At 43.0% G+C, this 144,179-nt stretch overlaps 1 non-coding gene across 1 annotated transcript; it reads right to left on the reverse strand.

Moving 5' to 3' along the window:
- Positions 1 to 1,738: 1,738 nt before the first annotated feature.
- Positions 1,739 to 1,810, reverse strand: trnak-uuu (transfer RNA lysine (anticodon UUU)). Its single transcript has one exon. It is a non-coding gene; the product is annotated as a tRNA-Lys (tRNA).
- Positions 1,811 to 144,179: the final 142,369 nt, after the last annotated feature.

Consider the following 144,179-nt stretch of genomic DNA (forward strand, 5'->3'; position numbering starts at 1 on the left):
ATGGTGATGGTTTTTTTTAGCAAGAATGCTAAGATTAACAGGGATATACGTCCCTGAGTGGACTCGAAACACCAACATTTCAAATAACAGCCCAACGCATCAACCGATTGCGCCACAAACACTACGGAAGCAGACCTTGCCCAGGGAATACTCATAGATATCTAGGAAACAAGTTTATGTGGTTTGCTTCTTGTCACCGCCGTCTTCGTGAATGCCATTCAATGCATCGTTCACAAAGTTTTGAAACCAACATTGCACTTTATGTCCTGCTGAGCAATATTGGGAATTGTCTCAGTAAAACAGATTCATTAATTTTGCGGAGACGTTCGGGGTAAATGTTCCAGTATCTCAAAGGAGAAAGAAAAATGAACAATAATAAAAATAAAGAACTGCTGGAAAAACTCAGCAGATCTGAGAGCACCAGTGACACGAGCAGTTCTGAATGAGGAATAGTGAACTCCGAAACTTTAAATTTGGTTTCTCTCTACAGGCACTCCCAGACCTGCAGAGTTTCCTCCAGCAAATTTTGTTTTGATTAGAAAGAAAGGTGCACTTAAGCGTCCATCAAGAGTTACAGAATTGGCGTCTGTTTTTTTCTTATTTTTCATTTCTTTCTACTCCTAACTCGCAATATTTCCTTCGTAACCTCTCGCCTTAAGTTACTGATTCAAAGAGACTGCTGCAAGTTGTTTCTACAGATTTCCAATACAGTGTAATGCTCCTTCAGTCGATTTGCAGTTTGAATTAGTGAAGGCAAAACAATGCGAAACATACTGTTCCAACATACTGAAAGAAATTTATTCAGATTTTTTTTTCCCCAGTGTTGGACATATTTCCGACAGATAGAATCACTACATATCCCTCTCCAGCTGTGCTCTCCATATGTATACCGGCCAGAAGGTGCATATTTGCCAGGTATCGCTCCTACCAGCGTCGTCTGCCTGTGCAAGAGTATGGAGATTTTGGGAAAAAAAGTGTTTGCAGGAACGTGTGGTTAAGTGACCTCCCCTCTCCACCTTGCCCCCACCCCAACAAAACACACTGCATTCACAGAATCAAGTTTAAAATCACAGAAGCACAAATAAACCTGTTGGACTATAACCTGGTGCTGTGTGATTTTTAACTTTGTCCACCCCAGTCCAACATCAGCACCTCCAATTCACAGAATCAGTGTGGTGTTTCCCAGAGGCGGGACGAGGGATCCGAAGGAGGGTAAGATTCCCATGATTCGCGGAAGGAAAATATGAAAGAAAACGACAAGTACCGGAAATATGGGGCAACACTAGTGACCTTTATGGGGAGAGAAGTAATTCTTCTTCAGAAGAGGAACAGATTCGTGAATGTAAAGTTTTAGAAATTGATATTCCTTTTTTCCCCTCGCATAAAGTGAATTGTGAACTGTGAAACCGGCATGAAAGCAAATATGTGCAAAGTACTTGACAATGCAAAAGATTAGGTGTATACACCTGTAGTTGTTAAGTGCAATATCACCGTCCCCCACCCATCTCACCAAAACCTCTCCTGAAATCTCCATCCACTGATCCAACGTTTTCGCAGTCTACAAATTTTTATCCTGGCTGTCAGCCGAAGCCGGGGACAAAAGTGATGAAAATTGAGGTAGCACGAGATGACCAACCCGATCTTTGGTAAACATTTATTTTCATAGGCAGTAATATATAGAAGCTGGAATAGTTATGTGAAAACTATTTACATTGTCGACTGCTCTTCAAAAATTTGTTTCCCTGACCGGGAATCAAACCCGGGCCGCAGCAGTAAAAGCGCCGAATCCTAACCACTAGACCATCAGGGAATCACACCAGTTGGGGTTGTCTCAATGCCATTTACAGTGAGGTCAATGTATCGAAACGCATCGAATTTGTCATGTTTTAATTGTTTTATTTCCATGCGCTGGATATTACATTTTTTTCATGTCTTTGCTTGCTACAAATCTATTTCAGGCCGTCTGTGTTTGAAAGCTGCATTTGGCTTCATTTGAAGTGCTTTTTTGGAAAAAAAAACATAATTGTCATCACGATATTTCACAAATTTTCTTTGGGACAGAAAATTTGCCGTCATTATCTAACGTGAATCATGTGAATTCAGTCAAATAGCACTGTGCTTGATTTTTAAAATGTCCTCTGAAATCGCCTGTCAAGCTACGGGGGTATTTCAAACCACTGTCACTAAGATCATTAAACGATGGACCATCGGTATTGAGCCAAATATAGTTCATGATCCTCATTTAAGCTTAATGACTCTGTCCTCTACTCTGACTTCAGACACTTTTTACAAAAAAAAAACACTGATGAACCTGGGAGTGTCACTAGCTAAGCCACTATTAATTGCCTGTTCTTAGTTTCCCTTCATCAGGCGATTGTGAGCTGACTGAAATTAGATTAGATTCGCTCCAGTGTGGAAACAGGCCCTTCGGCCCAACAAGTCCACACCGACCCTCCGCAGAGTAACCCACCCAGACCCATTTCCCTCTGACTAATGCACCTAACACTACAGGCAATTTAGCATGGTCAATTCATCTGACCTGCACATCTTTGGACTGTGGGAGGAAACCGGAGCACCCGGAGGATACCCACGCAGACACGGGGAGAATGTGCAAAATCCACACAGACAGACTATTGCAGTCCATGTGTTGTAAGGGGACATACGTTGCCACGAGGGAAGCAATTCCAGGATTTTTACCCACCAATACTGAACGGTAATACATTTTTAAGTCAGGGTGCTGATAGGCTTGGAGGAGAACTTGCAAGTGGTGGTATTCCCATGTAGCTGCTGCCCTTGTCCTTCTATAGGGTGTTGGCTTTGGATAAAGAAGAAGCCAATGATCTTTGGTGAACTTCTGAAATACATTTTTGTAGATGGTGGTGGAAAGAATGGATTTTTGTGAATGTAGTGGCAATCAAGTGGGCTGGTGTCAAGCTTCTTGTAAGTGGTTGGAACTGCACTCATCCTGGATCGTGGGGAGTGTTCTATCAGACTTGTCACTTGAAAATGGTGGACAGGCTTTGGGGAATCAAGCAGTGAGTTATGTGCAGCAATTTACAAGCCTCTAGTTTGGCTTTTGTAGCCAACAAATTTATATGGCTAGTCCCATTCAGTTTCTGGTCAATGATAACTTCCCAGGATGCTGGTAATGTGGGATTCAGTGATGGCAACATAATTGTATATTGAGAAGCATAAGTTAGATTGTCTCTAATTGGACACTGTTATTGCCTGGCATTTGCATCATGAATGCTGTTTGCCACTTACCAGCCAAAGTCTGGCTATTATCTAGGTTATGCCGTGTGTGGATGTAAACTATTTCAATGTCTGAGGAGTTGTGATTGATGCTAAACATTGTGCAATCATCAGTGAACATCCTCACTTCTAACCCTGTGATGGAGGGAGTGTCATTGATGAAGGAGTAAAACAGGATTGGTCCTTGGCTACTCTCTTAGAGAATACCTAGAGGGATGCTCTGAAGCTGACGCGACTGACCTCCAAAATGTTCAACCCTCCCATGTGGTCGGTACGACTCCAACGAGTACAAAGTTCACTGCTGGTTCCCATTGACTCCTCTTTTGCTTGGGCTCATTGATGCCACACTTGGTCAACTGTGACCTTGATGTCAAGGCTTTCACTATCAGCTCACTTCTGAAATTATGCTTTCTTGTCCACGTTTGAAGCAAGGCTGGAAATAGGTCAGGAGCTGAGTGGCCCTGGCAGATTTCAAACTGGGTGTCACTGAACCAATTGTTGCTGAGCAGATGCTGCTTGAAAGCACTGTTTATGACAACTTCCATCAATTTACTGATGAGAGAGGGTAGACTGATGGATTTGTCCAATGTTTAGTGTACAGGGCACACGTGAGCAATTTCACACGTGTCATCAGATGCCAGTGTTGTAGCTGTATTGGAACAGTTTAGACAGGGGTGTGGCAAAGACTGTAGCACAATTTTTCAGTACTATGGTGAATAGGTGCCACAGACTTTGCAGTATCCAGTACCCGATGAGCAATAAAATCAACGTTACTGCTCCTCGGATGCTGCCTGAACTGCTGTGCTTTTCCAGCACCACTCTACTCCACAATCGGGTTTCCAGCATCTGCAGTCATTGTTTTTACCTAGTATTCAGAAACCCATTTGTTTCTTGATATCACATTGAATTGCCTCAAAACTGGCATCTGTCAAACTGAAGACTTTGAAGGAGCCCAAGATGGATCATCCACATGAAAATTTCAGAGAAAGATGGTTGCACATGCTTCAGCCTAATCATTTACACCGAAGTGCTGGGTTTCTGCACGACTGAGGGTGGGATTTTTGTGAGCCTCTTCCTCCAGTGAGTTGTTTAATTGTCCACCGCCATTCACAATTAGATGTGGTGGGACGAAAGAGCTCAGATCTAATCCATTGGTTGTGGGATCACTTAGCTCTGTCTACTACTTGCTGCTTATGCTGTTTGGCATACATGTAGCCTTGTGTTGTAGCATCATCAGGTTGACACTTAATTTTTAGAATTTCTATGTTGCCCCACCCAGCATGCCCTCCTCCACTCTTCATTGAACTAGGGTAGATTCCTTGGCTTGATGGTAATGGCTCATTTGATAAATGCCTGCTACAAGGTTGGAGATTACGCTGAAGCATGATTCTGCTGCTGCACCATGGATGCACAATGCACCATAGATGCACAATCTTGAGTTGCTCGATCTGTTCAAAGTCTTTCCCACTTATTATGGGAGTCCTACCGCACAAACACGATTTAAGGTATTATCAGTGTGAAGGCAGGACATCATCTCCACAAGGACTGCATGGTTGTCAATTACATCTGCAGCAGACAAATTGGTAAGACTGAACTCAAATATGTTTTTCCCTCTTGTTGGTTCCTTCACTATTGTCTGACCGAGAGTTGCAGTTGTTTCTGATGCCAGGAGGCTATTTTCATTCCTTGTTTTCCTTTCTAGTGGTAAGTAGAATTGAGAGCAATAACAACAACACATTGGCCAGAGAAGACAAAACTTTTATTTCTCCCCCAAAATCACCAGCAGTCATCATTCAACTGTAAATTACATATTTTTAATCTAATTCAAATTCCACTATCTTCCATAATTGGATGTGAAGCCAGGTCTCTGGAACATTCCCTGGGTCTCCAGATTAATGGTTTGTGATCATACCATTAAGACATCACCTAATCGCTGTACTACTGCACCTTGATATTCCTCTTTCATGTTTGGTTTTTGAATCCCACAAACTCACTGAGTTAATGTAAAGCTCTCCCAACAGTACTGCACCTGCCCTGTGAGAAACCCAGTCCCAACTCAGTTCAGTAGAAACCCATTTTGTCTTGTACAGACGTCATTTTACACAGAACTTGTTCAGGTGTCTCAACCCTCTAAGGTTAATTTATATTTGTTTTCCTATTTTTCACATTACATCTGCAATTTCTGCAATAAAATGTTAAGTAGTCAGGAAGAAAGCCTTTGCCTAAAACACAATACTGTATAAACAAGTTGTTCACATGGGATAAACAATGACAAATCGAATTGAAATCTGAAAATAATGGGGTGATATATTTTGGGAGGACTAACAAGACTAGGAAGTACCTCTTGAATAGTAGGACCCCAGGAAATACAGAGCATTTCAGTGGCTTTGGTATGCATGTTTACAGATGCTTGCAGGCAGCAGGACAGGGAGATATATTGGTTAATGTGGTTAAGAAGGCATGTGGCATACTTGCCTTTATCAGTCAAAGCATTGAATGCAACAGCCAGGAGCTTATTGTTCAGCTGCATATTATGTCATTTAGGCTAAAACTGGAGTGCTGTGTGCAATTCTGGTCACCATGCTTTAGGAAGGATGTGATTACACTGGGAAGAATGAAGAGGCGCTTTGAGGGGATGTTGCCCAGGTTGGAGTGATTCAGCTCTAGAGAGACTAGATCATCGAGGGTAGCTTTACGGAGAGCAGAGGAGGCTGAGGGTGTATCTGATTGAGCTATATATAGTCATGAAGGATTGAGGCACGATAGACTGGGAGAAAACTTTCTCTTCAATAGTGGGGGTCAATATGGAGTGCAATTTTAAGGTAAGGACCAGGAGATTTCATTTTTTGAGGAAATATATTTTCACTCAGTGTTGTGGATATCTGGAACTCACTGAGAAAAATGGCATTAGAGGCAGGAATATACAAAGCCCCCAAGAACTAATCAGATGAACATTTCAATCAACTTTGCGTACAGGGCTAGGGGTTAAGGGTTGGAAAATGGGATTAGATGTATGTTTGATACCTGACATCAAGACAATGGGCTGAAAGCCCTCTCCATTGACAGTAAAATCTATGCCTCTTGACAAAGAGCTAATGGTTGAATTGGACAGATCCAGACAAAGGATTATTTTGTAAATATGGAGGACACGCAATGAGAGGGACAGGGAACAGCAGAAGCATAACCCATCAGACAGAATGTGGGCTGTTGTAGGGATTCTTGTGGCACTGTGATCCTGTCACCATGACTGACTTGTAGACCCAAGTTCATGTCTTGCCTGCCACAGAGATATGTCATTACATGTCCAAGCCAGTTTACTAAAAATAATTTTTAGGGCCCTACTATCACTGGGTTTGAAGTCCGAGATTCCATTCTCACCTGCTCCCAAGGTGTAATATATCTGAACATCATCAATCTGAACAAATTGGCTCTGTTTCCTAATTGGTCCCTCTCGGCCCCATATGAAATTCTGAGGTTTTTGTTGCACCATTGTTATGTCCCTACCAGAGGGTGTGGGTTAAAATCCCATCTGCTCCAGAGATGCATTTTAGCATCTCCGAATGGGTCATATGGGAAAGGGATACATTTTCTCCGTGAGCTGAGAGGTGCTTGTGTTTCCAAGTCATTAGTGAACTAAATACTGCGGCTGATGGACTGAAAAGAAACAAAACCTAAATTTCGTGCCTCTTATTCCCTAGATACTTACTTGTATTTCTGAAACATACATGAACTCTCTAACTGTTTTCCAAAGATCATGCCATCCCCTGCCCTTGCTGCTCCATTTTCCAATATTTTGGGTGTTAGAGACAATGCATACAAGCATTGACAAAGAGTAATCTGTAAATTTGCTATTATTCAATCGTTGTTCTTACTGTTTTGGCCTTTACTTGTCATTTTTGATTTTTAAGTGTCAGATTTTTCTTTTGTTTAGTGATTTATGCTTATATTTCTGAATACTGCAGACTTCGTATTTGAAGTGAGCTTTGCAAAGCCAGTGCAAGGTGATTGCAGTTCGTTTAATTGACAACTTGCTCTCGCCCGGGGAGGGGAGCCACCAAACGCGTGCCTCGCTTTTTGCATCACCACGTTTGTGAACCGTGGAGACGCTGTGACCGCTGCTTTGTTTGGAAGCTAAAAATCACACAACATTAGGTTAAAGTCCCTCCTATTGGATGATATCCTGATGTTGTGTGATTTTTAATTTTGTCCATTCCAGTCCAACACCGGTACCTCCACAACATTGTTATTGAGTGGCAATGCGTGACCAGCAGTCTGGCTCCTGGGCACTAAATGCGATTGTTGGCGGCGTTATCTGGATCGTGGGTGAGTCCTCTCTAAAGACGTGCTGACTGGCAACCCAGGAGCGGACTACACCCAGACATTTGCTCGTTGTCTCCGTTTCCGCTTGGATTTCCAACGGATGCTCCTGTTTCATCCCACAGTCCAAATATGCAAAGTTTAAAGCACACTGGCCGTATTAAGTGTCTCCATAATATTCAGGAAGGTGCAGGCTAGGGGAATTAGCAATGGGAAGCGTGGGTTTAAAGGGTAGGGTTTGGGGAACGGATTTGTCTGTGTAGGATGCTCTTCTGAGGTTCTGTGCAGACTCGTTGGGCTGAATGGTCTCTTTCTGCTCCCTGGGTATTCTATAATTGTGGACCTGGCATGGTGAGGGTGCACCGGTCGTTGTGAGTTAACAATAGCTGAGGCTGAAGCCGTAGATTTCCTATAGTACAAAAATAAGTTATTCATTACTTTCAGTCTGCACTGACCCTGCAGACACCAGACCAAAGGCAATGGAGGTCAGCCTTTCCCACGATTAAATGGCGTCATGGCTGATTATCGATCTGGATTCATCCCCCTCCGTTTGCTTCATAATCCTCAATCGTTTGTATGGCAATTATCTTTCAAGACTATTGAGGAGAGAACACTTGATCTGAAACAGTAACTCTGGTTTCTCTTCATAGATTCTCCTAGAACTGCTGAAATTCTCAGGCAACTTGTTTTTTAAGTTTCTGAATTATAGCATCCGCAGTTCGTTTTATTGAAACATTTTCAATCTCGGAACTGGGTGGGGGGGTGGGGGGAGGGGGGGAGAGGAAACAGGAGCAGTGAAACGGACTGCAAGTTACATTGTACCTCGTGTGTGATTCTTCATGAATTTCCTTTCTCACATCATCTGATTTGCCTTCTCAACACAATCACAGGAATTAGACGCAACAGAAGACAATTTAAGCCTGTCCCTTTGTCACACTCTGTTAGATTCAGGCGGACAAGATGAGAAAACAGGACAAGAAGAAACTATGGGCCAAATACAGAAAATGTTGGAGAAACTCAGCAGATGGGTTGAGCATCCTTTTAAAATTCGGTGAATTTCTACTGCTCAGCTTAGTCATTGTCTCTCTTTTTCTTCCTCCCAGTCAGACAGTCGGTGGATTGGATCTTAAAATTACACAGAATCAGAGGATCATGCAGATGGAGGTAAGCTGTCCCCTCATGTACTTGAACTGGTTTTCTGAATGAGTATTTTAAAAAGGTGTGGAGAGAGCTTGGTCAACAGAGAACTGCAGTGCTGGACAAAAAGGACACATCAGGGTCTTCAAGTACAGAATTAATTGAGCAAGACAAAAAGGGTTAGAAATATTGCAAAGAGGAACAGCATCGGTGTGGTCCTTCAGATCTGTTGTCAGCATCACGAAGGTGTGGACAGGATGAGGAGCCCATGCTAGGCAGTCAGAGACAGAGTTCATCAGATGAGCAGTAGGACTGTAGTAAACATAGCATGGAGGTGAACAGCGTCAGGAAACGTACCAAATAAAAATCTGACTGTGGTGGTCCTCATCCAGACAGTGAGAGCATCGGAGGGAGCAGCCTCATGCAAGAAATGAACATGAACAGCGACAGCAAACCTTCTGAATAAAAGTTATGAGTTTTGAGGTACAGACTGAGCCAATTGGAAGAATTGTCAGCACAATAAGGCTCATCAGAATTCGAACAGGAGGATGCAAATCAAATCAGCCACATATAGTGAGCTGACTGTTCGGTCACTGTGTTTTGTTTCCCGATATTATTGTTGGAATAGAGTAGGTGGGATTTCCTTATGTTTTCTTTTAAATGCTCAACATTTTTCCGTACTTCTTTTACATTTATGGGAAGCTTATATTGTCTGTGATAGGCAAGGTCAAGACTGTTCGTTGCATGATCTGTATAGAATGAGACGTCTTGAATGTGCTTGGAATTCCAGATGAACAAATCTTCGAGATTTCCCCGCTAAAGTGATGGGTGGAGGCAAATCCCTGAATAGCACGTTATTTTCTTTCTCAATTATCACACAGCGAATTATGAAAGTGTGTTCAGAGAAGGGAAGTTCATCATCAGTCAGAATAAGGGGTAGCCTGGAAAGCTCTATGGCGTATGACAATCAATAAAGTTTTGCTGTCATCGAAATGAGCAAGATGAGAATTCCTCTCGGAGTTCGACCAGCGCGAATTTGTACTGGAGGAATTGATAAAGACTAATAGAGGAAGGGCCACAATAGTGAGCAGTACATTCTGTTGTTTTGTTTTGTATCTGTGAACGTGACAAAAATGTGATATGTTATTGTAATGGGGCCATGGTCAAGGATGTCAACGAACAGCTCGAGAGCATCCAGATTGGGCAGCTCAAACAGTCAGATATTTTGTTTCATAAAGATATCAAGACATAGATACAAAGAGGATGATGTACTGTGATAAGAAATTTTAAACTAGATTGAATAACGGGGCCTCATTGTTGTACGCTCCAGATTACGCAATTCGAAACTTAGCAATGGCTATAGGAATAATCAAATGAATTAGATGAATGAATGCCTGAAGAGCTGATGTAAGATAAAAGGTCTTTCGGATTCTGGATCACTGAGTCTGTGATTGGGAAGATGAAATGTGTACTAACCTGGTGCACTGCATCAAAACCGGCAGGACACCAAAGAGATACTGTTCTTGTTCCTGAGATTTGCTGGGGGATGGGTAGAGTTCCTGATACTATTGGTGGGCCAATAGACAATAGACAATAGGTGCAGGAGTAGGCAATTCAGCCCCTCGAGCCTGCAACGCCATTCAACATGATCATGGCTGATCATTCCTAATCAGGATCCTGTTCCTGCCTTATCTCCATAACGCTTGATTCCAGTATCTTTGAGAGCGCTATCCAACTCTTTCTTAAATGAATTCAGAGACTGGGTCCCCACTGCCCTCTGGGGCAGAGCATTCCACACAGCCACCACTCTCTGGGTGAAGACGTTTCTCCTCATCTCTGTCCTAAATGGTCTACCCCGTATTTTTAAGCAATGTCCTCTGGTTCGGCACTCACCCACCAGCAGAAACATGTTTCCTGCTGCCAGAATGTCCAATCCTTTCATAATCTTATACGACTCAATCAGGTCCCCTCTCAGTCTTCTGAACTCAAGGGTATACAAGCCCAGTCGCTTCAGTCTTTCAGTGTAAGGTAATCCCGCCATTCCAGGAATTGACCTCGTGAACCTACGCTGCATTCCATTAATAGCCAGAATGTCTTTCATCAAATTTGGAGACGAGAACTGCACGCAGTACTCAAGGTGTGGTCTCACCAGGGCCATATGCAGCTGCAGAAGCACCTCTTTGCTTCTATACTCAATTCCTCTTGTTATGAAGGCCAGCATGCTATTAGCCTTCTTCACTACCTGGTGTACCTGCATGCTTGCCTTCATTGACTGGTGTACAAGAACACCCAGATCTCTCTGTACTGCCCCTTTACCTACATTGATTCCATTGAGGTAGTAATCTGCCTTCCTGTTCTTGCCACCAAAGTGGATAACCATACATTTATCCACATTAAACTGCATCTTCCATGCATCTGCCCATTCACCTAACTTGTCCAGGTCACCCTGTAATCTCCTAACATCCTCATCACATTTCACCCTGCCACCCAGCTTTGTATCATCAGCAAATTTGCTAATGTTATTGCTGATACCATCTTCTATATCATTAACATATATTATAAAAAGCTGCAGTCCCAGCACGGATCACTGCGGTACCCCACTGGTCACTGCTTGCCATTCCGAAATGGAGCCCTTTATCACTACCCTTTCTTTCCTATCAGCCAACAATTTTCAATCCAATCTAGTACTTTGCCCCCAATACCATGCGCCCTAATTTTACTCACTAACCTCCTGTGTGGGACTTTATCAAAAGCTTTCTGAAAGTCCATGTACACTACATCTACTGGATCTCCCTCGTCCATCTTCAGAGTTACATCCTCAAATAATTCAAGAAGATTAGTCAAGCATGATTTCCCCTTCATAAATCCATGCTGACTCTGTCCTGTCCCGTTACTACTATCCAGATGTGCTGTAATTTCTTCCTTTATAATAGACTCCAGCATCTTTCCCACCACTGAGGTCAGACTAACTGGTCTATAATTTCCTGCTTTTTCTCTCCCACCTCTCTTAAAAAGTGGTATAACATTAGCCATCCTATAATCCTCAGGAAGTGACCCAGAATCTATTGAACTCGGGAAAATAATCACCAACGCATCCACGATTTCCCGAGCCACCTTCTTCAGGCCCCGGAGACTTATCAACCTTCAGACCCAACAGTCTCTCCAAGACCAAATCCTGGCAAACATAAATTTCCTTAAGTTCAGGCCCTTCAGCCACTGTTACGTCAGGGAGATTGCTTGTGTCTTCCCCAGTGAACACAGATCTGAAGTACCCATTTAATTCCTCTGCCATTTCTTTGTTCCCCGTAATATATTCCCCTGTTTCTGTCTTCAAGGGCCCAATTTTAGTCCTAACCATTTTTTTTTTGCCTTGCACATACCTAAAAAAGCTCTTACTATCCTCCTTTATATCATTGGCCAATTTACTTTCGTACCTCATTTTTCCTCTGCGTATTTCCTTCTTAGTAATCCTCTCTTCTTCTTTAAACGCTTCCCAGTCCTCAGTTTTCCCACTTATCTTTGCTATGATATACTTTTTCTCTTTTAACTTTATATGTTTCTTAACTTCCCTCGTCAGCTACGGCCGCCCATGCCCCCTCCTGGGATCTTTCTTCCTTTTAGAAATGAACTGATTCTGCAACTTCTGCATTATACACAGAAATATCCGCCATTTTTCCTCCACGGTCATCCCTGCTAAGGTATTGTACCATTGCAATATTAAAATCATTTGATGGAGTGATGGAATCCGGAAGTGGACGTATAATAGAGGGTGATGGAGTGTCAAGAATAGAAGAGAAACAACTCTTATGGAACAGGTTAATTCCCGATCGAGCATGGTGAAACTGAAGGACATTTCATTTAAATGAATGGAAGATGGATAAATTTCATATGTTGAGTGACATGTCACACTATGATATAGTAGCTAATGGTTGATGGTGGGACAGGACATATATTAAAAATCATCGAAGCTTGTGGACTAACGGGGTCGAGAAAGAAAAATACTGATGGAATAACAGACTATCGAGAAAAAAGACAGTAGGATGAAGATTAAACTTGATCTCGTAGAATGCTGGAGCAAGCTCGATGGGTGAAATGTCCTACTTCAGCTCACACACTTTACACTCTTGAACTCAGTATAGCTGCTGACGTCTGTCGCAAAGCCTCTCACAGCTTCCACTCTCACTGTCTTTCTGCTCCATTTACTTGAACTAATTTTGTTGCTGTTTTGATTGCCAAAGAAAATAAACTTGTATGGAACACGGCTTTTTGACACAACATTATCCTGCACGAAGACAAGGATGTTAAATTTCCTGCACTTGTAGTTCTTACTTTGAAGGTTAAATGCACATCTTTGCAGTTTGTGTTTCCACTTGAGTGTCTCTCGTATCTATTGTCTCGCGAATGTATTTTAACACAACTAAAACATTGATGATACTTTTGAGCACGAATATGGGTACTCCTTTATTGTTGTTTAAATACTTCCATTTGTGAATCTGTGAAAGCCTTTGCTATGCAGCAAGAGCTCGCAGGATCTTGATTAGTTTTCATCACAGAGATCATTTCCTGCGTTGAGTGTGTGCTGGACTCTTATAGATACCAAACATCATTAGAAGTATTAAATACAAAGGAAAAACCAATGTTAAAAGATAGTTGGAAATGATCTCATGGTCATCACTTGTTCGAGAGGCAACACTTTTTTTCTCCGTATAGTTGTGTAAGAGCTAGCATGCATCAAATATTGATGATGTGTTCATGAACTATTTCAGTGTGTTTGGGAACTTGCTGCGTCCATATTAGTGGTGCAGATGGTCGCCTGGGAGTCCTGCTTTTGTGGAAGACGCAATATTTCTTTATCATTGAGTAGTGCATTCAGGTCAGTGTCCAAGACTCCTCCATAAGTCAATCTGTTCAGATTCTGTTGTACAAACAAAACAAGCCCACTGGAGCTCACTGCAGAGTATGGACAATAGGCAGTGCGTCTTTAGGACTCCCGCCAGCACAATTTTTCTGAGCAGTCTAATGGCCTTAGTTGATCCCAAAATAAAGAACGCGGTTAATTTTAACCTACTGTCCGGACGATGTCATTGTACTGTTGCATTGTTAGGGTTGCAGAGGAGATTTACCAGAATGCTGCCAGTTTACTGGATTGTTGGTTGACAGAGCAGTTTAACGCCAAAAGCAAAGGTTCTATTTCAATCACAGGTTTGAAATTACATGAAGGACTGTCCTTCCCAACCTCCTCCGTCACCAGAATTCTAGGGGCCCTCCGGTGGAATTACCACCAGTCCCTTCTCTCTCTATTGTGAGTCAAGACTCTATGATCTGGTAAGACTATGGCGTCACACAACATTCCATTTGGAGCAATTCCAATATATTGAGAGGTTGGATGGCTTTCAATTTTTAGCGACATAGTGTTAGGGACAGAGCACAAAATTGAGGATTTGTATGAATATGAGAGGTGTGGACAGCAAACAGTCATTATCATTTGAAGAGTCACTAATACAGGGCTATGATATAAAAATAAGAGCTCTGAGAACTTGCTCTTTTTTTAAACAATTCGTGAAATTGTAGAATGCGCTCCCCGAATGGCAGTAAAAGTGGGGGCTCGCATAAACTTTAAATGCAAGGTAATTTCCACTTGAACTGTTATAATACCAAACGCCATCGACCACATTCGTGTAGGTCGATTGACACAGAGTCTGTGGTTGAAAGGCATTTCCATGTGTATGATTCTATGAACGCACTATCTTACCTCGGGAGGTTGTGTTTCAGTTATACAGGGCATTGATGAGACCGTAGCTGCAGTACTCTCTGCAGTATCATTCACTTCACTTACAGCAGAATGGAAAACCGTCAGAAGCAATACACACAACATCTGCTAGTGTCTGAGATGAACAGATTGCTTTCTGGGGAAAGGGTAGGCAGGAGAGATCCATACGTTCTGGGATTTAGACGACTCACAGATGAATTAATTGAAACAAATAAAATTCAGAGAGGGATTAGATATTTGTATGATGAAAGCATGTTTCCTCTTGTGGCAAAATCCAGATCATGTGGTAATCATTTTGAAATAAGGTGTCTCCAATTTGAAACAGAGATGAGAGAACATTTTATCTTTCCTGCAGATGTTTGTCATTCTTTACAATTCCATTTATCGATAAACAGTGCGTGAGAATTCCTAAGTATTTTTAAAGGCTGACATAGACTTTATTGATTACTAAGGAGGTGGCAAAATATTGATGACAATGTAGAGTCGAGATTAAAATTAGATCAATCATGGACTTAGTGAATGTTGCAACAGTTTGAAAGTGCCAAGAGCTTTATTCTTGTTCGTTCTTAAAATGGTCACATGAACGGAAAGATTTAAAGCTGTTTCATCGATGACTATACATAATGTCATTCTGCGTAGACAATGCAGTGTCTCTTGAGAACATTTGTTTCATTATAAATAGCATCGTTTAATTGGGTTTTGTGATGTAATTTTATTTGGGGAAGCGTCCCTGGCATAACTCGTGGGCGGCACGGTGGCACGGTGGTTAGCACTGCTTCCTCACCGCATCAAAGACTCGGGTTCAATTCCCCCCTCAGGCCCCGTATCTGCATGGGTTTACTGCGGGTGCTCCGGTTTCCTCCCACAGTCGAAAAATGTGCCGGTCAGGTGCATTGGACATGCAAAATTGCCCGTAGTGTTGGGTGTAGGGGCAAATGTAGGGGAATGTGTCTTGGTGGGAGTGCACCGGCGGGTCTGTGTGGACCTACTTGGCGTAAGGACCTGTTTCCACACTGCATGTAATCGAAAAAAAAATAGGCATCTGCTATTGGAGGGAGAATATGAGCGACAGTCGACAAAAGATGTCTATTCTAGTTGCAAATAAATCTTTTTTTCTTTTCAGAGTGGAGAAATTATATTGAACCCAGCTTGCTGCTGTTGCACTAGCCCATCTTTACATCTTTCAATGATTCCTTTTGTTATGCCATTATATAGATATTCGTTTATGTTAGTCGTTCATGGGATACAGGTTATCTTGTGCTGAGATATAATCGACATTGCATCAGTAGTTCCCCTTGGTGTCGGTATTGGTGAGCTGGCTTCTTAAATCACTTCAGTCCATTTCTTGTTGTTACATGTTTGGTGTAGTGAGAGACAGAGCTCCAGGATATTTTCGCCTCGTGTTACTGATGTTTAAATTACGTTTACCCAACTACAGACTCTGAATGGCTTGGAGGACAACTTGCAGAAGGTAATGTCTCCATGTACTGCTGACCCGTCTTTCTCAGTGGGAGGTGTTGTTTATTGGGAAGTTTCTATCTGCAGAACTTCGGTGAACTTCTGCCATGTATCTTTTAGCTTGCACATGTTGACTGTGCCGAGCCTCGATGTCAGAGTGATTGAATACTTGTGGATTTGTTACCATAAACGTGAGCTGCTTTTAATATGATGCTGGTGATCTTGATCAATGTTACTGCAGCTGTTCGAGCAAGTAAGGAATACTCCATGAACCTCCCAATATTGTGCTTGCAGAAGGTAGACAGACTTCGAGGAGTGATGAGCTCGGTTACTCCCAGCAGTATTCCTAGTACTTGACATCTTCTTGCAGCTGCATTGTTTATTTGCAAAGTGAAATTCATTAACTACCATGAGTAGTATTTATGGTTTCGTATTGGGGATTAAGAAATTGTAGCCCAAATGAATGCTATGGGGTAATGGTATGCTTCTGTCTTATTAGAAATGTTCTTTACATTGCAAGTGTACGCCAAATTTGCATATTTCCTAGATTAAACGACATACCATAATAAGCTACAATATCTGAAGAGTTGCATTTGTTGCTGCAGCTACGAGGGAAAGATCAAAATGGCACAACGATAGTGTCCCTACCTTTGAGACAAGCGCCCTGGGCTCAAGTACCACCTGATCCCAAGGTGTGTCATAACGTCCCTGAAAAGGTGGATTACGAAAGTCAACAATGTGAAACTCGAAGATCTTTGTACACAATGATAGCACCGTTACAGCTAAGGCAGGAGTCTGGATTTAAGTCCCACCTGCTCTGGGCGTGTGTGATATCATCACTGGGCAGAATGATTTGAAAATGTCTATATTGGTAATCTACTTCAAAGGACTCATGGAAATGGACATGACAGAATGTGGACAGACACAGCCAAAGCTGAGGCTTCACTATGGTTTACATTGACCCCAATTTGGGTAGAGCTCCTCGGTCCTACATTCAATTAAGTCCTCCCTTGAAGTCAAAGTCATTCATTCTCATCGCCAACGCTGGAGTTTGAAGCGTTTGCTCATTTTGAACAAAACTGTCCGACTGATAAAATCTGAGTGAGCTCATCGCAAAAAAACACAGTGGGCAAGTGATTAGTAAGCAGGTTGTGTTTGATTTATCGATTAATGACACTTTCTAATCCTTTATTGATGAATAATATCATATTCATGGTGCATCAATTTGCCACATTAATCATGTCCTGTCTTTGTGCACAAAGCATATGCCATCAGGTAAATTGCAGTGTTGTAAGTGTTCAAGAACACACAGCAAGTATTGCAGAAATAAAAGAGTTCTTTACGATTACAGGAATGTCATAAAAGCACATAGCCTTTCCAGTTAACAGTACCTTCGGACATTTCTTGATATCATTTGTCGAATTAAATCAGAGGAAAGTTGTCATCAATGATTTTGGAGTTCTCCAGTGGACATTCTAATAAAGATTGCTGCAACTTGCTCAGATTTATTGCTTGTCTTGAGTGACTGATGTCCTCACTCATTGCGATTTCTGTGTTGTATCTTCACGCATTGTGCTGTTTAATGGTATACAAGTATTCATGACACGATTCGGGGAGTGTAGATATGAGAAGCATAATTTGCAAAGTTGCTAATGAGCAATTTAGGATTACCATGGCCACTGGACATTCACATCCTTGGACTGTGACCGGAAACTAGAGATTTAGCTAGAATCCACACAGATAAGGGTTGAATCAAACCTATCTTCCTTCTGTTGTGAGGCATCAGTGTTAAGTTCTGAGCCACCGTGCTACCCAAATACGAATTGTGGTTACATTAATCTCACGAATTCCAGGGTCAGTGACAAAATGATAATAACATTGGGCAAGCAATCTCGCAAGTCTTGACCAAAAATCTTGTTTAGAAGATAATTAAATTTGTATTCTCCAAAGTACTGGAATCTTGAAAATGCCGCATGATGACTGTATAATAATTTTTTAACAATATTCACCTACTTTGTAATGCCCGTCAGGAATACTTATGATGTTCTGACATTCAGTTTACGTGGTCTAGCCTTAATAACACTGGACAAACGCAACATTGTTGACTCTAAATTGTCCTTAGAGAAGTTGATCCAAAGACACTTGGACAGTATTACCGTGAAAAAATAATAGTTGTCCTGCCATTTACACTTCAAGTTCATTTCGAAAAATGGCATATGTTTCAGAAAACATCATCAATGATCACATGAGTCATTGTAAATATGTTCCATCGAATCCCAAAAGCTTCTTCGCTTTTTCGTAGCTAACGTATCTGCAACATTGTAATGAAATGATGTGTGTTAGACAATGGGAAAATGTACTTAAATCCGCGTCGCTGCCTGTTTAGGATTGTGTTTAGGCTGCAGCAATGGATCATGTTCCCGCAGGAACACCATACCTGACTCCAAGCCAGAAAACCTCACAGCTTGAACTGACCAACTGAACAATGACTGACAGATTTCCTAAAATGATGTCTTGATTTTCAAAACTGCAGAAGAGAATGCTTTTACAGTTCTGGTCTCATTATCTCTGTGTGTCCGTCAGGAAAAAAAAAATCGTTGGCTGTTTTATTTGTGTTCCAAATTTCAGTGTGGTCGGAAATTTCAAAGCAGGCAAGATACCACAGAATGAAGCATGAAAAAGCTGTTATGGTGACTTGCCAGAACTAATCTGCAATTTGTTGACGGTCATAAGTGAAAAGATATTGATCTGAAGCTCCCATAGCTTGGTTCTTTACTTTTTCTTTTTCTGACAACGGAGACTGTACTGTTGTCGATCTTAGTATTTTCACGTGCTTTGAACTTTGAATTATTGAAGCATCAAGCTGTTAAGTAATCAATTTACGTTAGAATTTTTTTCTGCCATGCATTATTTACACTAAAATAATACATACAAGTGAAAGAAAATGTCTATTTCCAGTGCAGAATCCTAATCACACAACGAGATTAGTTCATTTCTAAATGCAGTAATACACTTGCGAAATTCAATGTGACACTTATTGATTTTCTTTTCTCGAAGACTTATGAGTAATTTCCTATTAATAATCTTCGTTGCAGTGAACATACTGACGATTTTCGTGGTGATCAATCGCAGGTGTTGTCTTTCCAAATGCATTACTTGAAATCTGGTCGCCATGGCAGAAGCCAATGTACTCTTTGTAATCATCGATCTGATATTGAGACAGGTTCCAATTGTTTACGAGGAACAGTTTATTTTTTGTGTATTCGATCCCTTTGTGCAATGTCCATGCTATGCCCATCTATAAGGGGAACCCTTAGAGAATGCAACTGGTCAATTATCAGTCAGAACTGAACTTATTGAAAAGAGGGTTGTGTTATGTGTAACCTTGAATATCCAGACAGTTATTTTATGTCAATGAGAGAAGCATACTTCATTTGTTGATCTTCAACATATCGCAGTATTTGAAGATTTCAAAGAAAGTCTTCTGGCAAATTGGATGCAGTGAAGTAGGTGCGTTATATTGAACCAATACAGAATTAAAGGAAATCCCGATTCATTAATATTTTCCTCAAATGTATTTGTCACGTTTCTGAATCTGAACGCCGAACACATACAAGCGAATCCCTTCCATTCCCTACAGACCTGTAAAGGAAGTCATAAGATGTCCAAAAGTACTGACCCGTCCAGTAACTGATGCTCTCACAAGCTTCTTTAAACAAAGTTGTGGTTATTTTCAGATAAGAAATTTCCAATATCTGCAGGGCAAAAAGGGGAGTCTGAACAGGTCAGCAAAGGTAAATGTTTGTCTTCTTTTGAGAAAAATGCTTTTAAATAATTCACATCCACCTTACAAGCTGGTGGTTTTCATTTAATAACTTTATCAATGCAGTGCAACTGGCCTGAAGATTGACTAGAGCATTATCTTTACATTTTTGAAACATATAACTTGCTGTAACATTCGGTGCCGAACATTGTCTTCTGAACTACAATCGTCTTCCACCAAGTGTGTCATTGAATTCCGCAAATATCGTTATCCAATGCATAAATATGGTTACACTTTGATTGATTGAATACTTCTAAATATATAGTTAATTAAGGATTTGGATCAAAATGTTAAAAATAAACAACTTCTTTCCCCAAGAAAAGTTCAAACTTCCACTAGTTTTCGAAATGTTGCTGGCCCGTACTGTTTTAATGACATTACTTTCAATATATGATCTTTCCAGGTGGCCATCAATCGCACGAGGACTTCACGGTTTTCACCGCTTGCGACATACAAGGGGGCCTTTCGCTTTTCCATAAAACCAGTGTGAAACTCCAGTATCTCATAGTCACACCTAGCTAATTGAATTAGCTCCAAATCATTAATGTACAGACAATGGAGGGGGGACACACGTACGTTGGAGAATGAATGCAGAAGAATGATTTTAAATAGGTTACATATTGAAAGTGTTAATTAAATGATGAAAAGTGATGTTACGATTACATTCAAAGAGGGAATTTTTGATAGGTTAGTAATGGTGAAGGGGAGAAAACATCTGGTAAAAGTAGTAGGTTTCAGTTTTGAAACATCAAGAATAGACACACTACGGCTAGACTAGGATAGAATCATAAGTTTTCTTCACTACAATGATATGTGACAAAGTAGTAAACGTTGACTCATCACTACATTTTGTAGACCGTGTTGCAGAGAACAGATGACATAAACCAATGCCTGCACTTATTTAGGATTTTGTCGAGGTTATGAAAGCAACAGCTCATTACTGATTACAACAAAATGATGTTTCCATGTAGAAGTTGCTATCTCACCGCCTGTATCGAGAGAAGTGTCCAGCATCATTACCTTGCAATTAAATAGATTTGGAAAAAGCAATGAATAAAAAATAGCTAATGGTCGAATAGGAAATTGTCTGAGTGTTGACTTTCCTTTCTGAGTGTCCAACGAGTCCGGGCTGTTGCATTAAACGGAGAAAATATGTCGCACTCTGTAAACCAACACGTGTACAACGCCATGAAGAGCATACTTATTCACATTGAAACACAATTAAGCCTTTCAGCTGAACTGGTTATTCCGCCATCTATTGCAATCATGGACTTGGAACACTTCAATGTTATTTCTCAAAACAACTCCATTAACCTGTAGACCTTTAGCACACAACATAGCACAAATAAATATGTAACTAAAGTCAAACATAAAACGTCTGCATCTCTCTGTGATAAACAATGCCAAAGGTCTACAACCCTCTGGTTAAAAGTTATTTCTCCTCAAATCTGACTTAATTTGGATCTTTTTTGATGTTATAACCCCTGTTCAAGTCATCTCAACTGGTGAAATATCTCACCTGAACCTACTCTACTTTTTCCTGTTTTCTGTTTAATGCATTTCGTTGAGATTGTTCTCATTCCTCGAAACCTTGGCGACAATCTGGTGAACATACGTTTCACTCCCTCCAACTCAATATATTTTCTGCGATGGGAACACATCAGCAGCAGTCTAAATAATCTCCTGTCTTCAAATAAGCATTAAATGCAGTCTAGAATTGTGTTAGTCTAACTCATACTTTCCTGCAACTGCATGTCAGCTGTAAATGTTTTATTACAAGATACCCTACGTAAATTTGTATATCCACACTTTCCAATCACTTAATCTTTAAAAAATTCTCTGTATGCTTGTTCATTTATCAAAGTGAATGGCGCTGCAAATCTCCACATTTTACCCCGTGTCATCTACTACGTTATTCATGACGATCGTTCTATATGCACCTGAGCGACTTTCAACAAACGTCCAAACTTTGGATTTGACTCTCACCTGCAAATCGTTGATATAGAGTGAACAGTTCGTGCCCAAACACTGATCCTCTCAGTACAACAGAAGGCATACCACGCCAATGTGAAAATCACTCATTTATTCTTATTCCCTTCTTTTTTTTGAGTTCATGACAATCATTAATCCATATCAATTCGAATTTCACGAATTCAAACCTTTCTAACCGGTTTCATTTGTTCCATTTTATAAATCGCCTCATGAAAATCTATGGATACAACATCAATCAGCTCTCCTTAATTTAGTTTGCTGGTAATTCCGTCAAAATATGTCCACCAGTGTCGTCAAACTGCACTACCATTGAGATAGTTATTATTCCACATCTATTTTTCGCATTGTTTGTTCAAGTTTCTAAATTTTCTCCCTTCCTCTTGCAAGGCCAAAAGGTGAATTGCTCCATCGTTTCTCACCAGCTACATTCCCAAGCAGTTCTGTGAAATTTGTCACCTTCTGTGTATTTGAGGAATCATTCCATAATATATAAAATGTTGACCGATAATGAGCAATGCATTAACTAACAATTTCCTTCAACAATGAGGTATGGACTGTCAGGTTCCAAGGGTTTTATCGGCTTTCCCTCCTTTCAATTTTATTTCACAATGCTTTTACTTTGATCTCATCTTTCTTCCTAAGAACTCTAGTTCTGCAAAATGTATTGGTTGTATGTTATTTTCCCTTCTGTTTTAAAGCGAGCCAATTAAAGTTGGTTGCCTTGATTAATGGTGTGTGCATTTTGGAATTTATTGTCAGGCATTCTCCAGCTTCAGTCAAGAGCAAAATATTACCAAAGCACTAAACAGAATGCGATTTTCTTTAAAAGAATACATCAGTGGAAAATAATGGATTCACAAAGGAAGCTTCGCTTAAAGTGTGGAACGAAAAAAAAATTCAGAACACTTTGATTAAATTTGTCGAAATTATGTTGCTCAAACGATAATATAGAGCACTGATGAACTGCACCAGTTACTCAAATGAGGGTGTGTTCTGACAACATACCTTTCAGAAAACTGTTCCCTCAATCACCATGAAACCTAACCATCCATCCACAATGTGATGGCTTGACTTAGATACAATAGTCGAGTTTGCATTACAACTATTTTAGATGTGTTTTTTTCTATTATTTTCATTACTAGTCATCTGTACAAGTGTTTTTAATTATCAGGATACAGTATGTTTCTCCTCACTCTTTACCTGCTCCCTCTTTACAACCCCTTTCCCTTTTATTGTTGTTGTTGCACTCACCGCCGGGCATTCTTTGTGAATCATTAAATGTTAAAGGAAGCAAAAAAACACACAAACATTCAAGAAGGCGATTATTGGCATATTCCATGAATGAATTTCCTGTTATTAAGAGACATCCACATGAGCTGTACTCATTTTCACGTGCGTATGATACTCCTCGGATGTTTTGCTCATGGGCGGAATCGAATTGACGGGATTCTTCCATCTTATATCTGAAAGGTGATGTCGATGCATTTTGACATAATTGTGTACAGCAACCGGACAGCTCTTCACAAAAGAATCAACAAAGATTTACGTCTATAACGAGAGAAAGAGAGGGCGGGAGAGATGTAGTCATTGATGTAGTCATGCCGAGTGGTTAAGGCGATGGATTAAAAATCCATTGGAGTTATCCAAAGTACGGTCAAATACTGCCGACTACGTCGCGTGCTGCGTTTGTTTCCTTGGTTTACCTTCTAAATTTTTTGGGATGTATCATGCCTGAGGTGGTGTTTGCGTTAAGGCATGCAATACCACGGGTTGCTTTTCTATTTCATTCATCTGAAGAAAATCTGTCTACAGATTCAATGGCCCATTTCTGTGTTGTATAATTCTGGCAGGAAAGCAATCACCCAAATTCAGCCTCGGATCTACGAGGAAACATCGCCCAAGGCAGACTTCAGGACACACAACAACAGTTTGATTAAATTTCATGAACTTGTGTTGGTCAAATGGCCGTTCGCCATGTTTGGGACCCATGAGTACGGTGTCATACAGGATATTGACTTCATGTCACACTGCAGCTGAACCCACCACACAATTAACACACACACACATATACACAAACACACACACATACACACACACACAGAGTCATACGCATGGACACACATATCTCACACAAACACACACACTCGCACAGACACTTTTTCAAACACACAGTGCACTCATGCTCTCTCATAGGAATGTACTGTACACACGCACACACTATCTCAATCACACACACGTACTGAAGAGCGCGCACACACATACACACTGTCTTCCTCTCTCTCGCTCAAACAACCATGCATCCTCGCTAACACTCTTTCTCCCTCTCTTTCACGCACACACATATGCACGCGGTCACAAACGCACATCAATGTTTGGGGTGAACTTGTATTTGCAGACACATTTGATCATATTTGTACAATATCCATGCTATGCTTCTTTATTAAGTCACAGATTGTTCCATCTGGCTCACTGTTGTGTTTACCATGTATCGATTCGTAGCTATTTGTTGCCAAAAACTGACAACTAAGTATTTCTCGCAGAAAACACGGGCTATTAATCGAGGAGCAGTGATTGTGCTGAATTACTTCGAGAATACTGCCTACTATTTCATATTCACCAATCAATATTGGCTTGACAATGCAACCTGGTTATGTAAGGTAACAATGCATGCTCTGCAATCACGGTTTTGGGGAACATTGGAGTTTCTGCTCCACATCCTCATTCGCTTTGTACCCTTTATTTTGATTCTGTCACTGAATGTTCTCACTGTCAAACACATGGCCGAGGCCAGCAAAGCTCGAAGGAGACTTAGATATCAAAGCAATAGAGACAGTACCAAGGTCCCACATATGGAAAACAGAAGAAAATCGAAACTTTTACTCTTTGTCGTCTCGGTAAATTTCATACTATTATGTTATATGTTCATGTTGTATTCGATATAGGGTCGCACGAGGAGAAGGGTTATAGGTGTGTATTTCTCCCGTTTGCTACACAAACATTTGCATGTATGCTGTAACTCAGGTAAAGTTTGGAGAGCAACTGAAAAATGGATGACCAATCCATTTATGTTTATTGGAAAAGTCATTGCATTATGAAATGTGTTTAACCCTATAGAGGAATATTGTTTTTATTTGGATTAAGTATACTTCCTCCCAGATGTTACTGATAAATTTAGCACAGAGACAACCACTCTGGGGGACAAAAAGGTGCATATTGTACAAGACACATCAAGACTCTGAAAATATGGAATTATCCCACCAGACTCAGAAACAGCAGGAAACTTTTGCCAGAATCTTAGCACACCAGGCAGGTTTTTTTTCATTCAATGATAGAGTTAACTGCTGACAAACCACAATTTACATGGCAAGCATTTGAACTTGAAGACAGGGGAATTTGCATTGTTTGTCAGCTGCAGCGTTGTTTCCTCATTTATTACCTGTCGAGAAGTTGAGACTGTGAGTGACATTGAATACTCCCACGTTATTTGGTAGTCCGTGGAGAGATTAATAGAAAATCAATTACAAAAGAGCTCTGACCATAGTAACATTACATTATAAAATCAAGCACAATAGAAATTGTGGACACAGCCTTAGAATTAGAGGGGGTAAATTCAGAACAGAGATGCGGAGACATTTCTTCAGCCAGAGAGTGGTGGGCCTGTGGAATTCATTGCCACAGAGTGCAGTGGAGGCTGGGACGCTAATAGTCTTCAAGGCAGAAATTGATAACTTCTTGATGTCACAAGGAATTAAAGGCTACGGGGAGAATGCGGGTAAGTGGAGTTGAAATGCCCATCAGCCATGATTGAATGGCGGAGTGGACTCGATGGGCCAAATGCCCTTACTTCCGCTCCTATGTCTTATGGTCTTATGGTCTTAAATTGCGAATATGAACTGAGGATTTTAATCAACTTGCTTTCGATTCATTTTTTGATTCTGATCATTGACAAATTCATTGTCAGTCAGTACTGAACATATTGAAAAGCGATTTGCATCAGGTGTAACCTTGAATATCCAGACAGTGAGAGAAGCACACTTCATTTGTTGGTCTTCAACATATCACAGCAATAGTCGAGTTGGCATTAAACCTATTTTTCAGACCTTTTCGATGACATTCGTTACTAGTCGTCTATACACGTGTTTTTACTTATCAGGATCCTCAATCTTACTATCTGGTGGCTTTATACACTTAGATCTCACTGATTTTAAATATCCCCTTTCGAAACCCTCCTTTAAATTGTGCCTTTGTGCAGTAGCACCACCGGTAGGATTGGAGACCGGCATCACCATCCCCAGGTATCTCCTACCTCATCAGCACGTCAGACCAATAAAGGTTGAGGTATACTGGTTATGAAGGAAAGTTACCAGAAGTTTTAGTTTGTCCACTTTCAAACCTTACAAAACCTCCAATACCTCATTTTTATTTTAAAAAATTCGATCTTTTAAAGAACTTCACATTCATCATCTCCAATTTTGTATTTGTATCCTCCTTCGCTCCGGTAATGATGTGTGTGAAGTAATCAAGTATCACTTCTGCCAAAAATCTTTGATTCACCACACAGGCTGCAACGTGCATCCCAATAAGACATATTATTTCCCTGAAACTTGTCGTCCACTTGATATAATTCTCCCAAATACATCACCACATGCCTTGATACTGTGTTATCCTGCCTGTTCCAGGCATTCCACATATACATTCAGGACACCACCAACGCCCTCCGCCTCCTCCAAGACTTTGGTTAACATAGATCATAGAACATAGAACATAGAACATAGAACATAGAACATAGAACATAGAACATAGAAGAATACAGCGCAGTACAGGCCCTTTGGCCCTCGATGTTTCGCCGATCCAAGCCCACCTAACCTATACTAACCCACTATCCTCCACATACCTATCCAATGCCCGCTTAAATGCCCATAAAGAGGGAGAGTCCACCACTGCTACTGGCAGGGCATTCCATGAACTTACGACTCGCTGAGTGAAGAACCTACCCCTAACTTCAGTCCTATATCTACCCCCCCTTAATTTAAAGCTATGCCCCCTTGTAATACCCGACTCCATACGCGGGAAAAGGCTCACACTGTCAACCCTATCTAACCCCCTAATCATCTTGTACACCTCAATCAAGTCACCCCTAAACCTTCTTTTCTCTAATGAAAACAGCCCCAAGTGTCTCAGTCTTTCCTCATACGATCTTCCTTCCATACCAGGCAACATCCTGGTAAACCTCCTCTGCACCCGTTCCAGTGCCTCCACATCCTTCCTATAGTATGGCGACCAAAACTGCACACAATATTCCAGATGCGGCCGCACCAGAGTCTTATACAACTGCATCATGACCTCAGGACTCCGGAACTCAATTCCACTACCAATAAAAGCCAGTACGCCATATGCCTTCCTCACCGCACTATTTACCTGGGTGGCAACTTTCAGAGATCTGTGTACATGGACACCAAGATCCCTCTGCTCATCCACACTACCAAGTATCCGACCATTAGCCCAGTACCCCATCTTTTTGTTATTCTTCCCAAAGTGAATCACCTCACACTTAGCTACATTGAATTCCATTTGCCACCTTTCTGCCCAGCTCTGCAGCTTCTCTATATCCTGCTGTAACCTGCCACATCCTTCCTCACTGTCAACAACTCCTCCGACTTTCGTATCATCCGCAAACTTGCTCACCCAACCTTCTAACCCCTCTTCCAGGTCATTTATAAAAATGACAAACAGCAATGGTCCCAAAACAGATTCTTGCGGAACACCGCTAGTGACGGCACTCCATGAAGAAACTTTGCCATCAACTACTACCCTCTGTCTTCTTCCATCCAGCCAATTCCTAATCCAAACCTCCAACTCACCCTCAATGCCATATCTCCGTATTTTCTGCAGTAGCCTACCATGGGGAACCTGATCAAACGCCTTACTAAAATCCATATATACCACATCTACCGCTTTCCCCTCATCAACCTCCTTCGTCACCTTTTCAAAGAATTCAAAAAGGTTTGTGAGGCACGACCTGCCCTTCACAAAACCATGCTGACTATCCTTGATCACATTATTCCTATCCAGATGTGCATAAATCCTATCCCTTACAATTCTCTCTAAGACGTTGCCCACAACAGAAGTGAGACTCACCGGCCTATAGTTACTAGGGTTATCCCTACTCCCCTTTTTGAACAAGGGAACCACATTTGCTATCCTCCAGTCTTCTGGCACTATTCCTGTCGACAAAGAGGACATAAAAATCAAGGCCAATGGCTCTGCAATCTCCTCCCTTGCTTCCCAGAGAATCCTAGGATAAATGCCATCAGGCCCAGGGGACTTATCTATTTTCACCTTTTCCAGGATTTCCAACACCTCTTCTCTACATACCTCAAAGCCATCCATTCTACTTATTTGTGTCTCAGTATTCACATCGACGACAATGCCCTGTTCCTGAGTAAATACTGAAGAAAAGTATTCATTCAGTGTCTCCCCAATCTCTTCCGCCTCCACACGCAACTTCCCACTACTATCCTTGACTGGACCTATTCCTACCCTAGTCATTCTTTTATTCCTAACATACCTATAGAAAGCCTTAGGGTTTTCCCTAATCCTACCGACTAAGGACCTTTCATGTCCCCTCCTTGCTGCTCTTAGCTCTCTCTTCAGGTCCTTCCTGGCTACCCTATAACTCTCATTCGCCCCAATTGAACCTTCACGTCTCATCTTGAGATAGGCCGCCCTCTTCCATTTAACAAGGGATTCCAATTCCTTATTAAACCACGGCTCCCTCGCACGACCCTTTCCTCCCTGCCTGACAGGTACATAATTATCAAGGACACTCAATGATTGCTCCTTGAACAAGCTCCACATATCATTTACACTCTTGCCTTGGAGTCTACTTTTCCAAGCCACACATCCTAAGTCATGCCTCACCGCATCATAATTTCCCTGACCCCAGCTATAACTCTTGCCCTGCAGTACACACTTATCCCTCTCCATCACGAGAGTAAAAATCACCGAATTATGGTCACTATCCCCAAAGTGCTCACCTACCTCTATTTCTAACATCTTGCCTGGTTCGTTACCCAGAACCAAATCCAGTATGGCCTCACCTCTTGTTGGCCTGTCTACATATTGTGTCAGGAAACTCTCCTGCACACATTGAACAAACACTGACCCATCTAACGAACTTGAGCTATAGCTTTCCCAATCAATATCAGGAAAGTTCAAGTCCCCCATAACAACCACCCTATTACTGTCACTCATCTCCTGAATCACCTTCCCTATCCTTTCTTCAATGATTCTAGGACTATTAGGAGGCCTGTAAAAGACTCCTAACAGGGTGACCTCACCTTTCCTATTCCGAACCTCAGCCCAAACTACCTCAGATGGCAAGTCCTCATCCATCGTCCTTTCCACCACTGTAATACTATCTTTGACAAGCAATGCCACACCTCCCCCTCTTTTACCCCCACCTCTGACCCTACTAAAACATTTAAATCCAGGAACCTGCAACAGCCAATCCTGTCCCTGTTCTAGCCATGTCTCCGTAATAGCCACAACATCGAATTCCCAGGTACCAACCCACGCTGCAAGTTCACCTATCTTATTTCGTATACTTCTTGCATTGAAGTATACACACTTCAAGCCACTTTCCTGTTTACAGACACCCTCCTTGGAAATTGATGCCATGTTCCTAACCTCCCTACACTCCAGGCCCTGCACCCTGAAGCTACAATCTGGGTGCCCATGCCCCTGCAGAGTTAGTTTAAACCCCCCCCCCCCAAGAGCACTAGCAAAACTCCCCCCAAGGATACTGGTGCCCCTCAGGTTCAGGTGTAGACCATCCTGTTTATAAAGGTCCCACCGTCCCCAGAAAGAACCCCAGTTATCCAAAAACCGGAATCCCTCCCTCCTGCACCATCCCTGTAGCCACGCATTTAAGTGTTCTCTTTCCCTATTCCTCGACTCTCGATCACGTGGCACGGGTAACAAACCAGAGACAACAACTCTGTTCGTTCTAACTATGAGCTTCCAACCTAGCTCCCTGAAAGCCTGTCTAACATCCTCGGCACTCCTCCTACCTATGTCGTTGGTGCCAATATGGACCACGACTTCGGGCTGCTCCCCCTCCCCCTCCAGGACCCGGAAAACACGATCAGAGACATCACGTACCCTTGCACCTGGGAGGCAACATACCAAACGTGAGTCTCTCTCGTTCCCACAAAACCGCCTATCTGTGCCCCGAACTATCGAGTCCCCAATTACTACTGCTCTGCTCTTCTTCACCCTTCCCTTCTGAGTAACGGGGACAGGCTCCGTGCCAGAGACCTGAGCCCCGTTACTTACCCCTGGTAAGTCATCCCCCCCACAAGTATCCAAAACGGTATACTTGTTCTTGAGGGGAACGGCCGCAGGGGGTCCCTGCACTGGCTGCTTCCTCCCAGTCCCCCTCACTGTCACCCATCTATCTGCCATCTTTGGAGTTACTACTTCCCTATAACTCTGATCTATGACCCCCTCTGCCTCCCGAATGATCCGAAGTTCATCCAACTCCAGCTCCAGTTCCCTAACACGGTCTTGGAGGAGCTGGAGATGGGTGCACTTCCTGCAAGTGTAATCGGCAGGGACGTCGATGGCATCCCTCACCCCATACATGTTGCAGGAGGAACATTGCACTGCCTTCACTGCCATCCCTCTCAAGCTAACTTTTATTTTTGAAAAAACTGGGTCTAAAGAATACAACAAGCAAAATTCAGCACTTACCTACTTACCACAACAGGTGTTATTATTAGGTTAGAGGAGGAGGGCGGGTGGGAGGCACTACCCGTGTAGTGCCTCGGGTTCCTCTCCTTCGCGCTTTTAAAGGGGGAAAAAACCGACCCAGGTAAGCTTACACTACTGCTTCCGGGTCTCGGCTGCCCCTCTGGTCGTCGTCACTTCCCCCTGGTGCTCCCGCTCTTTCTGTGAAGAGAGAGTGAAAGAAAAAAAAAACACCGCTGCCCGCTACCGGTAAGCACTTTTAAAACCAAACGGTCTTACCTTCGCTGCTGCTCGCACTGGAAATGCGAGCCCCGAGTGTCTCATCTTCACCATGAATTTTCAGCCACGATACATTTCTGTCTGCCATGAAAAAGGCCTCAAAGCCCTCCATTGCTTCCTCTCACGGCTTCCCTACCAGTAACTCTCCTCTGATACTCTCATTCATTTGGCTGAACTGGCCCTCACCTTCAATACTTGCCATTGAGGTTCTGTTCGCTGAGCTGTGAATTTGTGTTGCTGACGTTTCGTCTCCTGTCTTGGTGACATCCTCAGTGCTTGGGAGCTCATGTGAAGCGCTTCTGTGATGTTTCGTCCGGCATTTATAGTGGTTTGTCTCTGCCGGTTCCGCTTGTCAGTTCCAGCTGTCCGCTGCAGTGGCCGTTATGTTGCGTCCAGGTCGATGTGTTTGTTGATAGAATCTGTGGATGAGTGTCATGCCGCTAAGAATTCCTTGGCTGTTCTCTGTTTGGCTTGTCACGCAGATGACAAGCAACATGAGTTCGACTGAGACAACACGACTATTATCGGACATTCCTGCCAAAGTTTCGATTCTCCTGCTCCTTGGATGCTGCCTGATCTGCTGTGCTTTTCCCGCACCAGACTCGCAACTCTGATGTGGAGCATCTCAGTCCTCACTTTCTCATAATTCGCCTTATCCTGACAGCCAGCATTTTATCATGGCTTGTTCGAGCTCACCAAATTGTTGTCTCGTGCTCCCGCACACTTCCAATATTATTGTCGGTCTTCCATTGTTTTGCTTCCATCGAACCTACTGTACACATCTCCTTACTTTTTTTTTTCAGTGAATCACGATTATTGCACGGATATCTAGGCTTGCTGCTCTTGTATTTCACCTCAAGGGAACAAATATGAGCCTTTATTCTCGTAGTTCATTTTGAACGCTTCACATTCGTCCGATTTACTTGTCAGTAGCTTCACATTTTCACGAGATCTACCATATTTTTACGAGAATCTTCTCGTCCCAATGGAGAAACACTTTTTCCTAATCACTTTTTCTCTTTTACGATGTCAAATTGAAACCATATAGTGGTCACTGTCATTTAAATGATGCTCCATTTTCACCTCAAACATATGTCGATTTTCTCTTCCCAAAATTCGTTCCAGAATGCACAAGCCTTGTTGGACAACTTATATCATCACATAAAAAAAAATCCGTATACATCACAAGGAATATAATTATTCATGATTATCCCAACCAAATACTGATATAATTAATTCATTAATATTTATTTACACGAGTTAGTGAATTCATTGCTTATCTGCCCTACAATTGCTCTATGGCTGGGGGCTCTATTACAGTCCAAACTAAATGACTGATGCCCTTTTATTCCTATGATCAATCCGCAAAACATCCATCGACTTGAACAACATCCGAGGACTTTCACTGAAATTGGGAGACCTGTCTCACAGTCTGGTAAAATAACAGTCTAATGTTATCCCATTGAATAATCATCGTGAACAACATTCAAGGAAGTTCCAAGTGTGTCAAGGGCTGGGAATCTACTCAGAGTAGGGCAGTTCGATGTTAACCATTAATTATGGCCCAACAAAAGTTACAATCAAGGTGCTCGGTCCCAAATTGCACACTTGCTGAAGTAAGACTGTGGAAGGTGATGAGAGAACCAAAAACAAGAAAAATAAAGCATGCTTGACCTGACCCTCACCAAGCTGCTTGCTGCAGATATATTTGTAAATTAGAGTATCGGCAAAAGTGACCACAACTCAATAACTGTGGAGACAATGTGTTTTCTTTACATTTAGAACACGATCCATTATGTTGCGTAGCACTGTTACAATGCTAAATGAGACAGCCTTTGAACACATCTGGCAACTGAAGACTGGGTATCCTTGCTATTCTGTGAATATCAGAATCACTGGAATCATACTCCAGCACACACATGGACCGAAACATCCTCCAGTTAACCATTACAATCAAGTCAGGAAATCAAAAATGGTTCACTGGATAATGGACGAAGGAACGCCAGCATCAGTAGCAGCCATTTCTAAGCATAAGATGTCAACATAAAAACAAGTGATAGACTGAGATAAACGATGCTGCAAACTACAGATCAGATGCAAATTCTGCACTTTGCCACAACCAGTCGTGATTGCTGGTTAACAAATCACTGGAGGAGAATGATTTACAAGCACCCCAATCTTCAATGATAGAAGAGCTCAGTACATCTTTCCAAAATATAAGCCTAAAGCATTCACAATAATCTTCAGCCATAAGTGTCAAGTAGCAGATACAATTCGATCTGCAACACATGCCAAACTTGAAGCAAATCGATTAATTCCAAAATTTGGATCCTATGCTTGTCTGCAAGTGGACGTACGGTTTTTTTGTGAAATTTTGTGTAAACTTCAGCCTCTACCACCCTGACAGGCAAAGAGTTCCAGATTCCCATCACTCTATGAGGGTAAATTATGTTCCTTTCAATTCCTATAAACCTCTGCCCCGGATTTTAAGGCTGTGCTCCTTGGGGCTCGAGACCTCCATACAGGTGAAACGTCTGTTCTTGTCTGCCCTATCTACCCCCTTAGTATTTTATGCATCTTCAGCATGTACCGTTTCAATTTCTTCTGCTCTACAGAAGATAACTCTCGTTTATCCAATCTCTCTTTGTAACTGAAACTCTCTCGCCCAGTCCATGACCTGATGAATCACCCCTGCAATACTTCCATTACTGTCATATCCCTCATGCAATGTGCATTCCAGAAATGCACGCAATATTCTAACTTCGTCCTCCACAATGTTTCATACAGATCCAGCATAACATCCTGCTCGTAAACTCTGCCCTCGAAGTTTACTCCGGACTCAACCAACTCCTTCCAACTTTCTTATTTAACTCTCCTCCACCAAACTGGACCTTTAATGCACCAATACAAATTCTGTCTCAGTTCTGCTCAACCTTTCTTTAATCTTTCCTGTATTAACTCTTTCGTTAATTGTCCGAAATAACTCTCGAGTGAATAGACTAATCCCACTTGCATTCATTCGTTCCCCACCTCCGCCTCAGCTAACTAATTCCCAACTTGTGGCAAAATGTCCTTCCGGTAAGTATTACGCGGCCAGCTGATGTTCCATGCCCGGTAATGGCAAACTTAATCAATGACATGTCGTCTTTCATCGTCAATTTTGAACGCAACTTAACTCATTAATGGTTGTTGTGCGATAGTGTCAGCAGACCTTCAGATGAAGTAATTAATATTCACAATTCTTGACCAACAATAAATGAGTATGAATTTCCCGAAGCAGTAAAATTCTTGGGGATCTTACTTTGAGTCAATCAGTTTTCTGTCCGTCCTATCCGCCATCTTGGCTTTGTATCTAAGCACGGATCCTTGGATCAGTCGGTGCCTTGTTCCCTTTCTGACTTTCCTTTGATTATCTCTTTTTTTAGACTCTCATTAGGGCATCTGGAGCTTCAAGTTTACTTCTCCCGCATACAGGACATTTTGCGACGTACCTGCTGCTAAAGTGAATGTAGACCACCTTTACAATTGGTCCCTGGCCCTGTCCATTTATTTTAAATCTTTCCATCATTCGCCGTCGATATTTTTATTCTGATTCCATGAAAATATTGCTTTTAGAATCAATCAAACAACAGAACATTTTGTGTTTTGACTTGTTTTATACGATATTAATGAAGGGAGTTTGCGTCATTACCTCGTTAGTATCGAGGCTGATATTTTCGCCTTTTATGTGGGAAGCCGGTTTCAATCTACGACTCGGATTTACATTCCGATGCAGATTTTCAATAATATGACATTAATAAATTATATTGTTAAAAGTAAGTGCAACATCCAAGCTTATCGGAGATATATCACGAACAGACAGCAATTAACATGCGCCTTAGTTATACCCGATCAAATCGTTGCTCACTGGCGGCCTCAGGCTAGGAAAAATGTTGACAACAATTGTCTTTCATACTAATCTCACTCTGTCCCGGTACGAAGCAGGCAGTCGGAAAACCACCATGCTTTCACTTCCGTCATGTTTATCGCACACAGATTTATATCACCAGTTGTTCAGTCCTGTGACATTTAAAGTCTGCAATATACCATCGGAAAACCTTGTTTTCCCTCACCTCTGTTCCATGGCGTGGTTGCAAGCCAATTCTTTCACCTCCAACTTCATTTTCATTCAATTCCCTCCCTCCTTTTGCTCTTGATGTTGCACTCACCGACGGGCATTCTTTGTAAATCATTAAATGTTAAAGGAAGCAACAAGATACGAACATTCAAGAAAGCTAACATTGGCACCTTCGATGAATGAATGTTCTCTGATTCAATGGCATCCACTTGAGCAGTACTCATTTTCACTTTCATGTGGTACCCCTCGGACGGTTTGCTCATAGGCTGAATCAAATTGACGTGATACTTCCATCTTATGTCTGGAAGGTGATGCCAATGCAGTTTGACGTAAGTGTGCTCAACTGGAGAGCATTTCACCTTCTTTCATCAGGCAAAACGCATCGAATTTCTGTAAAATTTGTTTGCATTGAAAAAACAGCTTTTACCCTGCCATTACCAAACTTTTGAATTGACCTCTTTAGTGTTAGTGTTGATCTCTGTCTGCACCATCTCAGCAGGTGGAACATCGTAATCTGCATTCTGTTGTTATCCTCATGCATTTGTATAGAATGGTCTGGCTGTAAAGCATGTAAGCCAACACTTTTAACTGGACTTCAATACATGTGACAATGTTAAATCAAATCAAATCAAATCTGTCTCTACTCGGTGTCAACATCCAAACCCATCACAGCATCCAAAACTTATTTCTCTTTTGGTTGACTTTCCCTTTTTCCCTTATGGACCATGACTGGCTGTATTCATTTCTCCACTTGCTGGCTCCCCTGAATATTCTGAATGTGTCTGTGTCAAGTTCTATGCATAACACTTTATCTTCCATATGAGACTCTGTGCCCAATCTATCTGTGTGATCATCGGAAATGTGTGTTAATAGGCTATTCCGCTTTCATCAGCTGACGCCTCACACTTACAATATTCCTGCTTGAAATTAGATATGTTAAGTGAATAAAACGAAATCACTATCCAGTGTAACATTGAGTCAGACAGACAGGAGAAACGTATCCTGCCTTCTCAAACGTAATTAGGGATGGCCAACATGTAAAGGCCTTGACAGAAATACCCACAACCCATTAACTAAAAACAAACCCTGGCTTGCAAGTACTCAATACATTCTGATCACAAAAACCACGCCTCCAAGGAAAAACAGAGGAAGCCATTCAGAAGGTTGCACCATTCAACTTTTATTCTGGCCAATCAATGCACATGTCCTCACTTCCTGGGAGTATTTGCACGGTGCCTGAATGAGATCGAATAGTCCGAGGTGATTCCTAAGAGCACTGAATCAGAAACTAAGACCGACTTACCTTTCAAACTGGAATAATTTCAACGAGAGTATTTTGAGAATGAATCAAATTCCGATTTCACAGACACAGAAGACAGGGAATGGCCGTTTCCGCTGTTTTGTTTTAATGTTGCAGGACAATGGTGCCCTTTGCGATTCCAGACGTTGCAAAATATAAATAGCAGGAGGCCAGCAAAGCACAGGAGCAAAAAGCCCTGCCTTCTCTGGGGAAGCAAGTCCCATACACGGCATGCACATTGGGCCTTCCGGAAGTTGACTCGGGTCGATTTTTGGGGGAGGGGATAGCAGTGAGAGGTGGGTAAGAGGTACTGACTGCGGGTCTCGGGGCCCTAATCACAGTTGCTCCGCCTGGCCATTTGGCGTCTGTGATTCAAAGGGAGCAAGGTTACCGTTCACTTGGCGCTATCACACTTTCACCACATACTCGCCGCCAGTCCCCGATCCATTTTCTCCTGTCCACCGCATCTGGCTCGAGACAAAGGAGCATCCAGAATGCCCCGCTGCCCGTCCTGGTGAGCATGCGCCCTTTCGGCACCATCGAATTCAAAGGTTTGGACAAAGTACTTTCTCCATCGCAGAGCATTGTGGGTAAAAAAAACTTGTGAGTACTGATTGGCTCTCAAAAGCGTCGATTTTTTTTGTGATCAACCACAAAAAGTGTTTTTCCACCCGTAGAAGTTGTTGTGCATTTTCGATTTCGTAATTTTATGGCTACTTTTTTCTGTAATTTAGCAAGTTCCCTCAGGCATCGTTGTTGCCCAGCGCAAGATTCAGGAAGGTACTTCAAATGATTCACCACTGGAGTCCTGAGTACAACTTATCCATCACTTATTCAAACCACGCTCAGAACATTTTCTCAGTCTTTAAACTAATAGCCCAGTGAGTATAACACTCGGCCTCTCCCGAAATTGGACAAATGGGAAGTAATCATAATAGCAAACGGCATCTCATGGAGTGGGTGGAGCCACATATTTTATGATGATATATAACAATAACTTGTCTGAGGCAAATGAATGAGCCATAGCTAATTTGTGTGTAAGAAACAATAGGTAGGAAGTAATATGGTGAGGATGCAAAAGATGTGGAGAGGCATTTATACAGGCTGTGAGGGAGCAAACACTTGGCAGATGGAATGTAATGTGTGGAAATGCAAGGTAATGCTGTTTGGCAGTAAGAAGAGAGGAACTGAATGTTACTTAAGTGGAGAAAAACAGCAGCAAGTTTCAAAACAGATGAATCTGGGAGTCCTCATGCATGAATTACATTGTGTTGAAACTGCAATATCAATCTTCATTTTTTTCATTGTTAAAATACACCTCTATCTTTTTGTGCTCTACTGTTTGACTTCTCCATCGTTGGATTTCTTTCACAACTCATGATCACTTTAAGGGGCAAGTTTGATCCCAGTTCAGTGTTTCATCTTACCCACATTTTCCTGCCATTTATCTTTGTACTTCATGTCCCAACTCTAAGGGTCCAACCTCCTTGCAATCTTCCTGTGTACAGTATCCATCCTGTGGACTTCCCTCTTCTACTTCTAATGATCAAATTTCTCAATTTACGAGCCACACCTGGTAAATATTGGCCATTTAATAACCTTTTTGGTCATCTTCCTTTAGAACAAATAGCCTCATATTGACTACGAAAAATCATCAATTATTAAACAAACTGTCTGTTTTAACAGTTGAGTCCTGACAAATGTTAAGTATTTGTTTACGAAGTGCCTGAATCCTTGTAAATTTCTTTAATTTCTTCAAAAACTCTAAATTTATAGTTGATAACAAAGAACCTTTAGCGACCTGAACTGTCTAGTTCCATGATGTGCAATTATGGTTTTATTGTATTTACCAGTAAGCTTCCCATGGTGCATCATTTTTTAAGCCTTTCTCTCATTTAATAAACTCTATTTTCCGTTATTTAAGCTGATTTCTGATAGCGTTAACACGACCTGATATTTTTTCTGAGAGTTTCTTTCTAAGTAAACCCTTTCTGCCTGCACACTTCTCTTGCACTTTTTCGACAATGTCTCGGGAATATGTTCAGACCCTGTGATACTCGCAAATTGTTTATTAAAAGACGTCAAAAATATTTTGATAGCTTGTCACAGCAAAGGGTTAGACACAAACTTTTCGGCTCGTTGTGTTAGAAGGGGGCAAGAATTAGTTACCAGACAGAAGCTGAAATTAGAGATAAATGGGCATTTCTGATTTGGCAGGCTGTGATTAATGGATTCCTGCAAGGAGGAACTTTGGTGCCGTTGCTATTTGGATCTATATTCATTACATATGTAAAAGAAAAGAGGTAATTGTTTTAATTTTGTCTATGATACAATTTAATTAAGTGAGCCATGATGTAGAGGTGGTGATGTTGGACTGTGGTGGACAAAGTTAAAAATCATGCAACGCCATGTTATGGTCGTACAGGTTTATTTGAAAGTGCATGGTTTTGGAGCGCTGTTCCTTCTTCAAGTAGCTGTGTGATTATTAATTAAGTGAGCAACAGTGTTATAAGTGAAATATGATATTATTCACTGCTGACAACAATAGGGAAGCTGAAGTTTTTTTTAAAGCTGACAATTTTCCAAATGTTCTGCATACGAAGCATTAAAATCCACTCACGAAGGTACACCAAGCAATGAGAAAAATAAATGTTAATCGTCATTTTTATAAGGAAATTCTGCAGCTGTGCAGGGCTTGCATGACATTACAATTGGAAAGTGATGTACTGTTTTGCTGTTCACATTTAAGGAAGGATGTATTCTAATTGGAGGCAGTGAAGTGAAGGTTCAACAGATTGGACAATGGAACGAGACAGTTCTTTTTGTGAGGAAAGGCTCTATAAATTGGGCATCTGGAGTTCAGAAAAATAAGAGGTCATCAGACTGAAATATACATGATTCTGAAGCTGCTTTGCAGAGTAATACTGAGAGGATGTTCAATATGATTTTGTGCCTTGGTTCAAGAACTGACAGTTTCAGCATCAAAAGCAATTATTTCGGAACCAGATGAGAAAATTGCTTCATTCAATGAATGATAAAGTTTTGGCATTTTCTATCTTTAAGTCGTCTGGATGGGAGGTTATTAACAATATTGAAGGCTGAGATGGACATTGTTTTGAATGCTTGGGACATGAAGGGATATGAAGAGGGGGCATAAAGTAGAATGCAGTTTGGAGATTGATGATTAGACATGACAATGTTGAGAGTTATGGTGTTCTCCTGAGTTTTTTTTTATGTATTATTCCAGATTTCCAAATTCTTCAACATGTTGTTTTTGTTTTTATTCAGACCTTGCACACAGAACTCTGTCAAACCTTACAAGACGTCCAAACAAGGATCAGTTTCTGGCAGTTTGGATGATGATTTGCAGATGAGGTTCCTTCGAAGGTAAATAAATTTCTTTTTGTCTCCTCCTGGTGTTTATCCAATTTCCATCTTAACTTAATTACAGCAGTTTCTGCTGCAGTGCAGATGGAGAAGTAGCTGCCATTTCATTAAAACACTTCTTCAAATTTTCGCACTTATCTCCACTGTATGCCATCTGACTTAATATTTCTTCATTTGTCTTCAGGCTTTGTTTATTGCTTTGAAAACACTATGGCATAAATGGCTCCTGTTGATGATATGGAGGAGGACAAACCCAGTAATTTATAATCCGGTTATAAAGCTGAGCAAATTCTATGGTTCATTAGAACTTTATGGCCTTTTAATAAATTTTGCATGTTCAGGGCTTGTTTAAATTTCAGTTTTGCTTTGTGAAAGCAAACCCAGTATAAAGTAGTTAATGCCCAGTTCTCCTTTGGGCAAATGATGAAAGGGATTGTTCTTAACCTTTGTAGTCTGTGTGGTGAAGGCGCTCTTCCTTTGCTATTATTTCAGGAAAAACTGGATGGTCATTCCACAACAATAAAGTATGGCGATATATGTTTGATCCAAGCACAAGAATTTCTTTATGTGATGCCTTTGCTTTAAATGCTTTAAGGTTTTTAAGAGGGGCTCTGCAGCCTTGAGTTTGACTTAAGTCACTGAGAGCAACGTTACAGCAGAATCTTGAACAAAGAGCGTAATACCTCGAGGCTTAAGGGAGGAAAATGGAATAAAGAGGTGGTGTGGTTTAGGGAGGGAAGTAACTGAGGCAATTATATATAGGGTAGGTGTAACTTACTTTCATCTGTTCAGAATAGATCTACTGAAAAAAAACAAAAATCCCATGTGCTTTATCGAATGCTCAATTTTGCCTGAAATGACTAAAAGAAACAAAAAAAAATGTCCTTTATTCACGACCTTAAAAACTGTACCTTTCAACTTGTATTGTGTCTCCTCATTGTTTGATTACCACTGGGCATTTTCACATTAGGAAGGTGGTGGTTTTGGAGGTCTTGAGAAACATTTAGGGTAGATAAGTTCACCTATACCAGGAAACCGAGGGAGGCAATGGGGGAAACAGCTGGCGTGTTGACCGAGATCTTTGTGTTGACTTTAGCCAAGGTGAGTTCCCAGAAGATTAAAGAATACACAATGTTGTTCCTTTGTTTAAGAAAGGCAACAGGAATAGTCGAGTGACCCTTACGTCAGTGGTCAGTAAATTATAGGAGAAAATTCTTGCAGTCATACAGTTGTACAGCAAGGAAACAGACCATTTAGATCAATATGTGCAGGCTGACCTAAATTATCCAGTATCATTTGCCAGCATTTGTTCCATATCATTGTAAACCCTTCCGATCCATGAACTCATCCAGATGCCCTTTAAATGTTATAATTGTACCAGTATCCACCAAAGCTTCTGGAAGCTCATTCCATCTTCGCATCACCGTCTGCATGAAAACAATGCAAGATAGATCTTTTTAAATATTTTCCCTTTCAACTTAAACACATCCCCAGTAGTTTTGGATTCCCTAACCCTGGGACAAAATAAAACTTTGCCTATTCATCATTTCCATGTCCCTCATGATTTTATAAAACTTTATAAGATCACACCTCAACTTCCAATAGAAAATAGCCCCAGCCTATGCAGCTTCTCCCTATAGCTCAACTCCTCCAAATATAGCAACATCCTTGTATATCTTTTCTGAACCCTTTCAAGTTTCACAACATATTTCCAATAAGAAGGAGACAAAAGCTTACAATAGTATACTAAAAGTGGCCTAACCAATGTACTGTACAGCTGCGGCATGATATCCAAAATCCTGAACTCAATTCAATGACTAATGAAGGCAAGTGTACCAAACGCTGCCTTCATGACCCTGTCTACCTGTGACTTCATCTTCAAGGAACTATGAATGTGCACCACAAAGTTTACCACTCTGCAGTACCATGCCATTAAGTGTATAAGATCTGCCCTGCCTCATTTATCTCAGGTAAAGTCCACTTGCCACTCCTCAGCCAATCAGCCCACGGGAATAATGTCTAGTTGTACTCTGCGATAGCCTGCTTCACTGACCACTGCACCATCAATTTTGGTATCATCTGCAAACTTGCTAACTATTACTCCTTTCTTCACATGCAAATCATTTACACACAGCAGTGGATCCATTGTTCTGGCACATTACTGGTCAGAGGTCACTAGTCTGAGCAACAACCCTACACCATCACCCATTGTGCCCTTTGTGTCTAATTGGCAATCTTTCCCTCGATTCTATGTCATCTCATCTTGCTAACCAGTCTCCTATGTATAAACTTGTCGAATGTCTTCCTGAAATCCACTTGGTTAACATCCACCACACTGGTTTCATCAATCTTCTTTGTCACCTCTTCCAAAAACTCAATCAAGGAGACATGATTTTCCAAGAACAAAGCCATGCGGACCATCCCGAACGAGTCCTTGCTATATCAAATGCACGTAAACCGCGTACCTCAGAATCCCCGCCAACAAATTACCCAGTATTGACAGCAGACTCCCTGATCTATGGTTCCCTGGCTTTTCCTTACCACTTCTTCAAATTATAGCGAAACATTAGCCACCTTATCGTCTTCCAGGACGTCACCCATGGCTATCGATGATACACATATCTCAGCAAGGATCTCATCAATGACATCCCTAGCCTCCCACTGAGGTCTGGATACACCTGATAAAGTTCCAGTGATTTATCCATCTTTATACATTCTAATAAGACCAGCACCATCTCTTCTGTAATATTTCAAGATATCACTGTTTATTTCTCCAAGTTCTCTAGCTTCCAAATTCTTCTCCACAATAAATGTTGACATGAAACACGCATTTGATATCTCACCCAGCTCAAGAAATTCTACACTCAGGTGGCCTTGTTGATCTTTAATGGATCATATTCTCGACCTAGTTGCCGTTTTGTCCTGAATGTATTTGCCGAATCCTTTTTTATTCTCTTTAACTCTATCTGCCAAAGCTATCTCATGTCCCCTTTTTGCCCTCCTAAATTCCCTTTAAGTATATTGCTACTGCCTTTATATATTTTGGGAAATAACTTGATTTCTGTTGTCTATACCTGACATATGTTTCCATCTTTTTCTTGACTAAAGCATCAATTTCCCCAAATAACCAGGAATCCCTGCACCTACCAGCCTTGCCTTCACTCTAACAGGAAAATACTGTTTCTGGACTCTTGTTAACTCAATTTTGAAGGTTTCCCATTCTCCAGCCATCCCTTTATCTGTGAACAGCCACCGCATCAGCATTTGAATATTCTTATCGAATACCGACAAAAGGCACCTTCCTCCAGTTTAGAACTTCAGCTGTTTGATATGATCTATCCGTTATCATCATTATTTTCAAGCTAATACAATTATGGTCGCGAGACCCAAAGAGCTCCCCCACTGATACCTCAGTCACCTGCCCTACCTTATTTCGAAGAAGAGATCGAGTTTTGTGCCTTCTGTAGTAGGTACATCGATATGCTGAATCATAAAAGTTTCTTGTTTGGAAAGTGAAAATCACCTCCCATAATCCTGTGATTCATAGAAACAACTGAAACTTCCTTCCAGGTCTGTCACTGAATTTCCGTCTGACTATGGGGGATCTATAGTACAATTGATCATCCCTTTTCCCATTTATAAAATAATTTCCCTGGACATATTCCCAGGAATATCTTCCTAAGTATAGACATAGCGATGCCCCTAGTCAAAAGCACCACTCCCCGCTCCTTTCTTGTCCCCCTTTCTATCCTTCCTATACAATCTATACCCTGGAACATGCAACTGCAATCTGGTACATCCTTGAGACACATCTCTGTAACTGCCATGATATTCCAAATCCCATGTTCCAAATCATGCCCTCAGTGCTTCTGTTTTGTTAGGCCTCCTGCATTGAAATAAATAATGTTTAATTTATCAGTTTTACCTCATTTCTATTTTGATCTTGATTGCCCTATCAATCCAGCACATCAATCCAGCAACTAGCGCTGTCTTACTGCTCTAAAAACACTACTCCAACTTTAATGCCTAAGTTTTTATATTCTTAAAGATTTAGCAAAATATTCAAAACGTAAACATATACTCGCTATTGTGGATTTACCAATGAAATACAGTGTGGGTACACTTTTTAAAAAGCCACTTAGCTGCTCCCCTTTTGTGAGCTCCCACAGACAAGTTTCTCCAAGGACAGATGTGAATTTTGCTGTCTTACAATCCTCTTGTTCTGAGAGATAACTGATAACCCCTCACAAATTTGTTTGCTGAGCAATTAGAATCCCTACTGTAAGGAAACAGGCTCTTTGGCCCAACAATTCAGCACCGACCCTCCGCACAATATCCCACCCAGACCTATTCCGCTACATTTACTCCTTCCCCGTGCACCTAACCTACACATCCTTGAACACTATGGGCAATTTAACATGGCCAATTTACCTAACCTGCACATCTTTCGATTTTGTGAGGTAACGAGAACACCCAGAGGAAACTCACGCAGATATGGAGAGAATATGCAAACACCACACACAGACTGAAATTGGGGATGAAATCGAGCTCGGGTCCCTGCTACTGTTAAGCAGCAGTGCTAACCACTGAGCCACTTAGCCGCTTCTCAATTTCCTGCTGACTATTGTGGGGCCTATATTTAATTTCAATGTGGTGATAATCCCTTTCTTCTTTTCATTTCCACCCAAGTAACTTCATTGAACGTAATCAAAGGAATATCCCCCCCGAGTACAGCTGAAAAAATGCCACACCCCCTTCACTCTTGCCTCTTTTCTCTACTTTCTCTCGCATCAGTACCCAGAAACATTAAGCTGCCAGTCCAGTCCTTCCCTGAGCTAAGTTTATGAAATACTTATGATATCACTGTGCTCTGTTTCCACCCATGCCCGGGTTCATCAGCTTTACCTGTCAGTCCTCTTATATTGAAATAAATGCAATTTAATTGATCAGTCTTATTTTTATCTCTGTGTTGCTCTTGCCTGCATTGACTCTTTGACTTGATCCTCTTCTCAATTGTACCAGCCTCAGTCATTTCTCTTTTCTCGCTATTTTATTGCCCCATCTCTCCAGCCTTTACTGGTTTAAAACTCCTGAGTAGCATGAGCCATCTACCCACCAGGATACCGGTCCCCTTCTAATTCACCTGCAAACCATTCTTTTCATAAGGCCGATTCTGTCTCAGACAAGATTCGAATGATCCAAAAATGTGAATCGCTGCCCACTGCAGCAGCTCTTCACTTACACGTTCGTCTGCTCTAATCTCTTCTTCCTACTCTCATTCGCACCCAGGACAGGGTGTAATCTATATATTACTCCCCTCGAGGACCTATTTTTTCAATCTCCTGGCCAACTTTCTATATTCTCTCTTCAAAACTGATCTTAAGGATCAGTTCCTGAGGATTGGAGGGTGGCTAATGTACCACATTTTACGAAAGGTGGGAGAGAAAAAGCAGGAAATTATAGACCAGTTAGTCTGACCTCAGTGGTGGGAAAGATACTGGAGTCTTTTATAAAGGATGAAATTACGACACATGTGGATTGTAGTAACAGGATTGGTCAGAGTAGCATGGATTTATGAAGGGGAAATCATGCTTGACTAATCTTCTGGAATTTTTTGAGGATGCAACTCTGAAGAGGGAGATCCAGTAGATGTAGTGTACTTGGACTTTCAGAAAGCTAATGATAAAGTCCCACATAGGAGGTTAGTGAGCAAAATTAGGGCGCATGGTATTGGGAGCAAAGTACGAACTTGGACTGAAAGTTGGTTGGCTGATAGGAAACAAAGAGTAGTGATAAATGGCTCCATGTAGGAATGGCAGGCAGTGACCAGTGGGGTACCACAGGGATCAGTACTGGGACCGCAGCTTTTTACAATATATGTTAATGATATAGAAGATGATATTCGTAATAACATTAGCAAAGTTGCTGATGATACTAAGCTGGGTGGCAGGGTGAAATGTGATGAGGATGTTAGGAGATTACAGGGTGACCTGGACAAGTTAAGTGAGTGGTCAGATGCATGGCAGATGCAGTTTAATGTGGATAAATGTATGGTTATCCACTTTGGTGGCAAGAACAGGAAGGCAAATTACTACCTCAATGGAATCAATTTAGGTAAAGGGGCAGTACAGAGGGATCTGGGTGTTCTTGCACACCAATCAATGAAGGTAAACATCCAGTTACAGCAGTTAGTGAAGAAGGCTAATATCATGCTGGCCTTCATAACAAGAGGGATTGAGTATAGAAGCAAAGAAGTTCTTCTGCAGCTGTACAGGGCCCAGGGGAGACCACACCTGGAGTGTGCAGTTCTGGTCTCCAAATTCGAGGAAAGACATGCTGACTATTGAGGGAGTGCAACGTCGGTTCACGAGGTCAATTCCTGGAATGGCGGGATTACCTTACACTGAAAGACTGGTGTGACTAGGCTTGTATACCCGTGAGTTTAGAAGACTGAGAGGGGATCTGATTGAAACATATAAGATTATTAAAGGATTGGACACTCTGGAGGCAGGAAACATGTTTCCGCTGATGGGTGAGTGCCAAACCAGAGGACACAGCTTAAAAATACGGGGTAGACCATTTAGGACAGAGATGAGGAGAAACGTCTTCACCCAGAGAGTGGTGGCTGTGTGGAATGCTCTGCCCCAGAGGGCAGTGGAGGCCCAGTCTCTGGATTCATTTAAGAAAGAGTTGGATAGAGCTCTCGAGGATAGTGGAATCAAGGGTTATGGAGATAAGGCAGGAACAGGATACTGATTAAGGATGATCAGCCATGATCATATTGAATGGTGGTGCAGGCTCGAAGGGCAGAATGGCCTACTCCTGCACCTATTGTCTATTGTCTATTGTATATTGTCTGAAACCTACTCCCTTTTCTTCCGACATCATTGGTACCAAAGTGTACAATTAATTCCTACTGGTCACTCTCACCTTTGAGAATGTAGTGCACCCTCTGCATGACATCCTTGACAAGGGCAGTTACGGACCATTTTGATGCCTCGCTGTCGGTCACATAAATGTCTGCCTGTGCTCCCGGAAAGAGAGAGAGTCTCTATCACAATTAATTGCTTGGAACTGGACATATCTCTCATCACGATATGGCCAGTTTTAGTACCAGAAACTTGGCTGGCAGAGCTACATTCACCTGATAGTACATCTCACCCTACATTTTCCAAAAAAAGCATACTTGTTTAAGATGTGGATAGCCACAGGAGACTCCTGCACTTCCTGTCTGCCTCTCCTATATGTCCTACAGGTAACCCATCTACTTAACTATTACTGCAGTATTCTACCTTCCTGAACTTCAATCTATCACATCCTCATTGCCTCTAACCGCTGCACCAACTTATCCATCTGACCCAATAGGATTCACAAACAAACACACCTCTTGCATCCACAATCATCAGAAATATTGAAATTCTCGATAACCTCACACATCAAACAGGAAGAACATATCACTCTACTAAACGACATCTGTGTAGCTTAATTTACAGATCCAAACAGTAGCACCATCTTATTGCTCTAAAACACTGCGTTCGGATAACTTAATACCTATGTTGTAAAGTTAAAGAAATCAAAAGACGGATCTCGGTAAAACATCAGAGTCTATTACAAATTTGCCAAAGGAATTTTAGATTTATACGTTTTATAAATCTTCAGAACAAATACTCACTGACAAATGAAATCATGACTCCCCAGCTGTGAGCTGTTCTGAAATTGAGGTCCCTGCAAGTCCAACTGTTTGCCTGGTTTTCTTGGACAGAGCTCCGATTTCCAGAGATGCTTGTAATTTCACAGTCAGTGAGCTGTGAAAGTTCATTGTATTGTGCTGAACTCCAGATCCATTCTTGGACCTCCCACATGGTCTCTCCCGAAATTCCTGAACTCTCCATTTTTTACAATTTGAGGTATGTTGTTTCTGATTTTTGCTTTGAATTCAAAAAGAGAACAATAACTAATAAATACAGTAATTACTGCTCCAAGAAATCGAGTCAAAAAAGGATCTGCTGTATGACGATGATTCTTTCTCATCCACCATTTTGCAAATGTTTCAGGCACAAGTTTTACTCATCACTGGAACAGAATCATCTTACTAGGGATAGTCATTGTGGCTGTTTTTGCAGATATGCCTTGTCTCACAAACCTTATTTCAGAAGCGGTAATGATGAATGATGAGGGAAGGCTGTGAATGTTACCTCCATAGACACTACTAAACCATTTGACAACGACCCTCATGGTAGGCTGGGCCAGAAATTAAGTCACGTGGCATCCACGTTGCGTTGGTAAGTTGGATACAAAATTGGCTTCGTCCAATAAGACAGACAATAATTTGTGACAGTGTATTTTTCTGATGGGATGACTGTGACTAGTCGTGTTGTGTAAGAGTCAGTTCTGGGATCTCTGTTGTTTATATACAAATTTATTTGGATGAAAATGTAAGTGGTAGTAAGCTTTCAGTTGTGATTAAAACGTTGGCAGACGAGTTGAAAATTGGTGGAGATGTTTATGGAGTAACTCCATGAAACCCGGTATCCTGTCATCTAGTCACATTTTATTTACACTTGCATAAGAAATGACATTCAACCAACTAGCACACAGCCAATTGCTAAAATGAGCAGACACCCTAACACTCATGTTTATCTTTTTATTTAGCACCCATGTTGTGTGTGTGCCGGTGTAAGACACAAGGTGCACGAATCTTTATGCAGTTTCCACCACCAGGTCGAAAGGAAACACCCAAGTGGCCAGTGACAAACAGTGCCTTTGAAACTCCTGTATAGATCTATCAGACAGGAATCGCTGATTTGATCAGGTTAACATCCCCAGTCAGGGAAATCATTTTTAGAACATAGAACATAGAAGAATACAGCGCAGTACAGGCCCTTCGGCCCTCGATGTTGCGCCAATCCAAGCCCACCTAACCTACACTAGCCCACTATCCTCCATATGCCTATCCAATGCCCGCTTAAATGCCCATAATGAGGGAGAGTCCACCACTGCTACTGGCAGGGCATTCCATGAACTCACGACTCGCTGAGTAAAGAACCTACCCCTAACATCTGTCCTATACCTACCCCCCTTAATTTAAAGCTATGCCCCCTTGTAATAGCTGACTCCATACGAGGAAAAAGATTCTCACTGTCGACCCTATCTAAACCCCTAATCATCTTATACACCTCTATCAAGTCACCCCTAAACCTTCTTTTCTCCAATGAAAACAACCCCAAGTGCCTCAGCCTTTCCTCATACGATCTTTCTACCATACCAGGCAACATCCTGGTAAACCTCCTCTGCCCCCGTTCCAGTGCCTCCACATCCTTCCTATAGTATGAGTTGACATGATTCAAAGCAAAACATTCATCCCCCTTTAAATCCTGGAGTAAGGCAAGTCCTCCATCCAGTAGTTTCTCCTCGGGCATTTTCACACGAGGTCTGATTCCTCTGCCTCTACCTAATTTGGAGTGATAATAGCCTGCCACTTGTGCCTGGAGAGTCTTGACCAAAACTCCTCTTCTTCAGGTGGTAGCTGTTTCGAGGCTGTGACATATGCTGTGTGCATTTTATCATGAGATCCTCTGCAATGCGCTGAATCCACGGGTTATAACAGCTTTGGATGTTCTGAGGGTCAAGATAGGTTTTGCTTCCGCCTTGTTTGCAATGTTGTAGCTTTCATGTGTTCCACGTACCTGTTCAGGACCACATTTCCTAACCAAACTTCGTTCATCATGGGACCTGACCCCTCATCCACCATGCCTTTTACACATGCAGGAGCATTCCTTGGTCTCAAAACTAAACTTCGTCCTATGAAGTAAATAGCCTTTCTGATTCAGAGGGTCCTGAATCCAGCATTGGCATTCCTGAAGTTGTTTCACCACCACCACCACCGCATCCCCACCCCTCCTGGTTTGGGAAGATCCGATTTAACCTGGTGCAAGGCCTTGTCCCCATTGGATATTCTACTAGATTTGTCCCTGTAGGTGTATGGGGTGGACCTGGACTCAATAGGAACAGTGGCAGTATGTTGTCGAGTGAAGCTGTAGGCTGTTTCTTCAAGCCTGCCCTGAAAGTTTGGACTGTGCTTTTTTTCCACATGACCACTTGGCGATGGATGGTATGGAGCTGTCCTTCCATACCAAATGTCATGCAACCTTAGGAAATACACAGAATATTTGTTGGTAAATAATGGCCTGTTGTCTGTGACCAACACCTCATGGAGTCTGTGTATTGCAAAAGATGCTTGCAGCTTGTCAGTCATCATCCTGTCATTGACAAATGAACTGTGTGCCCGTCCAAACACTATTAGAGGGTGTCCACTATGAGTAAAAACATAAAGCCCATGAAAGGATGGTACAGTCGACCTGCAACCATGTCCAGGGTTTAGCCAGCCATTCCCGTGAATGTGGAGGAGCTGTTGCTGGTGACGTTTATGTATTGTTGGCACTCGAGGCTCTGCCCAATCAACGTGGCTATGTCAGTATTCAATCCTGGTCACCAGACATAAATTCTCGCCAATATCTTCATTCCTGATGTAATTCAGCCAGTCTCAGGTAATGACCTTTGCTTGGGACAACTGCTCTTGCTCCCCATAATACTATGCCATCCTCTCTGGCAATCAGGTCTCCCTGGGTCCAGAAAAGTTTCAGTTTTCGTTGTGATGGCTTGCCTTATGACCAACCTAAACTATGAAAGTAACCACCCCAACACACACAAACGAAGCTGCATCAGGACACTATTCAAAAGGGCCACAACACACTGCAGTACACCAGAACTGAAAAAAGAAGAAGAGGAACACCTATATAAGGTATTCGCCAAAAACGATACCCGCGCAACTTCATCAACAGATGCCGAAGAGAAAGACCACGGAACGAGGACATCCCACAACCAAAAGGACTAGCCACACTACCATACATCAGGACCATCTCAGAACCAGCTATCCTTAGTAGCCACACACGCAGACAACAAGCAACACGAATTCGACTGGGACAACACTACTATCATAGGGCAAGCCAGACAGAGAACAGCCAGGGAATTCCTAGAGGCATGGCATTCATCCACAAACTCCATCAACAAACACGTCGACCTGGACCCAATATACCAACCACTACAGTGGACAGCTGAAACTGACAACCGGAAGCGGCAGGGACAGACCACTATAAACGCCGGAGGAAACATCAAAGAAGCGCTTCGCAGGAGGCTCCCAAGCACTGATGATGTCGCCTAGCCAGGGGACGAAACGTTTGCAACAAAAACTTCCAGCTCGGCGAACAGAACCACAACAACGAGCACCCGAGCTACAAATCTTCGCACAAACTTTTCTTTTCTATCTGGACTTATCTCTGTTCAGCATCAGCCAAAGCAAAGAAAGTATATGATATTGGATCTTTTTCTCTGCTGGGCCACCTATGAGACAACACTACCCTGATACTATACTGGGAGGCATCAGATATCAGCCAGACATCTCACTTGAGATTGTGTTATGCCAACACCTTAGATAATGATAGCTAATTCTTCATTTCCCTAAAGGCGACACCATAGCTACAAGACCATTTTGCATGCTTGTACTTTTTCACTCGCAAATGTAAAAGTGCCAGCACAGGGGCCAGGTTACCTATGACTTTTCCATAATAATTCACCAACCCAAGGAAAGACCAGTACATACATGGGAGCCAGGGCACCCTTGATTGCCCTTGCTTAATGTTCCAATGGATGCAATCTGATTTGTCGACTCTGTCAGCCAAGGAGGTCACTTGGGGTGCCTGGAACACACATTTTTCTCTGTTGAGAACACAATTTCCAAGTTTTGCAAGGCTCTTTGCTGATCTTCTCTGTTGTTCGCCCATCATCCAGATAAATGTTGACCTGGGTAGACTTTGTAAAATATGTTCTATTATCCACTGGAAAATGACACAGCTGATTAGACCCCATAAAAGCACTCTCAAGTATTGGTACAAACCCAATGGGCATTATCTAATTTCCTATTATTATATAAACACAATCCACGAGAAAAAAAAAATTTTTTTGGTTGAGGCTTGACTTTGTTTTGGGGTTTTGCTGTGGGCTGATCTAGCGTCCCTCTGTTCAGGACATGACCTGAATGAGATTGTGCAATTGCCTGCATTCAAATGGTGCTCCAGAATCTCAGCTGGCCTGGAGAGCGCGTCTATTTACATTGGTATAACTTGAAATTCATAAACTCCACTTGCCGCATTTTCTAATGATAAAGACAATTATCGTGCCTGTTTGAAGTTCAAGTGGGCTTCAGCTAGCGGGTGCTTTTGAATGGTCACATCATTAATGCCACTCATTGCCATAGAAATAATTCCACAAAGGTTGGTGTCCAGTCATCAAGTCATCCTTGATTTACACGTGAATAGAATGTAGCGCTGGTCCAGCTAGCCCAGAGCGAACTGCTAAAGTGAACAGAACCCTTGATTCTCCTGTTTATTTTTATTAATAATCCCTGCAATACTGACATATGACAGTAGTGCTTATTTTCCCCAGCACCGCTGTTGTGTGAATGTAGGTGAAGGACAAAGTGACAAACACCAGTTGTGTAAATACCAGTTTAATATTCCAAGACCAGGGAAAAATTCACAAACATGCGTCCCTGATTGGACCAGGTTCACAGCCCCAATAAAGGAACTAATACTTTGAAGTCCACTTGACTGACGTTGTTCCAATCACTACAGTGGATGGTGAGGAAGGTTGCACAGCAGAACAGAGGTAAGTTGGACGTTTGAGTGGAGAAATGGCAGACAGATTTTAATCTGAATATGTATGCGGGGTTGTATCTTGGGAGATCCAATGCAAGAGTTAAATATACAGCAAATGGCAGCACACTTAGGAGCATTGATATAAGAGCCATATTGTTCTGCATGTCCATAGTTTCCTATAAGTGGCAATACCAGTGGAAAAGGTGCAAATCAGATATATGATATACTTACCTTCATTGGGTAGGACATTAACAATTTGCAAGTCACGTATCGACTGTATAAACTTGAATTAGGTTACATTTGGAGTATTGTGGGGTTTTGTGTACACTACACTTACAGGAAGGCTGGGGAAGTATTGTAGGATACTGCCGAGATAGCAGTATATTAGCTATAAGGAGAGATTGGAAAAACTGATTTTTTTCATTTGAGCGTCAGTGGCTGAGGGGGGACCTGATAGAAATATAAAAAATTATGAGACCTATGTATAACGTCTATAGTCACTGTCTTTTTCCCAGCCGAGAAATGCCAATTACGAGGGAACTTAGTTTTAAGATGATGGAGGTAAGTTTAAAGACGTGCAGATTTTTTTAAAACAAAGGGCGGTAGGTGACTGGAATGCACTATCCAGGGAGGTAGTAGAAGGAGATATAACAGCAATGTTGAAAAGACTTTTAGACAGACACATGAAGACGTGGTGAATAGTGGGGTATGGACCACGTGCAAGCAGTTTGGAATGGCACCATGGTCAGCACATATATGGCAGGCTGGAGTCTGTTCCTGCGCTGTGCTGTTCTATCCTCAATGTCGATTCCTTAATTAATGAAACATAATGCTTTTTTGATGGTTTTTCCAAGTTGTATTACCACCTTCGAGCATTTACCATCCTGGTAAGTATAGTACTTTTGATCCTCCTCGCTCTTTCGAACTGTGCATTTAATTCAAAAATGTTTTTCTTTGTCCTTCCTTTAAAAAGGCATCAGCTTATGTTTTTCTATATTACGTTTTATTTACCAATTGTCTATATGCTTAACTGGCCAATTCCACTGTGTTCTTCTTTGCTACGATATCCACTTGTGTTGCCACTTTCAGGAAGCTATGGACTTGCAACCCAAGATCCCTCTGTATATCAATGCTCCTGTGAGGCTTGTCATTTACTATATACTTTCTTTCTTTGTGCATTTAGCCTCTCAAAATGCATGACTTCACGTTTGTTCACATTAAACTCCATCTGCTGTTTCGCTGCCCAAGTTTCCAACTAGTCTATTTCTTGCTGTATCCTTTAACAACCTTGCTTACTCTTCACAACTCCAACAAATTTTGTTTTGTTTGCAAAGATATTGTTCAAGCCATCAATGTTTTCTTCAAATTATTTATATGTATTTCAGACAACAGAGTTGCCAGCATTGATCCTTGTGGAAACCCACTAATCACAGACTGCCAGTCAGAAATTTGAGTACAAAAGTGGTGAATGTTTTGTGAACCCTCAGAAAGCTCCGGTTACGCCAGATCAAGGGCAGTTTATTCAATTTTGTCAGCATGGCTTAGGAGTCTAAAAGAGGTGTATAGGTGATTTTGTTAGAATGTTTCCAGAGATGTAGGAAATTGGAAGGTTAGAATAAAGATGCTGACATTGGAACAAAGGAGATTAGGGATTGATATGATAGTTTCTGGATTAGTGGTGCTGGAAGAGCACGCAATTCAGACAGCATCCAAGGAGCTTCGAAATCGACGTTTTGGGCAAAAGCCCTTCATCAGGCTTGTCGTGGGGTCGAGCGGTCTAAGGCGCTGGATTCAATCTCCAGCCTCGACAGAGGCGTGGGTTCGAATCCCACCACTACTATTTCAGCTGGTGAAGTCCAACGACGCAGCTTGTTAAAATGCTGTTTTGATCCCTGCTGTATTGTTGATATGATAGTGTTGTACAAGGTTTTGAGAATTTTAGATTAGATCAATATTAAAAAGCTGTTCGTAAATCTTAATTGTGCCAGGTGTAGAGGAGAGAACGGCAGGATATTTGGTAAGGAATAAGGAGGACAATGTGAAGAGGAAAAAACTGAAATTCACCTGGAGTTGATGAAGGAAGTCCGAAACCCACATTTGCCCATTGAGACAGGTTGGAGTCAGCAGGGACTCTTGTTACCAGGGGAGTATCATAAAAATGGCAGCCAACTTGTATGATGGGAGAAGGACCAATCTGGGTTGCAAGACACTAGTAATCATTGACTCGTTGCCTTTTTTGTCACTTTGTAACTGGAGTTGGAGAATTGAACTCAGCCAGAAGGGGGCAAAGACAGAGAGGAGAGAAATTTTGGAGAAGTGTGACAGATTGAACTCTCTACAAAGGGACAAAATAAAATGTATGGGTTGAGTACTTGCACGTTTCAGCTGACCCGCACATCTTTGGACTGTGGGAGAAAACCGGAGCGCAAGGAGAATGTGCAAACTCCACACAGTCACCCGAGGCTTGGATTGAATCTGGTACTGTGAGGCAGCAGTGCTAACCACAGAGCCACAGTCCCGGCGTATTTGACATGGGATATCGTTGAGAGCTGTTGTTTTGCTGTCACTTTTTTTTCCATCGGTCTTTCTCAATCAAAATTCTCGTCTTCGCCGGAGCCACCAATATATTCGTTTTTTGTTTCTCTCTCCAACTCCATTGATTTTTTAAAAAAACTGTTAACGCACTATCATCAAACATTGTCTAAGTACCAAGTGCCCCTAGTTATTAAATTGGAGACATCAGTGCATTCCTATGCCACCTGATTTTTCTGAAACTCATCCTACATCACCGATAATGGATTTCAATCCTCTTCACAGCACATGTTACCTTCAGCTTCTGCCCATTCGTAAATGGTTGTCAAATCGAGAGGAGCACGCAATTAATGTCTGTTTGTCCCATTAACATCTAATAAGTCTTCTGTACCTTACAGGGAAAAGAGCATAATCGTTCTCACAAAAAAACCTCAATAGCTCGCTGTCTTTCACTTCCTCCCGCTCCACAGATCTGTCCTTCGTCTGAATGGTTTGACCCTTTACCTCACACAAAAGAACAACTTTCATCAATCTCATACTTATCACTTTCTTACAGATTGTCTTCTTTTCCCTGTATTATGCCTGACAGAAAATTTCTGGCACTTCAGAAACAAATATTACACATGCATTTAAACACACACACACACACACACACACACACACACACACACACACACACACACACACACACACACACACACACACACACACACACACACACACACACACACACACACACACACACACACACACACACACACACACACACACACACACACACACACACACAAAAATAATTACACCCGGAACAAAATAACATCATCAGGCATAACAATGGGTAGATAATAATATGCTAGCATTGCTCCATTAAACAATTCAGAAGCATGCACAAGAAGTAATCATACTCGATGCGTGCATCATAAAACCAAAACAATTTGCAAGGCAAACACATGCTTACATCGTGAGAACCTGCACAAATGGGTACAACACATATCGGTGCGGCCAACGTTATTTATACAAAGTCCTAATGAAACATATTACGGACAAGTCAAAATGTCTTATAGATTGTAGTTTACTCTACAATGTTGCATCATATACTGTTTAAGAAAATTCAATCATTAGCAGCGCTGAAACGATTTCTATGATGGTGTTCAAAAAGCTGTTCAAGTGCATGAACCGCAACATTTCTATGAGGCATAAAAGTCTGATTATGTTGTTAGACCAGTTTAACCAGAGGAAAGTTCGTTCTTGATATTTATCATAGCTTCTGAAATACTGAAAATTAGCTTGGAGCTTAGATGGAGGGAAAACAAAAACAAATACGAAAACAAGTTGACAAATACCTCTAAACTGCTCTATCAAGTATCTCGAGTTAGTCAAAGCACTTGTATCAAACTCAAATCAATTGCGTTGACATCAGGGTCCATGTCATCTGAAACCTGATTATGCAGATAATTTCCTCACATTATTAATTCAGAAATGCGAACTTTGCATTATAAAACCTATTAGATATTTGAAGCTGAACGTTTTGCCACCGGCTGTATTTCTTCACACCCGCTCTAAAGTATGTTCTCCAGTAATTTGACTATGGGATCTGTATTTTCTTTTAATCTTAGTTCGACAGAGGGAAGATATGTTCTGAGAGTATAGTGATAAAAGCTCAGGAATTTTGGACAAAACTTATTGCTAGTATCATTGACTAGAATGAAATTCGACCTATTGATTTAATTCAACACGGTGATTGAATTTGAAATAATAAAGCCATACAGGTATGACTAATAGGAATAGATTATATTTGCTTCAATCTCTTGAAATGAAGAACGCGATAGATAAATCGGGATATGAGGGGGGAAATAAGAAGCAACGTAAGAGTGTGCATGCCCTAAGGCAAACTTAGAACAAAAAATTACAAGGAGGCTGAATAAAGTGTAACAGGATGAGAAAATTGAATAATTAAAACAAAGATATATATGTGAAGAAGAAGTAGCTTCTAACAAAAATCAGGGATCCAGAAATCATTTAGAGTAACTCACATATTGAAAAAGTAGAAACATGCCTTACTGGAAAATTGTCAAGAATTACAATCAAAGTCTGAGAAGCATAAATTGATTCCTGCCAAGTGAATGAAACTATCAATTAACTATTTGCATTGGAAGAAAATGGAAGTCTAGTTCACCACGATCATGGAATAGCGTTTATGCTACGAATTAAAATAAAAATCGTTATATCCTTCCTGGTCAGGCCTTAACGAGGACTACAGAAATGTGGTCTGTGGAGCCACATCGGTCTAAAAACGTTCAGCCTGGTTTTCTTTGCACGGATGGAGTCAATCAGCTTATCCCAAGCACTTCTTCTTCATAGTTCAGATTTCTAGCTTTAAGTTTAACCATCCCTCACCTAACACATCAAGTTAATTCAGCTTATCCACTCTGGAAAAAAAATGAACAGAATTGAAAAATCTTCAAAACGCGACTGTCTGGCTGCATCTTATTACATAAAAGTTACGTTATGTGCCTGGACCATGATTAACTGGCTCATGATCAAAATGATTGAAATTTCCATTGGTTTATTGGATCTTTCGAACTAGGACGCTAACATTCAACTCTTCTGTAAAATCTTTTATGTAAATGCCAGTTATTATTGTTATATAATTATCATAATACCATATGTCTGTATTTGTTTTATAGTTGCAATTCAGATCATTGAACTCAAATATATAGAGCAAAGATTTTATTCATTAATAAACTTTCCTTTTCAAACACAGGTTAAGTTGCTTGGAGCTCTAATCGAAAATTCAAACTTTCAGTATTCTCTTTCCAGTTGAGATGAAGGTATATTTTTCAAATGGTACAACTGTGATGAAATCGTAGTCGAACAGTGTGGCTCTGGAAAAGCTCAGCAGATCAGGCAGCATCCAAGGAGCAGGAGAGTCGATTTTTCTGGCATAAGCCCTTCATCAGGAATGAAGCCCACTCTCCTGCTCCTCTGATGCTCCCTGACTAGCTGCGCTTTCCCACTGCCACGCTTTTCAACTCTGATAATCAGCATCTGCAGTCCTCATTTTTTCTTCATAAAATTGTAATCAGTGTCATTTGCAAATGCATTTATGGGACCCGCAATTGTATTCTGGATAGTTTTTGGAGCCATCAATGGTGTTGTTGACTTCACTGGATACGATATTAGAGGGATTCAATGGGAGACACAAAGTGATGTAGCTACCCATAGTCATGCAACGTTTTCGTTGAAGATCTGCTCTTGCTTTGGAAGGATGAAAATCTAAGGTTGTGGAGAAACAGAGTTGGATTGGTGTACTGGACGTAAATTCAACAAGTTAACTTTGTGAATATCTGAGTGCAGTGAGTTTCAACGTGTAGCATTTATGCAAATAATTGGTTGAAGCGAGATGTTTCACTTTATGTAGTGATTGAAGTTTTTGGGGACACCAAGTGTAGGTATACAAAGCTAAGTGTATTACAGTACGACAGGTATTTGGATAACGATATTCAGCGTGGGACAAGAAGGTGCAGTGTATTTAAGATTTTAAAAAGTAGTAAATAGGTCCAAAGGTGGAAATTGGTAAAAACAAAGGAATAAAGTAATGTATTTTTAGCTTAATAACCATACTATTCTCAACGAAATAAATGAATTCATAGTACAAAAATGAGTAAGTGAATGCGATCTTACATCCATGACAGTGCAATAGATGCAAGTTGACCCAAGAGGGGTCCGTGATATTTTGGAAAAAGCCAATAGTAAGGGAAATGTAGCGAAGTAGCGTTGTCAGTACGGGATGGAGTAAATACCTCATAACTTGAGTCAGAAAAAACAGCATCCACATGCAAAGAAAAGCACGATAGATATATATATATATATATATATATAAGAGACTGGCGGAGTCCAAAGGTTCACGAGCAGCAGCTATTCGGTAAATCTGAGAATATACTTAGACAAAACAAGTACTTGTAAAACAAGAAGTATTCGTAATTCAAGGCACTCTTAGCTGTGCTGTATAATAATGAAGGAAAAGAAAAACGGGAAATAAATACAATAACTCCGCTGAGGTTAAAAGTGCTAAATAATCTATGGAACTAAAATCTGATAAGTTCCCACAACCTAATGGGGCAAGTAACCACAAAGTAACTACAAAGGTAATGGATGTACTAAAAGTAGGAGAAACTTTATAAACTGCCTCCCCCAGCATACAAAAGTAAACCTTACCCTCGCAAATAAGTTTTTCTAAAGAGACGTGTCACATCCTTCACAATCAACTCCTGCCAGTTTGCATATTCTGGTGCAGCTTTTTAGCTTCAACTGTGCGTCCCTTTACCGTTTCAACAAAATTCACTGGCTTATCTTGTTTTACCACTTCCGTCTTCCCAGTGTTTTTTGAAAGTACCCACATTGCGACTTCATGTCGCCTACTTTATCGTCGTGAATGCAACTGAGCTTTTTTGAACTTCTACTTTCCCTTCATAGGTCCAAGTTTTGCCCTGTTGTAAACTATCTTCATTGGGCTCTCGTTTTCCACTGGTAATTTCTCTTTTCCCCAGCTTCTGTCACCGTCGAACTGAAATTGATTGTCGAAGTCAAGCTTTGCTTTGTGAATCAATTTGAAAATCATCGGCCATTTCCGCCAGTAACCTTGTAGTTTCAAATCTACGCTCTTCCACTGGAATTTTGATTACTTCAGGAAGTGAATTTTTGAACTCTTCCAAAATAATCGTCCCTCTAAAAGCGTTATATCATTGACCTATTTACAGTGCGCTTATCCACCTACCAAAATGATTGTGTTTGACCCTTTAAAACTCAATGTACGTTTGATCAGGTCTCTCCTTTGATTCGAGAAACGTTGTCGATAGGGTTCTGCTACGAGCTGATATGCACTTAACATAGCATTTTTTTGCCTCATTATACTCCGCAGACACCACAGCTGATAATGATACAAATATCTCAATAGCTCTCCACCAACTTTGTTTGGATCAACAAATCCAACATGGTCAGCTGCCTTTCCACTTGTTTAGCCACTTTTGCAAATGAAATTTTTAAAAAGTCTTCAACATCCCTCTTATCAAACTTCTGCAATGCATGCATGTATTTAAACAGATCTCCAATGTTGTTTTGACAACAATTAGTTTCTTGTGACTACTATCCTTCTCATGAAACCTATTTTCTACGTTCACCTCTGTCGTTTTCCATCAACCCTTGTTCTCTAACTATCAACATTTGAAAATCAAGCTCTTTTTTTTATTGCTTTTCCGTCTCTGTCATTCTGTTGTTTTTTTCTTCTGCTGCAGCTATTCATCGAATCCTTACGTTGTGGAAACAGCCACTTAAGCCCAATAAGTCCTCATGAATTCTCGAAAGAGCATCCCACCGTATGTTTCATTTGCCATCGTTAATCCACCGACCCTATGCATTCCTGATCACGACAGGCAATTTAGCGTGGCCAAACCACCCAACCTGCACACCATTGGAATGTGGGAGGAAACAGGAGCATCTGGAGGAAAACCGCATATACACTGGCAGAACTGATAACTCAGCATAGACAGTCACCGGAGGATGGAATTGAACCCAAGTCCTTGGCACTGTGAGGCAACACGTCTTGCAAACCAGCTGCTAACCAACTGTGCTAACTGACCTAATTTTCTTTTATTCATTCTTCTGCTATAGCTGTTGTCTCCTTTTTGTTTGACTCTAATTCAAACTGCCTCATTTCCTATTAAAATGTACGCATTTCCAAAGAATCCAATGGCACGTTCACAATCATTAATAACGAGCTATTGCTGCAATTCCGTCCCCATTTCACGAAGAGAAAACCTTTGCCTTGCCCACATTGTGTAAAATGCTGGAAGTGACTGTTTCCACCCCCAGGTAACTCCTCATGACAGAAAGAGCTATTAATACACAAGGCATGTTGACAACCCCAAAGACTTTTATTCGTATATAAGGAGCAAGCAGGCAACTAGGGAAAGGGTTGGCCCACACAAGGACAAAGAAAGAAAGTTACGCGTGGAGTCAGAGAAAATGTGTTGCTATTGAGTTTTTTGCATTGGTACTCACTGAGGAGAGGGACATGACAGATGTTGAGGTTAGGGATTGATCTTTGATTACTTTCGGTCAAGTCGGCATAAGGAGGGAGGAAGTGTTGTTTATTCTAAAAGGCATTAAGGTGGACAAGTCCTCACGTCTGGATGGGATCTCTCCCAGTTTACAGAGGGAAGCAAAAGAGGAAATAGCTGGCGTTTAAACAGATATCTTTGCAGCATTCTTGAACACGGGGGAGGTCCCAGAGGAGTGGAGAATTGTGCATGTTGCCCCCTGGTTTAAGAAGGGTAGCAGGGATAATTCAGTCAATTACAGACCTGTGACCCTGACGTCAGTTGCAGGGAGGCTACAGGAGAAGATACTATGGGATAGGATACACACCCACTTGAACGAAAATGTGCTTATCAACGATAGGCAATGTAGTTTTGTGCAGGCAAGGTCATGTCTTACAAAAGTAACAGAATACTTTCAAGAAGTGGCAAAGTTGCTTGATGAGGGAAGGTTCCACATGGTAGGATGATGAAGAAGATGAAGTCGCATGGGGTCCAGGATGTTCTAGCTAGATGGAGAGAGAACTGGTTAGGAAAAAGGAGACAGAAAGTAGTAGTGGAAGGGATCTTCTCAAAATGGAGACCTGTGACCCACAGGGATCCGTGATGGACCAATGCTGTTGGTGATGCACATAAATGATTTGGAGGAAAGTGTCCGTTGCTGCATTAGCAAGTTTGTAGATGACACTAATATTGGTGGAGTAGCAGATATTGAAGGAGACTGTCAGAGATATAGCAGAATATCGATAGATTGGAGAAATGCGCAGAGAAATGGCAGATGGAGTTCAATCTGAGCAAATGTGAAGGGGTGCATTTTTGAAGGACAAATTAAAAAGCAAACTATACAGTAAATGGAAAGGTCCGGGGGAAAATTGATGTACAGAGAGGTCTGGGTGTTCAGGTCCATTGTTCCATAAAGGTAGCAAAGCAGGTCAATAGTGTGGTCAATAAGGCATATGGCATACATCCCTTCATCGGACGGGGTATTGAGTACAAGAGTTGGCAGGCCATGTAAAAGTCGCATAAGACTTTGGTTTGGCCACATTTGAAATACTGCACACAGTTCTGGTCGCCACGTTACCAAATGGATGTGGGTGCTTCGGACAGGGTGCAGAGGAGGCTCACCAGGACGTTTCCTGTTATGGATTGTGCGAGCTATGAGGCGAGGTTAAGTAGATTAGGATTAGTTTCATTGAAAAGATCGAGGTTGGGGGCACCTGATTGAGGCCTACAAAATCATGAGAGGTGTAGATGAAGATCTACGTCCCCTCAAGAGGGGCCTCTTGGTTCGAGATCGGACAAAGGAATCGACAAATGCGGTTTATTCAAAAAGCAAGGTTCATTAGTTTATTGAAGTCTATCCACCAAGACAGAGATTGAAGCTTCTTTGTTCTGTGTTGAAGTTGCGCAATTACATTTGAAAATTACACATTCTTTATATGTTTTTAAAGAAATAGTACAGCCTTAATTACAAGAAAGACCAATCACAGAAAATGAGTTGACAAGATTTACAGCAAGTTAATCCAATGATATTTTCTTTAAGAAGGATATCTAATCTCTGTAAATTGTCATGCCATGTATTAGTTCAAACGGTCAATTAATGTATAAGTATTCATCTTATGAATATATATATATATATATATAAATACATATATATATATATATCCATCCCTATCCCCAAATCATATGCAAACCTTCTTCAACTGGCCAGTAGTATAGCTTTCCATTCTTTAATTAAGAATGAATTAATGCAGTCATGTTTTATATTAGCCATGAATCAATGTGACAGGTCACTGAGAATGTGTGAATGAATCCTGCCAATAAATATTGATACAGGATAATACAATTGATTTATTATAAATATTATTATTATTAGTTATCTTTAATTCAAGGTGGAAACCCAACAAGTGACTAAATCATTTTAAAAACTATACTCTGCTGCTTTATCTTTCTTACTGCATCATTCTCTTCACGTCTGTACTTGAACTCCTTGCATTTATTTTCATTTTAACCTATCTTAACCAATTTATTAATTTATGCTTGTGTACCCTTAAAGCCTGTTCCTAACTATATATCTTGGAATCTTACTTGTCATATTCTGAAAGCTAATTTTAGGATTTAAATTTTCAGCTAATCAAAAATTGCAAGAGGAGAATAACGAAATAGGTGATTTGTCTCATTCCCTTGTCCTAGTCATTGTATCACATAGCTGTGACATTATGGAGCATGCCAACTCCATGAAATGGGGCAGTGATGCTACAAAATACATAATGATTGATATACCACCCTGTTCCTCGATATGTTTGGCTGTCCCTATTTTCCAAAGGTTGGAATGTTGGGTGACAGCAGTGCCTGCTTAAGCCAGGCAGTAGTCCTTTTTCATCGTTAGGGACACCTAATGATATGGATAGATTTCAGCTTGAATTTTGGAGAGAGCACTGAGTGGAATGGTAACAAGTGTACTTTACGCATTACTGAGTGTGGATTGAGTTTGCATTACTGAAGAAGATTATGGGGAATAAGATAGTTTTCAATTATTTTTGTGGACATTGGAGCATCAACAGAGCTTTGTTCTCAATGTCTTGTTTTTGAGAGTGGATCTCATCTGTGGTAATATATCAATGGTCTTTTGTATAATATATCTGAGTAACATTAAAAAAAAGATATAATTTATAAATATATATTTATATATTATATATAAATTGGAAATTATTTTATTCAGTATTTAATCATTAAAATGCAAAATGCATACAGTTCCAAACTTTGAAATCCACTATAATTGCCCGGTTTTAGTCCCTTAATTTAAATCCAAAATTAGTTTTCTTAAGTAGTCCTGACCATTCATTGCTCATTTACAATGCAACAGGTCGTGAAATAACCGGAGCTGCCTTAAAATAATTTGTCTATTCAAGTTAAAAGAAAAACTACTAATGCATGAATAATGGCCGAATCCAAGGACACAAATATTAAACATAAGTTTTTTTGATGATTTATTACAATATAATGTTGAACTGAAATTTCAACTGTCATTGAGGGAGGGGACTTTCTGAATAAAGCTATGGCTGGCACATCATAATCACCAAAGAAACACATCTGTCATAAAATTAAGTGGAAACAAACGAGCCTGAAACACAATTAAAAAAAAGATAATGTTGTTTTCCTCCGTATTAAGCAGATTTGAAATGGAATAAGGTTGGGTTTTCTGTAAGGATAAAAGAGATTATTTAGAAACTGATAGTAAGGAAGTCATGACCTGTAAAAAGAACAGGAATTAACATTTTATTTCATAATCACTGTAAAATCCTTAACCTTAAAAGACATCATGTTAAATTTCCATATTGGAAATCTGCTTCAAAACATCCCCGGATCTGAAGCTCCAGGGAACAAAGCACAAACATTCAATCACCAACAAACAAGTTTGCATTCAAACCGAGTCACAAGGGGTTAAATTTTCTATTAGCTGTACAACACTTTCTCTCTGTGTGTGTCTTTCTCTCTCTGTCTCTCTCCTCTCTCTCTCTCTCTCTCACACACACACACACACACACACACACACACACACACACACACACACACACACACACACACACACACACACACACACACACACACACACACACACACACACACACACACACACACACACACACACACACACACACACACACACAAAATCACACACACGCCATATTTCAGTTTTTAGCTTGGGAGTTTAGTCTGATAGATCCTGGCTGTGGCATCATTGCTTAACCAAGTGTGGAAGAATTGCTACCACTGGCCAGCCTTATCTTTTAACACATCAACAAAGAACAACGGCCAGCCTCCATATTCCATAAACAAAGAACAATCACCAAAACGAACAAAAAAGCAACAAAGCAAGACAAGACAAGCTGAACAGATACAACAGGTACAACAATAACAGTACAGCAGATAAATAGGCGAGATTATTATCGTGTCAATGTTATTCCTGGACTACAGCAGTAAAGGTATTGAGAACTAAGTGAAACAACTGTAAGGAAGAGTCTGAAATGGGAGCTGTTAAAAAAACTATATAATACAACAAAAAAGAACACTACTCATCTAAATCCGAATTATCATTGCCTTCCTCATTAAAACTAAGGTCAATCGAATTGCACAGTTCTATTTGTTTACCAGTCACTTGTGACTTCTTCTTTTGTTTCTGTATTTAATTTGCTCGAGCACTTCACTTTTAAGAACCTCAACAGACTTCATAGCACCATTTGCAATTAATTCAATCCGCAATTTGGTGGCAGTATCCTGTCACGAGTGCTAACCTGATTCTTTGTGGCTCTCACCACAAAACTGTCACGATAGTCCAATTAAACCTTTAGTTTCCGTTCCCATGCTATGTTGCTAAATCAATTGCTGAGCCTATTTAGGGAGAAAGTGAGGTCTGCAGATGCTGGAGATCAGAGATGGAAATGTGTTGCTGGAAAAGCGCAGCAGGTCAGGCAGCATCTAGGGAACAGGAGAATCGACGTTTCGGGCATTAGCCCTTCCTGAAGAAGGGCTAATGCCCGAAACGTCGATTCTCCTGTTCCCTAGATGCTGCCTGACCTGCTGCGCTTTTCCAACAACACATTTCCATCGCTGAGCCTATTTAACCAATTGAACAGATTTAGGGACCCTAATGATATTCTTCATCACCCAATGTTTTGTTTAGACTCCATATAGTTTTCTAAAGGCCGCAGACCTTTCGGGAATTGTTTCACATAATTTTCATAACGTTGATGATGTAATGTGTATGTAATTACCCATTTTCAAGATACTTCAGTTTTACGGCAACTAATTTTAAAAACATATTACTCACTGATCAAACTTCCACAGACGCTAATAAATTTCACAAAACTTTTCATTAAAAAAAACTTTCATTATAAAATATCGTGATATTTCTTTCTTTTCTTTAAAATAAAGAAACTTATGATATCAATAACCTGTAATAAAATACCAGGAACCTCTTGCTCCGTATAACTTCAAATATTAGGACCCTCATGCCCCCAGTAACTTCAAATGCCAGGGGCCTTTTGCCTCTGTAACTTCAAATACCAGGGGCCTCTTGCCCTAGATAACCCCAAATTCCAGTGGCTTTTTGCCCCCTGTAACCTCAAATACCGGGTCCTCTTGCTCCCGTAACTTCAAATATCAAGGGCCTCTTGCCCCTTGTTACCTCAAATACCAGGGGCCTCTTGCCCCCTGTAACTTCAAATATCAAATGTTAATAATTTCCTATTTTGAAACTGTTGAGGGCAACAGTCTTCGAAAACTGCTGAAAATACAAGCATCCGGTCTTTTTAGAACCTGGGAGTTAAAAAAATTCAAACGATCTCAAAGTTTTGTTAAAACTTGAAAAGAAAGGAAGACTGTGAGAAGCACAGCTCACAATATAATAAATTTCATTCCAAGTCAAATTCTGAAGCAGCAAATTTCATTGAAACTTTCTTGCAAGACGTGTGTCCAAAAACTAGGCACCCTGATCCAAACATTACTCCACAAGTTATACAGTTTAATTGAGTCTCTCTTGGTACTTCCCAGTTTTCCTCATTGGCCTAACATATTACGTGTCAAACGTATCACTATTCCTTATTGTATTCTGCCCCTGCCTAGCTGTGCTCCACACTTGTTTACTTCTCCCACTATTCCAAGCCGGGCGACCCTTACTCTTATTTACCCTATCCCTTATTTGCATCTAATTTGACTCGTTTTAATGCCTACATGGGGGCAATATGCCGAGTTGGCACAACTCAATGTTCTTTTTCTCCTTGTGTATTTTTCTGTAACATCTTCCATTGTTTGCAGGCATGTTCCATTCTTGTGTGCACATTTTAGCTAACTCAGAAGCAATTATGTATTTCCTTCACATAGTGCCATTCTTATATGCACATTTTAGCTAACTAAGCTCTTTGCTGAAACAATTATACACTGGTTTAGGTTAGTTTATGCACTTTGCATACTCAGTTCTTGTTGCAGAAGTAACACTGCTTTACCTATATCCCACATTAAAGTTTTTCTTAAAAAAAACGAAAAAAATGAAGTTCAAACCGTCGGAGTTTTTTTAAAAACGAAAAAATGCGAAGTTCAAACGATCGGAGTGTTTTTATAAAAAAAACAAGTTTAAATGATCGTTTGTTTTTAAACGAAAAAAGACGAAGTTCAAACGATCGAAGTTTTTTTTAAAAATCGAAAAAAACTAAGTTCAAATGATCGAACTTTTTGTTAAAAAAAAGGAAAAAGTGCGAAGTTCAAACGATCGGAGATTTCTTTAATAAAAAACGAAAAACCGAAGTTTAAATGATCGGAGTTTTTTTTTAAAAAGAACGAAAAAATGCGGAGTTCAAACGGTCGGAGTTTTTTTTAAAAAACGACATTCAAATAATCGGAGTTTCTTTTTAAAAAGCCGACAATAAACCAAGATAAAGTGACACGAACCCAAAAAAGACGAAGTTCAAATGATCAGAGTCACAAACCCAAACAAAATGAAGTTAAAGTAATTTGAGTTTAAAAAACGGAAAATAAACCAAATTAAAATGATACAAATCCAAAAAACAAAGTTAAATCAATCGGAGTTTTTTTAAAAACCGAAAATAAACGAAGTTAAAATCACATGAACCCAAAAACCCGAAAAGTTAGGTGTAAATGTCACGTACCCGAAAATAAACGAAGGCAATCGGAGACATTTTTTAAAAAAAAACGAAAACAAATGAATTTATAATGACACAAACCCAAAAAAACAAAGTTAAACCAATCGGAGTTTCCGAAAAAAATCGAAGTTCAAACGATCGGAGTCAGAAACCCAAAAACGAAGTTAAAGCAATCGGATAAAAGCAAATAAATGTGGATGCTGGAATCTGAAACCAAAAGAGAAAATGCTTTGACAAAGTGTCAGTTAGACACGAAACGTCAGCCTCTTTTACAGAGGCTTCTGAGATTTTCCAGCATTTTCTCTTTTGGTTAAGGCGGTTGGAGTTTTTTTTTAAACCCGACAAAAAACGAAGTTAAAATGACACGAACCCGAAAATGAATGAAGTTAAAGCGATCGAAGTTTTTTTTTGAAAAAAGAAAACACCGGAAAATAACAAATCTCGGGAGATCGATTTTTTTTTCTTCTGAAATCAATGAAGCTCGGGAGATTTTTTCTAAAAAAAAACAAAAATTAACAAAGCTTGGGAATTTAGATTTCAACCCTCCCCTCAGAGTTCATCAATTTTCGAAGACCACTGCCCATAAGTACCAAAGCACCCTCAACTTCAATTAATCTCTCCCCCCTTTTTAAACATTTAACAAATCCCCCAGACTCAACCATTCTTAAGACTGATCCTTTTCGGCTGGACTGGAAAATAAACAGCGAGGAGTCACGTCAGAAACCACCTGAATGAGAGGCAAACCTTAAAATACTTACGTCTGGTCGAATGCCTAAGTACTCAATAGTGAAGGACATTTAACTCTTACACAGTTGTTCACAACCTGTCCGAGCCGAACGTGTCATGGCACCAAAATGAAGATCTGCATCCCCTCAAGAGGGGCCTCTTGGTTCGAGATCGGTCAAAGAAATCGACAAATGCGGTCTATTCAACATGCAAGGTTCATTGGTTTCTTGAATTCAGGTACATTGACACAATTCTATCCATCAACAGAGAGATTGAAACTTCTGTGTTCCGTGATGAAGTTGCGTAATTACATTTGAAAATTACACGTTATTCATATTTTTTTATGAAGTCGTACAGCCTTGATTACAAGAAAGGCCAATCACATATAATTAGGTGACATGATTTACAGTAAGTTAATCCAATGATATTTTCTTCAAGAAGGATATCTAATTTACATAAATTGTCATGCCATGTGTTCGTTCAAGTTGGGTTTAAATGGATAATTAATGTGTCAGTATTCATCGTATGAAAACTCTATTGTCCTCTTATCTTTGAACTGTAAATTAATTCTGCAAATCAGCAGTATGTTCAGCAGTATGGTTTACAGGCAATTTTGTAGTACTCTGTTAAATCAAGAAACCATTTTGTTGGAATAAAAATCTACATATCTTGTTGCCTCGATTCCAATTTTAGATCCTCATAGACAGGGTGGATAGCAATAAACCTTTTTTTCCAGGAGTGCAGAACTCATTTACTAGGGGTCACGAGTTCAAAGTGAGAAGGGAAAAGTTTAGGGGAGACTTACATGGACATTTCTTCATGCACAGGCTGGTGGGTGCCTGGAATGCATTCCCAGCGGAGGTGGTATGGGTGGGAACCTTAGCGTCATTTAAGATGTATCTAGACAGAAACATGAATGGGCAGGGAGTAAAAGGATACAGATCCTTAGAAAATAGGCAGCAGGTTTAGATCGAGGATTTGGATTGGTGCAGGCTTGTGGGGCCAAAGGGCCTGTTCTTGTGCTATAATTTTCTTTGTTCTTTGTTGTTTGTTTATACCAACCGAATTCAACACGCAAGACAAAGTCACAAATATTTGCCATTGGTAGCGTTTGAGGGTAATAATCCTAAATCCAATACAGATTTAGAGATTTTGATCAGAACAAGAATTTCTAATTTACTTGGTTCAGGCCAACCCCTCTCAACATATTTTAAGAAGGTGATCTAAAGCCTTTCTTTTTTTCTTATTTTCAAGGAAAAGGTATAGAGTTGTGTTGTAGATACAATTCAACTAGTCGAACGACTCCACTTTAAGCAAAACACGATTTATTAAAAAATAATAGATAAAATGCAACAAAACATAGAAGATATTATACTAACTTAACTATCGAAATGCCAGAATAATAGATTCAATAACTATTACAAAATAACTGTTCCAATACGGGAACATTCAATAAGCACACTCCTTGGCAAAAAGCCAAAGTCAGAAACAGATTGATTCGCATGCAGTCCAGCAGCAGAGAGCGAAAAAATGCCAGCAACAGTAGCAGTCGGAGACATTTACTGCAGTTGCTAACCCCTGTTGAGATTCGAACAGCAACTGCTTAAATCTAAACCTAAAAAGCTAAAAAAATTCAAAGTTTGAGTCTCTCAGAGCTCGCCGTACCCATCCAGGCTGCTTCTATTGTTCCAACATTAAAGAAATTCTCAAGGTTTCACAAAATATTTACATTTACCCAGAGTTCGATCCATCTCTTCCTAAAAACAAACCAGGACAAAATACATTTCTTCAAGAAACAACATCATCGCGTATTCGACTTTGCTTCCTATCCTATTATTCGGGCAAGAACCTCCACAATCGACGGGCATTATTGTCACTCAGCTGTGACACACCATTATCTAGTATTGTCTCGTAGCTTTCCTAAAGGCTTTGCGATGGTTGTACCTCGATAAATTGTTTAGGTCAGGGTCAATCCACTTGAATACCTCAGACCTGGACTTCAATCGGAAGTGGATCTCTTATTTCATCTATGGTTTCCTGTTGGGGAATACTCTGATTAACTTCTTTGCCAGGCAGTACCTTACACACTTATTGATGAAGTCTATGGCGGTCATGGGACATGCATTTCAGTTGGCCGCTGAGTTCTTGAATATGGACCAGTCCACCGACTGCAAAGAGTCACCTAGGAGCTCATCAAATACCTCAGAGCAGCACTGTGAGTTTTTCTGTACCGAATTCTCATGCTTCAGTTTCTGCTTGTTAACTGGAAGCAGGAACACAGCCTGATTTTACAAAATGCAGGTGAGGATGGAATGGTAGGTTTCTTTGATGGTATTGCAGCAATGGTGAAGTATGTTTGGATCGCTAATAGATCAGGAGATGTGTTGATGATATTTTGTTAGCTCACTAAAATGCTGGCACTTGCAGTTTCCATTCAAACGTTACGCCTCTCACATTCCTCAGTAAATTTGTGCGTATCCCACGAGCAACAAGCCACGTTTCTCAATAAGTTTTTAAGTCATGCATTTAATTTACTTGTCGTCTTTACCAATGTCACTTTCTTTTTAGTGGTTCTTGTGACAATCAAGTCTGTTCTCTAATCCTCAGTTTTGCATGTAATCATGCCACATGTCTACTAAATCAATGTGCGCAATGCATTAATTTTTCAAACAATAGTTTGTGTTCAAGCTGCAAAATCTGGAAATTCACAAAGGCAAATGAAGATGTTAGTTCATTGTATATCGTCGAAGCCATTGACGTGTCCTGCAGTTCCTACCTCGAATACAATATGTATCTCATGTATGCAACAAGCCCTGTAATTCGTCTGAGATTGCTTTTTATTCTCTCACTGGACGGAAACTTCATTGGCTGGGCCGTCATTTATTCCCAACACCTAGCTACTGCTAAGAAAGCAATCATGATCTGCCATCTTGAATCAGTGCTGTCCATGTGCTTTCAGTGGACCGGCAATACCATTGGGGTGGGGTGGGTGGAATTCCAGGTCTTTCACTGGGCCAGTAAAGGAATGACGATATATTCCAAGTCAGAAAAAAGACTGGCTTGGATACAAACTTGCAGATGGCTGTGGTAAATTTACCTGCTGCCTTTGTCCTTCTCTCTGGAAGTGGTCATTGGATTGGAGCATCTAACGTCAGGGTCTTGCGAATTTCTGCTGCACATCTTGTAGATAATACGAACTACTGTTAGTGAATCTTAGTCGGGGAGAAAGTCAATACTTATGGATGTGGTGCTAATCAAGTGGGTTTCTTTGTCCCGGATGATGTCAATTTTCTTGAGTTTTGCTGGAGTTGAACTCACCCAGACACATAATGTGAAATTGCTGACACTCCTGACTTGTGTCTTGGAGATTGAGCAGACTTTAGGGATACAGAGAGTGACATATTACTGTAGAATGTCTCATTTATCACCTGCTCTTGTAGCCACTGTGTTTATATGCTGATTGCAGTTTAGTTTCTCGTAAATTGTATCTCCCTTGATATTGTACCGACGGGATAGTCAGCAATGGTAACACCATGGAACATGGAGGAGCTGTGGTTAGATTATCTCTTATTAGCAGTGATCTTTGCCTGGCATTGTGTGGTGTAAATGTTACTTCTTAGATTATAGCTAAGGAGGGAAATAATAGCCAGCTGCTGACTTCTTTTCTTACTAAAATTGACCTGAAATCTGTTACTTCTTCCTAAGTATTCTCTTGTTACCACAAAGCATATAATGGAAGATCAGTGATGGGGACAAAGAGTAATTTATGAAATTCGTTAATGACTTGAATAAATGAGTAGATTGTTTTGTTTCTAAATCTCTTAATGATGTTGTATAGTGTCTGTCGAGCAGCAAAGATGAATAGTTGTTCCTGCACTGAAATTATTGCATTCAAAGCTGCTGAATTTGTCTGCTGGCACTTTCAACAGATCTTTGTCAGATGCGTATAACACAGCTTCACCGAAAGAATTCGATTAAATAAACAGATTACTTCGAGGGATATATATCACGCCTCCCAATTTCATGTTTAAATTTCACGTCATGAACTAAAACGAATGCAAGAGGAAACTTTTGAGCAGAAACTATGCATACAAACATCTCAGTACAGGACCACTTTTCTAATCTTTGCTGCTTCTCAGAGGAAACATAACCGTGTTTTGGACATTTCTACGATTTTTCGACAAAAGAAATTTCGTTTGGCTTCCCTATTAAGGAAATTTTATTCTGAATCCATTCCATTGATATCCTCTTACCTTCTGTTAGGGCAACCTCTCAGCAATGTTTTCATTTCATGGGAAGAAGACCATCTTTTAATCCTTTTCCGTTCCAGTGCTTATAAATCAGTTCTATCACATGGCCACTGCAACTGCATCGACCATTCTAAGTTTCTGCAAACGCAGAATGCAGACAGTTTTGTTGTAACTAGAGTTAATTTCTGTAATTCATTTCTTTCCACCTGGAAATATACGTCATGAACACAAACTTAAGCCTTTCATTCTCAACCGACAAACATCATGCTTAACTTCGTAAATTATATCATAGTCAATTTAAAACAAGTAATTGGTACACAACATGAAAGCACAGGAGAAGGTCTCCTACGCAATGACTGCATTCCTGCCTCATGGTCTTTTGCCTGTTTGATATTTGATAGTCAAATCACATATGTTAATGGAATAACAAATATTTCCATTCCGTAATCAAGATCGGAATGTCTCTGATTAGTAATGTTCTGCCTTGCAGTCTAAGATTAATGTCGAATGTTAATGGAAGGAAGGGTATTGACCTGCATGATCAACTGTCAGATCCAATCCAAAAGCTAAACGTATGTGACATAAATGGATCGAATCAGACCTGTATTAAACGAAACGATTAAAAAGAGGCAAAAAAATCAATAAGAACATATGTCGTAAGAAGTAACTCATTTTGATCAAATATAGCCCCGGTATGGTTAACACTGCTGCCTCACAGCGCCAGGGACCCAGTTTCAATTTCACCTTCGGGCAACTGTCTGTGTGGAGATTGAACATCCCTCCTGTTTCCTCCAGTGCTCCAGTTTCCTCCCAATGTCCAAACATGTACAGATTCGCTAGATTGGCCATGATAAATTGACCATAATGTCCAACGATATGTCGGTAAGGTAGATTAGCCATGGGCAATACAGAGCTAGTTTAGGAGGGAATATGAATATGATGTTATTTAGCGGGTTGGTGTGGACTCGATGGGCCCAAAGGCATGTTTGCACACTGTAAAAATTCTATTCTCCATGATAATAAGGCAATTTGAGAAGAGAAGAACAAACAAAAGAGATGTCAGAGAAACAGAAAAAGAGAGTGAAAAAAGCAAGATAAACACTTGAAAAAGAATGAAAAACTGCAGATGATAGAGGTCAGAAACAAAAACAGAAATTGATTAAACTCTCAGCAGGTCTGGCAACATCGGTGGAGAAAAAGCAGAATTTACCATTCGATACCAGTGACCTTTCTTCAGAATAGAGGAGTAATAATTAGTCATGAACTGATGTTTCATTTGTAATGCTCGCCTTTGAAATCATTACACATATATAGAAGCTTTAAATTGAAGGCAGCAAACTTTGAAGAAATTCCGAACTCAGGTCTGTTTTATGAAAGACCACAAACTTTCCACTGCACTTTGTGAAATTATCATTCAAAACAAAAGTAAGAAAATTCCTTATGTAGAGCTTATATCAAATAACAAGACACAGATACAGAGTCAGAATTAACCATTAATTCATTTGCTTCCGCACGTCTATACCCTCCAAAAGTTGCATTAGTTGCAGTCTGTTACATAAGCAAAATATGAGTGAACCAAAGACAAGAATGGTTCAAATATATTTACATCTTTGAGGCAGGGAGGGAGATAGAAGTGAGAGAGTTTAAGAAATAACGAAAAATGTACCTAATGCATATTGGCTGAAGGAAAAGACAAGTATAGAGTGAGAGATAGAAAAAGGATGAAAATACCAAACGATATGATGAAGAAGAAAAAGAGAGCACTTGGGTGATGACAGAATGCAAAATGGAGACATAAATGGAGAGAGACAGATTGGCAGATTCGGCGAAAAATCAAGAAAGATAGAGAGAGAATACTCGTTTCAAAACACACACGAAAAGTTCTGTGGATGCTGGAACTGGTCATCGAACCAAAAACAGTAACTGCACATTCTCTCCAGAGAACACCTGGTAGTTGGTTGCATTTGTGGTGAGTGGAGGTTGGGATTGAAATCTTTGGTGGGAGAGAGGCAGCGAGGTAATATACTCACGGACTGTAAGGGCAGAGACACAAACAGGACACATTGCACAAACATTCCCAAACTATTTTCATTTGATGTCGATGTGTTATGTTACCGACTTTTAACTGACAAATTGCACATGTTGTGGGTGATAAACATGTGATAGCAGATGCATTGTAGTGGATGTAAAAGAAATGGTATCAAGAAGATTGGACCATATCGTTTCCAATGTTATAAATGCATGATGAATCAGTTTGAGAGATATCACTGAGATTAATGGCATGTACATTTCAAAGTAATAGTTTTAAGAATTTGAAAAAATGCCATCTTTTCATTTTAAAGGTACATTTTTCTTAAGGGGATTGCTATGAAGGCGAAAGCATGCATGTTCAATTTAAATAAAGTGTGTTTTCTGAACGTTGGAGGCTCAATTATCTGAATTGAATGGCTACAAGCAGGCTGTTCCAAAATAGATAAATGGAAAGAAATTACTGTTAAATGGATACCTGAATATTGGTTGCTGTTTTGATAACAATTCGAATTAAACCAATTAGTTTAAATTAAGTCCAAGATACTAAAACCAAATTGAGTTTGAATGTATTGTTTTGATAACATTGGACCAGTGACAGCGAAGAATGTTGGGGGAATAAAAAGTGTGGGCATTTTGAAAATTGGTCAGAGCAACGCCACCGAACAACAGAGCAACTGCTATCAAGCCAGATCGAAATGCCGTCTAATATCAGGCTCTCAAAGAAATTAGAAGGCACTCTCCATTAAGAGTACCTTTTTTCTGTAAAACATACTTGCAGTAAAAAGAAAAACGAAGTTGTAGGGAGATTATTAGATGAAAAGTTAAAGATAACAGAGAAGACCGATTATGTGTGTGCTTGTGATTTAATTAATATAATGTTTAAAAAGTGTGTTGTTGAAACAGCATGTTAAAAGGATTGTGTTCAGTTAGGTGAAAGAGTATTCCGTTTGTTAATAGTTATATTTAGTCTTCTGTTAGGAAAATACATTGATATTTTTCTTTAAATCTTAAAATTTAGGCGTTCTTTTTCACTCCCTCCCAGTTTTAACAGATTATGAAGTGAGGCGAGCTTTTCTGGGCATTTAGTTTTCGTTAACAGAGTGCTTCAACTTGCAAGTGATAACATAATTAACAATAATTTGAAAACATACAATTTTTAGAAAAGATGATATTTCCTACGCAACGTGATCAGTGAAAAAACAATGTTTATTCGAACGAAATGTCAGACCCTTTCAAAGATTTTTGTTTTAACCAAAAACAAACAATAGTTGTTTTGGCCAATATAGTCTGCTGAGTAATCATTAGATTTAATAATGAAGCTGATATTGCAACGCTTGTATTTTAAATAGTTTTGCTGCTCCAAATATGATCAAATATTTACCAGAATTTCCACGGGGAATGAACGGAATCTGGCTTTTATCAGCATCTGCACATAATAGAGTTCAGTACTTCGACCACTTTGGCCACATTGTATGTATCGGATCCTGAAATGTCTGCCCAGTTTATCTCATTTGTCAGGCCTATCTCCACTGCCACTAAATTTCATAACTTCCCAGTTCGCTTTTGACTGCACATCCACAACTCTGTATAAAGAAGTTTATTTCTGTCTCACTCCGAGCTCTTTTGCTGGAATTTTGAAATTGGAGCTCTTAGTTAATGCAATGCCAATTAATGGACACAAGAATATCTTTTTGTTCGCCCTGCATTGTTTTCTACACGTTTGAGCAACTTAGTAAGTTCACGATATGGTAAAGCTGGCGTTTAACTGGATTGTAAGACACAGAATTTTAGAGCAAAAAGTTAATGTCGTACAAATGAAATTATATATTGCACAAACCTTCTCGAAATAACTTAAGCTTTTATAACAAATGTTGACATCTCAGCTCAGACAATGCATAAAAGGTATGAGGTCAGACTCTGTCTGCATCCAAATCTTGAGTCAGTCTTGGTCCATTTCCAACGTGGAATTTGTGAAACATTGCATGTATTGACTGCCTGCATATTGTGCATTTTTGAGCGAAATAGAATGTATCTGCAAATATAATTCGACCTTTTGTTAAAAAAAATTAAGTTATCCAGAGAAGGTGACTTAAAAGAAGTTCTGGGATTTACATATTCATGTAGACTATTGTACAAAATGTGGAGGAATGGGATTGTGGGAAATATAGCAGTTGGATCAGTAATTGTCTAGCTGAATGAAGACAGAGGGTGGTGGTTGTTAGGAAATGTTCATCCTGGAGTCCAGTTACTACTGGTGAACCGCAAGTGTCGGTGTTGGGTCCACTGCTGTTCGTCATTTTTATAAATGACCTGAATGAGGGATTAGAAGGGTGGGTTAGTCGATTTGCAGATGACACTAAGGTCGGTGGAGTTGTGGTAGTGACGAAGAATGATGTAGGTTACAGAGAGACATAGATAAGCAGCAGAGCTGGGCTGAGAGGTGGCAAATGGAGTTTAATGCAGACAAGTGTGTGATGATTCACTTTGGTCAGAGTAACCAGAATGCAAAGTACTGGGCTAATGGTAAGATTCCTGGTAGTGCATATGAGCAGAGAGATCTCGGTGTCAATGTGCACAGATCCTTGACATTTGCCACCCAGGTTGACAGGGTTGTTAAGAAGGCATACCGTGCTTTAGATTTTATTAATAGAGGGTTGGAGTTCCAGAACCATGAGTTTATGCTACAGCTATACAAAACACTGGTGCGGCCACACTTGGATTATTGTGTACAGTTCTAGTCGCCGCATTATAAGAAGGATATGGAAGCTTCGAAAAGGCTGCAGAGGAGATTCACTAGGATGTTGCCTGGTATGGAGGGAAGGTCTTACGAGGAAAGGCTGAGGGACTTGAGGCTGTTTTCGTTGGAGATAATAAGGTTAAGAGGTGACTTAATAGAGACATATAAGATAATCAGAGGGTTAGATAGGGTGGACAGGGAGAGCCTTTTTCCAAGTATGGTGACGGCGAGCACAAGGAGGCATGGCTTTTAAATTGAGGGGTGATAGATATAGGAGAGATGTCAGAGGTAGTTTCTTTACTCAGAGAGTAGTAAGGGTATGGAATGCTTTGCCTGCAACGCTAGTAGATTCGCCAACTTTAAGTGCATCTAAGTCTTCATTGGACAAGCATATGGACGTACATGGAATAGTGTAGGTTGGATGGGCTTCAGATTGGTATGACAGGTCTGCGCAACATCGAGGGCTGAAGGGCCTGTACTGCGCTGTAATGTTCTATGTTCTATGAACGAAAACCTACAACCCATTCTAAAAGATAAAAGACTTAACAATCCAGGTTTGTTCAGTATATCATTTCATTTGCATGACACTGTAATCTTTTGCTAAAAAAATTGTGTCATCTGATCATACACTCTGAAACCACCTGATGAAGGAGCAGTGCTCCGACAGCTAGTATTTCCAAATAAACCTATTGTGTTATAACGTGGTGTTGTGTGATTTTTAACTTCGTAACTTCACATAACAGTCTTTTCAAGAAAAATAGGCCCAATTTCTCTCATCCTTCTGTTATCTAAATCCTTCATTGCAGTTATCATTCCAATTACTTATAATGTTATTTGTATTTTTAAACAAAGTAATTCATTGCGTGTGTGTGTGTGCGCACACGTGTGCGTATATGTGCGCATGCGTGTCTGTATGTGTGTGTCTGTGTGTGTGAGTATATGTAGTAATGATTGTGTGTATTTGTATCTGTGTTTTTGTCTTTGGATATGTACCTGTATGTGTGTGTGTTGTGAACAATCCTCTGTAATTGTACTGAAATGAAAGAATATGATGTAATTACATTTTTATATGATTGAGAAAATGTGCAATATTTCCAAACTGTCGAATATCAAAAAACTGATGTAAAGTCCCTATAATTCGTGTATTCTTAAAGTGAACAAATGATGTTCATGGATCGAACAAAAATAGTATAATGGGCATGTACTGCGATCATTGACTGACAAATATTTGGTTTTATCCTGAGAATATAAATTCAGCTTCTTTTAAGTCTGAGTTGCATCAGTTTTGATCAATATGCGATGATCATCAGTGACAAAACAATAAATTGCTTGAAATGTTCAAACGTTCTGGCAGTATCTGTGCTGAGAAAACAGAATCAAAATAGGGTGGGGAATGCGTCTGGGTGGTCACTCCGCTCATAGTGTTCAGCGCTATGTGGGTGAGGTGCAGTGGTGAATGGAGCAGTAGAGTTGTGGAATGGGTATGGGTAGATTCCTTTTCGGAGGGTCAGTGTGGACGTTTTGGGCCTAATGGCCTGTTTCCACACTGCAGGGATTATCTGATTCCAAGATTCCTTCTCAAAAAGGGTCATTGGTGTCACGATCACGGATTTCTCCGAGCATGCTCAAGGCATACTAAATGGAAACGGTGAACAGGCAGCAGTTGTGGGATACGTTGCTACCAACAATATGGATAGCAAGAGTGACAAGGTCCTCCAAAGAAATTTCAGGGACCTCAAGCTGAGCTGAAAAGCAGGATCTCCAGGGTTGTAATCTTGGGATTACTCCCCACGTCAGGTGGAAGTGAGACAAGTAAGAGGAAGATAGTACAGTTAATGTGTGGCTAAATAAATGGTTCGGGAAGCTGGTTTCATATTTTTGGATCATTGGGATTTTCCAGGGCAGGTGGAAAGTGTACAAAAAGGAAAGGATGCATCTTAACCGGAGGGGCGCCAACATCCTGCAGGGGGTTTGAGCGTGGAACTCGGGTGGATTTAAACTAACAGGTCAGGAGGCTGAGAACCAAAGCAGCTGGTCAGAAAGTAACCCGGAAGTGGAAGATAATTACATGAACAGGCAGGGACAGTTTAATGACCATGCTAAGGGAAGGAATCAGAACAATTTAAAAATGTGAGTCGAAAGTTGGAGTAAATGATAAGCTCATTATTATCGAGGATCATTAAATAGAGTGTGGAAAGTGCAGTGCACAAAATGCATTAAACAGAAAGACAAATCAATGGAACTTATTTAAATACCATGTACCAAAATGCATGTAGTACTTGGAATAAAGTGAATGAACTGATACTCAAACAGAGATATATAGTTACGGCCTAGTGGGGTTAACTGACACCTGGTAACAGGAATGTCAGGACTGGGCAGTTAAATGGGCAAGGGTACTCAGTATTCTGACAAGAAGGAACAACAGGTGGAGATGCTGTATTGGTTAAGGATCATATCAAGACTGTGTTAAGATATGATTTTAGCACGAGGGACTGTGTCGAAATAAAGCACATGGAAAGAAATCCATTGGTAGGATTAATTTCCAGCCCACAAACCCCAACGTCCAAAAGTACTTTCAAAGTAGAGAATATCACCAACCAGGGAATAACAATGTCTTGTGAGAAGGGTAATTATGGGTAATTTGAATATGCACTTTGACTGGATTACTCAATATGGCAAGGGTAGCCTCAAATAATGATTCATTTAATGTATGAGGGATTGTTTCTTAGAGCAACGTGTCATAAAATCAAACAGAGAACTTTTCTTTAGATTTGTTATTATGTAAGAGGAAAGAGTGATAAGTCATTTTGTATTACAGGATCCTCTTGGAAAGAGTGATCACAGCATGCTGGAGTAAAATTTTCACATTGAAAGAGTGAAGAAAGAGTTATATACAAGTGGTTTTGTGCTCGGCAATGATAATTTTACTGGCCTGAGAAAGGAGTTGGTCCGAGTGGACTTGCCAATAACGTTCAAAGGCAGAACATTTAAAAACAATAGCAAATACTGAGGGAGATAGTCAAAACCCCTCATTAAATATATAATCTGGTGCGGATGAGGCAATCGACAATAGACAATAGGTGCAGGAATAGACCAATCTGCCCTTCGAGCCTTCACCACCATTCAATATGATCATGGCTGATCATCCTAAACCAGTATCCTGTTCCTGCCTTATCTCCATAACCCTTGATTCCACTATCCTTGAGAGCTCTATCCAACTCTTTCTTAAATGAATCCAGAGACTTGGCCTTCACTGCCCTCTGTGGCAGAGCATTCCACACAGCCACCACTCTCTGGGTGAAGACGTTTCTCCTCATCTCTGTTCTAACTGGTCTACCACATATTTTTAAGCTGTGTCCTCTGGTTCGGCACTCACCCATCATCTGAAACATGTTTTCTGCCTCCAGAGTGTCCAATCCTTTAATAATCTTATATGTATCAAGCAGATCCCCTCTCAGTCTTCTAAACTCAAGGGTATGCAAGCCCAGTCGCTCCAGTCTTTTGGCGTAAGGTAGTCCCGCCATTCCAGGAATTGACTTCGTGAAACTACGCTGCACTTCATTAATAGCCAGAATATCTTTCCTCAAATTTGGAGACCAGAACTTCACACAATACTCCAGGTGTGGTCTCACCAGGGCCCTGTACAGCTGCAGAAGAACCTCTTTGCTTCTATACTCAATCCCTCTTGTTATGAAGGCCAGCATGCTATTAGCCTTCTTCACTACCTGCTGCACCTGCATGCTTACCTGCATTGACTGGTGTACAAGAACACCCAGATCTCTTTGTACTGCCCCTTTACCTAAATTGATTCCATTGAGGTAGTAATCTGCCTTCCTGTTCTTGCCACCAAAGTGGATAACCATACATTTATCCACATTAAACTGCATCTGCCATGCATCTGGCCACTCACTTAACCTGTCCAGGTCACCCTGTAATCTCCTAACATCCTCCTCACATTTCACTCTGCCACCCAGCTTAGTATCATCAGCAAATTTGCTAAAGTTGTTACTAATACCATCTTCTATATTATTAATATATATTTTAAAAAGCTGTGGTCCCCGCAGTGGTACCCCACTGGTCACTGACTGCCATTCCGATATGGAGCCGTTTATCACTCCTCTTTGTTTCCTGTCAGCAACCAACTTCAATCCTAGTTAGTACTTTGCCCCCAATACCATGCGCCCTAATTTTGCTCACTGACCTCCTATGTGGGACTTTAGCAAAAGCTTTCTGAAAGTCCAGGTACACGGAATCTACTGGATCTCCCTCGTCCATCTTCAGAGTTACATCCTCAAAAAATTCCAGAAGATTAGTCAAGCATGATTTCCCCTTCATAAATCCATGCTGACTTTGACCTATACTGTTACTACTATCCGGACTGGTCGTAATGTCATCATTTATAATAGACTCCAGCATCTTTCCCACGACTGAGGTCAGACTAACTGGTCTATAATTTCCTGCTTTCTCTCTCCCACCTTTCTTAAAAATTGGTACAACATTAGCCATCATCCAATCCGCAGAAACAGACCCCGAATCTATCGAACTCTGGAAAATAATCACCAACGCATACACGATTTCTCAAGCCACCTCCTTCAGTACCCTGGGACGTGGACCATCAGGCCCCGGGGACTTATCAACCTTCAGATCTAACAGTCTCACCAACACCAACTCCTGGCAAATTCCTGGAAGAGGAATTGTAAAAAAGTGAAAAGTCAACCATAACTTTACAAAGAATTCAATAATAACATGAAGGTGATGGCCTACTGGTATTATCGCCGACTGTTAATCCAGAGTTCCAAATAATTTTCTTGGGATTGAAATGCTGCCATGGCAGATGGTGAAATTTAAATTCAATATAATACTGGAATTAAGAGTCTAATGATGATATGATTCCACTGCTCAATGTTGGAATAAAAAACTCATACGGTTCAATAATTTCCTTCAGGGAATGAAACTGTCATCGAGACCTGGTCTTGCCGACATGTGACTCCAGACCCACAGCAATTAAGCATGGACAATAAGTCCTGTTCAACCCAGAGAAGCCCTCATCTTGTGACTGAAAATAAAAACTCCTTTAATATTTGCAAACGGTTCCTTAAAAGAAAATCAAAACAGTGTTAAATGAGTACAAAGCATAAACATTGATTGCAAACACTTCTCTGAGTATATGAAAAGGCAAATAACGGGTAAAGTCAATGTTGGCCTTTTAGAGGACAAAAGCTCCGAGATAAAAATGGAAAACCCAGAAATGGCAGAGGCGTAGCCAATATTTCCAGTTTTCACAGTGGAAGATAGTCTCTTCGCAAAATTTACAGCAACTGCAAAGGCTCTTGATGGAAGTAAGATGACAAGGAAGAAGGTATGAAGTAAATTGTTGGGATTAAATGCAGATAAGGCCTTCAGGTCTGATGGCCTGCAACCTATGGTATTAAAGGAGGTGACAGCAGAGATATTAGAAATATTCGGATATCCAAAAAAAACCGGAAATTCTGGAATGGTGCCGAAGTATTGGAACATTTGTAATGTGGTACTCCTATTCAAATCCAGAAGTCACTAAAAAGTGGCTAATTATAGACCCGTGAGTTTGAACTGTGTAGTACAGACGTTGCTTCAGTCAATTGTAATGTACGAAATAACTGAACACGTGAAAAAAAAAATCAATTCAGCAATGTCAGCACAGTTTCATGTTGGGCAGATTGTGCTTAACAATTCTGCTGGAGGCCTTTGAGAATGTAATCAGCAAGGTAGATAATGGGGATCCAGTGGTATATCTAGATGTGGTATGTCTAAACATCCAGAAGGCATTTGTTCAGATGCCGCTTAAAGGGTTGATCAAGAAAGACAGATCCCGGGGGTTTAGGGGAGATTGTTGAATTGGGTAGAGAATTGGCTGTCTGACGGAAAGCGGAGCATCAGGATAAATTGTCCTTTTTTGGCAAACTGAAACAATGATGTGCTGCAAGGTTCCGCTCTCAGACTTCAACTGCATACACTCTACACAAATGACTTCGAAGGAGAGACAGAGTGCAGCAATAAAATTTATATATGATCCTAAAATAGATGGTAAAATAGGTTGTGATGAAGAGATAAAGAGTTTACAGAAGAATATTGATAGGCGAGGAGAATGGGACAGCACCTGCCAGATAAAGTTTAATGTGAATAAGTATGACGTTGTCTGTTGTGGCGGGAAAATTTAAAGGGTAAATGATTAATTAAGTAGGAAGCAGATTCAAAGTGGGTCAATGGTGAAGGCTTTAGGTATCTTTGAGCTTGACTTACAGAAAGGAGACACCTCCATCCGCCATGACCAGGGCCTCCAAGCCCTCCGTTTTTTCCTCTCCAGACGTCCCCAACAGTACCCTCCCACCGACACTCTCATTCGTTTGGCCGAACTGGTCCTCACCCTTAACAATTTCTCCTTTGAACCCTCCCACTTCCTCCAGACCAAAGGGGTAGCCATGGGCACACGTATGGGCCCCAGCTATGCCTGTCTCTTTTTGGCTACGTAGAACAGTTGATCTTCCGTAATTACACCGGCACCACTCCCCACCTCTTCCTCCGCTACATTGATGACTGCATTGGCGCCACCTCGTGCTCCAGCGAGGAGGTTGAGCAATTCATCAACTTCACCAACACATTCCACCCTGACCTTAACTTTACCTGGACCATCTCTGACACCTCCCTCCCCTTCCTGGACCTCTCCATCTCCATTAGTGAAGACCGACTTGACACTGACATTTTTTACAAAACCACCGACTCCCACAGCTACCTGAATTACACCTCTTCCCACCCTATCTCTTGCAAAAATGCCAACCCGTATTCCTAATTCCTCCGCCTCCGCCGTATCTGCTCCCAGGAGGACCAGTTCCACCACAGAACACACCAGATGGCCTCTTTCTTTAGAGACCGCAATTTCCCTTCCCACGTGGTTAAAGGTGCCCTCCAACGCATCTCGTCCACATCCCGCACCTCCGCCCTCAGACCCCACCCCTCCAACCGTAACAAGGACAAAACGCCCCTGGTGCTCACCTTCCACCCTACAAACCTCCGCATAAACCAAATCATCCACCGACATTTCCGCCACCTCCAAAAAGACCCCACCACCAGGGATATATTTTCCTCCCCATCCCTTTCCACCTTCCGCAAAGACCGTTCCCTCCGTGACTACCTGGTCAGGTCCACGCCCCCCTACGACCCATCCTCACATCCTGGCACTTTCCCCTGCCACCGCAGGAACTGTAAAACCTGTGCCCAGACCTCCTCCCTCACCTCTATCCAAGGCCCTAAAGGAGCCTTCCATATCCATCAAAATTTTACCTGCACATCCACTAATATCATTTATTTTATCCGTTGCTCCCGATGCGGTCTCCTCTACATTGGGGAGACTGGGCGCCTTCTAGCAGAGCACTTTAGGGAACATCTCCTAGACACCCGCACCAATCAACCAAACCGCCCCGTGGCCCAACATTTCAACTCCCCCTCCCACTCTGCCGAGGACATAGAGGTCCCGGGCCTCCTTCACCGCCGCTCCATCACCACCAGACGCCTGCAGGAAGAACGCCTCATCTTCCGCCTCGGAACACTTCAACCCCAGGGCATCAATGTGGACTTCAACAGCTTCCTCATTTCCCCTTCCCCCACCTCATCCTAGTTTCAAACTTCCAGTCCCCTTGACTTGTCCGGACTTGTCCGACCTGCCTAGCTCCTTTTCCACCTATCCACTCCACCCTCTCCTCCCTGACCTATCACCTTCATCTCCTCCCCCACTCACCCATTGTACTCTATGCTACTCTCTCCCCACCCCCACCCTCCTCTAGCTTATCTCTCCACGCTTCAGGCTCTCTGCCTTTATTCCTGATGAAGGGCTTTTGCCCGATACGTCGATTTTGCTGAAGCTCCTCGATGCTGCCTGAATTGCTGTGCTCTTCCAGCACCATTGATCCAGATTACAGAAAGGAGATAGGCAGTTGCAAGACATGTTAAGATAGGCAAATAAAAGCCTGGCATTTATTGGCAAAAAATGGTGTTGCTATAATTATATAAGACATTGGTTGAACATCTCAAGTATGTTGTCCAATGTTGCTCGCCACACTTGAGGAAAGATTTGGTGGCATTGGAGGCATCTCTGAGGAGGTTTTCCAGGAATGAAATGGCGATTGTACGAGGTGCAGTTGAATAGCTTCTGCTTGTAATCGTTGGAGTTCAGAAGACTGAGGGAGAATCTGACTGACTTAAAGAAACTCTAAAGGACATCGGAAAGGTATCCCCTTGTGACACAATCTTGAAGAATTAGTCATAGATATAGAGTGAGAGGAGGTAGGCTTAAAATGGAGATGAGAAGAATCTGTGGAACTCACTGGCCCAGAGTGTAGTGGAGGGACAATCAAACAACAGATTCAAAAGAAAAGGTATGTTTCTGTTGAAAATCGAGATTGAGGCATGGGGACTATGCAAGAAAGTGGAGATTAGACCAGAATAAGATTAGCTATCATCATGCTAAATGGCTCAGTGAATCGAAGGACGGAATTTCATACTTCCATTCTTAATTCCTCTGCTCTTGTGTTGTTCCATCTGCATTTTATTCTTTGCTTTTTATTCACAGTTGGTGACTAGGGTGACAAGAGTCAAGGCGTTTGGTTGAGGGAGATGCAGGTTGCTCTGAGTGTAGGTAACAAGACGATAATGTGGAGAAAATACCGCAGTCAGGTCTTTTTGATTGTCAGGGAAGGCCTGGCAATCTTAATTCCTAATGTTTGGTTGTCTGGAATGAACCAAATCAAAATGTCACAGTCAGATAGATCGTCCATAATAAACATGTCCGTTTCATGATGAAGGAGAAGATGACCAATTAGATTGGAAGACAAAGAGTTGGCTAAACTTTTGAGATTTAATGACAATTTGCTGCAACTGTGGGCTGGGAACAGGACTGCAACTCGAAAGTTTCAACATCGAATAAAAATATTACATTATCAATTCCACTGGAATGTGGCCACAATCTATATCTTTTTCAAAGTATTTTGAATGTATTATTGAAGAATACAAACATTAAAAAAGATTAGACATAAGTCTATAAGGAAGTGGGTGGGACAATGGAATGGACGAATATTGGTCTTTGGATCATACTTGTGAACATGCATTTGTGTTTGAGTTCGTTGTCGAGTTGAATGGAAAAGCAGCGTATTATTTCAATTGACAGATTGCACGAGGAACGGGGCATCAGCATCACAAAACAAAACCTCTTCATTCCCATCAACGTTTTCAGGAGGCAATATAAATGTTGCAATATTTTGAAACTGAATACATTTAACAATAGGGAAGTTTTTTTTCGAAGTTTTACTGAATAATGGTGAGAGCACTTTCACTTCAAAAGTTTGTCTCCTTATTATTGAGCCGTCGAGTAAGGGGAAAAGCTGCTCTCTGTTCACCCTGTCAATACTCATCATGCGCTTATACACCTCGATCAGGAGCCCCTCTCAACCTTCTCTGTTTCAACGTAAAACCAAGTAGATCTTCATAAATTGAGGTCTCTCTTGTCTTGTTACTTCTCCCAAAGTGCACCATCTCACATAATTCAGTGTTAAAGTTTATCAGCCATTGATCTGCGCATCTCAACAATCCGGGATAATCTCCTGTAGCCTAACTCTTACCTCCTCACTGTGAATTATCCAGCTAATCTTTATGTATTCTATAACATTATTCATTATTTCCTGCAACTCCATCTCTCACATTCTCATCATCATCATATATGAAGTTCACAAATAAGCCTTGATTTTTCTTCTGTTCATCATATGTTCTTCAGAGGTGAAGAATCAAGAATTCCGGTCTCTTGTTTTTTTTTCAACAGTTCTGGAAACTTTGGAGCAGAGAAACACGAAATTAAAATTTTGAGTCCAATATGACTTTTTCAGAACAGCGTCATATCAGATTCGATATGTTCACTGTGTCTTTGTCTCCAGATCCCGCCTCATCACTATTTTGCATTTCTACATCATTTTGTGCTTGCATTCCATTATCGCTAATATTTTGCTTTTTTTGATGGTTCTGGACTTCGAATATGATTATATTTGGACAATATGCTCCATTCCTTTTCGCAATACTTGTGTCAATGAAACCTGTATTACACTGGATTTGTTTCTTCTATGAATTGCCAAAAAAAATAACATTTTGCCAATATCCTCTTAAATGTGCACACCTCAGCAAATACATTTTGATTAAAAAGGCAATTTTTAAAAAGGCTACACTTCATTAAACAACAGGAATATATTATTGATGCGGACATCCTCTTTGTCCTTCAAAATAAGTTTGCGTCCTCCGACTATGAAAGCTTCTAATACATTTCACAGAATATTTACATTAAAAATGGTGATAAGGCAACCCATCATCTCTGCAGCAGCTCGGAATGAGCTATATACCGACTGTTACTCGTGGCAATTTCCCAGTTACACCAGGTATTTTGATATCTATGTCTGTTTTGAATTCCGAATATCCTGTCCAGATAGGAACAATCTTATTACCCTTTATAACCTGTGATTAAACATTCTACATATAAAATAAAATTCCCTACATAATGTTTAAAACTGTCCTGTTCTATTTACATTGTCGTTCAGTATTCTATGTCCCAAATGTCATCTGTTCCCTAACTCTGCATTGAATTCCATTCCAATGTACCATACTGAAAAGAATTAATTGGAACTGTTTATTTAGTGACTGTGATTAGCATCGTCTCCCTGGAGCCTAACTGTATCTCTGGAGCATTTCCATCAACTATTAGTAAGGGGCTATTTCGATGTGTTATACCTTTGTAGCAGCAGATCCATCACCTCCATCACGAACAGGGATCAGCAGCTGCAGAGACAGGGAGAGGAGAGACCAGAATCTGAGAACACCAGTCTGTAATATTCCAGCAATGGATCAGAAGCTGAGAACAATAGACTGGAAGGTTCCAACAATGGATCAGAATCTGAGAACAGCAGACTGGAATCTTGCATCAACTGTCAGGAGTTTATTCTGGAGTCTTTCCTACCTTTCCATGCGTTGGTCAACATTACCATTGCGAATACATAGTGTTTTGATAATCATTCACGCAGGTTATTACCCCATCCTCAGCATTGTTGGTGTTCCTGATAAGTCTTTCTATCGCTATTCATTTGTTAATCCCATAAACCATGTTGAACTTCATTTATTGCTATTTCTATTAACGTTATTAATCAAAGACGGAAACTATTGTCTTCAATTTCAATTGCAAACTCTATTCATTACCCAGAAATTTCAGACGACACCCCACCCCCGACAATCATCTGAGAATAAGAATGTTCACAATCTCGAGGTCTATTTTTGCCCCGAATTGATTTATGTCACAGTATTATCTCCATCAAAAAACCTATCCACTACCGGCACCTCAATATCTCCAATACCATCCTAGAGTCAGTGCTGTTGAGAAGTAAACAGTTATCTACGTCTTGGTAAATTTGATAGTTTTCGGTTCCAGATCTCTTCTTAGTACTCTTTCAGGTGCAATTATTTTGAACACAAATTTGTTCTTGTTTCGAAAGTAAATTCATGATACGGGCACAGTGTCAGAGTAGTACTGTCGCTGAACATGTAATTCAGTGGCCCAGGTTATTTCACGAAAGACACTGCTTCAGATCCTACCACAGATGATCTTCGAACTTAAATTCAAAGGACAGGAATTCGAAATAAAAGTGAATTTCACTAATGGCCGTCATAACACCGCCAGCACTTTGTCTGTAAGTTTATCTGTTTGACTGATGTTCTTTGGAAAGGAATTTAACGTTATGACCTGATCTGGATTACGGGACCCACAATAATGTGCTAGGCTCTGTACTACCTGACCGAATGACCTCACAGTAAAGGGCACTTTGTGAAGTCAACAGATGCAGCCCTTGCCAGCGATGCAGATATCCGTGTGAAAACAAAATTAAAGCTTAAATAAAACAAAGAATAATGCTCGAGATCCAAAACAAAAAGAACGAGAAGATGCCAGAGAAACTGAACAGACTTGGCACCCTCGGGCCGAGATAAAAATAGAGTTGGCATTTCGAGTTCACAGACACTCTGTCAGAACTAAACGTAGCTGTGAAATAATGTGTTTGATGTTGGTGACAGGGAAATCGAGTGAGTTGAATAGATAAAGAGAAAGTTAGAAAAAACTAAACAAACAAAGTGATTGTTGATTATCAGCTGGAATGGAAATAAAACACGAGATTAATCTTATTTATTTTTCTCCTGTTCCCATATTACTGAATATTATGACAATGAAGGGCATACATCAATGTCCCTGTTTAAAGTGAGTTATGTCCCTTTGTCTCTCTTCCCGAAGTATGAAGATCTCATCTTCATTAATGGGATGCTGGGCCACCATTTAAGTCATTTTTCCTCATTGTCCTTGAGACAGTGTTGGTGAGCTGCCTTTCTGACCCACTGCAGTTCGTCGCTGTAAGTAGCCAGTACTTAGTTCCATGTGGTTTCATTTCTTTGATAAAAATCACAAAACACCAGGTTATAGTCTAACAGGTTTAATTGGAAGCACACTAGCTTTCGGAGCGACACTCCTTCATCTTCTTGGAGATGGAAGATACCTCCTTGAAAAATGGCACTAACCACCCACTTTCCCTCCTTAGTCATCAAACTATGGTAACCTAGCACGTGGGTTTCATGAGCAATGGAGACAGAAGGAACTACAAGGAAGTGTCTGTCTGTGCAGTTTCTGCTGCAATGGTTTGTCGTGTTGGAGCATCATTGACATCCTCCTGTTTCTTTGTTACAGGTTGTATGGGCTGAATGGCCGCTTCAGTTCGTCTGTTAGTGTCTCGAGGGGCTGAATATCTTCCTCCTGGTCCCAGAAAAGAGGTTCAAGAACATTATTGGGTAACTCGTAGTTCCTGCTTACGAGCGTGATGTCCTGACAAAACTCCTTATCTTAGTGTGTCATTGGAAACAAACAGAATGCTGGACGAACACAGCAAGTCAGGCAGTATCAGGAGGTGGAGAACTCAACGTTTCAGGTACAAACATTCTGCAGAACTGGGGGTTGGGGGTAGGGGGACCTGCAGAGGAAGAGATAAGTCGCGTGGTTTGGGTGGGAGAGCAACGTAATGGTGAGGTCGGGATAGGTGAAAACAAGTGGTTGGTGCTACCTGGTTGGTTGACGGGAGGGATGAATCCGGTTGGTAGATGGAACGTATGGCTGTTAAGTGAATTGTAAGGGGGTGGGAGGGAATGGAAAGGGAGTGGGGCATATCTGGGATGGTTAATTAAAATTGGAGAACTCAGGGTTGAGTCCTCTGGGCTGTAGACTGGCCAGGCAGAAGTTAACTTGTTGTCTATCCAATCTGCGGTCTCACTTAATGTGACAACAGAAGAGGCAGGAGATGGTCATCTTGGAAAGAGGGTGGGAAGGGGAATTGAAATGGTGGTGACTGGGATGTCAACTTGGCCCTTGCGAACCCGGCTGTGATGCTTGGCTAATGTGCACTTACTTTATGTTTGGTCTCCGCGATGTAGAGAAGACCACATTGGGAGCATATGATGCAGTAAACTAGGTTGGAAGAGAGGCAGGTGAACCTCTGTCTCGCCTGGAAGGACTGTTCAGGGGTTTGGATGGAGATGAGGGAAGTGGTGTGCCAGCAGGCAATGCATCTTTTCCAGGAAAAGGTACCTGGGGGGAATTTGTCGGATTGGTGGGGTGTGTGGAAGGAACGAAAGATTAACCAAAGGAAAGGCCCTTGTGGAAAATGTGCCAGATAATGGGATCCAACGGAGTTTATTGCATGTGGTGATTCTGACGTGGTCTTCTCATCACCAGCGAGGCCAAAGATAAATTAAGGCATCTGAACATCTCAGCCGGGTCTGTAAGAACTGGTCTGAATTTCCAGTCACCATCTATTTCAATTCTCCCTCCCAATTCCTATCCGACATGACCATCCTTGGCCTCCTCCTTTGCCGTATCGAACGAAACTATAATTGGAGAAGCAACACCTCGTCTTCCACCTAAGCAGCCTTCAGCCCGGAGGACTCAACATTGAATTCCCAAATTCAAATAACGTCCTTTCACATCACCCAACTCCCTTTCCCATATCCTCCCAGTCCCTTCCATTCCTCTGATCCAGCTACCAACCGGATTCATTCTTCCCATCAACTAACCCGGCGGTACCCTCTACCTGTGCTCACCTATCCTCACCTCAGCATCCTGCCTCTTCCTACCCCATCCCACTTTTTCAACTGTAGCTCCCCTTACTCCCACCCCAGTCCTAAAGAAGGGTTATCCCCAAGGTGTTGACTTCTGCACATCCTGATACTGCCTGGCTTGTTATGTTCTTCCAACCTCCTGCATTCCAATATTTGCAGGTTTTGAAATCTCTGCTTGTGTAATAGGCAGGGCAGAATCAATGGGTTTTGCGTCTTGTTATGCAATAGTTTCAATGGGGTGAATCACTTTCTTATACTCCTGTGAAGTGAGCTTCAGGTGTTGAATGAGATACTCTTTTCTATTACCATGGAAATGAGCAGTGTCTAGCAGTACTCTAACATACTCTAACTCTGATATCCAGAATCTGGGAGATTTTCCTGGGACAGTATATTTAGTCTATAAGAATTTCAGTTACACCAGAAAAGAATGAGGTTGCTCAGACTAGGAGCCTGATACACAGTTAGCTGGACAGGCCCTACTGATGTTCACGTTAAGATGTTTTATCAGCTGAAGGGGTGGCAAATTGTTCTGAATATTGTGTGACCTTCACTGAACACCCTCGTTTCTGATCGTATGAAGAAGGGAAAGACATTGATGAAGTAGCTGATAATGTTTGTGCTGAGGAAGGTACCCTGAGTATCATCCACAGAGACATCCAGGGACTGAGATGATTGATGTCCACCAGCCTCATTGTGTTCTGAATGATCCAAACTAGTGAGGCGTTTTCTCCTGATTGCCGTTAAGTTCAATTCTGTTCAGGGTCCTTGACACCTTGCTCAGTCAAATGCTGTCATGATATCAGGGCCAGTCACTCTGACGCAGTGTTCATATCTTTTGTTGATGTCAATAGAGCAAGCTCTCTGTGCAGGGAGTGTTTCCTTCTTTCAGACAGTGACTGTTGGGACCTCTCTATCGCAGACAGTTAGGGGAGCTACATGACTGAAATGTTAGGCGGTTGGTTGAGTGTCAACGCATTTTGACACATCAGAGAGTTTAGGGCGATAAGGATTGGGGCATGCAAGTCAAATTGAAGCCAACAGCAGATCAGTCCTGACCTTACTGAAGGGAAAGACCGGTCTTGAGGGTCTAAAGGGTTTCCTGTTATTCCAGTATACCTCATACTCCAGTCGCTTTGTGGACTCTTCCAGTTCTTGTGTTACAGACTTGAGGAGGGGGAATGGACTGATCCTGTTGTTGTGTAATAGGATACTAGTGCTGCATGGCCTACTCTGGGTACAGTGTGATAACCTCGAGGGGCTGATTGGCCTCCTGCTAACTGTTGTCAGTCTCCCGGGCTGAGCAACCTCATTCTGTTCTTGTGTAACTGAAATTCTAATAGACTAAATATACTGCTCCAGGAAAAAGTGAGAACTGCAGATGCTGGAGATCAGAGTCGAAAGATGTGGTGCTGGAAAAGCACAGCAGGTCAGGCAACATCCAATGAGCAGGAGAATCGTGAATCTTTCCTGATGAAGTGTTTATGCCAGAATCCTCGATTCTCCTACACATCTGATGCTCTCTGACCTGCTGTTCTTTTCCACAGCACACGTTTCGATGCCTCCTGACCTGCCCTTCCTGGTTACGTCATCAAAGAACTTTAAAAGATTTGGCAGGCATGATCTCCCATGGACAAAGCCATTGTGTCTTTCCAAATGCATGCGCATCCTATCCCCAGAATCTTCTTAAGTAATTTACTTATCATAGATGTTAAGCTTACTAGTAAAGAGTTCCCAGGCTTTCTGTTTTTAAGCAGTCTTTCTTGAATAACAGAACAAGTTTTGCTTACCTTCAGTATTCCGGGACCTCACCTGACATTGATGATGATTCAAAAATATCAGCCAGGGCCGCTGCAAATTCTTCTCCAACCCGAAAGGAGCCTTCCACATCTATCAAAGTTTTACCTGCCCATCCACACATGTCATTTACTGTATCTGTTGCTACTGATGTGGTCTCCTCTTCATTGTGGAGACGGGAAGTCTACTCGCACAGTGCTTCAGAGAACATTTTCGGGACGCCTGCCACAGTCCCGTGGCCAAACCACTTCAACTCTCTCGCCCACTCCACCAAGGACATGCATAGGACATAGAACATAGAAAATTACAGCACAGAACAGGCCCTTCAGCCGTCGATGTTGTGCCGACCTGTGAACTAATCTCAGCTCGTCCCCCTACACTATCCCAAAATCATCCATGTTCTTAGCTAAGGATTGTTTAAATCTCCCTAATGCGGCTGAGTTGACTACCTTAGCAGGTAGGGCATTCCACGCCCTTACCACTCTCTGCGTAAAGTACTTGCCTCTGACATCTGTCTTAAATCTATCACCCTCTCAATTTGTAACTATGCACTCTCGTACAAGCTGACGTCACAATCCGAGGAAAAAGTCTTTCCCCGTCTACCCTATCTGATCCTGTGATCCTCTTGTATGTCTCTATCAAATATCCCCTTAGCCTTCTTCTTTCCAATGAGAACAGAACCAAGTCTCTCAGCCTTTCCTCATAAGACCGTCCCTCCAGGCCAGGCAACATCCTGTTAAATCTCTTCTACACCTTTTCCAATGCTTCCACATCCTTTCTGTACTGGGGGACCAGAAGTGTACACAATATTCCAAGTGTGGCCACATTAGCGGTTTGTATAGTTGTAGGTCCTGGGACTTATCCATCACCATTCCCTAACCACCAGACACCTCATTTTTCCTCACCCGATATTATCCCAGTTCCAAACTTCCAACTTAGCACTGCCCTCACGACTTATTTCACCTGTCCATCCTTCTTCTCAACTATTTGCTCGACCTTCCTCTCCGACCCTTCAGTAAAGTGTTCGACAAGGTTCCCCATGTGAGACTAGTTAGCAAGGTTCGGTCTCTTGGAATACAGGGAGAACTCGTAATTTGGTTACAGAACTGGCTTTTCTTTTGGTTAATGGACAGGGATAGGTCGGAGTCACTAACAAAGTATAAAGCACCTAAACTGCAGACGAGATATGTTTTAATGGGATTAATTTACCTACTCAGTACCCCCCCCCCCCCCACGTCGTCGCTTTCGCTGATCCTGATGCTGCTGCTGCAAAAATGGATGCAGCTGAACATACTAGCTAAATTTTTTATCGAATTAATTTACCTTCCCATTTGCTCTCTTGCTCCTCGCTCTCGCTGCTCCCACTGCTGCTGAAAAAATGGAGTTACATTTGAATAGAATAGTGTAGGTTATGTTGGCTTCAGATTGGATTCACAGATGAGTGCAACACTGAGAACCGAAGGGCCTGTGCTGCTCTGTAATGTTCTATGTTCTATGTCCTGTAATCTCTTTCCATTGCAATAAGATACTACCTTCCATTCTTCCTGAAAATGAAATGTCAGGTTGTACATCATGCTATAATCCACCTGCCAAACTATTGCCTGTTTACATCTATTTGCAGATTCTTAATTTTCTCTTGATATTTTAATTTCCTCCTTATCTGAGTGTCATCGTCATAGTACATGTGTTCCACTCCTGATCATGACATTGGTTGTAAAAAGTTAAAAATCACACAACACCAGGTTATAGTCCAACAGGTTTAATTGGAAGCACACTAGCGTTCGGAGCGATGCTCCTTCATCAGGTGATTGTCATCAGTATGAAGGAGCGTCGTTCCGAAAGCTAGTGTGCTTCCAATTAAACCTGTTGGACTATAACCAGGTGTTGTGTGATTTTTAACTTTGTACACCCCAGTCCAACACCGGCATCTCCAAATCATAGGTTGCAAAAGGTGAGGATCCAGCACTGGTGACTGTGTGTCTCCACTGGTTATGGTCTGTCAAACCGATGAAGAATGATTTATCCTGAGTGTCTGCTTTCTGTTTGATACCCAATCCTTCCCCATTCCTGTGTAGCACATTCGAAGCGCTGAATAAGAGCAAGGAACATCAGTCGGCAAATCATCCCCTCAACCCTGCTCCGCCATTTAATGCGATCATGGCTGATGTCATCTCGACCTCAATTCCACTTTCCTGCCCGCTCTTCACCTCCCTTGTTATCCGAAAATTCTAACCTTCTGTTGTAGATTAGGCCACGTGAAGAAATATCCACTCCACGTCTATATCGTCAATCACCTTTATCATCTTTAGAACTCAATGAGATCTCCTCTAATTCTTCTATACTCTACAGAGTATAGACCTGAACTGGTCAATCTCTCTTCATGAGATAAACTCCTCATCAATCGAGTGAAAATCTTCGGACTGCCTCCAATGGAATTACATCCCGTCTGCAATCAGGTCACTGAAACTGTCCATAGTACTCCAGTTGAATCTTACTGATTTCTCGGAACGTTTAGTAATTTTCCCCTCCTTTCATGCTCTATTCTTTTACGAGTAAATGCTGAAATTGCACTTGCCTTTCCCCTTTACCTGCTGTACTTGCATGTGCGTTTTCTGTAATATGCACAAGGACACCCAGATCCCTCTGCTCATAAGCACTCTGAAATTTATCTCAATTTACACAACATGTTGCCTTTCGCTTCCTCTGATCAATATGGATAATATCATACTGATCCACGTTAAATTTTATTTGCCAGTTGTTGGCTCATTCATCTAAACTAGTCATGTCCATTTGTAAATTGATTTACATTTTTTCATTGCACCAAATTACTTTTCCAAACGTTTTATTACCAGCTGAAAATGAGGCTGTAGTGTTTTCTATCCCCTCGTCCAAGTAATGCAATAGATGGCAGATACTCAGGGACTGTAATCTGAGGTCTATGGCACCCCAAAAGATGTCAGCCATTAAACGACCCATATATTCCATCTCTCTGCGTTTGTTGGTTCACCAATCCTCTATCCAAGTGAATAACGTCCTCCTAAACACATGTCTGCCTATTCTGCAGCATATTCTTTTTTTGCAGCAGTTTGATCAATGCCTTCAAGAAGTTCAGGGAGTTTACATCTCCACGATCCCCATTGTCTTCTTTGCTTGTCATATTTTTAGGAGAAGGTGACTCAGTGGATAGTACTGTAGCCTCACAGCGCCAGGGACTCAGGTTCGATTCCAGCCTCGGGCGACTGCCTGTCTGGTGTTTGCACACTCTCCCCGTCTCTGGGTGCTCCGGTTTCCTTCCACAGGTCATAGATGTGCAGGTAAGGTAAATTGATCATGCTAAATTGCCCATAGAGTTAGGTGTATTTGGCAGGGGTAGATAGGGGAATGAGTCTGAGTGAGTTACTCTTCGGAGTGTCAGTGTGAACTAGTTGGGCCAAACGGCCTGTTTCCACACTATAGGGAATCTAATCTAATCTAAGTACAGTCTTCACAAAACCATGCCTCTTCTGATGGATTGTGGTTTGTAATTGCAAAACTGTTGATCTTAATTCACTAGTAATGGATTCTCACAATTCCCCTGACACAGTTTCGCAACAGGTTGCTCGCTACTATTTTATTCACGAGTGAAAACGATTATGCTGAGGCCTACTCTTCCTATACCCTCGAGGTTCCCTTTCCCGCATTCCTGTGAAACAGGCAAAAGGCTTGAAAAGATCTGCTCCGATCGATGTGTAAGATGCATGAGTGACTGAATTAATTCATTCTGTTCCTAGTTTACACATTCGATGGGCTGAATGTCCTACATTATTGTCCCGATGGCCGCAACATCCTGATTAGCAAACGCAAGGACTACTTCTCCTCCTCCTGATGATGTCTCAGAGGCTTTTGGGTTTATGGCATCTTCCTGTTGTTGTGTAACAGTTTGACTGGCTGAAGAGTCTCTTCATACTCCTTCGTAACAGGCTCGAGATATTGAACAATCACCTTCTGCATCCCTGAAAATGGATTCAGGGAGTCATTGGTCTGCTCCTGTTCTCATGCAACAGATAAATGGCTGAATTACCTTCTCCTTTCCCATTAAAATTTCAAATAGTTTTGTCTCCTGATCTAATTCTCATGTTTCAGGCTCAATGGGCTGAACGTCCTCCTCTTATTCTAGTGTCACAAATTCTTCCAGTTCCTATTTTCCTACTTAAGGAGGCTGAACGGACTGATCCTATTGCTGTTTATCAGGATACTGGTGCTGCATGGCCTTCTCTGGGTTTTGCAATATAGGTTCGAGGGACTGATTGGCCTCCTCTTGTAATTATATCAGTCTTGAGGGGCTGAATAGCCTGGTCCTGTTCTGCTGTATCAGGATCGAAGACCTAAATATCCTTTTGCTGCTCCTGTGTAATGGCTGAAAAAGTGGCATGGATTCCTCCATTTGCTGTGTAATTGGCTTCTGTTGCTGACTCCTTCTGGTTTTTCATGGAAAGATAAGATCATCTTTCATTCTTGTAAACGCCAATGTGTGGTGGATCAACCTGATCATCCTACCCTGGTAAACTAAAAATATCATTACAGGAATCAGTTGAGGGAACCATTTCTAATGTGCTTCCAAAATAACAATATCCTTTCTTCAGTAAGGGGATTAAATCTGTGCACACGACTGCAGATATGATCTCACTAACATTCTACACAGCAGCAGCAACACTTTACCAGACTGCTGTAAGATTCCCAACCCAGATTAGTGCGGACTCAGCTGTCAGGAGGAATGCACAACATTGTTAAAAGATCATTCTCTCCTTCTCTACTCCATCAGTGTAGTGTGAGATCTGGTGAAAATATCATAATGATCCGTGCAAAGAACGAATAACATGACGAGATGATCTCAATGTCCAGATGGGCCTCTCCAACCATCTCACCTTCATCCCGAGAGGCCACGTCTTTCAATTTACACAGAATTCGCTAAAGTGGAGCTTAGAAACAGCAAGGAGAAGCAGTCATTAGTGGGAGTTATATATCAAAGTCAAAACTGCAATGTAAATTTTGAGCATGTTTCAAAACAGGAAATTAGACTACAGTAATAATGGCCACCTTCAAGTTATACCGGAACCATGTTAATCCAATTGAATGCTTATGCTGGAAAAAATGGATTTTGCGAGCTTATATGAGATTGATTGCATTAATACTGTGTTGAGCACCGAGCTAGAGATGACGCTGTTATTGAATTGATCTTATGTGATCAGAAGAGCATATGAAAATCTTGCAGTAAAGGAGCTTTGGGCATAGTGATCATAATGTTTTGAATTTTATGTGACGTCTGAATATAAAACTGTTTAATTTTGAAATTGCAGTTATACACCTGAGTCATGCAAGTCACGAAGGTATGAGGGGCAAGTTGGCTTCAGTGAATTGGAAAAGTACTTGAGAAAGATTTAGTGGAAGACAAGCAATGGCTGTTGTGCAAATAGTCACTGTAACATGTCCAATATATATCTACCCACGACAGTGCAAACAGCACAAGGGTAGGGTGACTCAACGATGGTTCACAAAAGAAGTTACCTATTGCATTTGCTCAAAGGGCATCAAGTAAATGCCAGATATTGTGGTAAGCCATGGATTCAGAGACATTTGGAACCTGACAAAAGAGGACCAATGAACTGATGAGGAAATCAAAAAGAACAAGGATGCAAACTAACAGGAAACATGGGGAATACTAAATGTTTCTCTCTATACTTGAAACAGAAGTGAAGGCAGGGTCACATGCGGAATGGTGAACATCCGGACAAGATAATTTCTTGCAGACAACTGGAAAAGTGCAGAGAAACTAAACAGTTACATTCATCTCTGTCTTCATAGAAGCAAGATTATCTGATGGGGAAACTCACTCTGTGTTCTCTAGTGATTCAAAAATGAGAGGTGATCACAGTGAAACTTAGAAATTTCACGAAGAGGGACTGACTAACACAGCGGCATGGTCAAGTGTTACCATGCAAGTACAGGAAGGATCCCAAGATATTCTATACGTACATCAAGCAGAACAGAATAACCTGGGATCAATTAGGGCCCATTGAACAGCAAGGGCGCAATCTGTATATAAAGCTGGCAAATATTGATAGATTGTTACATGAGAGCTTCACATCTGTTTTACTTGGGAAAATTAGGATGCAGGTACAGAATTCGAGAAGATGAATTGGAAAGCAGAAATTGGAGGTTTTGGCTGGTGTAAAATTGACCAAGTCCCCACGTTTTGGTGAATTGTATCACAGGGTGCTATTGGAGACAGGGTAGGAAAGGCCCAGACCCAAATGTCCACAGAGAGTTAATACACAACTGGAGAATGAGCTAATGCGGTTCCACGTTACAGGAAGGATAGTGAACATAGACCAGGAAAGTATCGACAAATAAGTAGCAGGTCAGTGTTAGGGAAACTATTGTATAAAAGAGGAAAGGAGAAAATTGATCGCCATTTAGAGAGGATATGTTTGAACGAGGGAGTCAGAGTATCTTTATCAGAGGGACGTCATGGTGAACGAACTTGATTTTTTTCAAGGTGGTCGTTTACATGGTTTTTCGGCAAAGCCTTTGACAAAGCCCCATCTTGGAAATTGATAAAGAAAGTGAAATCTCATGGTATCAAGTATAACTTTAAAAGTTATAAGGAAAATTGGCTTTGTGGCAGGAGACAGAGGGTGGTTTTAGAAGGCTGTATGTGTGGCTGGCGACCAGTTTGGGTGGTGTCACACAGGGGTTATTCAGTATTCATTGTGACATCATTGTGGTATTCATAAATGATATTGATTTGAATGCGGAGGGGGTGGAGAATGAGCATGATAAGTCATATTGTGCTTGACACAAAGATTGGCTGGGTATTGACAGTGTGGAGAAAGGTCGTATGTCACAGGAAGATATAGATTGAATGGTCAAATGGACCAATGTTGGAATGTAATTCTGATATATATGATGTGATGCACTTTGGAAGAAGGAACCAGACAGGGGAGTAAACAATGAATGGCAGCAGACGAAGAAGCTCAGAGGATGCTTCTCGAAAGATCCCTGAATGTGACTGGAAAGGAAAATTAGCAAATTCAGACGGCATATGGGAGCTGGGGTATAGCCTTTAACCATTGGGACATAGATTATAAGAGCTATCCAGGACTTTGGCTAAGCCATACATGGAATACTGTGTGCAGTTTTGGAAGCCAAATTACAAGAAGAATGTGACTGCACTGGAGGGTGTAGAGGATATTCACAAGGATGTTCCCTGGGATGCAGCACATCGGCTGTGCAGAGAGGCTGCATAAGCTTGGGTCGTTTACTGTGGAGGAGAAGGCTGAGTGTGAATTGAGACAGAAGGATAAGATTACAAGGGGCACAATAAGGATGGATAGCCAGCAGCTGTTCCTTTTAGTCAAAGGGTCAAAAACAAGGGAGCATTCTTTTAAATTGAAGGGATTGACGGTTAGAAATGATTTGAGGATTGTTTTTCACCCAGAGGCTGTTGGGGACTGGAATGCACTTCCTGAGAGTGTAGCTGTCACGGGTAACCTCACAATTGTCATAAAGTACTTGGATGACCATTTGAAGTGTCATAACATTTCTGGCAACAGGTCTTATGTCACAAAGTGGGACTAATGTAGACAATTCTGACGTCTGAGTCTATGTACAGAATTTATGTTTCTGTAATTTTATAGCAGTGAAAGGTCAATCATTGAGCAGTTTAAGACGGGGAATTGATGGGTTTCTGACAAGTATATGAACATGGTTTTAAGAGCGAACACTAATATCTTCTAAAGGCATGTCATTGGGAAAGGTAAGAGAAAACAAATGCATTTTGTTTACAGTCTGAAACCAGGAAATGGAGAATGGAGAACAGAGAAATGGCAGAATTATGTAACAACTACTTCTTTTGAAAGTTCCTGCCTAATATCATCAAAATGGGCCTTGTCACAATTTATAACGTTAACTTGTGGATCAGGCCTATTCTTTTCCAGAACTATTTTCAAACTAAGTAAATTACAGTCACTGGTCCCAAAGTGCTCTCACTTTAACAGTGCAGTCACTTGCCAAGCCTTATTTCCCACGAGAAAATAAAGATGATGCCAGGATCAGATCAGCCATGATCTTATTGAATGCCAAAGGAGGCATGAGGGGCCGAATTTCTGCATATATCTGTGTGTTTATGGTTTTGTGTATGTGTACGTTTGCCTGTGTCTTTGTGTGTGCGCTTTAGTGTATTAGTCTGTGCAACTCTGCATCTGCATCTCTGAGCATTTGCGTTTCTGTTGATTTGGGAGTGAATCCATTGAAACTGGCATCAAAATGTCCCTCCTCACTTCCTCTCCGTCTGTCTCTCCCTCTTATGTTGAAAGTGATGGCATACCCCCCTCTGCTGGCCACCCATGCCAATGCACAAATAGCAGCTTTGTTTGGAAAAGGCGTCAAAGACATTGACGATCTCACATTGAATTGAATTACTTTATTGTCACGTGCACTCTAACGAATGCAGTGAAAAGTTTGCAATGTATTTGGTTATGGTACCATCTTAGGTTTAAGAAATCTAGCTACAGATTCTTAAGTATTTGGTACAAAATTGAAAGAATAATAAATCAAAGTCCAGCAGAAGAATGAAAAGGAAGAAAAAAAGCAATGGGCTCCATTTGCAGTCTCTTCACGACAGTCTGTGCCAGCAAAAACACCCCAGACTGCACCGGGCCCAGTCTCCAGCCGACGCCTGGCTGAGCCTCCAGACCGTGCCGGGCCCAGTCTCTAGACCACGCCACGCCCAGTCTCCAGAATACACTGCACCCAAACTCTAGACCATGCTTAGTCCAGTTCCTAGACCATGCCTGGCTCCGTCTCCAGACCACACTGGGCCCGACCCAGTCGACAGACCATCCCAGGCCCAGTCATCAGACAACACCAGGCTCAGTCTCCAGACTGCACCGCGCCCAATCTCCAGACTGCACCGGGCCGAGTCTCCAGGCCACACCGCTCCCAGACTCCAGGCCATACCAGACTGAGCCTGCCAGCTGCACTGTGATTTAAATTTCGAGGGTTTGACTAGCTGCGCCAACCTCCAGTCTAGTATTCAGCTCCTTCATTCCCAATGGAATAACTAAAAAAAGTTAAACGTTTGGGAAGAAAATGTCCTCCAGAAAACAGAATAAAAAAGAGAGACTCAAAGTGCGGGCAGAGCAGATGAGCTCCGGCTGGAACATTCTGACCCTGTCACCATCTTTTGGACATTTTCTGACAGTTTCCTTCTTCAAAGAATGACTTTGGAGACTCAGAGCAGTGTTGCCCGATTCCTTGCAACGCTCTTCCTGAAATATTAACAGAAGGAAGTGAACATGCCCATTGCTGGCCCATATGCTGCCATTGGATTTGTTTCTGGACTTTAGAATCCATTCTCATTATAATTTGGATGAGCAAAAAAGTTAGTGCAAGTGCCAGAAAATTCATCCCAACCTCTTCCAAAGTGCTTTACTCAGAGTGGCCTGGATCCAATTGTCCTGCTGTAGTCTGCATAGTTCCCGGTACTGGGCAGGTATCTAGTCCGGGTTTATACATCAATGCACTGCCCTCGTCTGCACAACTCCGGGTGCTGGACAGATATCCCGTCCAAGTTTATAGATCAATGCACTGGAACGTGTGCACAGTTTTTCTGCACTCAGCAGATTGTTGGGTTGAACCTAGCAGAGTGTGATTTACACAGTTTTCTGTGCTGAACAGGTATCTCCTCTGGGTTAATGATTCTCTGTGGTGAATTCAGAATGTGATATAACTGACCATTTCAGCTGATCTGACAATGCCTTTAGTTCTCATTCTTGTGATTGGACTGTCCGTCTCTCACTCCATTAATGTTGTAGTGCACCCATGTACAGTGCATCATATTGGTGAATACAAACTGTCCTGGCAATAGCCACAGCCTCTTCATTAGGAAGCAAGCAGCCATTCCCATCGTCTTCTGGTCTCCACATAGAAAGAAAGGGTGGCCTGTCAGATAAAGGCTGTCCCCACGATACATGGCTCAAAGCACCATCCCTCTTACCACTCTCCATCGCCAATCAACTACATCAAAATATCCTGTGTGTACTGAGAGCAATGGATGCACTGGGAACATCACACAGCAGACCATCAGGAAGATGGAGCAACACATCCCATGCCTGAGTAGCTCAGAGTGTACCCTCCAGTACTCATTGTATCACGACCTCTTGTAATCTCTCTCCATTTATGTGATATACAGCCTGTTATCCTTCCTGAAAAATTCACAGGTTCACAGTTACCCACATGATGTTCCAGCTGCCAAATTGTTGTTCATTGTTTATCCAATTAGAGATTCTGTGACTCCTCTTGATAATTTCAGTTCTTACCTATCTTAGTTAGAATACATTTGCTCCATTTATCAGAAAGGTTGATATTGGTTGCAAATCGTTGAGATCATTATGTCACTGAAGTCGTTAATTTGTGTTAAACTGATAAAGACTGATTTACCTTAATTTATCCCTGCTCCTAGCTCAGTAACCAATCCTCCCATAGTAGCTTTAAGAGGCTAATTATTCCGTTCCATTTCCAGTGTAACAGTCATGAACGATTAAAGTGTCTGTTCCAGTTGCAGTGTAACAGCCTCAATTGGTTGGGTGGCCTCATTCTGTTCCGGTTTAAAAGTCCTGAATAACCTGCTTCAGTACAGGTGTAGTTGTGAATGGTGCTGTACATTTTGGAACCATCAGTGTACGGCCCAGTTCTGCGTTTATGATGGCGGAAAGGCCTTTGATGCTGCAGTTGCTGATTCCCCAGAGTGCATCATGGATGCCCAGTTTCCATTTGCTTGGTCCTTTAGAAGTATGTCCTACTTCTCAGGCGGTAGTGCCACATAATACAGTGGGTGGTATCTTCAATATGAGACAGAGACTTGATCTCCACCAGGATTTTCAGTTAGCTGCTCCTACAGATACTGTCAGGGACAGATCCATCTGTGACAAGCAGTTTGGTGAGAATGTTTCCCTCTTGTTCGTTCCCCAATCACTTCCCACAGTTTGGCTGCTGTGTATTTGAGACCTCACCCTGCTCATTCAATAGTGGGAATGTGGAGGCACCCTTGGTGATGGACATTGAAGTCCCGCACCCAGAGTACGTTTTGTGTCCTTGTCACTCTCAATGGTTCCTGTGATTTGTTTGCAATGTCGAGGGGAATTGAATTATCACCTAGGGATGGTGTGTTGTGTGTGGCAGTAAATATCCATCAGCAGGACATTTCCTTGACCTTCTTTGACCTGTCACCATGAGATTTCCCAGGCTCTGGAATCAATGCTTCTTTCCTGACTATCCCACTGTGTCCCCACGACTGGTGGATCTTTCCTGACAGTGAGACAAGGTATACCCAGGCATGGTTATGGAGCTTAATGAAACATTGTCAAATCAGGCCTGATTCTGTGAGTATGACGGTGTCAGACCTTTTCCTTAAACGGTCAATATGAGGAAAACAAAACTAACAATGGAGCAAGGAATAATGGGTTAAAAAGCTGAATGACAGACACACTATCGGAATTTGTGTTGTCCTCTCTAAATAGACAGGAATTCCATGCATACTCTCTGAGGGAAATGGATATGATCTAATGGCGTACCCGGGCTCATACAATAACTGATATGGCTATAGAGTGACTGATACTGGGAAATGAATATCCAGAGCATTTTATATTTGGGAGTGTTATACAAAAATGAAAAGGCAGTGGGGAAGGTCTCAGAATAAGGATTTGAATCAGTATGATCGTAAAAGAGGACCTTGCATCAAATGATTGAGATCTTGTCTTAACCGTATGGTTTTTGTGCAAAGTGCCAGTTGAGTTGAGTTTGGAGAAAGATTCCCACTATGAGGCTGAGTGGGTCACCAAACCAAATGGACAGAAGGATCTTTGTGATGTGTGTCTTTATGACTCTATCACAGCCTACACCCGACATTCTTCATAACATTCTATAACTGACGTTCCCTGGAATATTCTATAACAGACATTCCTCAGAAAATTCTATACCTGACATAGCCAGTAACATTCCATAACTGACATTCTCCGGAACTTTCCTTACCACAAATTCCTCAAAACATTCTCTCCCTGACATTATTTGCGAACGGCCGAACGTCAGTGAATTGAACAAAAGTTAAGAACCCAAGGGAAGAGATCTCTTTCCAGGGATAAGGAGATCATGTTCCCATGTCCTGTTAGGCAGTTAAAGGGTTGAAAACATTTTTCCTGAGTTTACGGCAGAGGATCGACCACAATTTGCATTAAAAGACAGAAATTTCCAACCTCTGCTTGTCTTCAAGGAACTGAGAGAGAATCCTTAAAGACTGCAACGGTTTCACCCTCTGTATTAGGAATAAGAAAGAAGTGACCTTTGACTGCTCTGGAGTGATTGAGTGTGTGGAAATCATCTGGAAACCATCTGTTCTCATGGGTGTATCTTTGTGTGTTTGTGCATGGAGAGTTTCTTATGTTTTGTGACACATTTTTGTCAGTAATTCAGAACTTCACATTTGTTATTTGAGCTCCAACTATTTGAACAAATCACTGAATACAGTGACACAGTGAAAACTCTCATTGGATCCTCAATCAAAGTGATCATTCTGCCTCCAGGCTGATGTATAATGTGATTGTGTTCCTTCCTCATAGTGAACGTGATGACAATCTATGTCCTGCTTTATAAAGATTGTGTGTTGTCTCCATGCGTCCAACGTTACTTGGGGGCCATGGCAGCGGCGGATCTACTGGTCATTATTCTCGACCTGATACTGAAACACATTCCCATTGTTTATCGGGAACAGTTTTATTTCCTGTACTTCATCCCTGTGTGTAATACACATGTGGCCCTGCTTTATGCAGACACTAACTGTTCTGTCTGGTTCACCGTCATATTCACCTTTGGTCGGTTTGTGGACATTTGTTGCCAGTAGCTGCAAAGTTATACTGCACTTAGAAAACGGCGGCTGTGGTTCTGGGAGCAGTGACTGTCCTGAGCTGTTTAAAGAATATTTTCTGGTATTTTATGCTCACAGCTCAGTATTGGCAGTTGAACACAACCTGTTTTTGTGATGCAACAATCGCTGTTCAATTCTCTCGTGTCTGGGCTGCAATCGAGTTCCTTCACGACATTCTAACACCGGATCTCCCATTTCTCCTGATTCTGCTGCTCAATGATTTAACCATCAGATACATTTTAGTGACCAGCAGAGCCCGCAGGAGGCTCCGGGCTCATACCAATGGGGACACGCTGTCTGACACAGAAATGAGAAACCAAAAAAAAATCTATCCTTTAACTGTTTGTGATCTTGGACAATTTCATCCTGTTATGGTCACCATTAATTGTGTATTCTATATGTCCCCGTAAGTATTGGATTTTGTATCGGTCTGTGTTTATAGATTACTTTGTGCAGGAATTGGGCTTCAGCTGCAACTCCTCAGTTGCTGCACAAACACCGCGATTTAGCCGTGACTCAGACTAAGTTCAGACTGCAGCTGAAGAAGGTGCTGAAATATCCCTTTATCCAAACAAATCAACCAAATCAAATTCACTCATTAATAAATCCATCTGGATTTTCTAATTTCCGTTCAATGTTTCAGCGATGAAGCAACCTGTCACTCTGTTAACAGACCGAGGGTATCGCTGGTTTGTCCAATCTTATCCCACAGTGGGTTACAGGGACACATTTCAATGTTATACACAACTCAGGGGCTATTGCGTAAAGGCATTTTCCTACTAATTGTTTCTATCACTTCACTTTGGAAACAATAATAATATTCATTAAAAAGAGCCGAGCAGCAGAGTTAACAAGAATGTTGTTTGTATTTGTGTTGAAGAAGCTGACCTGGAGAGAGACAGACTCAGCCCCAGGTCCTGGTCCTCAGAGAAGGGAAGGGGACCGAAGCCCCTGCGCTCAGGAGTTGCGTTTGAGTCTCTCTGTACTTCCTGTCCCCTCTCGGTCCTCCACTCTGACTAGCGCTGAGCAAAACTCATCTCTCTACTCTGTTCCCTCATCTCCACTCAACCCCATCCATTTCTCTCTCTGTGTCCATCCCTCACTTTCCCTCCTCTCCATCAACCCCTCTTGAACTCTCTTCCATTTTCTCTCACCGCTCCTTCCCCTCATTTTACTCCCTCTCTCCCTGCGCATTTCGCTCTTTCTCTCACTGTCTTCCTTTCACTCTGTGTCATCACCCGCCACTCTCTCTCTCTCCCCATCTCTCTCTCTCTCTCCGCGTAAACCCCCGATTGCTCCATCCACCTCCACTCTTCTTTCTCATCCACCCTTCATCTCTAACTCTGCTGTGGTCTCTGTCTCTTTCCCACCTCTCTACCTCTCCCACATTTTCTCCCTTTCTCCCGTCCCACTCTCTCCATATCTGTCTATTCTCGCTTCTCTCTCCACCCTCTCCACCCACCATCCGTCTCTGGGTCAGAGGGAGACGGAAAGAAGACCGAGACAGAGTGTATCAGATAGAGTGAGGGAGGGGGATACATTCAGTTAGAGGGAAAGCGAGGAGAGAGAGAGAGTGGGAGGGGGAAAATAAAGAGTGGGCTGCACAGATAGAATAGGCTGGGTAGAGAGAGAGAGTGGGAGGAGGGTAGAGAGTGTGGGTGGGGGATTGAGAGCGAGAGTGTCTGGGGAATAGACACAGAGAGTGCAAAGAGAGTAGATTGCGAGAGAGTGGGAGGGGGTAGAGAGCGAGTGGAAGGAGATAAAGCGACACAGTTGTGCATACAGAGAAAGAGATGGAGAGAGGGTGTGATGGGCATAGCTAGAGAGTAGGATGGAGTCGGAGAGACAACGACAGAATGTGGATGGTAAAGATAGATTGTGGGACGAGTATGTACAGAGACAAAGAGTGGGAGCGGGCAGAGAGAGAGAGAAAGGAGGAGTTTGTGGAGGGATGTAGAGAGACAGTGGGGAGGAAGAGCGAGAGAGTGAGAGAAAGAGTGGGAGGACGGTAGAGAGAGAGAGTGGGAGGGGTCTTAGAGAGGAAGAGAGTGGGAGTGGTGCAGAGAGAGGGATAGGGGTCAGAGAGAGAGGGAGAGATAGTTGGAGGGATTACAGAGCAAGGTTGGTAGGGGGAGAGGGCACTGAGTGAGAAAAGGTGGGGTGATAGGAAGATAGAGAGATAGGGAGGGTAGAGGGAGAGAGAGTGGAAGGGATTAGAGAGAGAGAGATGGAGCGGGGGAGGCAGAAACAGAGAGAAAGAGAGGGTGTGGGATAGAGACAGAAAGAGAGAGTGGGAGAAGGGTAGAGAGTGAGTAGGAGTTATAGAGAGAGAATAGGAGGGAGATAGAAAGTGGGAGAGGTTAGAGAGAAAGGGGAATATTGAGAAAGTGTGGGAGCGGGATAGAGAGAGACAGGGGGGAGTAGGGTAGAAAGAAAGAGATAGAAAGAGGGTGTGGTGCAGAGAGAAAGAGTTGAAATGAGGTAGACAGGGAGTGGGAGGGGGATATAGAGATTGTGGAAGGGGTGTAGAGAGAAAGGGAGTGGTGTATAAGAGGTGGAGAGACAGAGTGGAGAGGAAAGAGGGAGTGAGAGGAGGTTACGGAGAGAGAGTGGGAGGCGGTTGGAGAGGGAGAGATGGAGAGTTGGAGGAGGAAGAGAGAGTGGGAGGAGGGTAGAGAGAGAGAATGGGAGTGGGTAGAGAGAGTGGAAGGGGATAGAGAGAGAGCGGGCAATAGACAGAGGGAGAGAGAGTGGGGATGTGGAGAGAGAGTGCGAGACTGTTTAAGAGAGAGAGAGTGTGGGAAGGAGAAGAGTAAGAGAGTGGGAAGTGGGTATATATAAAGAGAAAGGGATGTTAGAGAGAAAGCGGAAGTGGGTAGACAGAGATAGACTGAGGGGGAAGAGAGATTGGTAGGGAGGTAGAGAGAGAGAGAAAGAGTGGGAGGGGTAGAGAGATAGTGGGGGGGATAAAAAGAGAGAGTGGGAATGGGGTAGAGAGACAGTGTGGGAGGTGGTAGAGAGAGAGGGAGGAGTTGAGGAGAGCGCGAGTGGGAGGGAATAGAGACAGAGTGTGGGATGGTATAGAGACAGAGAGATGGAGGGGGTAGACAGATTGAGAGTGGGAGAGGGGTAGTGAGAATGGGAGGATGTTAAATGGAGATAGGTCGGGGGGAGAGAGAGGGAGGGGATTGAGGAGAGAGAGGTCTTGGGAGGGGTGAGAGAGAGTGGAAGGGGATACAGAGCGAGTGTGAGTGGAGTAGAGAAGAGGTGAGTGGGTTCGATGGAGAGAGTGGGAGGGCATAGAGAGAGATTGCGAGGGGGATAGAGTGTGAGAGTGGGATAGAGATAGAGAAGGAGGAGGGTAGAGACGGAGAGTGGGAGGGGTGTAGATAGGGAGGGCAATGCAGAGAGAGAGAGTAAGATGGGGGTAGACAGAGAGTGTGGGATGGTTTAGAGACAGAGTGTGGGGTTAGAGAAATTAAGAGACAGACAGTGGGTAAGAGGTAGAGAGAAAGAGAGTATGATGGTACAGAGAGAGTGGGAGCAGTAGACAGATTGAGAGTGGAAGAAAGGTCGAGAGAATAGGAGGGTGTTAGAGGGAGATAGGTGGAGGGGAGGGGCAAGAGGGAAAGAGCCTGGGAGGGGAGAGAAACAGTAGGAGAGCATAAGAGGCGGAGAGAATGGGATGGTGGTCCAGAGGGAGAATAAGAGGAGGGTAGAGAACGAAGCGGTGGTCAGGGGTAGAGAGACGGGGTGTAGAGAAAGATTCGGAAGGAGGTAAAGAAAGAGAGTGGGAGGTCTTTAGAGAGAGACTGGGAGGTGGGAGACCGCGTGGGAGGTGTCTCGAGCATGAGAGAGAGTGGGAAGGGCGTAGAGAGAGAGACAGGATGGGGTAGAGAGAGAGTGGGATGGCTTAGAGACAGAGAGAGAGATAGTCCAGGGGGTAGAGAGAGCACGCATGAGAGGAGTGTGGAGAGAGAGAAAGAAAGCATGGCAGTGGGGTAGTGGGAGAGAGGGAGGGGTAAACAGAGAAAGTGGGAGAGGTATAGAGAGTGAGGTATGGTAGAGAGAGTGTGAGAGGGTAGAGAGACAGAGGGGGTCTAGAGAGAGAGTGGGGTCTAGAGAGAGAGTGAGAGACAGAGAGACAGACGGGGTTAGAGAGAGTGCGAGGTCGGTAGAGAGAGAAAAGGGGAGGGTGAGAGAACGAGAGTGGGAGATGTGTAGAGAGCGACTGGGAGCTGATAGAGTGAGTTGGGGGGGGCTGAATAGACCTTGAGAGTGAAAGTGGGAACAGCATAGAGAGAGAGAGATATAGAATGGGGTAGAGAGAGGGATAATCGAAGGGGGGGGGGGGGAGAGAGAGAGAGAGAGAGAGCAATGAGAGTCTTGTGGAGAGAGAGAGAGAAAAAGCGTGGAAGTAAGGGGGAGGGAGAGAGAGGGATGGTAGACAGCGAGAGAGTGGGAAATGTGTGGGGACTGGGGTGTTCTAGAAAGAGAGAGTATGAGGGAGTAGGGAGAGTGTGGAGGTCTGGAGAGAGAGAGCTCGACACACAGGGGCTTAGAGAGAGAGTGAGAGGGGATTACAGAGAAAGAGAGAGGATAAGAGAGGAAGTGAGTAGGAGGGGATACAGAGAGAAAGAGAGGGTGTAGAGAGGGAGTATGATAATTTAGAGAAAGATGGAGATGTGGAGAAAGATTGAGAGATAGAGTGGGAGGGGCAGAGAGAAAGAGAATGGGAGGGTGTAGAGAAAGAGAGTGGTAGGGATGTAGAGAGAGAAAGAGAGGGGGTAGAGTGGGGTGGTTTAGAGAGAGAGGCGACCTGGTGTGTAGAATTATTGAGAGACAGAGTGGGAGAGGGGTAGATAGAAAGAGAGTGGGGGTTAGAGAGAGAGTGAGAGGAATGCCGAGAGAGAGAGAAAGGAAAGGAGAGTGCTAGCGTGGTAGAGGGAGATGGGTGGTGTGGGAGGGGAAGTAGAGAGAGTGGGAGAGGGAGAGAAATAGTAAAAGGGGATAGAGGCAGAGAGAGAGTAGGAGGAAGATCGAGAGAGTGTAAGAGGAGGGTATAGAGAGAGAGTTGGTAGAGTGTGCGTGGGAAGGGGATCGAGAGAAAGTGAGAGGGTTTATGAAGAGAGAGAGGGGTTGATAGAGAAAGTGGAAGAGTAGTGAAGAGAGAGAATGGGAGGTGGTAGAGGGAGTGGGAGGTGTCTAGACCTTGAGAGGGATTATGTGAAGGGCGTAGAGAGAAAGATGGAGCGGGGTAGACAGAGAGAGAGTGGGATGGGTTACAGAGAGAGAGATAAGCAAATGGGATAGAGAGCGAGAGAGAGAATGAGAGGAGCATGGAGAGAGACAGAAAGAAAGCGTGGAAGTGGGGCAGAGGAGGAGAGATATAGGTAGACAGAGAGAGAATGGGAACGATGTAGAGTTCGGGGTATGGAAGAGGGAGATAGTGTGAGGGGCAGCGACAGAGAGTGGGAGGGGTGTAGAGAGGGAGAGATGGAGGGTTGTAGAGAGAGAAAGAGAGAGGGGTTAGAGAGAGTGTGTGAGATGGTTTAGAGAAAGAGAGAAAGGGGGTATACAAAGATTGAGAGAAATTGGGATGGTTTAGAGAGAAAGTGTGGGAATGATGGAGAGAGAGAAGGAAGGGTAGAGAGAGAGAGTGCGAGGAGATTAGAGAGAGAGATAAGGAAGCGGGTAGAGAGCACGAGAAGAGGGAGGGATGCAGACAAAGAAAGAAACAGAGAAGGTTGGAGAGTGAATGTGTAAGATGGTTAAGAGAGAGAGGGAGGGATGTACAAAGATTGAGAGAGAGAGTAGGAGAGAGGTAGAGTGAAAGAGAATGGGAGCGGTAGGGACAGAAAGTGGGGGGGTAGTGAGAGAGTGGGATTGTTTAGAGAGACAGAGTGGGAGTCATGCAGACTGAGAGAGAAGGGGAAGGGATGTAGAGAGACAAAGAGAAAGACAGGACAGAGAGCGAGAATGTGGGATGGTTTAGAGAGAGAGAGTGAGGGGTGCAGAATGATTGAGAGAAATAGAGCTGGAGAAGGGTAGAGAGAAAGAGAGTGAGTGTAGAGAGAGAGAGTAGGGAGATAAAGAGAGAGTGGGATGGTTTAGAGAGAGTAGGTTATGCAGAGTGTGTGAGAGGGGGAGGGGCATAGACAGAGAGAGAAAAGGAGGGGGATACTGAGAGAGAGAGTGAGAGGGATGTAAAGAGGCACAGGTGGAGGAATGTAGACAGAGAAAAAGAGAGACGGGACAAAGAGCAAGAGTGTGGGATGGTTTAGAGGGAGAGAGTGAGGGGAGTCGAAAGATTGAGAGAGATAGAGTGGGAGAGCAGTAGAGAGAAAGAGAATTGGGGGTACAGAGAGAGAGAGAGAGAGAGAGAGTGCCGGGGTGGGGTAGAGAGTGGAATATTTTCAAAGAGAGAGGGTGGGGTCTAGACAGATTGAGAGAGGGTGGAAGAGAGGTAGAGAGAAAGGGAGTGGGTGGGTGTTAGACAGAGTAAAAGAGATAGAGTGGGGGGGTGCAGAGACAGTGAGAGAGAGACAGACAGAGACAGAGTTGGATAGAAAGAGAGTGGGATGGGTTAGAGACAGAGAGAGATAGTCAAAGGGGCTTGAGAGAGAGAAAGAGAGCGTGAGATGAGTGTGAAGAGAAAGAAAGAAAGTAGAAATGCGGCAGAGGGAGTGAGAGTGAGAGGGTAGAGGGGATGAGAGTGAGCAGAGAGAGAGAGATAGGGAGAGAGAGTGGGAGGGTGTCGTATGCAAAGAGAGGGATTGGGAAGCAGGTAGCGAGAGAGGGGGAACAGAGAGAGAGAGTCGGAGCTGAGAGAGAGTGGGAGGGTGTATGGACAGAGGGAATGGGTGGGGATAGAGAGAGAGAAAGAGTGGGAAAGCGTTCAAGAGAGTGAGGTTGGGAGAGGCTGCAGAGAGAGAGAAGAGAGGGTAGTGAAGAGACAGAGAGTCTGTGAGAGGGAGACAGCGAGACAGTGAGAATGGGGTGGAAAGAGAGTGATAGTGGGAGGGGGAGAGACAGAGTAGGAGAAGTGTAGAGGGAGAGGGAGAGAGTGAAAGTGAGAGGCAGTGTAGAGAGAGTGGGAGTGGATAGAGACAGAGTGTGGGATGGCGAAGTGAGAGAGATGAAGGGGGTTAGAGAGAGTGAGAGAGAGTGGGAGGGAGTGGGAGGGTGTGTGGCGGGGTGTATAGAGAAAGAGATAGATAGAGAGAGAGTGAATTGAAATGTAGAGTTTATTCAAGGATCAGCAACTGCGGGTCCTTGATAAGTATGTACCTCTCAGGCAGGGAGGAAGTGATCGAATGAGCGATCGAACGTGGCTTACTGAACAAGTTGATTTTCTTGTCAAGACGAAGAAGAAGGCTTATGTTAGGAGGAGACGTGAAGGTTCAGTTAGGGCGCTTGAAATTTACAAGTTAGCCAGGAAATACCTAAACAGAGCGGTAAGAAGAGCTAGGAAAGGTTATTAGAAGGATTAAGGAAAACTCTAAAGCTTTCTCAAGATGCATCAGCAATAAAAGATGACGAGATTAAGAATAGGTGCAATTAAGGAAAGTAGTTGGAACTTGTGCCTGGAGTCCGAGGAGAGATGGGAAGCACTAAATGAATATTTTTCGTCAGTATTCACACTGGGAAAAGACGAAGAGAGTACCGAGATACAGGCTATAGATTAGACGGGATGCAGGTTCGCAAGGAGGAGGTGTTAGAAATTCTGGGAAGTGTGAAAATGGATCAGTCCCCTGTGTCAGGCGAGATTTATCTTGGGATTCTCTGGGAAGTCAGGGAGGCGATTGCAGAGCATTTGGATTTGATCTTTATGTCGTCATTGGAGACACGAATAATATCAGAATACTGAAGGACAGCAAATGTTGTCCCCTTGTTCAAGAGGGGAGTAGAGACAGTCCTGTAATTATAGACCAGTGAGCCATACCACGGTTGTGAGAAAAGTGTTGGAAAAGGTTATAAGAGATAGGATTTATAATCATGTAGAAAGGAATAAGTTGACAAGGAATAAGTCAACAAGGTTTTGGGAAGGGTAGGTCGTGACTCACAAATCTTATTGAGTTCTTTGAGATGGTGACCAAGCAAGTGGATGAGGGTAAAGTAGTTGATGGGTTGTATCTGAATTTCAGTAAGGCATTTGATAGTGTTCTCCACGGCATGCTATTGTACAAAATACGGAGGCATGGGATTGAGGGTGATTTAGGGGTTTGGATCAGACGTTGGTTAGCTGAAAGAAGACAGATTGTGGTGATTGATGGGAAATGTTCATCCAGGAGTTAATTGTGGTGTACCGCAAAGATCTGTTTTGGGACCACTGTTGTTTGTTGTTTTTATAAATGAACTGGATGAGGGCGTAGAAGGATAGGTTAGTAAATTTGCGGATGACATTGAGGTCAGTGAAGTTGTGGATAGTGTTGAAGGATTTTATAGGTTGCAGAGGGAAGTAAAGCTGAAGAGCTGGGCTGAGAGGTGGCAAAGGAATTTAATGCGGAAACGTAGGAGGTGATTCACTTTGGAAGTAGTAACAGGAGTAAAGAGTACTGGACTAATGTTAAGATTCTTGGTAGTGTAGATGAGTAGAGTGATCTCAGTGTCCATGTACATAGATCCCTGAAAGCTGTCACCCAGATTGATAAGGTTGTTAAGAAGGAATACGGTATGTTTAGTTTTTGGCAGAGGGATTGGGTTTTGGAGCCATTAGGTCATTTTACAGCTGTACAAAACTCTGGTTCAGCTGCACTTGGAGTATTGCATCCAGTTCTGTTCGCCACTTTATAGGAAGAATGTGGAAGCTTTGGAAAGGGTGTTGCCTTGTCTGCAAGGAAGATCTTATGTGGAAACACAGAGAGACTTGAGTCTATTTTCGTTTGAGAGAAGATGATTGAGAGGTGATCAGAGGGCTAGTTAGGGTGGACAGTGAGAGCCTTTTTCCTCAGATGGTGATGGCTAGCACGAGAGGACACTGCTATAAACTGAGGGTTGCTAGATATCGGACAGATGTCAGAGGTAGGCTCTTTACTCAGAGAGTAGCAGTGGTATGAAACACTCTATCTGCGAATAATAATTTGGTCCAACGACCATTTATGAGCATATATATGGTCATTGGATAAACATTTGGATGATAAGATAATAGTGGAGGATAGATAGGTTCCAAATTGGTTTCACAGGTCGACACAACATCGAGGACAGAAGGACCTGTACTGCTCTGTCATATTCTATGTTCTATGAATATCGCATCTCTGGGAAGTGCTGTCGAAGTTCTATAGAACTGATGTCCCACCGACATGTCCACATGATGAGAGACTTTTCAGGTGCTTTCATTCTGGGACTGGGTTCTTGTGATCCTCTCACTCTCAATACAACAGTGCGTTCACACTGGGGAGAACGCATTTATCTGCCCAATCTGAGAAATACAGTTATCTCACTCATTGACCCTGCTGAGAGAGCAGAGATATCACACTGGGGGTAGACCATTCACATGTTCCATGTGGGGGCATGAATTTACTCACTCACTGGTGCAGAGATGTACTGCTGAGGCTACAAAAGGCTCAGACCACATTTGGAATATTGTCATAGTTTTGGGCCATGTGTCTAAGGAAAGATGTGGTGGTGTTGGAGTGGTCCAGAAAAGGTTTACAATGGGTGGCACAGTGCCTCAGTGGTTAGCAGTGCTGCCTCGCATCCTCAGTAGCATGGGTTCAATTCCAGTCTTGGGTGACTGCTTGTGTGGAGTTTGCACGTTCTCCCCCAGACTGCATGGGTTTCCTCCCAAAGGCCAAAGATGTGCAGGTTTGGTGGGTTGGCGATGGGAAGTGCAGAGTTACAGAGATAAGGGTGAGTTTGGCGTGGGTGCTGTTCAATGGGTCAATGGGCTTGTTGGGCCGAATCACCTGTCTCCATATTGTCATGATTCTAAGAGAACAATATTGATCGCAGGGATGAAGAACTTATCATTTAAGAATAAGAAAGGAATCACACATCAGATATAAGCAAGTAGGTTCAAATGATTCACTTCAACAGTATAAGGAGTGTAGGGGTATTCTTAAGAAAGGGATCAGGAAGGCACAGAGGGGCTCTGAGATAACCTTATTTGTCAAGGCTAAGGATACGCCAAGTATATTAAGAGCTAGATATCTTTATGTTGAAGCTCACGGGATGGGAGAGATATTAAATGACCAGTTCACGTCCGTTTTTACAATGGAGAGTGAAATAAAGGCTAGATAACTCATGGAACTAAATATTTATGTTTTGAAAATATTTACATTACAAAACAGGAAATGCTGGAGGTCTTAGAAAAAGGTGGATATTTTTCTGGGAACTATTTGAGGAGGTGTAGGGGGTGTGGTGTAAAATTCCAAGCAGTGGAATGTGGTGAAACGGTTAAAAATTATGTCCCAATACATGTGTGAATCTAACCGGAATGGAGGTGTTGCTTAGTCCCGTGTGAATCTTCTTATCTGTATGTAACCAGAATGGAATGTGTTTTTTAGCCTTGCTCTGCTGTTATTATCTGTATGTAACCAGAATGGAATGTGTTTTTCTGCTGTTCACATGAATGTTTATATCTGGAAAAGAGTATATCAGCCGGAAAAGTCTCCAGTTCGGTGAGTCTGCTCCGGGGTTACGTTTAACCGCCGAGCGTGGGTTGTTGGCAACCGCTCTACGAGAACTGACGGCTCCCAGTTTTTGTAACATGTAGAGTGAGTATAAGCCAGACCCGTTGTGCGACGCTGCGGGGAATAAAATGCCCATATTCTAGCAGTCTCGCCTCTTGGTCGTTTGTTCTGTGTCAGACTACTCTCCTACGAACCTGACCTTGAGAATTTTTTAAAACATTTGGCGTAGTCGAGCAGGGTCAATCGCAATTGAGGAGAGATTTTGATACAGAACAATGTTTTGGAAAACGACTAAGAAACCAGAAGAACAAACTGTGGAGGTCCCGACCGTCCCGGGATGGCATGGATGTGGGCATGTACGTGGCAGTTTGTTTGAGAAAGGATCCCAGTCCTGCCGAAGAACCCCTTGCCTGGGGTACAGTGGAGGATGTGGGCATGTCCAAAAGGCTGAAGCGGAGTTAACAGAATTGAATGGGATTGAACTGAACTGAACTGAGTGGAACTGAAGTGAATCAAATTGAACGGAACAAAATGGAACTGAGCTAAATTGAATTGAAATGGACGGAACTGAATTGAACACAATTGAATTGAACTGAACAGACCTGAACTGAGCTGAATTGAATTACACTGAATTGACTGAACTGAAATTAACTGAAACGAATTGAACTGAATTAAGCATAATGTAACACATGTATTGGGCCAAGCAGTGGAATGTGGTGTAAAATTATGTCCCAATACATGTGTGAATCATAATGTAACACATGTATTGGGCCAAGCAGTGGAATGTGGTGTAAAATTCCAAGCAGTGGAATGTGGTGAAACGGTTAAAAATTATGTCCCAATACATGTGTGAATCTAACCGGAATGGAGGTGTTGCTTAGTCCCGTGTGAATCTTCTTATCTGTATGTAACCAGAATGGAATGTGTTTTTTAGCCTTGCTCTGCTGTTATTATCTGTATGTAACCAGAATGGAATGTGTTTTTCTGCTGTTCACATGAATGTTTATATCTGGAAAAGAGTATATCAGCCGGAAAAGTCTCCAGTTCGGTGAGTCTGCTCCGGGGTTACGTTTAACCGCCGAGCGTGGGTTGTTGGCAACCGCTCTACGAGAACTGACGGCTCCCAGTTTTTGTAACATGTAGAGTGAGTATAAGCCAGACCCGTTGTGCGACGCTGCGGGGAATAAAATGCCCATATTCTAGCAGTCTCGCCTCTTGGTCGTTTGTTCTGTGTCAGACTACTCTCCTCCGAACCTGACCTTGAGAATTTTTTAAAACAGGGGGCAGTGGAGAAGGTTACTCTAGAGCAAAACGGGATCTTGATCAGATGGACCAATAGGCTGAGGAGTGGCAGATGGACGTTAATTTAAATAAAGGTGAGGTGCTGTATTTTGGAAACGTAAATCAGAGCGGAGTTGGAGGATTTGAGCTATAGGGAGTGGCTGAATAGCCTGGGGCTGTTTTCCCTGGAGCATCGGAGGCTCGGGGTGACATCATAGGAATTTATAAAATCATGAGTGGTCTCGATAGAGTGAATATACAAGGTCATTTCCATGAGCTGGGGCAGTCCAAAACTAGATGATGGAGGTTTAGGGTGATAGGGGAAAAAAATTAAAAGGGACCCAAGGAGCAAGTTATTTGAGCAGAGTGTGGTGCATTTATGGAATTATCTGCCAGAGGAAGTGGTGGAAGCTGGGACAGTTACAATATTTAAAAGGCATCTGGATGGATACATGAATAAGAAGGGTTCAGAGGGATATGGGCTAAGTGATGGCAAATGAGACTAGATTAATTTAAGTAATGCAGTCGGCGTGGATGAATTGGACTGAAGGGTCTGTTTCCTTGCTATACATCTCTATGACTCTGGTGTATTCCACAATTTTGTTGGAAGTTTGGGACGCAACTGTGGGAACCCTTGCAGAAATATTTGAATCAAGTATAAATATGGTTGAGGTGTCAAACGACTGTGGAGTGGCTAATGTGCCTTTGGCTAAGAAGGAATGGAAGGAGAAACCTAGCAACTCTCGACCTGTGAGTTTAGATTTGGTGTTGGGTAAGTTGTTGGAAGCAATTCTGAAAGATAAGAATTATATGCATTTTGAGAGACAAAGAATGATTCAGGATAATCAGCATTGTTTTGTGTGAGGGAAACTGTGTCTCACAAATATGATTGAGTCTCTTGAGGAAGTAAGCAAGAAGATTGATGAGTGCGGTGTGAGACATTATTGACTTGGACTTTAGTAAAGCCTTTGACTAAAGGTTCTGCACGTTAGACTAATCCTTAGAGTTAGATCACATGGGGTTTGGGGAGCTTTCCAATTGAAGTTAAAATTGGTTTAATGGCAGGAGACAGAGAATGCTGGTGGAGGATTCTTTCTCAAACGGAAGAACTGTTTCCAGCGGATCATTGCTGGATCCACTTTGGTTTATCATTTTATAAATGATTTAGACGAAATTACAGAAGGCCTGATAAGTAATTTTACAGATGACACCAAAATTGGTGGCATAGTGGACAGCGAAGAAAGTTAACCAAGATTAAAAAGCCACATCTTGATCATTTAGGACAATAGGCTAAGTAATGGCAGATGGCATGTAATTCGGATAAATGTGAAGATAAATACTGGCACAATTAAAAGTAGTTACACTGTTGGATCTTGCTGTTGTATCTGGTTCGAAATGATGATCTGGAAATGCTTCCCTTTAAAAGTGCTGTAAACAGAGTGGCCAAAAAACAGTCCTCCACTTAGTCCAGGGCACAGTCATCCATGCGAGTTGGTGGTGGAGTAATCTCCTCACCAGAACTCATTCGCTCCAATCACTTTTCTGTCTTGTCTTGACACTTTAACCTGACTTTATTTTGGCGCTTTGGTCTTTGAAGCTAGGTCGTAGAGGCGGCAACAGCGGTAGCTGGGGCACTTTGGCAATCAGACACAAGGCAGCCGGTCACAATCAGCAACAACAAGACTTCAGCAATATCCACAGCTGGATTCTGCCGTGAGACAGCTGACATGGCAATGAAGCATGGCAGCAGAACGGGCCCAGAGTGGGACCAAACATTGGTAGAGACAGTGAACGATTTTTACAGTAGCGAGGCCTGTCGTGCCCGATGGGGGTCAGCAGCAGTTAGTGCCGAGGCCTGGTGATCACGATGTAGGTCCGCAGCAACAATCAGCGTTGACGACTGGTGTACCTGATGTAGGTGAGCAGCAGCAATCAATGGTGAGGCCTGGTGTGCCTGATGTAGGTCAGTAGCAGCAGCAGCAGCAGTCAGAGGTGAGGCCTGGTGTGAGCGATATCGGTCATCAGCAGTCAGTGGCGAGGCCGGGTGTGCACGATGATAGGTCTGCAACAGTCAGCGGTGAGGGCTGGTGTGCCCGATGTAGGTGAGCAGCAGCAGCAGTCAGTGGTGAGGCCTGTTGTGACTGATGTAAGTCAGCACCATCACTAGCAGTGAGGCTTGCTGTGCCCAATGTAGGTTTGTACCAGCAGTCAACAGTGAGGCTTGGTGTGCGCGATGTGGGTCAGCAGCAGTTAGCGGTGAGGTCTGGTGCACCCAATGTAGGTCAGCAGCAGCTCTCAGTGGTGGGTCCTGGGGTGCCTGATGTAGGTCTGCAGTATTCAGCAGTGAGGCCGGGTGTGCGCGAAGTACTTCAGCAGCAGCATTCAGTCATGAGGCCAAGTGTGCCCGATGTAGGACAGCAATAGCAGGCAGCGATGAGGCCTGGTGTGCCTGATGTAGGTCAGTAGCAGCAGTCAGCAGGGAGACCTGATGTGCACAATGTGGTCAGCAGCAGTCAGTTTTGAGGACTGTTGTGCCCGATGTCGGTCAACAGCAACAGACAGTGTCGAGGTGTGGTGTGCTGGAAGGAGATCAACAGCAGCCCTGAGTGGTGAGGCCTTATGTGTCCAAGATAGGTCAGCAGCAGTCAGCAGGGAGACCTGATGTGCACAATGTTGGTCAGCAGCAGTCAGTTTTGAGGACTGTTGTGCCTGATGTCGGTCAACAGCAACAGACAGTGTCGAGGTGTGGTGTGCTGGAAGGAGATCAACAGCAGCCCTGAGTGGTGAGGCCTGGTGTGTCCAAGATAGGTCAGCAGCAGTCAGCATGGAGGCCTGGTGAGTCCAAAGTTGCTCAGCTGCAGTCAACAGGGAGGCCGGGTGTGACCGATGTAGGTCAGCAGTACTCAGCGGTGTGGACTGTTGTGCCCGAAGTAGGTCAGCAGCAGCGGTCAGCAGTGAGACCTGGTGCCCGATTGTGGCCAGCAGCAGCACTCAGTGGTAAATCCTAGTGTGTCTGAAGTTGGTCAGCAGCAGCAGAAAGCAGTGAGTCCAGGATTGCCCGATGTAGATCAGCAGCAGCAGTCAGCGTTGAGGCCTGGTATGCCCAAAGTAGGTCAGCAGCAGACAGTGTGAGGCCTGTTGTGACAGATGTAGGTTAGCAGCAGCAGTCATCAGTGAGGCTAGGTGTGACCGATGTAGGTCATCAGCAGCTATCAGTGGTGAGGTCTGGCGTGCCTGATGGAGGTGAGCAGCATTCAGCAGTGAGGCCGTGTGTGCCCGAACTACTTCAGCAGCAGCATTCAGTCATGAGGCCTGGTGTGTCCGATATAGGACAGCAACAGCAGGTAGCGATGAGGTCTGGTGTGCCTGATGTAGGTCAGTAGCAGCAGTCAGCAGGGAGACCTGATGTGCACAATGTTGGTCAGCAGCAGTCAGTTTTGAGGACTGTTCTGCCCGATGTCGGTCAACAGCAACAGACAGTGTCGAGGTGTGGTGTGCTGGAAGGAGATCAACAGCAGCCCTGAGTGGTGAGGCCTTATGTGTCCAAGATAGGTCAGCAGCAGTCAGCAGGGAGACCTGATGTGCCCAATATTGGTCAGCAGCAGTCAGCGGTGAGGACTGTTGTGCCTGATGTAGTTCAGCAGCAACAGACAGTGGTGAGGGCTGGTGTGCTGGAAGGAGATCAGCAGCAGCACTGAATGGTGAGGCTTGAAGTGTCCAAGGTAGGTCAGCAGCAGTCAGCAGGGAGGCTTGGTGTGACCGATGTAGGTCAGCAGCATTCAGCAGTGTGGACTTCTGTGCCCAAACTAGGTCAGCAGCAGGCAAAGGTGAGGCCTGGTGTGCCCAATGTAATTTAGCTGCAGCACTCATCAGTGAGGCCTGGTGTGCCCGATGCAGTTCAGCAGTCAGCAGTCAGAAGTGAGGTGTGGTATGCCCAAAATAGGACAGCAGCAGCACTCAGTGGTGAGGCCTGTTATGACGAATATAGGTCAACAGCATCAGTCAACAGGAAGACCTGACATGAACAATGTAGGTCAGCAGGATCCAGCGGTGAGGCTTAGTTTACCCAATATTGGTCAGCAGCGGAAGTCAGCGATGAGAACTGGTATGCTCAAGGTAGATCAGCAGCGGACAGTGGTGAGACCTGTTGTGACAGATGTAGGTTAGCAGCAGTCATCGGTGGGGCCAGGTTTGCCCGATGTATGTCAGCAGTAGCAGTCAGTGGTGAGGCGTAGTGTGCCTGATATAGCTCAGTACATGCAGTCAGCAGTGAGACCTGGTGTGGCCAATGCAGGTCAGCAGCAATCAGCAGTGATGCCTTATGTGTCCGATGTAGTTCAGCAGCAGCAGTCATTGGTGAGGCATAGTGTGCCTGATGTAGGTCAGCAGCAGCAGTCAGCAGTGAGGCCTGGTGGCCCATTGTCGGTCAGCAGCGGTCAGTGGTGAGATCTGGTGCGCCCGATGTAGGTCAGCAGCAGCAGTCAATAGTGAGGCCTGGTGTGCCTGATGTAGATCAGCCGCAGCAGTCAGCGGTGAGGCCTGTTGTGTTTGATGTAGATCAGCAGCAGTCAGTGATGAGGCATGGTGTGCCCGATGTTGGTCAGCAAAAGCAGCTTGCTCTTACCTTTCCAAATACATTTTAATCCTTCCCTCATAATCCATCAATGATGTCTGGCTCACTGATCTACACTCTTCTGACTTTCCCTTGCCACGTTTCTTAAGTAGTGGCACCATGTTAGCCAAACGTCAGTCTTCCACCACCTCACCTGTAACGCCTGACTAATGCATCTAATCCACACAACTCCTGAGCACTATGGGCAATTTCCCACGAGCAATTCACCTCAGCTGTACATCTTTGGATTGTGGGAGGAAACGGGAGCACCCGGAGGAGATCCAGGTAGACATGGGGAGAATGGGAAAACCCCGCACAGACAGTTGCCCTAGGCTAGAATCAAACCCGGGCCCCTGGCGCTGTGAGGCAGCAGTACTAACCACTGAGCCACCATGCCAGACTTTAAGACATCCAGCATCACCTTCTTTGTAATATGGACATTTTTCATCTATTTCTCAACATTCTGTATCTTCCATGTCCTTCTCTACAGTAAACACTGATGCAAAATACTACTTTAGTATCTCCCCCATCTCATGCGGCTCCATACATCAGCTGCCTTGCTGATCTTTGAGGTGCTCTATTCTCTGACAAGTTACCCTTTTGTCATTAACTTTTTATAAAATACGTTTGGATTCTCATTAGCACTATTTGCTAAAGCTGTCTCATGTCCCCTTTTTGTCCTCCTGAAATCCATCTTAATTTTAATCCTGCTACCTTTATAGTGTAAGGATTCACTCGATCTCTCCTGTCCATACCTGACATATGCTTCTTTCTTTGTCTTGACCAAAGCCTCAATTTCTCTAGTCATCCAGCATCCCTACATATACCAACCTTGCCTTTCACCCTAACAGGAACACGTTGTCTCAGGACTCTCGTTATCTCATTTTTGAAGACTTCCCATTCTCCAAACATACCTTTACCTGCATGCATCCTCTCCTGATCAACTTTTGAAAGTTCATGCTTAATACCGTCAAAAATAAGCTTTCTCCAGTCTCAAACTTTGACTTTTAGATCTGGTCTATCCTTTACCATCGCTATTTTAAAACTAATGGAATTATGGTCGCTGGCCCCAAAGTGCTCCCACGCTGACACCTAACTTAACTGCCCTGCCCTGCTCTTTAATCCCAAGAGTAGGTCAGGTTTTGCACATTCTCTAGTACGTATATCCACATATTGCATCAGAACATTTTCTTTAGACACTTAACAAATTCCTCTCCAGCTAAACCATGAACACTACGGCAGTCCCACTCTATGTTTGGAAGTTAAATTTCCCTACTTTAACCACCCTATTATTCTTACAGATAACTGGGATCACCTTACAAATGTGTTTCTCAATATCCTGCTGATGACTGGGGAGCCTATTGTACGATCCCAATAAGGTGACCATCCCTTTCTTATTTCTCAATTCCACTCCAATAACCTCCCTGTACCTATTCCCAGGAATATGCTCGCTAAGTACAGCGTTGATGTTATGCCTTATCAAAAATGCCACTCTGTCAAATCTCTTGCTCCTCTTTCTATCCTTCCTACAGCATCTATACCCTGCAACATTAAGCTGCTAGTCCTGTCCATACCCCAGTCATGTTTCTGTAATTGCTATGACATCCCAGTCCCATGTACATACCCATTCCTTGAGTTCATCTTCCTTCCCTGCTCGGCCTCTTGTATTAAAATATATACAGTTTATTTTGTAAATCTACCTTGTTCTCTGCTTTCTTCCTGTCTGCTCTGACTGTTTGTCTTGCTTCATTTCCTTATTGCACCATCTCAGACTCATTTCTTTCCTTCCTCTTCTCCTAGTGTCCCACCACCCCACTCCGCCCACCACCCCTCCCAAACCTCACGTGTTTAAATACCCTATCTATCAAATCTAGAGTCCCCTGTCACAAACGATCTCTTAAAACCTGATATATCCCTCATTCCATTGAAGCCATTCTCGGTACCAGAAACTTGGCTGTTCGTGCGTTATTCCCCTGAGAGTCCATCACATTCTCCATTTTCCAAAACAGCATACTTGCTTGAGTTGAGGATAGCGACAGGAGATTCCTGCATTGCCGATCTCCATCTCCAACCTTTCCTGGCATTAACCCAGGACTGTTTCTGCGATTTTTCTCCATTCCTAAAATACCATCCATCACAAACTCTCGCTCCTGTAAATTTCTCCTTACTCTTAACTGCTGTTCTAACTGATCCATGTGATGTGGTAGGATTCAAAACCAAACACACACACTGCGCACATAATGATCAGTAACACGGGAATCTTGCTAATACCATTATCTGACAGGAAGAGAACATCAATGTCCTAAAACGCCATCTTTGCCCCTTAACAGACCCAGAACAGGATTGGTAGAAAACAGTGAGCAAGAAACAGTGACATGCATCCACAAGAGAACAGTAAATGTCTGGGAGTGGAGTTTATAGGTTCTGGTTCCCCATGTACCACTGGTGAAGGAAGTGTCTGTCAGAGTTATTCCTCTGATGTAGACGGAGAAAAACATATCCTTAAATATCCATTCCTCTCACTGTCTTTCCTACCATTGAGGGCTGAGTCTTGTGGAGTCCCCAGACAGGGAGTGGCCCCCTTCCCTGAAGGACATTCCCTAACTAGTTGAGTTTTTATGACAATCCAGTAAATTTTCGTGATCACTATTTCGGAGTGTCTTTCACACAAATTACCTGCTTCAAATTATCCTCTATTTCAAAACCTCCTTTCGTGTTGTAAACATTTCTTTCTCATGTTCATGCTTTCGTGATTTAAAATACGAAAAACTGTACTGGTGTCCTGTGTAAGGGACAGATTATCCAATATGGAGAGACATGAGCACACCTGCACCATAGACAAACCGTGGAAGTATGCGGGCTTTGGGAAGGGGTTTAAATTGAGTTGAATGGCTACTCCTGACCCATTGTTCACTGAAAGCTACTGGCATCAGACCTTGTTACAAACTGTAACGCTCAATCTGGTAACTGTCTGAAATAGACTAATCTCACTTTGATGTTCCATTTCCATTTCAGAGACATGGTCTGCCTCCAGCACAGTCTCGGCTCGATTTGCTGAAAATCTGATCCAGTCCTTCGTAACCTCGACACTGTGTTCATTACATGAACACACTCCTGCTCCGCCTCGCACTTCCAACCTCCCTGTAATCGTCAGCTCATCCAACGCTCCGCTGTCCGTGTGCTCGCACACACTGAGTCTTGATCTCCTCACTCTGAGCTCACTATCCTGAAAAGCCTGCAATTTGAGAAAATATGTTTTCAATTTCCTATCCGTGTTTGCAAATCCCACTATGATAGCGATCATTCCCATCGCTGTAATCTCTGCCAGCAACACAATCCCTCATGATATCTCTACTCACCTAATTCTGACCTCTTGAGCATTCTCAAGTATTCCCCCCCCCCCCCCCCCCCCCCCCACCACCACCAATGGCGGATGTTTCTAAGTATCATTTTTTTAAAATTCAATTTAAGTTACAAATTAAAGTAGAGTTGCTGGGCTTGCGAAGTGTTGTAACAACAGTGTGTGGACTTGATTGTGGGCCATAGTGAATATATCCACAGCAAGTGTTCGTTGTTAGACGAACTCTGGCTCAGATTGATGAGCTGGAGCCTGAACTCCGAACACTGCCAGACATTAGGGATTGCGGAATGATTTACCTTGACACTCTGTTTCAGGAGGCAGTCGCACTCTTTAGATTAACTACCTAAAGTTCGGTCAATATTCAGAGACAGAAGGGTGAGAGCATAAGTGAGGCAGTTAGAGGGAAACAGAGGGTAGTGCTGAAGCCTCAGCCCTTCAGCTTGTCGAACAAATTTGAGATTCTTGGCATCTGAGTGGACGAGAGTGAAGGCTGTGGGGAGGAGAGCAAACTGACTATAGCACTGTTGCAGAGGAGGCAGAAAAGAGAAATGTATTTGTAATTGAGTAACTTTTTTTCTGTTGCCAGAATCGGGACTGGTTTCAGTTGTATGGAGTGTCACGGAAAATCTTAAACTAGAGGGAGGGCTCAGCACAGGTTAAAGTTTCCACAACAAACAACAGGACAGAAAATATGGAAAGCATCAAGAATCTCACTTCAGGCAAAGCAGATAAGGGACAACTATGAGGAAAGGGACAGGACTGATGGTGTTGTATTTAAATACACCCAGTACATAAATCAAGGGAAATGAGCTTGTAGCACAGATTGAAATTGACAGGTATGTTATTCTGGGTGTCACAGAGACATGGCTGCAAGGGGATCAGAGCTGGAAACTAAATACCCAAGGAGACATGTTGTATGAAAGACAGGCAGAAGCACAGGAAAGGGAAAACGATGGAACTTGTGTACAAACCTCCTATCAGTCATCAGGATGTGGGGAAGAAAGTAAATCAGGAGTTAGTGATGCCATCTTAGAAAGGCACTATTGCAATAACCATGGTTGGGGGGATGGGTTTCAATATGCACCTGAACTGGGAAAGCCAACTTGGCAATGGATCTCCATAAAATAATTATGTGGAATGTCTCTGAGATTTCTTTCGAGCAGACTGGGGTAGAACTCACGAAGAAATATGCAATTCTAGATCTACTGGTATGTGAGAATGCATTTTTGATTAGGGGGCTCAAGGTGACGGAACCCTCGGGGACAGTGATCATAATATAACAGAGTTCTCCCTGCAGTTCGAGAGGGAGAAAATTGAATCAGATCGGCAAGTATTAAAGTTGAGAAAATGTTACATCAACGACACCTTGGTGAAGCTGGCTAGAGTTGATTAGAAGGCGGGACACCAGCGAGGAAGACAATGGCAGCAATGACAGTAGTTTCTGGTATAATTCGGGAGACACGGCAGAAATGCATCCAAAGGAAGAAGAAACATACTAAGGGGAGGATGAGGCAACCATGGCTGCCAAGGAAGGTCAGGAAGAGCAGAAAAGCAAAAGGAAAAGCATACAATAGACAATAAGTGCAGGAGTAGGCCATTCTGGCCTTCAAGCCAGCACCACCTTCATTGTGATCATCGCTGGTCATCCTCAATCACTATCCTGTTCATACCTTATCCCCATAATCCTTGATTCCACTATCCTTAAGAGCTCGATCCAACTTTTTCTTGAAAGTATCTAGAGACTTGGCCTCCACAGCCTTCTGGGAAAGAGCATTCCATACACCCACCACTCTCTGGGTGAAGTAGTTTCTCCTCAACTCTGTTCTAATTTGCCTACCCCTTATTTTTAAACTGTGTTCTCTGGTTCGGGACTCACCCATCAGCGGAAACATGCTTCCTGCCTCCAGAGTGTCCAATCCTTTAATAATCTTATGTGTCTTAATCAGATCCCCCCTCAGCCTTCTAAACTCAAGCGATTACAAGCCCAGTCGCTCCAATCTTTCAGCGTAAGATGGTCCCGACATTCCAGAAATTGACCGCGTGAAACTTTGCTGCACTCCTTCAATAGCCAGAATGCCTTTCCTCAAATTTGGCGACCAAATCTGCGCACAATACTCCAGGTGCAGTCTCACCAGGGCCCTGTCCAGCTGCAGAAGGGCCTCTTTGCTTCTATACTCAATTCCTCCTGTTATGAAGGCCAGCATTCTACTTGCTTTCTTCGCTGCCTGCTGTACCTGCATGCTTGCTTTCATTGACTGATGTACAAGAACACCTTGATCTCGTTTTACTGCCCCTTTACCTAACTTGACTCCATTTAGGTAGTAATCTGCCTTCCTGTTCTTGCCACCAAAGTGGATAACCACACATTTATCCACAATAAACTGCATCCGTCCACTCAACTAGCCTAGCCAAGTCACCCTGTATTCTCCTAACATTCTCCTCGCATTTCACTCGGCCACCCAGTTTTGTGCCATCAGAAAATTTACTAATATTCCTTTTAATACCTTCATCGATAGGTATATCATTCACCACAGTGTGGTGAAGATTAGTGGGAGCCAGAGGATTCTGAAGGCTTTAAAAACAGCAGATGAAAACTGACAAAGCAATAAGAGGGTATAAGACGAAACGTTAGTGTCGGCTAGCTCGAAATAAAAAAGAACTCAACAGTTTTTTTTTATATCTAATAGCTTACAGATAGGCTAGAGTGGAGGTTGGACTGCAGGAAAATGCGGCTGCAGAAGTAGTAATGATGAACAAAGAAATGGAGGAGGAACTGAATATGTACTTTGCATCAGCTTTCACATTGAAATACTTCAGCAGCGCATCAGAACATCAAGAGAGACATCAGGCTGTGGTGAGGGCACTGGCCGACACTGAGGAAAAGGTGCTGGGGAAGCTGAAAGGTCTAAAGTTAGATACATCACCGAGACTGGGTGGACCACTCGCCAGATTTCTGAAGGAGATAAATGAGGAGGCCGTAGAGATGGTGTTTTTTCAGAAATCAATGGAGTCAGGGTGGGTCCTAGATGACTGGAAAATTGCAAATGCAACACCCCTTGTTTCAGATGGAGGGAGGCAAAGGCAGGGAACTTTAGACAGGGGATGCTAACCTCGGTTCTTGGGAAGACTGTGAAGTCCCTTATTAAGAATGAGATGACAGAGTACTTGGCAACACATAGTAAAATAGGGCAGAGTCAGCATGACTGCATTAAGGGAAGGCCATGTCTGACAAATCTGTTAGATTTCTTTGTGAATGCAACAAGCAAGTTAGACAAAGGAGGGCCAGTGGACATGATCTATTTGTATTTCCAGAAGGCCTTTGTCAAGGCACTGCATAGCAGACTGCGAAATAAGATTAGACAATGGTGTTAGTGGTAAGGTCGAGCCTGGCAGAAGGCAGAGAGTCAGGATAAAGGGGTCTTTTGTAGGATGGCAGGTGGTAACCTGATGAGTTCCATGGCGTCTGTGTTGTGACCACAACTATTCATGTTGTGCATTAACAATCTGGAGAAAAAAACGTGCTGCCACGTTTGCAGATGGCACAAAAGTCGATCGACGGGCAGGTAGTGCTGAGGAAGTTGGGAGGCTGCAGCAGGACTTCGACAGGGTAGTAAAGTGGACAAAGAAGTGGCAGATAGAACACAGTGTCGGAAAGTGTGAGGTTATGGATTTTGTCAGAAGAATACAGACATAAACCATCATGTAAATTGAGAAAGGCTTCAGAAATCTGAAGTGCACAGGGACTTTGGGAGTCCTTGTTCAGGAATTCTCTTAAGGTTAGCATGCAGTTTCAGTTGGTAGATAGGAATGCAATTGCTATTTTAACAGCAATTTCAAGGCGGCAGTAATACAAGATCAGATCTGCAAGGTGAGGCTGTTTCAGCTCAGGTCAGACAGCATTTGGAATATTGTGAGCAGTTTCCAGCTGTGCGTCTATGTAAGGATGTGCTTGCGTTGGAAGGAGTCCAGATTAGGATTACAGGAATGATCGCAGGCTGAAGGCTTGTTATAAAAATAGCAGTTGAGGACTCTGGGATTGTATTCGATGGAGTTTGGAAGTATGAGGGCGACGTAGGAAGGATAGCACGGGAGGAAAAAGAGGATGACGACTCATGTTATTGATGAAAACGTTACTGCTATAACTGCAGAAAATATTTCTAAACAAATCATCCGGTGAAACTTTATGGGTTGAAATGAGAAATAAAACAGCAATAATCGCCTTGATGGCACTGGAGGCCGCCCAATAGTCAGAGAGAAACTGAGGAACAAATATGTAGAGAAATCTCAGAAGTATGGATGAGGACAATAAGGGTGTAATAGTAGGTGATTTCAATTTTCTAAACATTGGCTGAGGCGATCATAATGGTTAATGGTTTGGCTAGTGAAGGATTTGTTAAATACTTTCAAGAATGTTTTTTCAGACTTGAGGCCTATCACCAGGGGTGTTACACAGGGTCCTTATTTGAGTCCACTTTTGTTTTCTATTTACATTAATGATTTGGATTAGAATATAGAAGACATTGTTCGTAAGTTTGTGGACAACACTAACATTGGTGGCATAGACAGTGAAGAAGGTGGTGATTGTGCCTCCAATAACCACTTCCGCAGGAATTTGATTCCACTCACAAACCACGCCAGTGAATAAGGTTATCTACAATTACAAAGGGATCTTGATTAAATCAGTCAATGGGCTAGAAAATGGCAAAATGAGTTTAAACTGGATGAGTGCGAGGTATTGCATTTTGGTAAAACAAGGGTAGCACTTATACAAATAATGGTAGGGATTTGGATCATGTTGTAGAATAGAGGGAGCGAGAGTTGCAGGGGCAGAATTCTTGGACGTTTCCTCCACATATTAGCAGGGTGGTTAAAAAGGCGTTTGACACGTTTGCCTTCATGGCTCAGTCCTTTATGTATCGGTGTTGGGAAATCATGATGAGTTTGTACAAGACATTGGTGAGGCGTCTTCTGGATTACTGGTCTCCCAGTTATAGGAGGGATATTATTAAGATGGAGAGGGTTTAGAAGAGATTTAGTAGGATGTTACTAATGATGAAAAGTTTTAATTATAAGCAAAGGCGAGATCACCTGGCATTTTTTTCACTCGAACATAGGAGTTTGAGAGATGACGATATAATAGTTAATAAAACAAAGAGAGGTATAGATTATATTAATGATAGCTGCCTTTTCCCCTCTATCTTTCCCCCTCCCATAATCCCTCTCCACCCACTCGCTCTACCTGACTACTGCACTCTCTAAATTCCTCTCTCTATCCTCTTCCCACTCTTTCATTTCCCACCCATGCTCCGTTTCACCCCTATGACTCTCTCTCTAACCTTTTCCCACACTCTCTCTAACCACCTCCCACTCACTATCTACGTCCACCCAGCCTCTCTTTCTCTCCTTCCACCCCACTCTCTCTCTACCCTCTACCACTCTCTCCCTCAAACCCCCCTCCCCACGCACTCTGTCTCTCTACACCCGTCCCATTGTCTCTTTCTGCTCCCACTCTTTCTCTATCCAATCACATTCTCTCTGTCTCAATCCCTTCCACACCGCTCCCACTCTCTGTAACCCCTACTCTGTCTCTTTCGACCACCGTCACACTCTCTCTCTCAAAACGCTCTTTCTCTATCTTCTACCACTCTCCTTCTCTCTCTACCTCACTCCCACACTCTCTTACCCAATCCTTCTCTCCATCCCTCCCACTATCTCTCCCTCCCAGCAAATCTCTCTCTCCTCCCCTCCCACTCTCTCAATCCAGCCCACTCTTTCTCTATCCTCCACCCACTATTTATCCTCCTCCCACTTTCTCTCTAACCCCCACACTCTCTCCTTCCCTACGACAATCTCTCTTTACCCCCTCCCACTCGCTCTCTCCCCCTCCTACTCTGTCTCCCCGTCCCTCTATCTTTCTCTCCACCCACTGTCCGTCTCTACCCTTCCTAATAACTCTCTAACCCCTCCCACTCTTCTCTCACTCTCCGCCCCATCCCACTCATTCCCCACCCTCTCACACTCTCACTCTTTCCCTCCCTCTCTCCACACACCTTCCACAGTCTGTCTCCCTTTCCATCTACACCTTCTAACTCTCTCTCAAGCCCTCCCAGACTCTCTCTCCCATTCTCTCTGCACTCCTCCCAGTCTCTCTATCTACACCCTCCCACACTCTTTAGCCGTCACCCTCGACACCCCTATTCTCTCTCTACCCGAGTGTCTCTCTCTCTCTATGCCCAAGCAAACTCTCCCTCTCTCTCTACAGCATCCTCTCTCTCCACCCCACTCTGACTCTCTCTTGCTCTCTCTCTCTCCCCCCACAATCTCTCTCCGAACCACCATCCTCTCTGAAACACACTCGCCTCACTCTCTATCTCTTTCTCCCATACTCTCTCTACTCACTTCCACTGTCTCTCTCCTCTTCCCACTCTCTCTCCACCCTCGCACTCTCTTTCCCCTTGCACTCTCTCTCTCTCACTTCCTGCACACACTCTCTTTCACCCCCGACACTCTCTACCAGTCCAATTCTGTTTCTCACTCTGCACCCCACTCACTCTGACAATTTCTCTCGACACACACTTTCTCCTCTTCCACACTCTCTCTGCCCTCCACTCTCTCTGTCTCTCCCGCCACCTACTACTCTTCCTCTCATCTCCCTCCCCCAAATATCTACCCCCCTCGATCCTCCACTCTCTCTCTCTACCCCCTTCCATTCTCCATGTCTTCACCCCTCCCATTGTCTCTCTCTCTCCCTCTCTACCCTCCCTCCCGTTGCCTCTCTCGACCATTCTCCCACACTCTCTCTCTCTACTGGCCCCACTCTCACTGTCTGTCTGCCCCCTCTCACACTCCCCGTCTCTCCCCTCCTCACACTCTCCCTCTCTCTCTGCCACCCACCCACTCTCTCTCTCTTCATATGCTTCCCACGCTCTCTCCCTGTCTCTGTCTCTCTCTCTCTGACGCTCTCTCTCTCTATTTCTACCCCCTTCTGCACACTGTCTCACCCCCTCTAATTCTTCTCTCTCTACCCCCAAACATACTCTTTCTCTATCTCTCTCTCTACTTCCCCTCACTCTCTCTCTCTGCAACCTCCCTCTCACTCTCTATCCTTCCTCCCCCTTTTCTCTCTACCCCCTCCCACACGCTCTCCCTCTTTGCCCCTCCTCTCTGCCTCTCTCAATCTGCACACCTCCCACTCTTTCTCTGTCACTACTTCCTCCCACTCTCCCTTTCGCTGTCTCTCTACCTGCTCTCTCTGCACCACTCCCACTTTCTCTCCCTCTCTATTCTCCCTCCTATACACTCTCTCGCCATCCCTCCCACTCTCTCTCTAACGCCCCACTCTCTCTCTGCCCCTTCTGAATCTCCCTCTCTTTCTCTACCCGTCTCTTCACCTCCCACTCTCACTCTCTAACCCGCTCCCACTCTCCACCCTTCCCTCTCACTGTCTCTCTTTCTCTGCACATTTCCAAATCTATCTCTCAATATCCCTCCCCAACTCTCTCCCTTTCTCTCTTCCCCCTCCATCTCTCTTTCGATCTCTCACTGCAAACTTCACACTCTCTCTTGCTCTCTTTACTCTGCCCTCCCTCTCTACCCACTCTCTCGCTCCTCCCTAACTCTCTCTCTCTCTTGACATCCCCACTCCGATAAACATTCTCTCTCCCTCTCTCTATCCCACTCCAATTCTCTCTCACTCTCTCTGCCACCCTACTCGTTCTCGCACAACACACTCTTGCTTTACCCACGTCCCACCATCTTTCTCTATTCGTCCCGAATTCCGCTCTACACCCTAGCACTCACTCTTTTCCAGTCTCAATCTCTCTGCTCCCCTCCCACTCTCCATCTCGACAACACTCAAATTGTCTCTCTACCTGCTCATACTGTCTCTCTACTCTATCTTCCCTCCATTCCATCTCTCTCTACCCTCACCCACTCTCAATCTACCCCCTCCCACTCTCTGTTTACTCACCTTTCACTCTTTCTCTCTCTCCTCCCCATTCTCTCTCCCTCCCCTCCTTCTGCTCTCTTTCTCACTCTCTCTCGCCTACTCTCCCGCACACTCTCCCTCTATCCACCTCCCAGATTCTTTCTCTTTTTGCCCCCTCCCAATCTCTCTCTACCCCATCCGACTCTCGATATCTCCCCCACACTCTCTCTCTCTCTACATTATCCCACTCTGTCTCTGCATCCCTTCCTCTCTCGCTCTCTAATCCCCCCTCTCTCTGTGTCTATAAACCCCTCCCACACTCTCTCCTTCTGTTTCTCTCTCTCTGACAGCGTCTCTCTCTCTCTGCAATACTCCCACTCTTGTTTTCTCTCTATCTACCCCCTGCTAATCTCTTTCGCCCTCTCCCCACCAACCCTCCAATCTCTATCTGTTCCCGCTCCAATGCTGTCTCTTGCTACTCCCAAATACATCATTTCTCTCTCTCTCGCTAACTCTCTGTCTCCGCCCTCCCAATCATTCTCGTTCTACTGCTGCCACTCTCTCTCACTCTCTCTCTCAACAATGTTTCTCTACTCTATCTTCCCCCCACTCCCACACACGCGCACTCTCCATCGAAACCAGTCTCACTCACTCTGTCTCCACACTTTCTCTGCCCCTCCAATCTTTCTCTGTACCCTCTCCCACTCTGTCTTTCTTTCCCTCCACTCTCGCTCCATTCCCTCCCACTCTCTCTCTCTAGCCCCTGAAAGCTCTCCATCTCTACACTACTCTCACTCTCTCTCTCTCTTTCTCTCTCTATTTCCGTCCCATTCTCTCTCTCTACTCCTCTCCCTCTGTCTCTCTGCCTCTCTACCCTCCCTCCTATTCTCGCTGTCGAACCGCTTCCCATTCTCTCCCTCCCTGTCCCATCTCTCTTCCTCGCTCCCTCTACCGGCCTCCCAATCCCTCTCGCTCTCTAACCCTTCCCACACTCTCTCTAATCTACTCCCACGCACTCACTACCCCTCCCACTCTCTCTCAACACCTCGCCCACTCTCTCTTTCCATACCCTCCCACAATCTATCCCTCTTTCTCTGCCCCACCGTCTTTCTCTCTACACATCTCCCACTCTCCCTTTCTCACTCACTCTTTCATGCTATCTCTGTCCCACGCTCTCTGTCTGTACTTCCTTCCGCTCTGTCTCTTCCCTCTCTATCCCATCCACTCTTTCTTTTCTACACCCTCAGACACTCTCTCTTGACTCACCTCCCACTCTTTATGTCTCTCTATTTCCCATTCCCTCTCCCCTCCTCCCACACACTCTCACTCACTTTCCCCCCACTTTTTTGCCCCATACTCTCTTTCTACCCACCTCCCACCCTCTTTCTCTCTTCGCCCTTTCCAATCTCTCTCTACCCCATTCGACACTCGCTTTCTCTGCCCCTCCTACTAGCTCTCTCTTTAACTCCTATCACTCTCTCTCTCTCTCTACAGCCCTCTCTCTCTCATCTGTATAACCGTCCAGCTCTCTCTCTCTCCTCCACACACAATCGCTCTCTCTGACGCCGTCTCTCCCTCTCTGCACTTCCCCCACTCTTGCTTTCTCTCTCCCTAATCCCCACTCGCTTTCACTCTCTCTCACTATCACCCTCCCCGAATCTCTCCCTCTACCCGTTCCAATTCTGTCCCTCTCTCTACGCCCAAATACACACTTCCTCTCTCTCTCTGTCTCTTTCTCAGCGCCCTATCCCTCTCTCTCTACCCGCTGCCACTCTCACTCTCTTCTCTCACTCCCACTTTCTCTCTTCCCTCTCCCAATCTCCCTCTGTTTGCCCCTCTTTGTATCTCTGCACGCTTCCCACTCTCTCTAAGCCCGAATATACACTCTCATTCTCTCCCCACCCACACTCTCCCTACACCCTTCGCTCTCGCTCATTCTCTCTCTAGTCCCTTCCCACTCTCTCCCTTCCCCTCCAATTTTCTCTCTCATACCCCTCACTTTCTCTCACTCTCTCTCTTCCGCACCCCTCTCTCCCTCGACACCCACTCCCACACTCGCTCTCTCTACTCCATCCCAGCCTGTCTCTCTCTTCCTCACTCTGTTTGTACCACATCCCATTCTCTCACTCTCTCTTTACAACCTCCTAATCTCCATCTCTATACTACTCCTACTCTTTCTCTTGCATTTTTCTCTCTACTACCCTGTTATTTTCTCTCTCCACTCCTTCCACTCTGTCTACCTCTCTATCCACGCTTCTATTCTCTCTCTCGGCACCCCTCCCACTTTCTCTCTACAGCCGCCACTTTATCTGCCCTTCCTACTTTCCCTCTCTCTCTACCCCGCTCCCTCGCTCTCTCACCTCCCCTCCCTCTCTCTCTACACCGCATCTACTTTCACTCTCCATATCCCTCCCACACTCTCTCCCTCTCTCTTTCTCTGTACCATTCCCTTTTTCTTTCTCAGTCTCCGTACACCTCCAAATGTCTCATTCTCTCTTTCCAAGTCCTCCCCTGTCTCTTTCACACACTCTCTATCCCCCTCTCTCGACCCACTCTCTCGTTATCTCCTTCGTCCACTCTCTCTCTCTGTTGAACTCACCAGTCCCATGCTGGCTCTCTCTCTCTCTCTATCCTACTCCAACTGTCTTTCTCTAAACCCCACCCCACTGTCTCCGCCCATACTCTCTTTCTATCCTCCTCCTACCCTCTTCCTCTCTTCGGCCCCTCCCAAACTCTCAGTCCCCCCTCCCAATCTCTCTCTTCCCCCACTCTCTCTCTACCACCTCCCACTCCCTCTTAACATTCCTCTCTCTCTCCAACTCTCTCTACGACCCTCACACTCTCTGTGTCTCTCTAATCCCCTCACTGTCTCTCTCTCTGACACCGTCACTTTCTCTCTCTGCACGCTGCCCACTCTCACTCTCTCTGTCTCTGAACTCTCCCGCCCTTTTTCACCCCCTCTTAGTACCAGCCGCCCCACAATCTCTCTCTACCTACTCCAATTTTCTCTCTCTCTACCCCCCAAATAGACTCTTTCTCTCTCCGTCTCTCTCGCACTCGACGCCCTCTAACTAAACGCTGCCAATTTCTCTCTCTCTCTTTCGCCCTACTCTTTATCTCCTGCTTCCAAACTCAACGCACCTCGAACTCTCTCTCGTCCACTCCCACTCTCTCTCATCCCTCTGTCATCGCTCTCTGCCCCTTTAGTCTCTCTCACTGTATCCCCTCCCATTCTGTCTCTCCCACCACTGCACACTCTGTCCCTAACCCCTCCAAATCACACTCTCTCGCCACCCACTCTCTCCCTCTCCCACACTCTCTCTCTCTGCCTCCATCCCTCTCCCTCTCGCTCGCGCTCTATCTCCCTCCCACTCTCTACCTCTCCAGCAATTTCTCTCACTCTCTCTACCCCAAAACCACTCTCTTTCGCTCCCTGTCACTATTACCCATCATTCTCTCTCTCTCTGCCCCTTCTAACTCTGTCTCTCTCTCCCCCACCACATACCGACTCTCTCTCTCACTCTACACCACACACTGTCTCTCTACCCCTCCCACTCTGTCCCTCTAAAACCCTCCCATTCACTCTGTACTTCGCTCCCACTCTCTCTCTCAACGCCTTTCACACTGTCTCCCTCTCGCTCTGTCTCACTGCACCCCTCCCTCTCTGCACTCCTCCCACTCTCGATTTCTCTCTCTCTACACCTTCCCATTCTCTTTACCCCTCTCTTTCTCTATCTCTACCCTACCCACATACTCTCTCAGTCCCTCCCATTCTCCATCTCTCTCTCTACTTTTCCTCTGTCCGTGTACCCCATCCCACTATTTTGATCCCTACTCCGACTCTCTTATTCTCACTACCCACCTCCCACTCTTCCTTTATCTCTCTCCTGCCCACACTCTCTCTTCCCCCCCCCACTCTCTCTCAAACCCCTCCCATTCTCTGTCGATCTCTAACCCCTCTGTCGATCTCTAAATGTTATCTCACTCTCTCTCTCCCTATGCTCCTCTCCCAGTATCTCGACCCTCACTCCTACTCTTTGTCTCTTCTCACCTCCCACTCTTTCACGGTCTCCGCATAACTCTCTATCTTCCTCACCCAACTCTATCCCTCTACCCCGTCCCACTCTATCTGGCTAACTACATTCCCCCTTTCTCTCTAGCCCTCTCCAACTCTGTCTTTCTCCCCATCCACTCTGTCTCCATAACTTCGCACTCTCTGTCTCTGCACCACTCCCTCTTTCTCTGCATTTTTCTTTCTCTGTCGACAACACTCCCTCTCTCTCTGTCTCTCTAAACCCTTTCTTCTTCCTCAGGCAGCTGAGGAAATTTCGCATGATGGTGCTAACGTTTATTGGTGCGGCATTAAGAGCATTCTGTCTGGATGAATCACAACGTGGTACGGCAACTGCACCATTTAAGATCGGAGACGGTTACAGAGAATGGTGAACTCGGCCCGGACAATCACAAAGGCCAACCTCACATCTATAGAATTCCTCTACCAGGCCCACTGTTAAGTAAAGGCCGTCAGCATTCTCAAAGATCCATCCCATCCTGGCAATGTTTTCCCAGAACCTCTACCATCAGGAGAAGGTACAGATGTCTGAACACATGCACCAGCCCCATTCGAAACTGTTTCTACCCGACTGTAAATTCGCCTGTGTTTTTTTTCCCGCTGTTTACCTATTATTTACTTAACTATGCGAATTAACTATGTGATCTGCCTGTATTGCTCTCAAGACAAAGCGTTTCACTGTGCCTCAGTACATGTGACAATAATTTCAATTCAAGAACAAAGAAAGAACAAAGAAAATTGACAGCCCAGGAACAGGCTCTTCGGTGCTCCAAGCCTGAGCCGATCCAGATGCACTGTCTAAACCTGTCAGTCAATTCCTAAGCATCTGTGTCCCTCTACTCCCCACCTACTCATGCATTTATCCGGACGCATCTTAAATGAATCTATCGTGCCTGACTCAACTACCTCTACTGGCAACGCGTTCCAAACGCCCACCACCCTCTGTGTGAAGTACTTGCCGTGTGTATCCCCCTTAAACTTTCCACGTCTCACCTTGAAAGCGTGACCTCTCGTTATTTAATCCTTCACCTTGGGAAAAAGCTTGTCTCTATACACCCTGTCTATACCTTTCATGATTTTATAAACCTCAATCTGGTCCCCTCTCAATCTCCTTTTTTCTAACGAAAATAAACCTACCCTACTCAAAGTTTCTTCATAGCTGGCACCTTCCATACCAAGCAACATCCTCTTAAACTTTTCTGCACCCTCTCCAAAGTGTCCACATCATTTTGGTAATGTGGAGACCAGAACTGTACAGTCTTCTAAATGTGGCCGATCAATGTCTTGTACAATGTTAACATGGCTTGCCAGCTCTTATACTCAATACTCCGTCCAATGAAGGCAAGCATACTATATGCCTTCTTGACCACTCTATCCACCTGTGCAGCAACTTTTCAGGGTACAACGGACCTGCACTCACAGATCTCTCTGCCCATCAACGTTTCCCAAGACTCTTCCGTTCATTGTATAATTCGCTCTCGAAATACCCTTGCCTAAATGCATCAACTCACATTTGTCTGGATTGAAATCCATTTGCCACTTTTCTGCCCAACTCTCCAGTCTATCTATATCTTCCTGTATTCTCTGACAGCCCCTTATGCTTTCTGCTACTCCACCAATTTTCATATCATCTGCAAACTTGCTGATCATAGCAACAGTGCTTTCTTCCAGATCATTTATGTATGTTACAATCAGTGGCCCCAACACTGACCCCTGTGGAACACCACTGGTCACCTTTCTCCATTTCGAAAAACTCCCGTCAGCTACTACTCCCTGTCTCCTGTTACTCAACCATTTCTTTATCCAAATAGCTAGAACACCCTGCACACCATATGACTTCACTTTCTCCATTAGTCGATTCAGTTCAATTCACACACACTCCCTCTCTCTCTCTCTGATGCCCTCTCTCTTTGTCTCTCACTCTCTGTGCACTCCTCCCACTCTCGCTTTCTCTCTCTCTCTCTATACCTTCCTACTCTCCTTCACCCTCTCACACGACAAACCCTCAAAATCTCTGTCTCTACCCGCTCCAAATTTGTCTCTGTATCTACCCCCAAATACAATATTTTCCTCTCTGTCTCTCTCTACGCCCTTTCACTCTCTTTCTCGACCTGCTGTCACTTTCTCTCAGTCTCCTCCCACTCTTTCTCTCCTCATCCCACTATCTCTCTAGTACCCTCCCATTCTCTCTTCGCCCCGTCCCACTATTTCTCTTCCTATCGTACTGTCTCTCTCCCCCTCTTACTCTCTCACTTTCTCTACACACCTCCCATTCATTCTCTTCCCTCACTACATACTCTCGCACTCTCCTCGATCCAATTCACTCCCTCGCTTCACTCACTGGATCTACTGTCTTGTTTTCCTCACTCTGCCTCTAACTTCTTCGCTCTCTCTCTCCCTCCCGCTCTATTCCCTCCTCTTCATATATCACTAACCCTCTCCCACTCTATCTCACTATGCCTCTATCCCGCCCCTTTTCTCTGTTACGCTCTCTCGCTACTACCCACCCCTTCTCTACCTTTACCCCTGCCCATTCTCTCTCTCTACCCCAATCCCTTTCCATTTCTATCGTTCTCTATATGTCTATCCACCTCCCAAACTGTTTCTCTCTACCCCATCCCACTCTCTCACACCCTCAGCCCATGTCGTCCTTGAACTTTCACTTTCTCTGACTACCACCCACCAATCCTCTCTCTCTCTACCCCATCCAACTCTGTCTCTCTCCCTACTGCCCTTTGTTTGTCTCTGTCTCTCCCTACTATGCTGCCAATCTCTCTCTGCACCCTCTCTCTCTAAAACATCGTCTGACTCTATCTTTTTCTCACTCTCTCTCAACCCCTCCCACACACTCTCCCTCTCTCCCTGCCTCTCTGCACCCCTCCCTCTCTCTCTCCACTCCTCCCAAAATCGCTTCCTCTCTCTCTATGCCCTCCTACTCGCTTTAACCCACTCTCTATCCCCACACTCTCTGAACCCCCTCCCATTGTTTTTTTTAATCTCTCTAACTCCAAATGCTCTGGCTCTCTGTCTGTGTACCCCCTCCCACGATCTCTACCCCTCCCACACTCTCTCTACTCACCTCCCACACTTACTCTCTCTCCTCGCTCTATCTCTCTTCCGTACCATGCTATCTCTCTACCTCCCTCCCACAGTCTCGCTCACCCCACCTTCCAATTCGATCTCTAATCCTTCCCATTCTCTCTCTCCCATCTATCCTCGTTCTCATTCTCTCTCACTCCAACCTCTCCCCCTACCTCGACCCCAACTCCACCCCCTGTCTCTACCCTGTCCCACTCTCTCTCTAACAACACTCCCACACTCTCTTTCTGCTCCCCTCCCAAACGCGCTGTCTCTACCCCGTCACTCTCTCTGTCTCTCTCTCTAACCCATCACTCTCACTCACGCTCTCTCGCTCGAACACCCTACCACTCTCTCGACTCCCCTTCCCAACCTTTCTCTTCCACTCTCCAATTCACTCTTCCACTCTCCAATTCTCTCTCAACCACCTCCAATTCTCTCTACACTCTCTTCCCCCCCTCTCATTCTCTCTGTCTCCAACCTCATCCACTCTCTCTCTCTCTACCCCTCCCCATCTCTCCCTCTTTAATCCCACTCACTCTCGCTCTGTCTCCAATCTCTCTCTATACCTCTCCCACTCTCTTTCTCTGCTCCCCTCCCTCTACCTCATCCCTCTCTCACTCTCCCTACCACCTCCCTTCCACTCTCTCTCTACCCCTTCTTCACTCTCTCTGTCTCCGCTGATCTCTCTAAACCCCCACACACATTCTGTGTCCTCCTCCCATTCTCTCTCTTCTTCCATTTCTCTTTGCACCCCAGCCAATGTCTCCCTCTCTCTCTCCCACTCTCTCTCAAACCCCTCCCACTCCCTCTCTCTCTCACTCTATACCCCATTCCCACTCACTCCCTCTCTCTTCGCCATCCCATTCTCTCCTCCATGCACTCTCTCTCCCACTCCCACTCTTTCTCTCTCCACCCTTTGCTACTCTATCTATCTCTGTCCCTCTCACTCCAGCCTCACTCTGTCTCTATCTACACCCCTGAGCCCTCTTTCTACCCCCTGCCTCACTGTCTCTCTCGTGCCCCCAGTCTCTCTCTCCCTCACCACAGCACACAATCTCCCTCCTCCATGCCACGCTCTGTCACTACCCCAACCCACACTCTATCGACTCCCCGTGTCTCTCTCCCCACTCCCTCTCTCTCTTCCCCTTCCTCCCTCCTTTCCCGCTGACTGAATCTCTCTCCAACCCTCGTTTCGTCTCTCTGTGATACTTTCTATCGCTCATCCTTCCCTCTTCCTCTCACCCAGAGGAGGGATGGGAGCGTGGAGAGTCTGGAGTGGGAGGGAGAGGACCGAGAGATGTGCAGGAGTGAGAGGTGAGATAAATTGGGGAGAGACAGAAAGAGGGGAAAGAGACAATGGCAGCAGAAGAGTGAGAGAGAAAGGGGGAGAGAGAGAAGACTGGAGGTGGGTGCAGCGACGGGGCAAAGAGAGGATGGGGAGGGTAAGAGATAGAGAGAAAGGGAGAGAGTGAGACAAAGACGGTGTGTGGAGAGAGTGAGATAAATGAGGAGAACAAAAGGGGGAGAGGAAATGAAGGAAGAGTACAAGAGACGGGGCACAGTGAGAAGAGAGAGCGAGGGATGGATAGTGAGAGAGAGAGAGAGATGCCGTTGAGTAGAGGTGGGGGTAGCAGGGTATAGAGATGAATTCGGCCGAGGCCAGGTCGGAGTGGGGGACGCAGAGTTGAAAGCAAGGACACAGTGACTTAAATTCAAATCTGAGTTTGGGCACCCGGACCCTTCCCTTCCCCGAGCACCAGGACTTGGGGCTTAGTCTATCTTTTTACAGCTCAGCTTCTTCAACTCCAATACAAACAACAATATCGTTCTCTCTGCTGCTCGCAATTTGTAATGAACATTTTTATTGTTTAAAAATTGATGTGAAAGATACAGTCGGTGTGATGGTGCCTTTTCTCATTGGCCCCTGAGTTGAGAGATACATTGACATGTGTGCCTGTAAACGACCCTGTGGGATAAGGTTCGACAAAACAGCAGTACCCTCAGTCTGTTACCAGAGCGACAGGATACTTCATCACTGAAACGTTGAATTGAAATGAAAAAATCCCTGATTGATTAATTATTTTGGGTAAAGGGATATTTTAGCAGATTCTTCAGCTGCTGTCTGAACTTAGTCTGGGTCACGGCATAAATCACAGTGTTTGTACAGCAACTGAGGAGCTGCAGCATGAAGCCCAATTCCTGCACAAAGAGATGTAAATACATAGGTATATCCATCGTCCACCACATTCGGTACCATATCGAATACACCATTAAGGTTGACCATAACAGGATGAAATTGGCGGAGATCGTGCACAGTAAAATGATGGATTGTTTTCGATTTCTCATTTCTGTGTCAGACTGAGCGTCCCCAATGTTGTGAGCCCGGAGTCTCCTACGGACTCTGCTGGTCACTAAAATGTGTCTGACAGTGAAAACATTGAGCAGCAGAATCAGGAGAAATGGGAGACCTGGGGTTAGAATGTGGTGGAGGAACTCGATTGCAGCCCAGATACGGGAGAACAGAACAGCGTTTGTTACAACACAAAACCAGGGGAAGTTCACCAGCCGATACCGAGCTGTGAGCATAAAATACCAGAAAATGTTCTTTAAACAGCTCAGCACAGTCACTGAGCCCAGAACCACAGCCGCCGTTTTCTCACTGCAATATTTACTTTTCAGCTTCTGGCAACAAATGGCCAGAAAACGATCAAAGGTGAAAGCAACAGTGAACCAGACAGAACAGTCAGTGGCTGCATAAAGCAGGATGGTGTGGATATTACACACAGGGACAGAGTCCCTCAGGAAATAAAACTGTTCCCGATAAACAATGGGAATGTGTCTCAATATCAGGTCGATGAAAATGGCCAGTAGATCCGCCACTGCCATGGCTCCCAGGTAATGTCTGACACATGGAGACAATCCACA

Source organism: Chiloscyllium plagiosum, unplaced genomic scaffold (genome assembly GCF_037043375.1).
Source record: "Chiloscyllium plagiosum isolate Xiang-an unplaced genomic scaffold, Cpla_swu_hap1 HiC_scaffold_35, whole genome shotgun sequence".
NCBI lineage: Eukaryota > Metazoa > Chordata > Chondrichthyes > Orectolobiformes > Hemiscylliidae > Chiloscyllium > Chiloscyllium plagiosum.